The sequence below is a fragment of the Pinus tabuliformis genome, chromosome X (genome assembly GCF_031772625.1).
Source record: "Pinus tabuliformis cultivar Carrire ecotype Pingquan chromosome X, CPIR1, whole genome shotgun sequence".
Lineage (NCBI taxonomy): Eukaryota > Viridiplantae > Streptophyta > Pinopsida > Pinales > Pinaceae > Pinus > Pinus tabuliformis.
The window spans coordinates 219132129-219276307 of NC_142308.1; the positions used below are offsets into that span (position 1 = coordinate 219132129).

Sequence of the window (144179 nt, forward strand, 5' to 3'; positions counted from 1 at the left end):
AGTCCTACCTGTGCACGCCAACTCAGCCATTGTCAACCAACAAGTGTAATGTATTGGTGAAGTTTTTATTTTTAACATTTAAAATTCTTGAATTATTTTAGTGTTAAAAATGATGATTATGATTGCTTGTTATCAATTTCAAAAACCCCTATACCCATCACCCTTGTAACATTCCTAACTACTCAACTCTGCTATCACTCTGCTATCATAGCCTATTGCCATATTCCTACTATGATTTTCAAACCTTTTCTTACACCACTCTTCAAACCTTGTCATCAACTCCTCATTTTTTTAAAATCGGCCATCAAACCTTGTCATCGATCCATCATTTTTCAATCGGCCAAGTACCAACACGTAGTAGACAAGTGGTAAATCATTGGAAAGACAAGTGTTAAATGATTTCGTTCATTTTTTAATGTGGGAGTTATAAATAGTCTTTTGACCCAAGGCGGCTCATGAAACATATATCCGTTATCATCACCACAACACTCTTTACATGTATATGGTGTTCTCATGATTGTACCTATGCAAATCAGTACCGCTCCTCTGTCTTTATGATGTGAATGCGCCTTCAACTCTACATTATCATTATAGCAATTGGGTGAAGGTCGGCTGTTAAGTTTTCATTTTATAAAACATCAGCTCATAAAAGTGCGTTACCATGTGAGTGTTTAAACTCTGAGTTTTCAAAGAGGCCGAGATAGCAGGCGCTACAAAGGGAGAGCATAGCACATGCTTACCACAAGTTTCTACCGCCGCCCAAGCAATTAAAGAAGGAAACCCTGAGAATCGAGGGCGTTACCAGGTCGGCTAAGTGGAACGCAAGAAAAGAGGTAACACATTGCAAAACCCTGATTGAATTGCTAAGCATAAACAAAAGGGTTAGAACAGAGATTTAAAAAAAAAATGACCAATAGAGCAGAGCCTGAAACATTTGATAGTTCACAATATCATGATGACTGTGTCACGATTTTAAGGGAAAAACACTGGTTACCCTTTCTAGAGAAATTCAATGGAAACAATGAAGAAGTGACAAAGCAGTTTGCATTCACATTCAATGGAGAGAAAGCATTAATAGGAAACTTCTCTTTTAGAATTTCAGAGGATACCATAGCACAAACATTGGGAATCAGTCTAGAAGGGGAAAAGTATTTCAAGACCAAACAATTTAAGGAAAAATCATGGACTCAGTTTATGTCTAGGTCAAGGGTTTCCTCTGTCAATTGGAAAAAGGGTGTTCCCAGAAGTTGGCTAATTCACCCTTGGGACGAAATGGTATACATTATTCAGAAATTTGTTACATGTGAAGGGCGTTATAGTATAATGTACCTATATCACATCAAACTTCTGTTGCACTTAAAAGGTCAATGCACCATCAGTTTACCTTACTTCCTCTTACAGAGTTTAACTAAAATGGCGAAGACCATTCAGAAACAAAAGGGTAATGAAGATAAGAGTTTATGTTATTTTGGGTTGATCAAAATTCTAATTGAATTTGAGTTGCAGAGGAGAGGAAAAACATGGAAGGAATTTTTAATTGCCAATCAAATTAAAGAAGATGAACAGGAACAGCAGCAAGAACGCACGGAGTTTATGCTTGATATTGATGAGGAAATCCCTGAGTGTAAGTCAAGCAATGTTCCTCAACCCAGCAGTGGTGTAAGGACAAGAAAGATGAGGCAAGAAACTGCCAAGAAAATTGAACAAGACAAAATCTTCACTACTTATACAAGAAGATCAAGAAGAATACAAAAGAACCGAACACAAGATGGTCAACCAGAGTCAAATGCAAATGCACCAATGGACATTGAAAGCAGTGCTCATTCACAGCCAGAACAGGAAGCAGAAATCGAGAGTAGCAAGGGAGAAAGGAAAGAACCAGTACCTACAAACAAGAAACAGAGAAGGTTGGAGAAACAAATTGAAGAGCTAAAAGAGGAATTGATGGAAGCAAACATGCTAGAGAAGGTCATAAGGAAGGAAAATGAAATGTTGAGAGCTCAGAGCAAGAAGATTCAGCAAAAAAAAATGAGAAACTGAAGAAGCAAATCAAAGAACTTAAGGTTGATCAAACTGAAACGTGCAAATGGGCAACAAAATGGTACACTCAGAAAAAAGCTCTCAAAGAAAAATATAAGAAACTGAAACATGAGTTCCAAGTTCAGAAGGATGCCCAAGTTCAGAGGAGTATAGATGTCTTGCTACAAGCGGCAGAGGCACAAGCAGGAACAGAATATAAAGGGAGCACATTAGGAGCACATCAGGCTTAGCATGAGGACATGCTAAATCATTGAGTTTGGGGGAGATGTTGGTACTATTTTATTGCCATCCTTTTCTTCTAAAAATCCATCATTCATCTATCATTTTCTCCCATAAACCCCTCATAGTCCATTGAAATTGATCAATTAAGCATTATAATTGTTATTTTACATTAAATTTAATTTGTGGATTTTTATGTTAAAAATTAGAAATTTTCAACAAAATTACAGGATGTCATGACTTCCTGTAATTGGTTTATGTTGTGACACGTGGCATGGCAGGAAAATCAAAACAGAGGATAGGGACGTGATCACAGATGTACATACATGGTGAAAGATCTATTCAGCATCGCATCTGGAGCTCCTGGATACATGGTCAATGCTGGTCAAACCCAACCTTTTTGGTCATAAAAGCAGCAAAAAGCAAGAGTTACCTAAACATCATTTTGTTTTGGAAATCAGTTAAGATTAGAAAAAAAAATTAAAAAATCGCCTTTTTTATTGTAAAAGCAGAAACATCTGTGTGATAATGTATGTACATTAGATTGCAAATAGGACTACGTGATAAGAGACATGAGCAGACTTTAATCACAGGCAGTGTTTTATCATTCTAGTGTTTTATGTGTTAACGGTTTCGACATCTGAAGTTTCCTAAGTGTACCATCAACGCGTGGACGGGCCCTACGTGGGGACTGCTATACTTCCATTTTATTTTGATAGCATTTAGACTTCGGATCTGAATAGCGTTTGATGCCATTTCTTTGCTTGTGAATTAATTAATTCGATTAGAAGTTCTTGGGTTATTGTATGATTCATGGTGATAGCTTGAAACTTCAATTGCTAAATTATTGAACAAGATCTTGTAAAAGATTTAATTGAGCACTGAATTTCGAAGTATCTCTGTGGACTCTGTTTTCATGCATTTGAGTCTTAGTATGCTTAAAAGAGTTTTTGGTTTTCATGAATGCTTAGTGTGTTAGTTGGAAAGAGTTTTTGTGAACGATATCCTTGTAAGAGGATTGAAAACTCAGACTAGTAACACTTTGTTTTCTTAGAACAGTTGATTAAATTAGGTGATATAAGTGTTTGAATTGTGAAAGGAAACATATTCCAATCTCTTGTAAAAGAGTGTTGTAGCCTGTCACAGTAGACACTTATCTAGGTAGATGAGATCCTTTTAGGTCTATAGATTGTAGACATGTGCCTCTAAGTTTACCTACCTTGGTTGACATTAAATTTAGTATAATCTAGACCCCTGGATTGACCACTACAGATACTCATAGTTTTGCTTGATGCTTTATTTTGGGTATGCCATTGAGTAGATAATATTGTGTGAGTATTGCTTGATGGATAGTATCTCTATTTGATTTACGAGATTCTTTTGCTTAAACATATATACATTTATAAAAAACATGTAACAAAATCATGGAGACTCACCACCACTCTAATATGGATATTCTTAACTTGTAAATAGGTTTCGTTGTGATACCAAAGGCCAATACCATGGTCTATCAATACCACATGCCCCTAAAACCATAACTCATTTCATAGTCAAAATATTTTATTTTAATTAATTTTCTAACATTTTTTCATTAAATTGAAAATAAAAAGGGGCATAACTACCTTTGAAATAAATCTCAACCCTCTCTCCCCAACTACTACTAAAAACAGTCCATCAATATTCCATAAGGTTAAATCCACTCCATCCACATATTAATTATTGATAATTAAATTAAAATTTTGGAAGCTCTATTCTTGGGGTTTCGACTAGTAAATCTAGAGGAGAACGAAGGGAGGTCGGGCTCTAGCATCCGCAAGAGAGGAGAATAAGAGAGAAGAAAGAAACATGCAAGGATAGTAGGGAGAAAAAGAAGAGTGCAATGGACGCTTGGAGACTAGAGTGAGGTTGACCATAGTAGACTTAAATTCTCTATTTTCTAATACTTTCCCATTATACTAATGGCCTAATTTTTGTGATCGTGATGATGACTTGTGTAGTAACTTTCTTTATATCCATTAAGATATTGTTTATGCTTGTGTGGCTTGTGTGAACTTCAGTGAGTGAATGGACCACTAGGTGCGAGCTATTTAGCTAGTGAAGCACTAGAACATTAGATTCCATCTCTTGAAACAATGTTCAACCTAATGATGTGAACCCTTCCCCTGTGCAATCATTTTGTAACACCCTCCTCCCACATTTACCCAAGCTTACCAGTCCACTGGGGTAAATATGTGGCGAAGAGTTACTATGATATGATTCAACTCCCCAGGTACAATTAAGGAAGTGAAACCAACATGAAAAGGCCAAACCAACCTTCCTCAAAAGCTACAAAACCTTCAAGAGCCAACTAGCCCCTTCAGGTGTCCAACCCCTGAGAGAACACTTCCCTAGAGCCTTAGTTGCTCCTATGACAAGGCATCCATGCGACCGAAACCCTCTAGTCGCTCCCACAACAAGGCATCCATGCGACTGGGACCCTCCAGTCGCTCCCACAACAAGGCATCCATGCGACTGGGACCCTCCAGTCGCTCCCACAACAAGGCATCCATGCGACTGTGACCTTTTTTAGGCAGTTCTTGTTGAAGAATCCAGGGCAATCATAATTAAAGTGATTCTTCTTAACATGATAACGATTTGAGAAGTGTTTTTACAATTTATCTTAGATTGATCCTTTTTTCATTATTAGTGTGTGTGTTTACTTCATCAAATTGCTACCAAAACAAAGAGACAAGAACACAAGATATTTGGCTTTCTGCCAAGGCCAAAACCTCTCCCTCTTGGAGATGAAAACCCGCACAAAATTCTTCTTATAGAGATTCCAATTGACGAATACCAAGACCATGACCCTTGACCTGCTACGCCACTCCAAGACCAAGACACCAATCCTCTTCTTCTTCACTGCTGAGATCATCATCTTCACTGCACCTCTGAGATCATCACTATTGCACCACCAAGACTTTCATTATTGCTGCAACACTATTGTTGCACCTTCACCTAGGTCTTCAACATAGCAACGAACTCTTCTTAGGCATGAATAAGAGTTGTATTGAGGTCACTGTTACATCACTGTTATATCACTAATATCTTTATTGGAACACCATTGAAACCGTGATTGCATATGTGTTTAGGTCATGACTGTATCTAGAATGTAGGAGTGTCACGATGAGATTCTTTCATTATCATTGTGATGATATTTCCTTCTTATTATGTTGAGACTGTAATAGTCACTGCTTCTTATTATGCTGAGACTGTGATGGTTATTGCCCCTTCTCATTATACCAAGACTGTGATTTTCTTCTTGCATCGAGGTCTTCATGATGCCTTCGAGTATTCTAGGACAAAGTATTCTCTATACTGAGATCCTTATCATTCTTTTTGTGTCGAGACTACAATTTTTAATTCACAGGTATGCCGAGAATGTAACTAAGACATAACTCATTACATCCTCTTGTCATGCGTACTTTAGATCCCTGTGATCATGCGTATTACCATGTGATAGAATTAGACTAGCCCAAGTTTCTATCTGCACCTTATACCCATACGAGGTTGCATTCAAACTCGAGTTTTGTCCTCCTTTGATGCAGATATTTGCCCATATACCCATACGAAATTTCAAAGGAAAAATGTGAATTTTGTCTTTTATTGTGGATATCCTAGCCACCAATTTATAGTGGTTTGTCCTCCCAAAATAAGCCGACTTGAACACATGAACTGACATGTCTATTAATTGAGTTGACATGATATTTAAATATATATTTAATTCAATTTTGAGGGCGACATGATGATCTCTTTGTCGATTTGCATGCAAACTTCTTATGCTTTGCTAATGGAGGATTGATCTTGGTCTTTGGAGGGCTAATGCACACTTTTGTAGACTTGTATACATTTACATAGGTTCATGAAGAGCTTCTTTATACATGACATGACTCTTTGACATATTATTAAATCCTAAAGACATCAAGAATAAGTCTTTTGACGTATGACACTTCTTGCTCATGAAACCCATGTAGCAAGGCATACAAAAAAAATAATTTATTCTCTTTTATTACATCATTTACAAAGATCATGTCATTATGAAGACCGAACCTAGTTACACTTTCTTCAACAGTTCTGTGCTAGCAACCCCAGATTTTGTGCCACTTTTTCAGGGTCAGGACTCAGGCCACTACCCAAAACTTCATGAACTTCCAAACATGACAAATAACATAGAAACAAAGGTACTAATGCAAACACTCTAACAAGGACTTTATCTAACCCATACCAACCATAACAAGCATTTCGTCAAACATATCACAACCACATAATATACAGGTCACAACAACAAATATGAGTATATGGGTCTCATACTTATCTGAGAATCGTCAAAGAGGACTGATATCTCCTCACAATAGTTGGAATGTTATCTATTAGGTCATTCATTCACTAACATTTCATATACTAACCAAAACATGATGAGAGCCATACATCATAACTGTCATAAAACATACTTATAACCAATAAATAACCATAGATATATCAATGAGGAAACAACCATTAAAGCCACATAATATCAAGCACATTTACTCATGAAAATACCAAGGAAAAGGAGATCTTGTTAACATATGCAAATCCAACCAAGTCAGGGAGTTCCACGTACCACCCGACCATAGATTGGGATGAACCAAATCTCTCTTTCAACCAATCACCCCTGCGCCGTATTCCAAGCATGAATGTGGGATCTCATGAAAAAAATCAAATGAAACCAAACCAGGGCTTCCAGAGACCAAAACACCTCAATCCTCAACCAATGATTCCACCTCACGATCAAACATCACTAACCATCACCAGATCGGTCTCTACCAAAGTTGTCTAGGGCTACAGAGTGTTTGTTCCAACCAAGGTTTCCAGGACTAGTTACTCAACCCACAACTGCTGCCGGGCTCCAGAGCGTTTATCCAACTAGGGCTTCTAGGACTAGTAACTCAACCCACCAAGGGCTCCAGAGTGTTTGTCCAACCAAGGCTTCCAGGACCAATAATTGAACCCAAGCTGTTACAGGGCTTCCAACATGTTTTTCCAGCCAAGGCTCCAGGAACTAGTAACTCAACCCACAACCATAAGGAACATGAGAACCAACCAGAAAACAAAGACAAAAACAACACCATGCCTATCCAGGAAATGGAAAGTCTAGGCAAAACCACCATCAATCCAAGCAATCCTCCATGCTAATGACAGATCATAACCAAGAAACCACATGCATGTGCCATGCATACTAAAACTAGCAAGGAAACCATACATGCAACTTGGTACCTGCAAGCAAAACCCATTCTAGCTACTGACCCCGATGTCTTCTTGTGCTTTCCTGCTCTTCCTTTGCCTTGTTACTCCAAATACAAAGTATGCCACACTGCTCTATGAGTGCTCCAAGAAACTCTGAGCGTCTAGGAGTATAAGAGAGAGAGAATAAAGAGCTTCGAGCTAAAACTAACAAAAGTTTGTCAACTGATCCTTAGAAACATTTTTATTAATGAGGCCTCTAATTTCTTAAATTTTCCATTATTTTCCTTCATTTTCCTCCTCACATGCAACCTATGACCTTTCACCTTCTTTTTCTCATATTTCAATTATTTTCATAAATAAAATGCCAATTAATGCCTCATGCTTTTCTAAAGCCTTTTCCATTGCCTTTGCCAATTCTATAGTCATTAATTAACCACAAGTGATCCTCATCACTATGTTCTTTTGCCCAACATTTAACTTGGAATACGTGTCCCATGACCTTGGTTATTGTTTTGTCTTTATTAACTTTATTACATGGATTTTTAACCAGGGTTGTTACACATTTTCCTCAAACCTTGGATTTGGCTCGGGGGTGGTGAACTGCAAGAAAGGTTGCAGTGTAGCTAGCTCATGGTTGGGTGGTGAGTGGGATTCTCTCCTTTACTTGCCAACTAAATAACTATACACAAATGAGTATTCTTGTTTATGCATGTTAATGAATAATCTTGTAATTTTAATCTAACAATGCTTGATTTATTATATAGCTTGGGTTGATTAGCTAACTCATGTATGTATGGTGAATATCAGTTGCTTGAACTCTTGGGCTCTTTCCACATCACGTTGAATGTATAATATATGTTTAAGCTTACATTACGAGCTTATGAAATCCCCCTCGTTTTATGGAGCCATGAAGTGATTTTTTCTTGGAAGAGCTTTTTAGGATAAGTGTCCATTAATTTTTTCCTGCAAAGAATCTTAATTGGAATGTCTAAAATTTCCTAGAGAAAAACTATGAAGGCCAAGGTGGAGGAAATATTAGGAATAAGCATGTTTTTGTCGTCGATCCATGGCATCTAGACCCAAGTATTCCTCAAGTAGAGCCATTGTAACAAATGAAATAAACTACTCTTTCCATATGATAGATTAATTATATGTTGTTCCTTTTTTGAAATTTCTTAGAAATGATATCAAGGTTTTTTAGCTTGAATTTAGTTCTCTTGCTTCCATTGATTATAGTTTGCCTTATGTGCTTTTTTTTGGAATTTGATTTAATTTGACTCAGTGGCATTTGTTGTAATTCGGGGCAATCAAACAGCTTTGACATGATGTAGAATGAACCCAATCGTAATGTTAGAATGCAAGATAGGTCAAAGTAACACGATGCACCCATCTCACCCTTCTTTCAAGAATCTGACTCCCGCAAAAACCAGAGCAAATGTTAGCACAGTCAAAGCGTTTCTGCTCACACGAGCTACAAAATCATGAATGTAGTAATTATTTTATAGTTATTGTTATTATTATCAATGTTATTATAGTAATTTTAAGATGAACATTAAATTATTAATTATTTTGTAAGAATTTAATTTTTTTATTTATGATATTTAATTTTTAAAATATAATATTTTATAATATTTCTTAATTTTATTATATATATATTTTTAATTTGACAATTTAAGATAGATATAAAAATAATATTTTTTTTTTCCTTTTGAAAATATCAATAAAATGATAACTAACATTTCTAGCAACTTTTATACTAACTTTTACAAGATGATTAAAGTACAAATCTACTTGTAATTAGAGATTCCCATAGATCTGAGAATATTTTGGGCTCTCTTAATAAAACTCATATTATTGTCATTCACAAACAACAACATGGGAACATGTTTGCTTGCAAATTACAATATCATGTTACAAACTCATGGCAAAAGTTATCATTGTCCCTCTGAAACCAATCTTCAGTGTTGTTATGTCGAAAGAACAATTTGGATTTTTAAAAGCAATACAATTTGATGATGTAATGGCCATTGCAAAGAGACCATCAACACAAATAAAACCAATAAAAGATCTCGGATGGTAGTGAAGATTGATTTATCAAGAGCATATGACAAGGTGAGTTGAACATTTATGAGATTGGTTTTGATCAAAATGGGCTTTGCACTATAGGTGGTCGATTGGATCATGGGGTGCCTCCAATTGGTAGATTTGTTGTTCTCAATAATGGAGTGCCTTCTCATTTTTTTGGTGTGATAAGGGGATTGAGAAAGGGGTGCTCTTTGACACCACTTCTCTTCTTGACATTACCATATAATTTCAACTAAACAATCTAAAACTAGATGCAAAAGATACATCTATACAAAAAGTAGTGACATTGCCACTATATATATATATATATATATATATAATCGAAATGACCTTTTTTTTTCCCGGGTATTTTTGTTTTTTCTGGTCAATTCAACCCAAATTACAGTAGAGATTTTTAAGAATCATAAGTTTTAAGTTGTTTAATCTGCAAAATTTGACTGCCACAGGGTTTTTTGAGGTGTTGAATCCATTCATGCATTCATAGCTACATTCTAAAAAACAAGAAATCGTTATCTCACCTAAAATTGTATCGTTGGATTCCTGCCAAAAAACCATTTCGTTTATTAATTAGATTGCGCCATTTATAATTATAAAAAAATAATTTATAAATAAAATTTTTATATAAATAAATTAACCTCTTCAAAATTCATGCATACCCATAAACTCCATAATAAAAGTGAATTTTGTTACTTGTATGACTTTTTTATTTTTTATTTTTATAAGTTCGACATTGGTGAGGCTAAGGTTGCATCATGATCATGTCCATAATAACACCCGAATAAGGCAGGGAATTGAACCAGTGACTTGACATCTAGGAGTGCCTTAACAACTCCCCCGATCACCGTCTATCCAAAACCCGTGGACGTTTGTATCACTTACTTAACACTAACGCTAGTTATGATATTAACTCCCCTTATTTATATTTAAAAAAGAATGACAATGACATGGTTTTAATAATAAATCATATAACCACACCCACCCCCACACCCGACAACCCCGCCCACCCCCCCCAAAAATAGTGATAATAAATCATAGATAATGGAAAAAAAGAGTGATAAGGATATGCATGTAAATGATAAATTTCTTCAATGAGACATGCCTTTTAATATTAAAGTTGAAGTTATGTATACTCACACTCTTTTGGTAAATTTAATTGTATTTAATATTAATAAGAGAGGTCTTCTCGTGGGATGATCAAGTGGTTGGCATAATGCGATGTATCCCCTCCACCTGGTTTCAAATCCCAAAGGGGGGCATTTTTGGTCCATTATGATAACATTCAAGGAGTAGGCCCCCCACCTGCGTGGAATCTCGACCCTTGCTAAGTTACAAATTCTTGGTATATCTAGCTTATAGGCCGTCAGATATACCCTTGGTGTTATAGTGGCAACCACTAGGTTTGAATTCTTTATATTATAGTGGTGGCCACTAGATTTGATCTTTAGGTCTCATCCACATTACTCCAATGAATCATCGATTTGTTCTTGCCCCCCACATCCCCCACACACATGAGAGTTCTATATAAATGTTGTATTTAATAAAATTTAAAATTTAGAAATCCATATGGATGGTGTATAGTAAATTCTACATTTATAGTAAAGACCAAAGTTTTAATATAAAAAACTTGTTGTTTGTAATGTTTGCACAAGTTTTACAACAATGAAATTGATCGTAGTATTTTTCACAATATGATATAACAACATACATAGAGCATGAGTTTAAAGCCTACATAAATGATATGAAGACTCGTTCACTTATCCTATACAGTTATACAGTTGAATTCCTGGGCAATGGTGAAGACCAAGTGTCAGTTGCACTGGTACTTGTTCTTGGGGATGGTAAGTACAACAACAAAGATAGAGCATGAATCTAAAACCTACAAAAATGGTATCAAGACCCATTCACTTGTCATCTGCAATTGAAAATCTAATCAACAGTGAAAGCCAATAATCAGTTGTGGGAATGAAAGACCCCTGTTCTTAAGGATGATAAATAGAAGGTAAATCTACAAACATGTTTAAACATGAAAGTTCATTTGCTCAACATATATTACTAAGTAAAAATATTAATATTATTACTATATTAATAATAAGTATTCATAATTAAAGTCTAATAATATACCAAAAATACAATATTTATTTTAATTACTTAATTTAAATTTATTTATATTAAATATTAATAAAAAATAATAATAATTTATTTATATATATTTTAGAGAGATTAATATTTTTATTTATTTTTAAATAGATTTAAGGGAATAGGTATATTGTGTGGATTATTAAGGTGGGGTTTAAGTTCAAAGCTAGCAATTACCACTGTAATCCCTAGGCTAGTACGAGTACTCACAAGCTAATTCTTTTTTTATAGATTTAATATTAAAAAAATTATAACTCGTAAGATTATCAAAGTGAGGTTTAAGCTCAAAGCAAGTGGCTACCACTATAACCCTAGGTTTAAGTTCAAAGTAGGTGGCTTTCCTATAACCCTTGAGCTAGTGCTAGTAGCTTACAAGTTAGCCATTAACAAGTAATTTATAATAACTTATGACTTAGCAAGACAAAAACATCCTTCCTAATAAAAACAACTATCCAACAACAGACTAACATGTCCCTTTATCATAATAAACCAACATATCCCATTACACATATGAAATGAAATGATATTTTAAGGTCCACGAGACTAAAAATAGTCTATGAGACCATTAGTTCCCTGTTTTTTCGCTTTTTGCAATTCAATCCTTTTCTGATTCAAATTGATGATGAGTTGACCCAATCTTCCAACAATCCCCTTGCTAAAAAGACAATGCCAAGAAATTGATGCTAACATGTTCTCAAAACTTTCTCTGATGTCTTTTAATGCATCACATTCCAAAATGAGGTGTTTTTCCGATTCCACAACCCTAGAAGTGCAAAATGTACACACCTGTTCTTCCAAAGCTTCTTTAGGCCTTTTCCACCGTCCTGTTTCACACTGAAGTTCATGTGAGTTGATCCTTAATTGAGTAATAAGAACCTTTGCCCTCCACAAAATGCTAGCTCCAATGAACTCCTTTTGTTGTAGATCACACGTAGAGTTGAATTCCTCAATGTAATGTTTCTTCTTTCTACCAAACTCTTTTCCCTATACCTTTTTATGAAAATTCTTCATAACAAAATCTTTTAGCTCCTTGCTATTTGTGGGACAGACATTGAGGTAAATATTCCATTTTTGCATCTATGTGTAGTTTTGTTTCATCCATGTTTTCTTTCTTTCACTCATGCCTTCATTGAAGATAACAATAAGCCATCTACCTACTCTCATTTGCTCAGTCCTTTTTAGATATCTTATGAGCCGCACCACAACAATTGTTTCAATGAGAGTTGCTCATGTTTCACTGAACATTATCTCATAAGTACTAAACTTTTTATTTTGAACTTGATCATGATCAAGCAATTTTCGATTTACTCAATTTGTTTCCATTTTGAGACGGGCTGCTAGCCCACAATTCACACCCATATAGCATCACTAGACAAACTAAGAATCCAAAAAACACTTTAATCATTTTCCAATTACATAACTCTACCTCTTTACATCTTTTGAAAAACATATAATACTTTCTGCCTCTTAAAATTCTCTTCTTTATTCCAAACAAAAATAACAACCATATTCCAAACCACTCCTCCTAAAACCCAAAACAGAAAAAAGATTGTTCAAAACATCTTTGTAATATAACTTTTAAGCAAGTGGATTTTTGCCATGGTACTTCCTACATTGTTCTCTCCCTACAAACCTTCGTTCCCAATTTCTCCGTTGAACCTTAAACCCTTTGAAGTTCCCACGCTGCTTAAACCCTAAACCCTCTGTATCGACGTCAAATGTGCTTGCCCCTGGCTTCTGGGCTTTTTTTGAACGGTAGGCATGGGACTGGCTGAGGCTGCAGTGGATGATGCATAGCTGCGTGTCCATTGCTGCAAAAGCCTGAATTATAATCCGATTATATTAGGGTTTTGCTATTAAAAAATGTTCATTCGAAGCAGCTCGGTTGCGCGCAGAACTCAGCAATACCTCTCGCTTCTTCGGCACCTGAATACCAGCACAGGCCCTAGAAAAATCGGCTCGTCTTTGTCCGAAAATCTGCAGAAGTATCCATTGTTTTCGTCAGAAAATCCTCGTGGTTTCAGCGGCAATGACATACTCCCCAGAGCATTTGTTCCTTTGCATTTACAGTGTGGATTCAGATTTTTTGGCGCCAATCCCATACAGTTCTGTGAATCTCAAGATGATGAATTTTCAAAACTTGATGCAATGGAAACAAATGAAGCGGAGGGTTCTGCTGTCAAAAATTCATCTCAGACGAAGACCATTGATTTACTCTTCAGAGAAGCCGTCGGCCTTGATGAAATAGTGGAGCTTAAACGGCTAGCGTTGGATGTTGAAGGCATGAGCGATCTTCCACCAGAAGAACAGGTCAAAAAATTGAAGAGTAAGCTCGAATCTCAGTGCGAAATGATTAATAAATTGAGGGAAAATATAGATGATTTGGAGAAGAAAATAAAGAATCTCAAACGAAAGCACGCATCGCAGGTAAAAACAAAAAATCAGAAGTTTCCAAGTTTTGTTGAGTCCGAGAAAGGTCCAATTGATAACAATACCGAGGGTGCGCCTAGTCTCACTTCCATTTTCTCTAAAGAACAGAAGAAAATTGAAAGCTCAATTTATAATAAAACCGAGGAGGTTCCTAGTCTCACTTCCATTTTCTCTAAAGAGCAGAAGAAAAGTGTGAAGGCTGAGCAGAAGAAAAGTGTGAAGGCTGAGCAGAAGAAGACGAAGAAGATGAAGATGCAAAGGAAGGCAGACGGTGTTTCCGGTTCTTTGGAGCATCCGTGGCCGGAGTGGGTTCAGTTTCTAGAGCATTTGAATGAAAGAGGGTACCTGAGCAAGGCAGTGAATTTTCCAGGAGGACCATTAGATCTTAGAGGTCTTAGTACAGAGGAACTCTATGCGTTTGTCAAGTTTGCAGCTGTTAATTTTGCAAATGACCATCCTGAAATACCGAAGTAAGTAAGCCTTTCACTAAGACTCATATCTAATTATGCTGTTCCACTAGGATATATATCGAATTATGCCGTTTCACTTGTATATATATCGAATAAGTATGCCATTTCACTTCGTATAGACATTCCTTGCGAGGCCAAACATCCCGTGGTCCACACCATTTGAGATTCATTACAATCCCTGGTGTTGTCGAAATTCACACACTCCTCCCTCACCATTTGACATTCATTACTATCCTTATGTGATCGAAATGCAGATGGTCCTAGCTCATCAATAACTTGGATGGCTTAAATATAGTAGATACTTTCTGATGCCAATTTTTATTGGTTACTCATACAAACCAGTACAATACCATTATATAGGCCATTCGTATATGTTACGTGAGCCAGTCTCCTACATGGCCTAGTTACATCAGTTCACTAGGATGCAATTAAACATTTTAAACATCTCTACATTGGTATCAAGGCAAAGTCAGTCCAAGTTTATAATCACCAATTCTAAGAAGCATATACAAACAGTAAGTTATATGAATAGTTTCTATATGTAGATTTTGAGAAAAAATTACTCTATTTTGCTATTATGTTTTAAGTAATGCCTTAAGATTTTTCCTTTATTGATGTTGTTTTACCCTTTCAAAGAGGTATGTTGCACTATCTCAGTTCCAAATCGACTTACTATGGTACTTGTGTGATATGGTTGAATTTATGTGTTTTGATATGAATATATGCCAAGTAACCCAATTAATCTTAAAAATGTGATTAGTATTATTATCATTGTCATTTTGTCATCTCAAGACAAATTTAATAAAGATAAAAGGGCATGCTTGCTAGGAAAGAATGGCTAACTTATCCTCCGTTTTTTTATTAGTCCTCTTGTACATTTAGGTTGCCCCGTAACAAGTTTGGAATTTAAGTCAGTGTATACAATTAGTGTAGGTTGTGCTATATAAGAGTTATTGATTAGACTACTATCCTATTTTTTTTTCAGGGAACACTTGTGTGGAAACTCAGGGGATGCATACCCATATTTGTGGGTGGCATCCCTAGTAAACCTGTTAACATAGATTAGTTTGCCTAACCCAGTGGAATTTGAATCAAGCACATGTTGAACAAAACTAGTCAAATGCCCATCAACATTGGTGACAATCAGTATAGTTAACCCCTTATACTAGTTAGACTAGTATTTATGAGCAAGTTGAAGCCCATAAATGAGAGTTAGATGGTTGTGTTTAACGACAATTTGACTATTGGTTAAGATGCTACCATAATGAGAATTAGATGGTTGCATAGAATGACAACATGGGAACTAGTTAAGATGGTGGCATAATGACTATTTAAGAGTTATTAACTATTTTTAAATTTGTATTATACTATTATGAACTGCGCATAGTAAAATTGTTATCAATGCATAAGATAATTGTTATTTGATATAAATACAACTATCAATTAGCTAATGTTGCACGAAGATGTGTCCCTCTACCTAAAAAACCATCCTACCTAGTGATCGAATGTTTTGGGAACCTAGGCTATCAAGGGAATGTTCCAAGATGGTGAGGGATGCCATTTAGGACTTGAGGATAGTTGAGTTGTACTTGATCTATTCTAGGAAAGTTTTAGGTTTAGGTTACAATATTGATGTTCAAATTGGGCACTGATTATACAGTGAAATTAGAAAAAATCCAACCTACTTTCCTCTCATGTGGCCATTCAGTCATAAAGCAATCTCCTCATTTGCCTAGCATATCACATTATTTTGCATGCTCTTTACTAGGTTTGTTGCTCTTTACTTGAGCTTGTTGCCTGCTATCTCATACCCTAATTCATTATATTCAATGAATTTCAAGCTCTGACTTGGAAATTTGTCGAACCTCAAAAGGTTTTTGTAATAAACTCATTTAGGTTCATCGAAGTTAAAGATGAATCTAGGTACAAACTTGAGTACAAACAAAATTGCAATTAAAAATCAACTCATCGTAACTGAAGTCTACTTCATGAAATCGCACCCATGCTAGAGAAAGACTAAGTCAAGGTCTTCATTGGTTAAGGCACAAGCCATAAGACCTTCCATCTCTACATTTTCAACACTACCTCTTAGTGAGGAAGGGATTCTGTACAACTCACAACTTATCTTTGAAATAGACGAAACTGCCTCTTGCCAATGCCTTGGTCAAGATGTCTGTTGTTTGCTCTTCTGTTGGAATGTACGGTAACTTCATTATCCCTTTCTGCACACAGTCCTTGAGATGAGGATATCTGATCTTGATATGCTTGGAGCAATCATGAAACATTGGATTCTCAGAGAGCTTAATGCAACTTTGATTGTCACAATTTATCATAGTGGGCCTCATCCCCTGCCGAAAAGGTCCCACAAGCAACTTCCTCCTCCAGATAGCTTCACATGCTGCCAAGCTGGCAGCCATGTATTCGGTGTCTGTTGAACTGATTGCAACTAATCTCTGCTTCTTGCTAAAGTAGGAAACCACTGTTGACCCAATGCTGAAGACGCAACTTGAAGCAATGTTTTTAAAACCGAAACCAGTGATCAGACCGGTCCACCTAATGAACCGGTTTACCGACCGGAACCGGTCCAACCGGGACTGGTTAGGTCTAAACGAACCGGTTTTAGAAAAATACATTAAATAATTAATTTTTGATAAAACAAAACTATTTTTAAGATTTAAAACCATGATTCCAAGCCAATAGAGACAAAATATGCAAAGTTTGCTCATTTATATACCATGTAAAGGTGAATATATCAAAATGGCACCGAGTGCAATACATATCATCGACAAAATAGTAAAATACATAAGCAATGACTCAAATAAACAATTTGTTTGGTTTGCAATTTTATTGCCATAAAAAAACCCTTTATCTTGCACTGAATCACCACGATGAAAAGATATGGTTGTTCATTAATAATGAAAAATGGTTCACCTGACTCCACCATGTTTGGCTCTTTGAGATCATCAAAGATAGACCCTACAATGCTTTCTCTATGCTTCATGAGATGGTCTTTGACGCTAATTGAAATTGGAGTAATTGAGTATGCCAATTAGACATTTCTCTATTAAACTCTCAATATCCATGTCAGAGATAGGATCTCCACAAACAAACTAGTAATACAAATGCCATCTATGCCTTACAATAAAAAAGTGTCAAAATCCTCATCCTCTTGGCCGTCATGCTCTTCATTACATGAGGGAACGATAACACCTAAAAGGTTTTCATCTTCAGGGTTCTTCTACAAAATATACCCTCTCCAAATCATCAAAAGAATCATTACTAATTTTAGAAACTTGGAAGGGAATATGACTCACCAAACCCTTGCCTTCATGCAAGTGTATCTCATCATCACAATGTGCTTCATTTGAGACATGATGACATGCATACTATTTAATAGAAACATGGGGTGCTACAACAAGGCCTTCGTCACACTTTTCTTCCTTGGATCTGAAATCTCATGCATGTGATGAGAGAGAATGCTGGTCACCCTCATACAATTCATTTTCAAGCTTCCAATCATGTCAGAGATAGGATCCCCACAAACAAACCAGCAATACAAATGGTGGAGGCTGGCATGGTAGGTAACCGGCTGGTTTTGGACTGAACCGGCCAGTTTGACTACGAACCAGCCGGTTAGGGCCAAAACTTCGCTACATTGCCTTCTTGATCGGGTTTTTTAGCCGGTTCCAATCGGTGGCCTTGCTGATCGGCCGGTCAGACCGGTAACCGATTAGTTAGGCCAGTTTTAAAAACATTAACTTGAAGGGCTCTTCCAATCTATGGACCTCCCCCTGCCAATTCTGCATTTGTGAAGCCCTCAAGCCTCACTCCATCAACTTGTCTGTACCATAATCCATAATCTGTTGTGCCTTTGAGATACCTCAAAACATGCTTCACAAGAACTCAGTGAATTTTGGTAGGATCCATTGTGAATTGGCTCAACTGGTTCATTGCAAAACATATGTCAGGTCATGTGTTGACTAAGTACATCAACAACTCGATGAGTTGCTTGTACAATGTAGCATCTACTCACTTTGCTCTGCTAGTGTCCACCTTCCTCCAGTTTGTGACTAGAGGCGTGGTCATGGGCTTGCAATCTTGCATATAAAACCTCCAAAGGATCTATGTAGTGTACTTCCTCTACCCCAAGAAGATTTCCCCATCACCCTGCCATATCTCTAGCCCAAGGAAATAGTGCATAAGCCCTATGCCCTTCATCTCAAACTCTCTTGCAAGATCTGCCTTGTAATCTTGAATCAAGTTGTCTGCTCTCCAACCGTGATGTTGTACAGGTAGGCACCTGCCTCACTCTTAGTGAAGCCCAATCCTTGAAAGTAGGTGTCAATGCGAGTGTACCGTGCTCTCAGAGCTTGCTTGAGCCCATAAAGAGCTCTCTTCAACAAACAAACATGAGTGTCTCTGTTGAAAGTCTCAAACCCCTTTGGTTGCTCCATATAAATATCTTCCTCAACCACCTTGTTGAGGAATGTTATCTTCACATCCATCTAGTGGATCTTCCACCCCATATGAGCTGCAAGTACCAGAACTCTGGCCTTGTACTTCTCTACACTCCCATCTGCTCCATGCTTCACCTTGTACACCCAACATGAGCCTACTACTGATTTTCCTTTTGGCCATGGCACAAACTCCCAAACATCGTTCTTCATGATGGAGGAATATTCCTCCACGCTGAGAGGCTGCCTCCTCATAACAAGAAGGCTCTATGTCCAACGACTCAGTCATCTGTGCCATATATCTGGTTTACCTCTGTGGCTGCTTGCTTTGCCTGAACATAGAGCTAAGAGTCTCAACTTGCTCCTGGGCCTCTTGAATCAACCTCTCGGGCCACTTGGTTGTCTTCCTTCTTGTGCTGGGAGTCACTGACTAAGTGGCTGCCTCCACTCATCCTGGCCTCTCCTCCTCATCCTGCAATGACTCCTTGTCATACTGTTGTACAAGATCCCAGTCACTTGGCTGATCTCAATCTGTGATACTGGTTGAGGCTCTTGCTTGGGAGCGAGTAGCTCCTCCTCAGGTACTCCAACTTGCTCTCACTCCAAGGATTCCCTCAGAGCTCTGTCCTCCTCAAACCTCACGTCCCGCCTGATAATTGTCTTCTTGAGTGATGGTATATACACCTTGTATGCCTAAGATGTCTCACTGTAACCCATGAAAATTCCCTTTTTAGCTGTGGGCTCCAACTTCTTCCTGCTCTCTTTGGGCACATGGCAGTAAACTTTTGTCCCAAAGATGCAGAAGTGAGAAACATCAGGCTTCTTGCTTGTGAAAGCCTCCTCTAGTGTAACTCATCCAAGCACTCTGTGTGGACTCATGTTCTGCGGAAATACTATAGTGTTGCACACCTCTGCCCATAAGAACATGGGCAGTCCTTGGTCATGCAACATGGCCTTGGCTGCTCCAACTATGTTGTGGTTCTTCCTCTCAACCACCCCATTCTACTAAGGGTTATGGGTTGCTGTAAGCTCTCTCCTAATGCCCTCCTTAACACACACGTCCTTGAAGACATTGGTGACATATTCCCTGCCATTGTCACTCAATGTTTTGATCTTCTTCCTGGTCTGGTTTTCTACCAAGGCCTTAAACGCCATGAACTTGGAGAATACCTCCTCCTTCCTCATAAAAAAGATCCATGTTTTATGAGAATAATCATTTATGAAAGTGACATAATACCTATGTCTCATGAGGAATGGAGAAGAGAAGGGCCCATATACGTCTGGATGTATTAGCTCCAAAATCACTCTAGCTCTGTTGTCTCGGCCCTGAAAAGATGACTTGACATACTTTCCAAGTGTGCACCCCTTGCACACATCATGCTAGTCAATACTGCATGGTGGTAGCCCTGTGGATAGGTATTGAAGGATCTTGATCGCCCCATGATGCAAATTCCCCATGCGTCTGTTCCAAAACTCCCCCACTTCTCTGCCATGCTCACGCCTTGCCTTGTTGCTCAAGGTTGCGTTTGACTCAACCTACAACTTGTAAGGATTCTCTACCCTCACACCAATCTGCTTCATGGCTCCAGAAGCTAAGTGCTTGAGGTATGCCTTACCTCTGCTAAAAATGACATCATAACCCTTGTCCTCCATGGTGGAAACAAAAACAAGGTTCTTTTTAAGGCCTAGAACATATAGGACATACTTGAGATGGAGAGAGCTACCAAACTCCCTCTCAAAACTAATAGTACCTATTCCCCTAGTCAAGTACTTGCCATCATCTTCTAGCTCAATGTGAAATTGCATGCCCTTCTCCTTCAACTAGCTGAAATATTGCTTGTTCTCGGTCATGTGGAAGGATGCTCCAGAATCAATGTACCAAACGCTGTTGCCAACAGAGCTTGCCATGCAAGCTATCAATTAGAATTCTTTCTTGAACTAAGAAGAAAACGTATCTACCTCAACTAATGTGGCCACATGGTCCTTATTGGACCCCTTCTTCCGGTTAGGACACTTAGTAGCATAGTGCCTGAACTGGTGGCAATGGAAGCATTTGATCTTGCTCAAATATTTCTTCTTCTTCTTGCCCTTCTGACTGGACTCTGCCTTTCCTTGGCCCTTCTTGCCCTAGGCTTTGTTTCCTTTGCTTGCTAAGGCAAAGTTGTTAAATTATGGTATGTTCTATGCTTAGAGCAGTTTACTTATCTTTCTTATTATTATCCACAGATTAGCGATCACATGTACATAAGTAAAGTGCAGATAGAACATTAAACGATCAACAGAAAACAAGCCAAGACAAGAGACACAAGATGTGGAGGCTAGCCAGGGACAAACCCCAATATGGGGAAACCCTTTGATCAAATCTTCTTTTATCTTCAATAATTTAGCCGAGAGAAATAGTACAAAAATCTGGTTTATATCAGCCGTAGCAAACCCTAGATCACCGACATCAGTATAAGTATCAGCGGCATCGGCATCATTGGCATCAGCGGCATCAGTATCATCGGTATCAGCGACATTAGCCCTAAATTAGGGCAATCAATATCTTCCAAACTGGAGGTCAGATCATCTCGATTCCTGTGCCAAAAATTGCTGATTTCCAAGGAGAGTCAGCTTCACCTACTGCGCAGTCAAGAGAGAGAGAATGCTGGTCAACGCTGGTCAAAGTTCCAATCTGCAGTTTGTAAACCCTTAGAAAACTACGTCCTTCCTTCGCACGTGTGAGAGAGAGACTTATCTGTGCAGGAGAGAGAGAGAGACTCTTTTCTGCGCAGAAGAGAGAGAGAGATGGATGAGAAGTGTGTGTCCAAATGAGGAGTAGACATCCTGTATTTATATGCAAACGTTGATGATGAATAAATGTGTCTGTTGGGCTTCTAAGCCTACATAAGTTGTTGGCCGACTTTGACAATTTGTCCATAATCAAAATAAATTCATATCTCCATAAATACTTATCGAAATCGGATGATCTTTAGATCAATCCTACACCTCTCGACGAGAGGAATCTAGATAAAATATTATCAACCATGAATAAGGTGATCCTCATGGAGTTTGGCCCTAGTTGCCAATTTTAACACTCCCTCTCAACTAGGGAGAACACCATTTGCAATTTGTCTGACTGTTGCTACTATTCATCCATCAAATGCACTGCCCTGAACAGCTTGACCCCTGCTCTGCCTTGCTATGCTCTGCTCTGCTCGAACTATGAAGAGGAAGAAGAAGTGATCGAAGATGTATCATACCATCCTCCACTGACCCGAAGTCAGTGTCAGAGTGTGTACCACTGGTCCCAGACCAGTCCTCTATTGACCCGAAGTCAGTGTCATAGTGGGTACCACTCTCACTGGTCCTAGACCAGTATCATTGATCCCAGATCAATGAAGGTCATCCTAGCATAGGGAGTACGGTAGATACAATGAGGCGTCCATCGGTACTACTATGGTCCTTATCCTCATTTCCCTGCTCATTGATCAGATGAGAGGTACTTCCCATGAGTCCTAGACTGCATGGGTAGGATGCCTCGATAGGAGAACTAATCATCCTGTCCCACAAGAGAGTGAATCATCTTGTCCACAGGAGAGCGAATCATCCTGTCCACAAAAGAGCGAATCATCTTGTCCACAGGAGAGCGAATCATCTTGTCCACAGGGAGCAAATCATCTTGTCCCACAAGAGAGCGAATCATCTTGTCCACAGGAGAGCGAATCATCCTATCCACAGGAGAGTGAATCATCCTGTCCCACAAGAGAGCGAATCATCTTGTCCACAGGAGAGCGAATCATCCTGTCCACAAGAGAACGAATCATCCTGTCCATAGGAGAGCGAATCGTCCTGTCCATAGGAGAGCGAATCATCCTATCCCACAGGAGAGCGAATCATCCTGTCCACAGGAGAGCGAATCATCCTGTCCCACAAGAGAGCGAATCATCTTGGCCACAGGAGAGCGAATCATCCTATCCACAGGAGAGTGAATCATCTTGTCCAGTGGATGCCACGGAGAACTAATCATCCTGTTCCATAGTCGCCACGGAGAAGGAATCATCCTGGCCCACAAGGAGAACTAATCATCCTGGCCCATAGGAGAACTAATCATCCTGTTCCATAGTCGCCACGAAGAACGAATCATCTTGGCCCACAGGAGAACTAATCATCCTGTTCCATAGTTGCCACGGGGTGTCACAGGGGAAGGTTGAATCTTTTACACTGTACAAAGTGCACCAACATGGGATGGTGAGTCCCCCTGTGGTCATATGTCTCTCCAAGAAGTACCCTGCGCTCCCCTGGAGCTCCTAGAGCTTAGTACATCATACTTGACCCTCATCAGAGGGTCTCTGAATGACACCAAGTCGTTCTCGGAAAGTCAGGAATTTGACCTTTCCTAGGGGCTTTGTCAGAATGTCGGCGACATGTTCATTTGTACTGATATGTTGGAGCCTTATTGCTCCTCGCTGCACCATATCTCGAATATAGTGGTACTTGATATCGATATGCTTGGAGCGATCATGAAATACGTGATTTCTTGATAATCGGATCCTGCTCTGGTTGTCACATAGAATCACGGTGGTATCCAATGTAAATCCAAATAGCTCACTGAAGAGCTTTCGCAACCAGACTGGCTCAAAGGAGGCCATGCTAGCAGCAATATACTCTGCCTCGGCGGTGCTCAAAGCCACCGACTTCTGCTTCCTTCTCATCCAGGATATCGAAGCAGATTCCAAAAAGAAACAGCACCCGAAAGTGCTCTTTCGGTCCACCACATTGCTTGCCCAATCAACATCAGTATACCCAAGTAGTCTCACATCTTCGGCAGTGTATCTTAACCCATAAGTAATTGTGCCACGAAGATATCTCAACAGATTCTTGGCACCAATCCAATGTATGTGGTGAGGTTCAACCATATGTTGACTCAACGTGTTGATTGCAAAGAATATATATGGACGGGAGTTCACTAAGAACATTAATGCTCTGACGAGTTGACGATACTCGGTGGTATTTCGTAAAACAGGTCCAACAACACTACTGCTTCACTTTTTGAAGTCAAGCTCCATCGGGGTAGTTACAGGCTTGCAGTCCACCATACCGAATCTTTCCAATATCTTCACCACATATTTTCCTTGAGATTGGAAAATTTCCCCTGGCTTCTGCCAAACTTCAATTCCTAGGAAATAGTGCATCAGTCCTAGGTCCTTCATTTCAAATTCAGAAGCCAATTCCCTCTTACATTTGTGAATGAGAGGGTCTGCACCTGTTAGAAAGAGGTCGTCAACATACAACACCAGTATGAGAGGTTTGTCATTTTCAACCTTAAAGTAAAGGTTGGGATCGGCTTCACTCCTAGTGAATCCCAGCTTTATCAAGTAGCTATCGATCCTCTCATACCATGCTTGGGGTGCTTGCTTTAGCCCATAGATGGCCTTCTTCAACCTGCACACATGAGATTTTCGATCATAAATCTCAAATCCTTCGGGTTGCTCCACATAGACCTCTTCTTTGATTGAACCATGCAAGAACGCGGTCTTAACATCCATTTGATGTAGTTTCCATCCTTGTGAAACCGCAAGGGCTATGATTGAGCAGATGGTGGTATATCTGGCAACTGGTGCAAATATCTTGTCATAGTCTATACCTTCCTTCTGGGAGAAGCCACGAGCGACAAAACGAGCCTTATACGTTTTTTTCTTTTAGTTCCCTGGTGTCAGCTTCTTGAGAGCTCCTCACTGTAGGAAGATTGTTCACCTTGCTGAGAGCCATATCTTCGTCAAAGGTGACATCATGACTAATCACGACTTCCTTTGACTGGCTACATAGATTCCATAGCCCTTAGTATTTTCACTATAGTCCACGAAGATTCCTTTCTTTCCAGATGCACCCAATTTATTCCTTTTTTTTCTTTCGGCACATGAAAATATACAGGGCTTCCAAAAATTCTAAAATGAGATATATCAGGTTTCTTACTGGTGAACATTTCTTTAGGAGTTTTGGAACCCAATGCTTGATGGGGGCATTAGTTTTGTTCATATACGGCGGTGTTTGCAGCTTCGGCCCATAGAAACTTCGGAAGTCTTTGATCATGAAGCATAGCACGAACAACTTCCATGATCGTACGATTTTTCCTTTCCGCTACACCATTTTGCTCAGGAGTAGTCTCCCTCTTAATGCTAGCTTCCTTACAAAATCATGAAACTCATTAGATTCATATTCAGTCCCATTATCAGTCCTTAAGATCTTGATCTTCTTTTCGGTTTGATTCTCGATCAAGGCTTTGAAGTGTCGAAACCAGGAGAACACTTCATCCTTCTTTTTCAAGAAGCATATCCAAGTCTTGTGAGAATAGTCATATGTAAGAATGAGGTAATATGAATATTCTCCTAAGGAGTTCACAGGCATCATACCAGATATGTTTGAGTGAACTAACTGCAATATATCGGAGGTCTTGCTTTGGCTTGAGGGGAATGGTCCCCTTTTTATCTTTCCTTCGGCACATCTGGGACATACACCTTCTTGCTCTATTCTGAACTCGGGCATTCCGATCACCATTTTTCTTACATCAAGTAGAGCTTTATAATGAAGGTGAGCAAACCTCCGATGCCATAGTTCGGACTGAAGAGATGTGTCACAAGACATGACACCTAGCGGACTTCCTCCGACCTGATATAATGAATCAACTTGAAACCCAAGAGTGAAGGGATCTTTAATATTGTTTTTCCATACACGTACCTTGCCATTGCAGAAAACGACCTTGTAGCATTTGTCTTCCACTGCCGAAATGGACACCAGGTTCCTTTTGAGATCAGGTACATACAATACATCTAGTCTATTGTAGATTTCCTTGGAGGTGTTCAGTTCAGAAACATAGGACACCAAGCGCTTGTCGATAGAGTCCCGGATGATCTTCTTTGCCTTGCTTTCTCTGGATTTCCATTTGTTCGTGGTAGCAGCGGATGCATTTGATGGAGGCTCAACAATATTGCCTCTCACATGGTCTAACACTTTCTGATCTTCTATAAAGTCAGATTGAGAGACATCTTCCATCCGTGATAGTCAGACTTTTCACGGAGCTTGTCTTCGGTGGGGAAGAGTGTAGAGGACCCCATAGTTCTTTTTAGATAGCCTTGCCAACTTTCTCTTCGGTGATTGCTCTTGCTCTTGCTTGGGCTTTGTCTTCACCTCAGCTCTGATACCATGTTAAATTATGGTATGTTCTATGCTTAGAGTAGTTTACTTATCTTTCTTATTATTATCCACAGATTAACAATCACATGTACATAAGTAAATTGCAGATAGAACATTAAACGATCAATAGAAAACAAGCCAAGACAAGAGACACAAGATGTGGCGGCTAGCCAGGGACAAACCCCAATATGGGGAAACCCTTTGATCAAATCAAATCTTCTTTTATCTTCAATAATTCAGCAGAGAGAAATAGTACAAAAATCTGATTTATATCAGCAACAACAAACCCTAGATCAACGGCATCAGCATTAGCAGCATCATCATCATCGGCATTAGTATCATCGGCATTAGCGGCATCAGCCCTAAACTAGGGTTGTTACACAGTAATTTGTCACCATTGGTCACCGTCCCTATCGCCCCGTTTCCATACATTGGAGGACGCATTCCGGGACCTGTGAGCAGTGACATAACCCAAAAACACTTGCATTATGTTCCCCTGAGTATGTACTTCATGTTCCCTGAAGACACCTTCTGCAAATTATCCCTGAAAAGTGCTCTTTTTCCATTGGCGTAGGTCCACAGTATCTTACCCGCGCCAATAACTGAGATCCTCAAAAGAGGGCGCGACCACTGGCGCTCTGTCACAGACCAACACCCGCGCCAGCCCAGTTTAGTAATGATTTTTGCCAAAAGCACGCCCTTCTGCTTTTTCCCTTCAAATCACGAAGCCTTTTGAGGGAAAAATCCAATGGATAGAGTTCGAGAGTCATCATCTATCCTTGACAACTATCCACAGTAGCTTTTCCGGGATAATGCCAATCCACAATGGGTGTCCTGGTTCATCGAATCTTTCTACCTTCTCCATCTATAAATATTTGTCCTCATGCATTAGACAAGCTAGTGCTAGTTGTTGAGTTCTTGAGTTCTTGGAGAAATGCTAGTTGTGGTTATCATGAGTGATAATGAAGCATAGAGAGGTTATGCTGCCGGAGAGGAGATACATTGCAAGACACATATAGCTGCTCGCCCAGCCGGAGGAGAGGTTCAACTGCTCGCCCAGCCGGAGGAGAGGTTCAACGTCAGAACCTTGGTTGTAACTTTTCCTTTTTATTATTAATTAATGAGCGACTGCTATTATAGTTCCAATCTCATTGTCTATTATGGTGATGTGTGATTTATTTCCTTTCTGACTGAAATATAGTTGTGCCTTGGTGGATTTTATGTTGGTATCTGTTTCTTCCTTTGCATGTGCAGGTGTCCGTTTATGATCTGCTGGAGCGAGGGAGCGGGAACATCAACTCTGCTTCAACCATAGCGCTGGATTCCAGGTTGGTCTTCTTAATTCACCTTTGATGCATAACTAGGAACTTGCGTGGCAGCGTGGTTTGATTGTGGCTAGTTCTGTTTTAGACTAGTGGGATCGCCTCTGTCCGCAGAGGGGATTTACCTATCCAACAATTTGGCGACTCCACTGGGGAGAAGCTATTTGGAGTTTGTCTTGCATGATTAGTTTTCTCTCGCTTGCCTGAGTTAATGAACTTTCTGGGTCAGTTTTGAAATTGCTATCTACTGTTTGGTTCTTCTGGGCACTGTCAGTCAGGGTCAGTAAACGCGGCTGGCACGTTTTTTCTTCTGACAGTCGCGCCAGTTGGCGCATGTTGCTCCATAGGAACCCGCGCCAATTAATTGTTAGCGCGAGTTGCAGTTTCACAGTCGCGCCATCTCTGTGAATTTTGCCAGTTTGATAGTTGAAAGCTCCTTAAACTCGGATTTTTTGTTCTTCCCTATCTTTTGCTGCTTCTGGAAGTGTGTTGGACCTCTGTGTGACTGGTTGTTACTTTCATCCTTCAGTTGTTTGCTTATTTCTATCGATTTTGTATCCCAGCCCTAGAGTACCTAGTGGCTGTGCATGTCGAGCCTTCTGTGGGATGTTGTGGTTTGATCATCCAGTCAGCTTTTCGATTGTTTTCCACACTCATCTAGTGATTCACTTCTAGCTTGCTTGGATCTTGCTTGACTTCATTTGAACTTAGATCACATGGTTCATTGAACGTCTTTGTGTTTTCCTTTGCTTTGACAGTTCATCTTCATGTTTCTGAATTGGTTCTGTGTCCATTGAGTGAATTGTGTTTGTACTCGTGGATATCTCTTGAGGTTTGTTTACATGCATTATGCCATTTTAAAAATCAAAAAACAAAAGAGCTTTTTGCATTATATTAGTTAGCATTTATTGTTATTTGTCGCTTTTAAAAAGAAAAGAAAAAGTTTTATTTCTTGTTATTAGCTGCATTAGGATCTTTGTTGTTTTCTTATTATCCATTTTGTTTGTTTGAAAATCTCAACTCTCCTGTAGTTAGAATTCATTGAACGAAATGGTATAATTTTGGCATATAATGTGCATTTAGCAAGTTTGAGATATCACCTGCGGTAGGACCAAAAAACTGAAACATAATTGAAGATAAACTTTAAAATAAACTCAATGAACATAACAACGCATTGGAACATAACACAAACATTCTAGAGGTCTAGGTTAGAGACGTGTTCCGGCGTCTTTAAACCTGGTAGCTTACCGTCGAGTGGTTGGGTGATTCCTCCACGGTGAAACGATAGGTGCCAATACGGACTGAGCTCCCACGTACCGTCGCGTATATACGGGAGACCCCACTAGGCTATCATCCTTTATCCATAGGAAGCCGAGTCTGCCGCCTTACAAGCCGTAATGCACTGAACACAGCATTCGGGAAGATTGACTGCAGTACGGGAAGTCCTTGGTTTTCATCTGATTGCCGAGGTGTATAAGCAGTTTTACGGATTGTTTGGTAAACCTTTTGCCTAGAGTCTCCAGAGTAGTCACTTTTGATCCTTTTCAGACTCCCTAAAAGAAAAGGTGCCTGTGAGCGTCTTGTCACTTCGTGCTCATTAAATATTCGAAGGAGACTAGAGTCATCTTTTGTCCTTTTCTCGACTCTTAAAATATGAAAAGGTCAAGTTCAGTGTCTTAAAATTTATTGGCCACGATAACATCTACCCAATTAGATTTTGTTTGCGTTAGCTTGAGTAGGATTATTTCTCGTTCAATGGCAGCCTTCCCGGCGCCCACCGGCCAAGGTATTCCTCCTGATGGGAACCCTCGTCCATTTCCTTCTGTTGGAAATGTCGGTGTTCAGTATATCGCAACATTGTCTTTGCCTGGGTTGACCATTGGTTTACCTGTATGGTTGTTTTCAAACTCGGTGGTCTCGAGTGTGATAACTTCTGCTCCGAATGAACCCACCTCCCAGGTAATACCCACTTCGAATGTTACTTCCGAGGTCAATGCCGTCCAAACCACCACGACAGACAAAGCCTCGAAAGCAAAGAAGAAAGGGAAACCGAAGAATAAGCCAGATCAACCCAAGCAGGAAGCCCCTAACCCTCCGCCCGATGAGGGTGCCAAACGCAAACCCAAGTATCCTTGTCTTATCTGTGATGAGGATCACTATACAAAGGACTGCCCCAGGCGGTCCGAAGTTAGTCGTTTGTTGAAAGGCACTCCCGGGACTCCTGCGGTGCTTAAAGAACCCTTTCCCTCACAGCAAACTCAAAAACCTCAAATGGTGGCTGACCCATCTCAGCCTCCCTCTTCCTTTGGTTCTCAAGTGTTTATAACTGGAACGATACCCATCAATATCAGTACTCAAACAAAAGATTACCCGCCATCTACCGGGAAGGAGCCTGAGATACCCTCTAGTGCTCCTCTGTTCAGTTCGGGTCCACCACCACCTCCTCCACCCGAACAACGTCTTGCTGATTCCAAGGTGGACCCTTCCCCTTCTTCGCCTACTGCTTCATCCTCATCTTCTACTTCGCCTGGTGAACCTCTGGATTCAAGTAACCAGGTGACTAAGAAAAAGAAGAAGAAGACCAAGAAGAAGAAGACTCCTAAACCAGCGGTTAAAAGTATAACTCAAGTCGAGCCACCTTGTGCTCCTCCGCGGAAGGTCAAATTTCCTTGTAAGTTGTGCAAGGAAGACCACCTTCTCCGCGATTGTCCTGGCATTCCCAGGGTGTTAGAAGTATGGTCTCATGATCCGGACCGCCCTGCATCGTCCTCTGGAGATCATGGTAATGTTACCTTATCACCTGGAAACGGTAAGGGAAAAGAGAAGATTCAAATCCCTTGTAAACTTTGTGAAGGCAATCATCCCCTTCACCTTTGTCCATTCATGGATAGAGCCTCTATTGTATTGGAAAGTCTTACAGCTCCCTCAACCCAACTTCCTACTGGTTATCAACGTCTTTCTGCAATTGCAGAACGTTCCCCTGCTGACAAAGAAATCAACCAAGATTCCTCTCTTGTCCAGCCTCCTCTTCCTGAATCTGGCTCTGCCAAGCTTGTTCCAGACCAACCATTGGTCGGAAAGAGCGTCGACTCGAGTTCACCACCCGCCGACCACTCTATTTCGGAAGAGCATCAAACTCATGTTCTTCTCGTCTCCTCAAATTCTCCTACATCTGGAAATACCCCTACATCTGAGAGTCCTACTGCGCTCTCCCCCGAGCAGGGGGGCAATCATACGATTCCCCCACCAAGTAGTTCAGTCGCTTCCTTCGACTGGAGACGTTTGACTACCTTCCGCCTCCCGTCTCATGTGCCTTTTTGGGTCATGGTACACGCCTATGACAAGGCAATACCTGGCACTGTTTTGGATGAGGGTGCATCTGTTAGTCTTATGTCTGCTACTACTTGGCAAGCTTTGGGTTCCCCACAGCTTGTGCCCGTAGCATCGAATCTGACTGCTTTTGACGGAGGAACTAGCCAACCATTAGGGATCCTTCCAAAGTTCCCTATTACTTTGGGAGGCAAGACCGTCTATATAGACGTATCGGTTACCCAAGGTGCTTTAGATTTCAATCTTCTCCTTGGTCGTGACTATGTTTATGCCATGGGGGCCCTTATTTCTTCATTTTTCCGTGTGGTTTGCTTTCCACACAATGGACGAATTGTGACTATCGATCAATTATCGTTCGTTAGTCCACGGGTCCCCCCTGCGCAGTCGTCATCCCCTCCTGGTGTTCATCCACCAGTTGCATCTGCCTCACCGCAGGTCAACTACGTGGCCACCTATCCCGTGCCTGTATCCAGCGATGCCACCGTCGTGCATAGTGTCCTGGGGGCATTGGGTCTTGACTTCTGAGATGTTGTCTTTCCACCGGGAGTGGCACTCTTGGAAGCCCCGACTTCCTGTTCATTATGATGAAGTTCGGGCGGAGCACAGTTCGTTTTCCTGTGTCAAGCTCCTTAAAAAATGAAATTAGGTGGCGGAGCATAGTTCCTTTCCTATGTCAAGCTCCTTAAAAAATGAAACTAGGTCTGCACGGAGCACAGTTCGTTTTCCTGTGTCAAGCTCCTTAAAAAATGAAATTAGGTGGCAGAGCATAGTTCGTTTTCCTATGTCAAGCTCCTTAAAAAATGAAACTAGGTCTAGCCGAGCATAGTTCCTGATCTTGTGTCAAGCTCATTAAAAAATGAAATAAGGGTTATGAGGATAGTTCTTTTACTGTGTCAACCTCATTAAAAAATGAAACATCTCCTCCTTTCCAAATCGAGTCTTTTGATTAAGATCTCGTAAAATACAAGTCGAGTCTTTCACAGATCTCGAGAGTGAACCTTCATTCCATCCACTCCGTGAATGCCATGAAGCTTGGGGGGCATGTACCTCGATTTGCATTATCATGCTGGGGGCATGCAAAAAATTTAATAAGCATAGTTTTTCGTTTCAAGCTTGCGTAAAAATGAAATTGAATCCAAGCAGAGTTCTCCATGGTTCAAGCTTGTGTAAAAATGAACCCATACCTGATTTACATCCCGTGATTGCCTTTTATCTGCTAAATTCTGCTAGATGAGCCTTGGTTGTTTCATTCCATCGCCACCATCTCTTTGGCCGATCATATGCTTTCACTTGGTTGTTTATCCTTTCCTGAGGAACCGCAGCGATGAGTGGTTTTATTAGCCAGCCTCTTGACCATTACATGTTTTGAGCAATTCCAACCTGTACCTGGAATCAGTTGCTACCCTTTATACCACTCGTTCCTTCAGGACGAGTCGCCTTTACGCTCTTTTCTGACTCGTAAAATATGAAAAGATTGCCGAGTATTTTTCCTTTTTGACTCGTTAAAGAGAATAAAAATGAAGGTCCGCTTTCAGCGCTTTTCTGACCATTTAAAGAGGAAAAGATTGCCGAGTCGCTCCTCTTGACTCGTTAAATGTTAATAAGGGGCGGTCGTTTTAAGTTCTTTTTGTCGACCGTTAAAACATAAAAAGATTACCGGGTTTTTGTCATTCCAAACTCGTTAATGGTTCCGAAACGACGTGGTTTGACCGCTTTTTTTACTTTTTCAGGTCGAAATCACTAATTATGAAAAGTACTCCTTGATCGTAATGATCGGGCGGTTCTTTCGGGTATTATTTTATACTTTTTCGGGCCCGAGAGACACAACTTTACAAAAAAGGACACCCCTGGAGTTTTCTTTTCTGCTGTCTTTTCAAACTCTCTAAACATGAAAAGACGCCGAGTTCTTCCTTTGTCAGACTCGTTAAAACTTGATGACATCGGATTTTGTCACACCACAAGCATATGCTATCCCCATCAAGCTTGTTAAAAATAACTGGGGTACTTGCCAGAAATGGCGGGGGGAAAAGAAAATTTTTGAACCATAATTATTACCGTGACGGCAGTATGTCGCTCTTGAACACGACACTTTTCTGCTTTCGTGTCCAGGGTGGGGATACCTCATCTCATATCTTTCACTTGCTTCCATGGACTTGGGTACCTTATTTGACCTCTCATCCACTCATTGCCTCGTCATCATGACCTTTGATACATTGATGTCAAATACTGCCGATTCCATTAATGTGCCGCCGATATGTTCAAGAGAAGTTGACCTCTGCGAAGAAACAACCTCCCTCTGATAGTTCATACAATCGTGATTCACAACATTATCTCTCTGTCTCGTGTCGATGATGTGGGAAACATTATGGCCCACCTTCGATCAAGGTCACTTCCTGTCGACTTCAACTCATTATCCAGGAAGTTGATCTAAAGACTCCCTTCCGGTGCCTTGGAGCCTGCATGCCTCAATGGCAGGTTCTTCGTGTTCGACGTGAGGTTTTCATCATTGGCCTCCGATCGAATGATTCTGCGGGTGTTCGACTTCAGATCATTCATTCACACGCCGTAGATTGTACCTATAGTACCTTGAGGGCCATTGTCATTATTGGTGGTACCTCTCGCGTCTGTTAACAGTTTCCACTATTGACTGGTAATCAGACGATGTTCATGCATGTTCGACTTCAGCTCATATATTCACATGCTTGAACTTGTACTCTTGTTCGGATCGAGATGGAGCGCAAGACCCTGGATTGTGTCTGTTGTAATCCAGGCGTGATTCTTAATACTTGACTCATTCACTGGATGGCTGCGACCATACCTGAGTCAATTCATTGATCCTAACCAGATGGCTGCGTCCATACTATGGATCTAGATTATTTATGTACTCTCTTATGGATGGCTGCGACCATACCACGTACATCATGTAATTGAACTATCAGTCATGTCTCTTAACACGGATCCTCGGCGGCAGCTCTATATGTGTTCTTGTAAAGCATTTCACCCCTCTCTCTACCTCTCGGACTTCATGCTTTAGGGGGCATCTGTTACACAGTAATTTGTCACCATTGGTCACCGTCCCTATCGCCCCGTTTCCATACATTGGAGGACGCATTCCGGGACCTGTGAGTAGTGACATAACCCAAAAACACTTGCATTATGTTCCCCTGAGTATGTACTTTATGTTCCCTGAAGACACCTTCTGCAAATTATCCCTGAAAAGTGCTCTTTTTCCATTGGCGCAGGTCCACAGTATCTTACCCGTGCCAATAACTGAGATCCTCAAAAGAGGGCGCGACCACTGGCGCTCTGTCACAGACCAACACCCGCGCCAGCCCAGTTTAGTAATGATTTTTGCCAAAAGCACGCCCTTCTGCTTTTTCCCTTCAGATCACGAAGCCTTTTGAGGGAAAAATCCAATGGATAGAGTTCGAGAGTCATCATCTATCCTTGACAACTATCCACAATAGCTTTTCTGGGATAATGCCAATCCACAATGGGTGTCCTGGTTCATCGAATCTTTCTACCTTCTCCATCTATAAATATTTGTCCTCATGCATTAGACAAGCTAGTGCTAGCTGTTGAGTTCTTGAGTTCTTGGAGAAATGCTAGTTGTGGTTATCATGAGTGATAATGAAGCATAGAGAGGTTATGCTGCCGGAGAGGAGATACATTGCAAGACACATATAGCTGCTCGCCCAGCCGGAGGAGAGGTTCAACGTCAGAACCTTGGTTGTAACTTTTCCTTTTTATTATTAATTAATGAGCGACTGCTATTATAGTTCCAATCTCATTGTCTATTATGGTGATGTGTGATTTATTTCCTTTCTGACTGAAATATAGTTGTGCCTTGGTGGATTTTATGTTGGTATCTGTTTCTTCCTTTGCATGTGCAGGTGTCCGTTTATGATCTGCTGGAGCGAGGGCGGGAACATCAACCCTGCTTCAACCATAGCGCTGGATTCCAGGTTGGTCTTCTTAATTCACCTTTGATGCATAACTAGGAACTTGCGTGGCAGCGTGGTTTGATTGTGGCTAGTTCTGTTTTAGACTAGTGGGATCGCCTCTGTCCGCAGAGGGGATTTACCTATCCAACAAGGGTAGTCAATATCTTCCAAACCGGAGGTCAGATCACCTCGATTCCTGTGCCAAAAATTGTGGATTTCCAAGGAGAGTTAGCTTCACCTACTGCACAGTCAAGAGAGAGAATGCTGGTCAACACAGGTCAAAGTTCCAATCTGCAGTTTGTAATTGTAAACCCTTAGAAAATTGCGTCCTTCCTTCCCACGTGTGAGAGAGAGACCTATCTGCGCAGGAGAGAGAGAGAGAGACTCTTTTCTGTGCAAAAGAGAGAGAGAGAGATGGATGAGAAGTGTGTGTCCAAATGAGGAGGAGACATCCTGTATTTATATGCAAACGTTGATGATGAATAGATGTGTCTTTTGGGCTTCTAAGTTACAAAAGTTGCTGGCCGATTTTGACAATTTGTCCATAATCAAAATAAATTCATATCTCCATAAATACTTATCGGAATCGGATGATCTTTAGATCAATCCTACACCTCTCGACGAGAGGAATCTAGATAAAATATTCTCAACCATGAATAAGGTGATCCTCATGGAGTTTGGCCCTAGTTGCTAATTTTAACAAAAGTTATCCTCGTCCTCTGTCTTTGTTGAACCTCCAACTCTCGTCCCCCTCCAAATTTCTTCTTGGATGTAGTCTCCGCACAACCTTTCCCAGTTGGGAAGATTTTTTCCTGCCATTGGCTGCATCTTAGAAATTCTCTCAAGACTTATGAAGTCCCAGTAGTGCAAGACTCACAAGTCTGCTACAATCTCACCCTCTCCAACTATCTCATCCTGAACTTGGATGAACTTGGAAAGGTACGTATTGATGGGCTCTCCTTTGTTTATCCAGATATTTCTTAGCTTGTCATTCAATGCAAGCTTCCTGACATCACTGGAACCCTGATACAAATCCAAGATGGCTTTGCACATCTCGTATGCTATTTTCTTCCCATGGAGATGGGTGATAATATGGTCTTTGACCCCCTCAAGAATGATCCTTCTGGCCTTGGTGTAATTCTTGTTATGATATCTCAACTATTAGGGATCTGTGTGAAAATTCCTTAAACTGCAGCAACTGGAAATTATTCTCCAACTTTTATAATTTATTTGTCTTTTGTTAAATTATTAACATCAAATAGCAAACAATTCACATTGTTGCTCTTCACAAATAAAAAACGCCGCGGAAGATAAAAATACAGAACTAAGAAATAGATGCACACACAATAAAATGACACCCTTATTTTTGGACAATTGTCCCTGTAAAAACCTTGAAGGGAAAACCAATGTAGCAGGTGAGGGTTTTATTATTATGCAGCGATTTGAGAGTACAATAAATTGGATGCTGCAGCGAATAAAGTTCCTTCTAAAAATTAATTACTCCAGAAAACTTGGAATGTCAAGATATCCATTTAGGATATAAATATTATATTAAATAAAATGAATAAGAATGAATGATTTACAAATGAGAACGAGAGGCTTGCTTATATATCAGGCAAGTGTCTCTTCATGAAGAGTCATCTCCTATTAGACATGCCTTTTCAACCTAATTATTAATTAACTAATAGCTATTTATGCTTATTATCATTTATATTATTTTACATTATTAATATATATTTTATTCGTTACATTGCCTCTTTCCTCAAAAAGCTTTGTCCTCAAAGCTTGTCGATGACAAAAAGCTTCATCTCTTTTTCGACTTCGAACGTCTTTTCGTCTTGGAACAGTCATCATCGTCGATACAAGCTGATATGATCTTCTTAGTGACAAACAGAATTGTCGCACTGAGAAGGGATCAAACCATCCCAAATTAATCTTTTGTATAGTATTCTGATCACTGGAATTTTGTAACGACTTGTTAGCATAAGACTGGATTGATTTTACGTCATTATTCTCTGAAACATCAATTTGTTGTTTCTGGTTTGAATGGTCCTGATACACAGCTTGGTTGATTTGTCTATTCTCATGATTTGAATGTCGATATAAAGTTTTTAGATTTTCTTCTAGTGAAGATGTTGTTGAATTGGTTATGGAACATTCAATTGGGATGTCCATTGTTTGAACTGCAACATCTACGTGTGTTGTTTCTTCCACTGACTTGTCTTCTTGAGTTGTCATATTCACTGGATTAGTATTCGTTCCCTTATTTTCAACTTGAACTGTTGTGACTGGAGATTTCGATACTTCTTCTTGAGTGACTTGTTCCAACTTATCTGTTAATGCTTTCTTATCCTCCTTAAGTTTCTTAGTTTGATTGAGCAGACTTTGATTATGATTTCTCAGACATAAAAGTTCTTTGGTTTTTGATTCATCAACCTTATTTTCAGCGCTTTGAATTTTAAGTTTTTCATCTTTTAGATCTCTGATTTGTTCTAATAATTTTTTATTAAGGTTCTTTAAACGTAGATTTTCCTCTTCTTGTTTTGATAAATGCTTCTTGAGTTCTTTTTTTGAGACTTTAGTCTTCTTCACTTGTGTCAGTTATTTTTCGACATGGTCCTTGAGACGAGAAATTTCTTCGTCCTTTTCCATTATTTCTTTGTAATGTATATTCACAAGATTTTTATGTTTCCGTTCTAACACTTCCTTGCTTTGTTGAATTTTGGCTATTTTGTCATTCTCTTGATCTTTTAGCTACACTTTTTCAGTACATTGGATAACATCATTTTGGGGAAGTGATGATGGATGTAGAATATGGAAGAAGGAATCCATTCTCTTTCTCTCCTCAATCTGTCGCTCAATTATTGTAATTAATTGTTCTATATCTCTTGTGATTGATTGTCTTTGTTCCGTACTCATGGATTCCATATTTTTTCTTTTTCTTCACTTCTTTTATCTTCCTTTTTTTTAATTTTTTTTTCAACAATTTATTTATTTTTAAATTTTTTTATATGATATATTCTCTCTCCTTTTTTTTTACTCTCTTTTTATATAATTTCTCTTTTTTTTGTATATATTCTTTTAATCTATAAAATATATTTCCACTAATCTTATAAAAATCTAATATATATATATATATATATATATATATATTTCAAATATTCATTTCTTCTTCTTCTTCTTTTTTGGTTCACTCTTTTAATAAATTTTTTATATAATAATAATTTATTTTTTAATATATATAATTATATATTATATATATTATATAATTTTAATTTATATATATTATAAAATTTATATATACTTTTTAGACCCGCTTTTCCTTTTATATGTAACTATATAAGGCTTGTATAGTATCCCTTTTTATAATCATAATAATATTTTTTTCTTAGAAATTTTGGATGAGACGTGACTCTTGGTACGGTCACAATCTTTAGATTTGAACGATTAAAATTATTTAGATCACACCTTTTTTCTCCAATGTTTATCAAAATATCTTTTACTTTTAAAATACCATGGGCAATTACCATGGGTTGTTTCTAAAACCTCGGTTAATATTCTCCATGTAAAATGTAAAACTTACCACTGGTTTCTAAAACCACTGGCAATTACCATTGGTTTCTAAGATACCATGGGCAATTACCATGGGTTGTTTCTAAAACCTCGGTTAATGTTCTCCACCTAAAATGTAAAACTTACCACTGGTTTCTAAAACCACGGGCAATTACCATTGGTTTCTAAAACCACGGGCTTCTCCATTTAAAAAGTTTTAAATATACTTGAAAAGATTCCCACTTATTTCCACTTATCTTTATTATGCACTTTTTATCAATAATGGAAAACCTTTCTATATATATATATTTTTTTTGCACTTTTTTTTTGTTTGTTCAAAATATATTATTTCCTTTCCTCTTTTTTTTTTTTTATAAACCCTTCTTCTTTATTCTTTATTATTATTATTTTTTTTTAAATAGTTTTTTTTTTTAAAGCAAATGGCCAAAGACTTAAAAAATGGAGAATCTCCCAATGTGTGGCGAAATGCTTCAATTATGACGGCAACAAGGTTGATGATAGGTTGATAGCCAAAGGCCTGGTGATCAGCCAAACGTGGCTCTGATACCAAATGAAGCGCTCAAAGTTCCTTCTAAAAATTAATTACTCCAGAAAACTTGGAATGTCAAGATATTCATTTAGGATATAAATATTATATTAAATAAAATGAATAAGAATGAATGATTTACAAATGAGAATGAGAAGCTTGCTTATATATCAGGCAAGTATCTCTTCACGAAGAGTCATGTCTTATTAGACTTGCCTCTTCAACCTAATTATTAATAAACTAATAGTTATTTATGCTTATTATCATTTATATTATTTTACATTATTAATATATATTTTCTTCGTTACGGATGCCTTTTGCTAGCAATCCTCCAAAAAATACTAATCATAACTGGCAAAATAAACTGGAGATCCAAGTTCTTCCTATGCAATTGAATTTGGCCTTGTCCCGATAACTCGTACTCTCCCAGGCTATTTGCATTACCTCCAGGAAATGCGCACTGTTGCTCAAGATGAAATCATACAAACCTGAATCTCCTCCAGGTGAGACATCTAGCCTCCCTCTGCCACTGGAATTGACTCGCTCTGCCTCTGGGACCCTAATTTGGCAACTAGCTTTTCTAGCTATTTGCACTACTCTGTGTAACCTTCTTTGTAGATAATTTGATCTCCTCTTTCTTGCCTCCCAGACATTGGAAATACTAAGGAAATCTTCCTTCGGAATCTCTACTCCCAAATATTTGTTGCTCCCTCTCTTTGATGCTCTTCCCTAGCTTCAACTGCGCGTTTGCTAAATGCTGCAAACTGGGTAGCCATACTTCTCTACACACAACTGATGCATCTCTCCAAGCCCTTAACTTGCTCTTATAGTCCTCTGTTGGGTAACCAACGACCAAGATCTAATCATGATCAATGGCATAGATCACTTTGACTCTATCAATAGAAGTCTCTAGAGCAAAATTGAATTACCTTAATTATTAACTTTAATTTACCACTTTTCCTAAGTTAGACTTAGGAAATGTTTTAATTATGGCAAATTAATTTAATTAAGGTGTTTCCCAAGCTTATCTCGTTAATCCTTTTTTGGGTTTTGGAGATCTTGTGTTCCTTAGCCTCTAAGCATCATCTAAGACTAGAACACCTACCAAATCCATCAAAAACTAACAATATATGGGCGAAACTATTTGATTGTGTATAAATTCTAGCACCCCATTATCTTCCAATACCACTGAGATCCACTCCCTCCATGAGCAGAAGTTAGCGGCTCCCTCTAAACAGTGGTTCGCCCTTAGTCCTTGGAACGACATCGTGCTGTCCAAAAATTGCTCTTCAAAATTCTAGGGTAAGTTTGTTGACTGATCTATGCCCTTCATTGACTAAACAATTCTGGTGCTAGTCTTTATGCAGAACTTTGCTTTGATACCATGTTAATTTTCTTGAAATTCTGCAACTAAGATGAATTACTGAAAACAAGGCAATTGAAACCTGAAACCAAATTTACTTTCACCAAGATACAAAGTTTCTTAAAAATGAATAAACAATGGAAAAACATCAGAGATACAAACACATGCACACAAAATTGACATGCTTGTTTTACCCAGGAAACCAAAAAGGGAAAGTTTGCTTTCTTTGTCTTGTTATTTTATTGATTGTGTTTTGAGCAAATGGACCTACTACAATTCACGTTGCTACTGCAACCAACAACCTATCTTTGAGAAAGCGCTAGGCTTCTCCTCACTATTCTCAACCTTGCACAATAGATCTCTGCTGAAGATAGTTTAGACCCGCTCTTGAATCCTGTTAAACACACATGGACAACAAAGACAATATGAAAGATAAAACATGCAATACATTTTTTTATTAACATGAGATATACATTTATAGTACATTATGTGACTCTTGGGTTTCAGATCCCAAGGTCTCTTGGACTGCTTAGTCTATTTGGCTTCCACACTAACCCATTTAGGATTAGGTGTCCAACATTCCCCCCCTTAATCCGAAGGGTTATGTATGAGTCCAAGAAGAGAGCTGTAATACAAAATGTGCAAAAAATGCATGGCAACACTAGGCTGAATGTGCTCTATGAAATGTTGGTAAAAAGGGCAGTGGTTTAAGGATGACCACCAACACTGGAACGCTTAGTGCAGTTCCTGGAACTCTTCCAAAACTGGCAAGAAACTGAAGTTTTCTGCTAGAGGAAGTGATCCTATTGTTTTAAAGAGGGAAACCTTCAACCATAAAAGGGAGGTCTCACCCCACATAAAAGGTAAAACTTCAACCTGAAAAGGGAAGTCTCAACCTGTGATGGTTTAAGGATAACCAACAACTCTAGAATGCTTAATGCAATTCCTGGAACTCTTCCAAAACTGGCAAGAAGCTGGAGTCTTCTGCTAGAGGAAGTGTTCTCAATTGTGTTCCTGGAATTCTTCCAAAACTGGCAAGAAGCTGAAGTCTTCTGCTAGAGGAAGTGTCCCAGATTGCCAACTGAAGGCATGTTCAGGCATCTTTGTCTCTGGCTACAATTCTGAAACTGGTGTGACAGGTTGTGGCTTAGGCTCGCTTGATGTGACTTTGAAGCTTGTAGATGACCATCATTTCCCCCCCTGTCAGATACAAGGTGAGATGATGGAGAAAACTCAACTGCAAGACTGTTCAATATTCTGGAACAAGTTCTGACATGTGTTTGGAATATCTTCTTGGCTGTTGATGCCCATTGCCAAGAAGCGATCCATCCAAGATGAATCTTTGTTCTTGCAGGACGTTTGTTTTTGAAGCATCTGTGTGAAGAATGGCTGGTTTTATGACAGTGCTTACATGGATGAAGATCAAAACAGTGATCTTTCAGATGGCCAACTCGGTCAGTGTTGGCATTTCACGATCTGTTGTTGTTGTTGTTGTTGCTGTGGAAGAGGGGCAGAATCTAAAACAGCTGGAGGTGAACTGTCATGAGGAGCAAGTGAACTGTCATGAATGAATCCAGCACTCTGAAACTGAATGGGCTTGGCATAGTCTGGAATATGAAAGGACAAGTCCTTGTCATATCCAAGACCAGTTTTGTGCTTGTTGTGGACAAGCTGTTCCCAAGGTCTGATGATGGGCTTGGGAAGTGCAGACTGAGTTTCTGCATCTGCATGTACAACGGCTGCTTTATTTGAATGAACAGTAACATTATTGACTTGCTGCTGATGGGTGGTTGTATCAATGTTCTGAACAAAAACAGGTTCAGAATGATGTCTATTTTGGTGTAGCTCTTCTTGCTGTAGCTGTGATTCAAGCTGCAAAAAATCAATCTTTTCATGTACATCTTGTAAACAACTATGAATATCGGTGAGAAAATCCTTGCTGATTTTGACTGTATTATCCATAGTAGAGAGTATTAGATTGTCCAGTAACTCTAATATTGCACCAATTGGAGCCATTTTTAACCTCAAAAAATAGTAAAATAATGAGGAAAAGATAGACACCAATTGTTCTTTTATATAAACTTATGGCAACAACTTCAAATCAATCAGCTTGCAATAGATTCAGCACACAAAGAATGGTGATATCCGGAAAACAAACTCCTCATTCAAAAATGAATTTTCTTCAATTCTCCTGAGAATTTAACTTCCAACAAAGCATGCTCCATTCTTCAGCAGGATCCAACTGGGCACTTTCTGGCACTATAAAGATCTGAGTTTATAGTCCTCCTTTTATAGTATCAGCAGCAAGCTTTTGGAGCAAGAAATATGTGTATATCAGAGACCCCAACTTCAGCAAATAACCCAGATTTAAGAGGCAGCTCGAATAGGCATTTCATAGGGTAGTTTGACCTCCACTAATCAGCAACAATCCTTCACTAACTTGTTACCAGCATGCACAGAGAATATTAAGGAGGATAGAGGGACCTGGTGTGTTTTTTATGGCACTGTCCAGCAATACAATACTCAGAGAATAAGCTTCAGGATAGCTGTAATTGAGCCCTCTTTCACAAGATATTAGTCCCACGCAAGGACTACCTTCACCCACATTACACCAGCAACTATACGACCCCTTCCTTAATATACAGTTCCCCAAATGACTGCAAATACGTGTCAGCTCAGAAATCAGGAAGCTCATGACAGCCCAGCTGATATATCATGGCATACTTGAGGTCAAACACAATCACACCTAAGGGGAAAATTTGTCCAGTACTCAGCAAATGATAATATCGGTTCCTATCTCTGAACTTGGTCCTCTTTTATGTTGGTCCAGGCAGCCACACCAGGGAATAAGCTCAGCATACCTACGCTGCTATTCTCAGCCTCATGGCATAACTCGGCCTCTTGGTAATCTGGAGCATCAATCTACTCGGCCTTTTTGTATTTAATTGGTTCGACCTCTGCTTGAGCTCGGAACTCGACCGTCTGGAATCTGGATGACGCACAAATTTGGCCTCTTGATTATTGTATGATCCTGCAATACACACATATGGAAGCCCTGAAGTGATCTTCCCCCAGCGCTAATTAGGGCACATATAATTCTCTGCTGGAATAATCTATGCTGTTTTACAAGTCCAGCATTCAAATACATCGCACAATACACCACATGAATTATACTTCTAAATTATCACCCAACATAGAAATATATGGTGTTTTCCGACCCTCTTAATTCTCTTAACCTCAATCCACCTTAATTTTTGCTTTATTTTTTCCAAACAACCATTAAAAAATGTTTGGATGCTTACTAATGAAATATGGCTTTCTGTTGCCACCGGAGGGAACTACCGATAGAATGACCGCAGAAAAATCCCAATACAACAATTAACAATGTCTGTTTCAATTTTCTAAGAGTATAAAGAGTGACATGAGTTGCCCAATTTGTTACAACGATTTTGAATGGGGAATGTGATATGCTCCGCTTCTCTCAACCTTCAACGACAATAGAACCATAGTCTAATGCATATAACTAATCAAGAATTTCATGGTATCTTGGAAATGGAACCAGACTTTAACACACCATTCAATGCAACAACGACTTCAATAGTTGAACCAACACATTTAATTGTTTAAATATCACAGAGCAGTAGGTATGCACCATTGGCGGAGGGCTGCATGGTGGAGTGGAGTTGCCAGCATTAAACAGAGTCGCAGGCATTCAACGCAGTCAACTTTGGACGGGCATAAACTCGATGCAGGGTCGAGCTTCTCTCCTGCTGTTGTGCAACCAAAAAAAGAAGATTTGATCTGAATGCCAACAGACTGGAGGGAACGATTGAAATAATCAGTTAACCGAAATTAAGTGGAGCTCTGTGCGCTGTACGAGGATCCCACCGAGCATTTTCAAGCAATCAGCGACCTGCACTTAAGGCCATGAAGAGACGTTCGGCTTCTTTGGACTCTAACGTACAGGACCGTGGATTTCAAGTCGAACAGGCAGACTCGAGTTTGCCTCAACAAAATGAATCTCAGAATATCCAGCCCAAGAGCCAAAGGACAAATGAGCCAGAGGAAAAATCACTTACCGAATTCGATTATAACGAGCTTAAGTCCCAGCACGACGACGAGGGCGAGAGAAGAAAGTTTGTGGTGGAAGAGTTCCATAAATTAGTCAATAACAGAATTTCACTGAGAGAGCTTGGGATTTGACTTCACAAGTCTGCTTTCACAACCAGCAACGACACTATCAGAACCTTCAACAATCAATTCTTCAAAATCAAACTCGAAAGGCCATCATCCATGGCTGGCTGTCCATTGCAAGTAACCACCATTTGGCAAGTCGGACCAGTGATATTCACTGAGCATAATGGTTGGAGGGCGGCTTATTCAGAGAATAAAACGTATACTGACACCATCTGCATGGAGCAGGCAACAGCAGCGTATTATATGGGAAATGAGCAGCGTATTATATGTCAGAGCAGGGCAGAGGAGCAGCGCTTTTATATGCAGGTGAATAATAGACAGAGAGCAGTGTTTTGTATGCAAGTGGAGCAGCTAGGAGCAGCGTTCAGGCCAGTGGAAGCGTCAGAGCAGGAGAATAATGTCATAATTTTCTATTTGGGGAATGCGCGCAGAGAAAGCAGCTAAAATACTGCTGATAAAACATTCATGAAATGCAGAACTGACTTGCACAGAAAAGCCATAAAACAAATGGCTGAAATTGGAGCAGGACCAGCAATCGCCTGCTCTGATACCATGTTAAACACACATGGACAGCAAAGACAATATGAAAGATAAAACATGCAATACATTTTTTTATTAACATGAGATATACATTTATAGTACATTATGTGACTCTTGGGTTTCAGATCCCAAGGTCTCTTGGACTGCTTAGTCTATTCGACTTCCACACTAACCCATTTAGGATTAGGTGTCCAACAAATCCTGATCCTCTTGCTCCATATTCCTTGCGTACTTGAGGCGCACTTGAGGCCCTATTTCCTTGCGCACTACACTTCCTATTTCCTTGCGCACTTCAGGCCCTATTTCCTTGCACACTAGGCCTCCCATTTGCTTGTGCAATTCTGCGAAATCCTTGCGCACAATTGCTCCTCAATTATGCACACTCCACACACAACGAATGATCTGTGATCTTGTGCCCTCGTCCTTCTCTTTATAGATTAGAATTTGATGCATGCAAGTGGCCTAGACGAATTTCAGTTCGCACTAGTGTCACGAGTTACCTTTGTTAGTTAACTGGAGCAAGTCCCAGTTAACTAGCTCAAGTTCCTCCTTGATTTACTCTAGTTTGATTGTGAGTTAACTGAGAACTCAACTCATTCTCTCTCCAATCAACACTGAAGCCTTACCTTATTCTAACTCAACTTGTAACTGCCACCTCTTTTTGTAGTCTAATTGAAGAAGACTCCAACTAACTAAAACTCCAACACTACGCAATCAAACTTGATGACCATTCCAGTAAAATGGAAATCAACTCATCATAATTGAAGTCTATCTCATGAACTCACATCTATGCTAGAGAAAGATTAAGTCGAGGTCTTCATTGCCTAAGGCACGAGCCAAATGACTGTCCATCGCTACATTTTCAACACTGACCTCATTGGATTTCATATGGAAGAAGTAGAATTTTAGATCCTAGTCAAAATCCAGCAGACTTGACGATTTTTAGGATTTTAGGACTGGGGATGGTTGTAACGTTTCCACTCGATTATATCATGTATGAGGGTAAGGAAATAACATTTAATCAAAATCACGAAGCCTTCTATGTACCTCAATGTTGTTGGCATTGATTGTTGAACTCCTTTGTGTTAAATTTGGCAACTAGGGCCAAACTCCACCTTGGACAACTCATATGGATGGAGATGATATTTTTGTTGGATTCCTCTTTCCAAGAGGTGTAGGATTGATGTAAAGATCATCTCATTCTGACATGTATAAATGGAATTATGAATTTATTTCTTCCATGGACAAATTGTCAAGGTCGACCAACAATCTAATGGAGGCTCAGAAGCCCAAAAGTCATTTGTCTTCACCCTCAACGTTGCATATAAATAAAAGGAGCATCTATCTCATTTGGAGATTCATTCATCATCTCACACATATCTCTCTCTCCTCATCTGATTGGGTCATACGAATTTCAAGGCAACCTTCTTCTCCTCCACACGTGCAAAGGGTTGACTACGTTTTTGTTTTCCTGCGTTGACCAAGTTGTAGCAAGTTTGACCAGCATTGACTGGGCAATATTTGACCTTGTTTGAGTGCATTTTTCTTGGGAGAATTTCTGTTTGGGCATGCCGCATTCTTTGGCACAAATTTTGAGAATTTATGGGCAGGTTGACCAATGTTGACCGCAGGTCTGACTATGTGTTGACCAAATTTGACTGATTTCTTTAGGATTGTTTTGGGCTGATTTGGATTGTTTTTGGAGGCCGAATTGACTGGGTTTGACCGATCTTATTTGGAGGAGGAATTATACTGATTTGACCAACGTTGACTTTCTGGTTAGGACATTTTGTTGACTACAGTTTGACTGGACAGTTTTGACAGTGCTTGGGCAAGTAAATTTTGTATATTGTACTCTCTCTGCTGAACTTTTGAAGAATAATAAGAAGATTTGATCAAAAGGTTTTCTCGACATTGGGGTTTTTCCCTGGCATTTGCCAAATATTGTATCCTCTTGTCTTGGCTTGTCTTCTGCTTATTATTTATGTTCTATCTGCATTTACCATCAATGTTAATGTGATTGATAATCTAGAAATTGATATTGGGCTAATAAGGAAAATTGAAGTAAATTGCTCTTAAGCATAGAACATACCATTGTTATAAAAAATTAACACTTTGTCATGGCCCTAGTAAAAATGTACCCATCACTCAGACACAATCTCAATTTAGTATGTTAAGTTGTTTCTATCTTATTTTAAAGCTAAGAGGGTGATATTGATGACAAGGATCCCAATATAGCCAATGATTTTGATGATAAGTAGGTATTTGTTGTAATATGATGTTATTTGGACTATAGAGGCCATCGAAATGTTGATTTTTCGTAGACTTATTAACTGATAATTACTTCTAATGATATTCATTCACTTGTATTGACATTTATCATTAAGCAATTACACAGATGATCTTCAACAGTAAAACGATAGAATCATAAAGAGACAACGTAACAAGAATACAAGATTTTTACCTTGGGAAAACCCACTTGAGGGAAAAACCCACTTGAGGGAAAAACCCAACAACCTTTTCCTTAGAGAAATTATTCAAGTCAACATAGATACATCTAAGTCAAACATGAAGTGAAACTGACAACCCTGATCACACTTGGTCAAATTGTGCAATAGACAAGTCAATTTGTTGCCAACAAATTTTGCCTAGTCTGCTCTGGTAGGGCCGAATTTTGGCCTTCTTCTTCTTTAAGGAAAACTTGGTTCCACTGCACAGATAAGCCTAGAAACTCTACCATAGATTCGTTCTTTCTCTTTGCTTCAGATTCATCCTTTCTCTTTGCTTCAGATTCATCCTTTCTCTTTACCTCAGATTTGACTTCTTCTCTGCCTCAGATCCGACTTCTTCTTTGCCTCGTATTCAAATTCTTGTTTGCCTCAGAAAGTTCGAGTTGCTTGCTTGAGAGGAAGACGAAATGGTGTATATATATAGTGCCTTGAGAGGTCGAATGGGTGCCTCTAGAAGTTGGGTCGACTTGTCTTGTGGGAGGGCTGACTAGGTCTCTTAGTGCCAAAAATTCAAATTTAAAATTCACAAGTTTTCTCTTTTAAAATCGACATGAAGAACATGTCATATATTTTCTCTTTTGATAAGGTCATGAAGAACATGCATCAAGTGCTAAAAGTATTAATTATGAAGACCGACCATAGCTACAAAATTCAACACTCCCTCTTAGCTAGGGAGGTATTCATAATGGCTATCTAGATGTTCTCACGTTGACAAATTTCTCTAAGAAAAGGTTATAACAATTCATGATGTTCTCATGTTGACAAATTTCTCTAAGAAAAGGTTATAACAATTCATCATCACCATCATCACCATCATTCCATTTACCATAGTCCTGGTCAACAACTTTGACATGTGGTAAATCAATAACATCAACATGTTACCATAATTCCGGTCAGTACCTTTGACCTTTGGTGTATCCTCACCATAATCCTGGTCAGTACTTCTGACACATGATACATCTTTAGCATCAACTAATCACCATGATTTTGGTTGGTGCCTCTAATCCATGGTATATTGACTAGTCCTAGTTCACTATCATCTTGGTCAATCTCTTTGACTCCTAGTGAAACCCTAGAGGCACACTTGATTTATTTGAGTAATCTAGTCCCAAATCCAAAGGCCTCATTCTAGTCTATGATGCTAAAGGGGCTCACTCAACTTATCTGGAGAGTAATCTAAGCTGCTGTTGAAACTCAATTGAGTGATTCTGGGCCTCTAAGACCATTCTTCAAAATTCTAGTTAACACATTGACACAGGAAGAATGATTGTCCTATGCTGGACCATTCTCCCTAATCTGGTCATATATGACACAAGGAGAATCACTGTCCTCAATGATGCAATGAAGAAGAATCACAAAGCCATATAACCATATGCACAACAAATTAACACACAAAAATTAAACTGGCGGAAAAGGCAGAGAGACATCATGTGGTCTCTCATACTCATGTAATTCTCACTTATTTAAATAATTTAATAATACATTTAAATACATGAGTAAGTGGTCTTAAGATAGTGCGTCCATCTTAGACTCACTTGGTTGAGACAATTTCTCAACTTACACACTAATTTAGGAGAGCTAGTTGGAGTGAATCTCTCATCTAAACTAGAATCCTTAGTTTGAGGAATTCTCATGATTTTATTAATTTAATAATTGGATTTATTATTGATTTTTAAGAGAGTGAGGCTATCATTCCCCCTCTCAATGATAAATCCAAAACGAACAAGGAACCATCTTCCAAGTTCTCAAGTTGATCCTCAAAAAACATTTGCTTGAAAAACCGCCAAAGCTAGATGCTGAAAAAACTCAAATCTGAAGAGAACATGAATCAGCTACATATCTGGTTCATCTCTGAATGTCACTTAGACAACTCCATCACGTACCAAGCTTCAAAAGGATCCAACTGTCCTTTGCTTGAAATCAGTATCCGGTGTCCACTGACACAATTTGATGAACGCTCACTGGCGTATTTGTTGATGATGATCGCCCACTGGTTGACGAAGATGCCCACTGGCTGCTTCGCTAATGTTGTTGAGACTTTCAATCTGACAACCACTTGTCAATTTCATTGACATTTCCCCCCTTTGTCAACTGAATGGAGAGACAATCATTTGCATTTGATATCTGAACTCCCCCCCTTTAGGTGTAGGAGTGTTTCACTGGTGTACTCCCCCATTCAACTGCACGAGAGTACCATCTTCATTTGAATGTTGGCTGCAATATATGTGAGTGAATCTGATTGTAAAACTTGTACAATCTTCTGGATGTGGATAACCATTCCCAGGGATCAATCCATGAATAATTTATCTTCAATCTGGCAGGTTGGTCTTGTTTGCAACATTTCTTTGATGAATGATTATGCTTGCCACAATGGTGACAAGGATGGAGATCAAAACACTGATCTTCTAGATGACCGGTTCTCTGACAATGAGAACATGTCGGTTTATCTGCAACTTGAGTTTGTATGTATCGCTATTTGTCTTCAACTTTCTCATGGTTTGTTGATTGTATTTGACCAAGAAATCTTGCACTAATGAACTTGATTGGCTTAGAATAATCGGGGATATGTAAGTTGTTTTCATCTTTGTCATATCCTAAGCCGCATCGATTTTGATTACTTTGAATTTCTTCTCATGGCTTGATGATGGGTTTGGAAGAAAGTTGAACTGGAACAACTTCAACACTTGAAGCTGGTTGGATGAATGAAGTCGAATGATCAACTGTCTCTGGATTGGTCAAAGACTTGGAAGCAACATGCTTCTCTTGCAACTCATTTCTCTGCAGTTGCGACTCCAGTTGAAGGAACTCAATCGTTTCATGTGCATGTTGAATATGCACTTGAATATCAACAAGAGTTGTTTTGCTGATGTTCACCATGTCACCAACTGATGATAAAATCAAATTGTTAAGAATTTGGGACAGTTGAATGTGTGTTGCCATGTTAGCTTGCTTACTTTGAAGTCAGGTTCGCTTGTCGTAGAAGTCGTGCTTGAAAAAATTGCTCACTTGAGTTGATCACGGAAGTGACACACTCGCTTGTACTGGTTGTTGATTGCTGATGCTTTTAAACACTTGCTTGAACTGCTGATTGTACGCTCGCTTGATGATTGGTTTGAATGACACGCTCGCTTGTTTTATCGCTTATTGCTCACTTGAAGAATAGAATACTAGAATTCACACTCGTTTGATGATGATTGCTTGCTAGATGGCTTGCTTGAACTTGCTTGATTGATTACTGACACTGTGCTTTTTTTGAATGTATTCACTGAATGTGCTGATTTTAAAAAAGTAAAGGTGTCAAACACTGTTGAAAATGCACCAAAGAGACAAATGACAAGTTCAATCTTGATGGCTTAGTTGAAGACTTACTTGACTTAATGCATTCACCTTAACAATTCAAATTAGGGTGTTGGTTATAATTGAGAACGCACCCGTACAATTCAGTGAAAAAATGTTTATCTACAAGTGATACAAAAAGTGTTGATGATGTTGATGTCGTTAGGCTTGAAGTGCTTAATTTGTAGTGTCCTTAACTTGATGGTGTGAATTAGTTGTTGTGAAATGTTGTTGCAGAATATTACTTTTATCAAGTCGATGATGTGACACTTTGTGCTTATGAACTTAATTGATTATGGGAGCTTTGATTTCAGGAGCTTGATCGATGACTTGTATATGTAAACTTTCTTATGTGCATGTAGTTGTTTTGTTTAAGCATAATAAAGAGAGTGTTTTACAAATTCGACTCAAATCATGCAAGCACATTCACGACACAGAGTGTACCTATGATCCCCTTATTCAATTTTGGGCGGATCTAAGATACGATCACCACAAAAAGATATGTTTTTATTAACCTTCAAGATACATCATCATGACAATGTCTTCAGTGAGGCGTCTCAAGCACAGACTGAGAACTCCTTGGCGTCAAATTGTCTTCAAAAAACTGACTCAACCGTCTAGAAATAAAAATATTCACTTATCTCTCCAAATACAAAAATAAATTTACCTTATCACTCCAAAAACAAAAAATTCACTTATGACTTCACAAAAGCACTTATGACTCCATTACATAAAAAATCTTTCATAACCTTATCTCTCCAAAAGCTCCATAAAAACTCTACTTTCACATTAACGCATTCAGTCTAAAATCACTTAAAATTGATTTAACGTTGGTTTTCAAAGGATGTAAATGCGTAATATAAAAAAACCACCATAAAAAGTAATTCGTTGTTAATTATTTTCCTTTGACTTTCATGTCGATAACTCCTTCAATGCTTATTGGCAAAAAAAGTTCTAAAAATATCGGTCCTCCACAGATTTCGATCCTCGGACGTCTGCTCCTTCAGAAAAGCAGGGGATATATGTGGAATATTTTGGTACTCAGTGAGGGGCACAATAAATTTGCTTCGAGCCTGCGAACGGTCGGGCATTGTGAAACTGCTCACAAATTGCAACGATCTTCTTCGTCTCTGCGTTTCTACAACTCATTGAGCTGATTTCTCCGAGCATTCTCTGGCTAATTTGCAGCAAATTTGAAGAGGCAGGGTGTAATTTTAGCCATGTTGATTGCTGGTGTTGTCGTTTCGCCTTCTCTTCATTTTCTGTCATCTGCTCTTCTGCCCACGGAGATGCCAAAACGTCCCAACGGGTGAGAAAAACAGCTAAGATTATTTGGGACTCTCGTGGCCAATTTGATGTCAGAACCAAATTTGGCGGAAGGGAAATCCATCATCTTGGAAAGCAGCTCGAATATCCCTTTGCCCAACATACATGAAAAGAGTCATACACCCCCAAGATTAAGCCATAGGAGAGCATATGTTTTTCCTGTTGCCAATATGAAGGTCAAACCCATCGCTTGTACCTTAAAAAAACCATCCATTTCGTCGCCAGATGTTGCTGTCAATGCTAGTCATGTTGCTTATGGAAACGCTGTTCCTAAATCTCTTCCTGGAAAGCTTGGCACCATAGGAAAGGAAGCTTTGCAGAGACGTGATGCAACTGTTGTTGTAGCATTGATTGCGCAACAGGCAACATCTGCAATGGAGACTCTGGTGAAAATAATGAAAAAGTTTGCAGAATTGTGTTCTGAAGCAGATCCGAAAGCCCCTGATACAGCTATAGAACAGTTCCTGGATTTACATTGTCAAACCTCGCAGACTCTGACTGCCATGGAAGAACTAATCAATACTGCGACTTCAAATAAAATGCAAGCTTTTGAAGACAAAGAAAAAATGCCCAACTCTTTTGAAGACAAAGAAAACTCGTCAAATATGGTTCACTAGAACCACCATCCAAACTACACGTCAAGCCTACAAAGCCCGATCAGATTTTCCAATCAGGACATTGAGAATAAAGGTTCAAATCCAGCAGATCAACAAGCCCCCCCGTGCCCTAGATTCCAGGAGAAAGAATGGTTTCTACCAGATGGCAAGACTTGGAAAATGAAATAGAATCTTGGTTCATCGACTTCATAGAGAAGACCTTAGACACATGCTTCAAAAACATGAAGAAAAATACTACAAAATCATTCAGGCCCTAAGAACTAAAATGCTCTGATACCACATGAAGAAGAATCACAAAGCCATATAACCATATGCACAACAAATTAACACACAAGAATTAAACTGGCAGAAAAGGCAGAGAGCCATCATGTGGTCTCTCATATTCATGTAATTCTCACTTATTCAAATAGTTTAATAATACATTTAAATACATGAGTAAGTGGTCTTAAGGTAGTGCGTCTATCTTAGACTCACTTGGTTGAGACAATTTCTCAACTTACACACTAATTTAGGAGAGTTAGTTGGAGAGAATCTCTCATCCAAACTAGAATTCTTAGTCTGAGGAATTCTCATGATTTTATTTATTTAATTTAATAATTGGATTTATTATTGATTTTTAAGAGAGTGAGGCTAACATGCAATTTCATCACTCCCTCTTGTTGAGAGAGACATACTTAATCACTTCAAGCTTGTCCTCGAAGTATACAGACTTCATCCTGGGACATAGGCTTTGTCAACAATCTGCTTGATTGTGGAATAGTACTAAAGCCACATTGCTTCCTTTTGTACAATGTCTTGGCACTAGATCACACTGTTTCTACTTGTCATAATGGTCTTCACCTACACCTAATCAAGACAATCGTACAAGTAGCTTCTGAAGACATATTGCTTCTGAACTTGCCAACCAAGCTGCACTACAATTGGTCTCTGCAATATTGAGTGCAAAAAATGTCTGCTTTATGCTCATCCATGAAATCATAACGGAGCCCAAACTAAAGTAATATCCTAGTGAACTCTTTCTGTCTTCTGCACTCTTTGCGCAATCTGAATCTCGGTATCCCTGTAGCTATACTTAACTATTTGAGACATATAACTCATAACTGGATATGCCAAACCAATTGTCCCATGCAGGTACTTCAACACATGTTGAGCTACATGCCTTGGCTCAACCATAACCTGATCAACTATTTTCTAGTTACCCTAACTAGGTGCTCTTTCTGAAACAACTTTTGCTGTGGCAATCCTTGCTGCTCCCTCTGCCACAATTGTTTTCTAGCATATCAATTATCTACCCTGATAATGACAGTCCATCTTCTCGATCTCAGAGGTCAATTCCCTTTGAAGCTAAAACAAGACTCCCAGATTGTTCCCTCTATTACAGAACCAAATCTTTCTGCCACAACTACTCTCTCTAACACACGAGTCCTTCTGCTCTCATAAGAAACAAATCATATAGGATCAATCAAGATTTATCCGGTATCCATCAATCCAAGAATACCAAGCCCAACTTGTCTACTTGTGATCGTACAAAGCCTTCTTCAATCATGAGACTTCTTCTCATGTACCTCAAAGCTTTGAGGGTAGCTCTATGTACACTTCTTCTTCCTCAATTACTCTATTGAGAAAAACGATCTTTTGCATCCACCTAGTGCAATTTTCAAAGCAATGATAATAATTTTAACAAAAGTGTAGCTGACAACTGGAGCAAACGTCTTGTCATGATCCTTTCCCTCTTTTTGGGAGAACCTTAATTTCTCAACTCTCACTTTATACTTGTCTATGCTGTCATTTGCTGCACGCTTGATCTTGTAGATCTATTTGGAAGTCACCATTGAGTTTTCTTCGGCACAATCAAGGTATACTTCAAACTTGCTAATCTGCCTGCTCCCTTTGAGCTCGTATCTCATCTATTACAATATTTCTCAACATGAGTCACAGATTCTGGGAAAGCCCTCTTGTCAGAAGCTTTGCTTTGTTCTTTGACTACTTCCATCTGTTGCTAGAGTCTTGGAAGCCTTCACTATGTACTTGCAATCCTCACTAGGAGATCATGGAAGAACAATTTTATAACCCGACAAAGAGAAACAAAGACAAGAGGCTAGCTAATAGTAAAACAATCACATAATAATCAAGGAAGAGAGATATAAGATACTTAACTTTTGAGGATAGAGAGGAATTTGTTAGCTCCCTCTTGTTCTTCGCCTTCTTGCATCCATCTTGCAAATTTATCAATCTTGTCCTCATCATGTCATTCCTTCCTTGAGCTAGGGTTTCTTCTTTATCAAGCATGTCCTCATCAGTCTAGCTCTATCTCTAGGGTTTTATCCACAAACCCTAGGGTTTTCACATCTAAGACTTCCAGCCTTCTAAACCCTAGGTTTTCAAAAATCCATTTTGTACCTTTTACAATTCTAACTGACTTCGGTCTCCAATCTCGAAGTGGAACTCAACCTCTTGTTCATTGTATCAGAAGTTTCAAACACTCTTCAGTAGCTTTTGTAACATTGAGAGTTTATTTTAGACATTTCGTAACAGTAGCAACAAGTGTAGCTTTTAACACCAATAGCAATTTTTCTTTCCATAAAATGTTCAAGACCATAGAATCTTCATGCCTCCTTGATTCTTTCAAATCAAGTAACTCAACCTCCTCAAAAACCATAAGCTTTGGAGCATGATTTAAATTTAAATCATCAAAATGTCTTATTAGTTCATGACACTAGAAGCAAGTGTATCCACGATATATTCTGCCCTAACAAGAATCTTCTTCAGATTAGATAATCGGGTTTCCCAACAGTTGAATAACTTACTGCAAATGACCTTCTTTACTTTAGGAAGGAACTTCAGAGATCATATTACCATGCTTCTTTGTCATATAGGTAATGGTACACAATGCGAGACATCTTCTATGTACTTGGCATGATATTTCCATAGAGGTGACATATTCTTAGATAAGAACCCTTGTTTGATCATACAAGATTGGCATTACAGACTTAGATCTCAGCAACTTCAAGGCAACTCGTATATCAAAGAAACTGTCTTACTAATTTCAAGTCACATTGATCATTAGGAAACCTAAATACTTTCAACCTATTTGATCCATCTCCCTTAGTTATCCTTTTAATAAAAATTCAAGGCTTATTGGGATATCAAGATGACTTTTAAGTTATAGATCAATATCTATCAACATTTTGCACGAGTACCATTGATGGTTGTCCTTTCAAGGCTCCCTTAATATCTTTTGTAAGGCAATAGTCCATGTTGTAGCCAGATCCTGCCAGGGGAAAATAATAAAGATATTGCAGGCCAATTCCCTCAACAAATTAAAATTTTTGGAACAGTTGGGAGGACTATCGAACGATGTGTTAAATTCATGTTTCTAAAAGATTTTGGATTTGGTAAAATTGGGGTTTTTATGAGCTTTTTGTTGCTCTCGATTTTATTTAAAAAAAAGAGAGAAGTATTCTCATTTGGGAAGAAGTGGGCTGAATTCCTAATTTCCAAGTTTCTATTCTATCCATTCCATGACCTATGTTACTTGGGAGCGGGAGCGGAAGCAGGGAGCGGGAGCGGAAACGGGAGTGAGAGTGACCATTTTCAGAAGCTCCCGATTTGGGAGCGAATCCTGGAGCGATTTTTTAAAAATATATCTATTTTTTATATTTTTTTAATTTTTGATACATATATGTCAACAAAAACATGTAGAATGATGAATTAGACATAAAAAACATAAAAAAACATAGATTGATGATTGATCATTGAACCATATCACATCAATGGTCAATCATCTAGAAATTATAATCTTCATCAACCATGTCCACAGGTTAGTAAAATACATATTACAACTGCAACATATTGAGTCTCGTGAATCATGATTCATCAAATTCAATCTTAAAGTTTCAACTTCAAGCTTTCAAAATTGAAAATTCAATATATAACATTTATCATCATTGATCACCAAAGTTGTACTTGCAAGCTAAGTTTAACCATTACAAGAAGTAATATCTTAGATATTTCTAAGTCATAACTTCTAACTGTTAACATGAAATGAAATGTTATAAAATGAAACATGAATAATGAAATGAAATGAAACAACTTTAGTCTTTCACGAAGCATCATATTCATAATTCACAATCATTACCAATGAGTTATAATTGCCAACTTCAAACTTCAAATTTTCATTGTCACAGTCATATATTGTTTACAAAAAATATCATTATGATATGAAAGAGTCAAGAGTCAAGGACTCAAAACTCAACAGTTATGAAAACTAAAGTCTAATGGAAACTAGAAAAGACAAGTAAACTATAAATCTACATGTGGCCCTTGCCACGAGAGTCTCCAGGAGTATAAGCAGGTTGTGGTGGTCTTCTAGGAGTCTCCCGCACAGACCGACGACTAGAACTAGAAGGCACATGCCCTCCATGTGAGGGTGTAGATGGAGGTGGCGACAACAAAGGAACAAGACTCGGACCTCGAGCACTACTACTGGATAGTGGAGGTGGAGGTGGCATGGCCGCTGCAACTGCTTCATCTTCATCCCTTATAAGTTCCTCTTCCAGTTCTTCAAGATGTACAATGCCATCCTCCAAATTGTCATCCTCTGGGTGATTGTCCCAAATTTTATATGTGGGATCCTCATAAGCCCGATCATAGTAATGACTCAACAACCTCAAGTTGTAGTGCACATAAACCAAGCTTTCTGCTCGGTTTTCATTGAGTCTATTTCTTTTCACATTATGTATGTAGCTGTAGGTGCTCCAACACCTCTCTGCAGAAGAAGTATTTACAACCTGTGAAAGAACTTTTTTTGCCAATTTTGGCAAAAGTCCCTGGCCGCCATATGTTTCCCACCATGTGAGAGAATCAAATCTATCTCTATCGTCCATTGCATGGAAGTTACCATACAAACCAGTGCCACTGAAATATTTGCCTATTTCAAGGCGCACAACTGCACATTCCTCCCTGTCAGGTATCAACTTTTCTAATGCTTGCAAATATCCACTAGTTAACTCTGGATCTAAATGGGGTTTGGTCCTAATCCCACCCCTTGGTGCAGGTTGGCCCAACCAAGATGTAGAGTAGTATTTTGGCGTAATGATATACGCCAAGCAATGTAGTGGAGATTAAGTCTATACCACCGTTTAACACACAAGCATGAATCAGTTTGTACAAGTTGGGATCTCAGTGATGAACAATATCTTTTATTTGCCCCAACATGGTATCCATTTGCTCATACACCTCGCCAATCACTGGTTTGCTAAGTCACATGACACGAGGACACGAGACACGGAGGACACGTAAATACGAGTATTCAATACAAAACGCAGCGACCTGGAAACAAGACACAGGGGACACGTTTTATATATATTTAATAAATATATATATATATATATATACCGAAATATAGTTTTTTATCCATATTAAATTGCAGGTTGCAGCTTATCTAATCAAATTAAAATATAATTACTTCTCAAAGTTCATAGTTCACTTTAAAAAAATAAATAGAATCAAAATTTACTATTTAGAAATTAGAATGTGATATGCTTGGTCTTGATTCTTGAATATTCAGTGTTCATTGTTCATGTACAACTTACAAGCACATAAGAAAATAACTAAAGTCTAATCCTATTGATTTCCTCTGCCCCTCTTGCGAGAAAATGCCACAACTTTCCCTTTCCCTCTAGATGTAGATGCTGGTGCTGGTGGAGTTGGCAGTGGAGTTTGCTATGCTCTAGAAGCTGAAGAACTAGAAGTAGGAGCTATAGGAGGTAGACCACGTCCTCTACTGGTGGCAGGGGTAGCCCGGGCAGGGGGTGTCACCTGGAAACATTACAATCTCCCAATCTTGAAATCCTGAAAAACTGATAAGTCTGCTGCATTTTGAATGAAATCTAAAATTCTACTTTCTCCATATGAAATCCAATGAGGCCAGAACCACTCTCAAACATCCTGAGTCATTTCATGGTAATGTTAAAAATTTAAGTAAAAGGATGAAAATGAAGATCAAGGAGAATGTCACTTTTACTTTAAGAATTTAACATTACCATGAATAGCATATCAATACTAGGGCCTAGACTTGATCATTAAGCTGCCCCACTCAAAAATTATTTGTTTCTTTCAAAAAAAATTGTAGCTTATGCAGGCAATGTTTTCTACCAACGAAATATGCGTTTTCCAAATTCAGGACATGACGAAAACCGACGAATACATATTCCATTTTACAGGACATGATAAAAACCGTATTCGACACGTATTAGGGCCGTTTTCGTGTCCAGTACGTAAAATACGGGACACAGAACCCTGGAGGACGTGTCCTGTGACTTAGCTGGTTTGTTTGTATCTGCAAACCGAATCGTGTGATGAATGGGCTTGGTGAAATCCAATACTTGCCTCACACTTGTCCAAAACTGACCATCAAGAGTGGTCTCCTCCACCAGTTCAAAACCTTCCCTGTCAGCTGCATTTGTAGCCCTTTCCTTTAATATTGCCAATGTGGACTTGATACCATGCTAGCCAATGACTCTCTTACCTTCAAAAGGCACCTGAAGGTGAGGTAATAGCTACCAAATCTAGTCTTCGCAATCTTCAACAACTCCAATCTCGAGCGATTGCGGAAAAGGCCATGGGTATTGCTATGATTTGTAATAAATTTTATCATTTGTTTGCCTTTCTTGTACAAATCACCAATCCATTGGTATTGTGCATTTTTGTTCTTGACAACATCATGCATCAGAAGGTTCAATGTGTGAACCAAACATCTAGACCAAAATATGTTCGGGTATTTATCCTCAATAATTGCTCCCGTTGCCTTACAATTAGCAACATTATCAGTGATGAATTGGATGACATTGTATGGTCCAATACGGTCAATTGTTTCAAGTAATGCTTCTGCAATGTTGATGGCGGTCCTGATCTTGTCTGAGTAATCATGTGCAATTAGAAAGATGGTACCACTAACAGACACAGCAAGAACATTTATCAATGGCTTGCCTTTTACATTTGTCCATCCATCAGATACAATGGACAACCCATGGTCAGTCCAAGAACTTGTCATTCTATTCAAAGAATGTGATATTTTTGCTTTTTCATGATCAAGTTCAACGGTTCTTGCCTTGTCATACCCAGGGCTCTTGTATCCTTTAGGCGCATCATTTATGGCAGAAACCATTTCGTGCCAATAAGGTGAGCGAAGAACATTGAATGGTATCCCACATGCATAGAGAAACCTGTAAACCTTTGAATCCACATCATTCCTACACCCCTCATCAAGGAAATCTGATATGGTTCTACGCCTTAAAGATGATGAACCTATGCCTCCATATCCATTGCCTTGGGAGGATGTTGAAGGAGTTCTTTGTGCTTGTAGTTGTGAGCTTGGTTCAAAGAAACCCCTTGATTTTTTTGATTTGTATTGGGCTTCTTCCTCTTCCCTTATGTATTTGGCTTTATCCGCTGCTGACACCGCTGGACAAGTTTTGATTCCTATTTGTTTGTCTCCATCCCATGGCCTTTTCCTGCAGAGGTGTTTTCTGGCACGGGTGTATGAACCTGTGTAATCATTGTTGCAATGGGGGCAATGAAGTTTAGTGGTTCCACCCCCTCTCCCTGTTTGAGCCCTGTTAACATATTTCCACAATGGGGTTTGGTCTTGTTTAGTTTTTTGAGAGTCATGTTCACCCTCCTCCAGCTCCTCCTCACTGGGGTTTTCATCAATTCGACTTTCTCCAGCTTCTTCATCCCCCTCTTCATTTTGGCCCTCCGTTTCCTACTCTCCAGCACCATAATAACCATAAAAGGGACCAAGAAGAGGAAAATGCCAAGAAATATAGCCAGGTCCATGGTGTTTGATATTTGTAGGCTTTTGAATTTGTAAATTAATTTAATTAATTTAGATTAATTAATTTAATTTAGATTCAGGATTTTTAAACTAAATAAAATTAATAAACTAAATAAACTAGATTAAACTAACTAAATTACTACGTAACTAAATTAAACTAACTAAACTAACTAAATAACTAAGTTACTTACCTCTTCGCAGGCTTGCTCCTTGCTCCTCGTTCCTTTGCTCTTGCTGTCCAGCTCTAACTCAACTCATGCAAGTGATAATGAAATATTTTTAGCCCCGTTGGGCTTTTAAAACAATATATATATATATATATATATATATTTATTTATTTTTTATTTTATTCATTTTATTTATTTATTTGTTTATTTTTCGCCGGATTGCTCCCGACGCCGTTCGATTCACTCCCGGAGCGAAAATTTATAGTTCGGGAGCTGTCGGGAGCGATCGCTCCCCGATCGCTCCCGGGTTGTAATTTTCGCTCCGAGAGCGATGGGAGTGATGCTCCCGACATCGCTTCCTAAATTGGCAGGGAGCGAATTTTTTTTTTTTTGGGAGTGCGCTCCCGACCCGCTCCCGCCTAGAGCGCGGATTGGGAGCGGGTTCGAGGGGGGGGGGGCACTCCCCCACAACATAGTTCCATGACATCAACTAACCCGCAGACATCAAGACAAACCAAGGCACCAAGGGAGAAGCCCACCAGAGATATTGGTATATATGTATCATATTTCAACATGTAACCAGTGCAAGTTTGCAGTGAAGGAATTTTCATGGGACTGGTTCCAAGTGGACCTCCTCAAGCACTCACCGTTGCACCGGATGTTGTAATTGAGTTTTGTACAGTCAAAGTATACAACTTTCTCAAGAAAGTCTAGCATAAGATTAATCCTTTCCACTAGCCTTGTGGTTCACCGTATGAACGCATTCGTATCAAGGGAAGATTTTTGTTTATCGATTATGATTTTTGCAAAAATAGTTTAGTTCCCTCATTTTGAAACTAAAATGTAAGAATGGTCAAAATGTTGGCATTTTGAAAGTTGCATTTTCTCCCTGGCTTTTTATATTTATGTTTGTAAACATGAAAAGGGACAAAGAATATGATATCAATGTGGAAAAAGTCGAAGTTGGGATTAAATGGGCAAGGGTCTAGAAATTGAAAAAGTTGTTAAAGTCAGGAGTTTTTTGAATTCGCCAAAATAAAAAAAATACAAAAATATTCATTTTTTTTAAATTCCGACTTTTTCAAAAAAATCCTCATTTTGTCAAAAAAAATAAAAAATCTTCAAAGAAACTATCTCATTCACGATTTTTTGGAAAAAGTCTCGATTTAGTCCCGACTTTTTCAACTGGGAAAAAATTGGCAAAAAATTGGCCGATTAAATCGGCCAACCAAAAAAATTGCATTTTGGGGATTTAATCTCGATTTTTTCCAGACTTTTTCCACACGATATTTCATGGAAGTTTTCAAAATCATATCTCCAGTCAGTCAAAGATCAATATTGGAGTAATTTTGTGGCTTATCTAGATCAAGAAGGTTGTCTATATAGGGTTCATAAATTCTTTCTATCTGAAGTAGTTTGACATGGCCAATTACAGATTAATTTTCGCAGGAGGCCCAGGAAGTGAATTTCCACTGCTTATTGCGGGAAAACGAAGCAAAATTTCAAGAATCTGCGATCTAGGTTTTTCGCAGAATATCCCCAATTGACTTCTATGTGGGAAGTTTCCAAAAATTCGTAGTGGTTTCAGATATTTCGCAGGTTCTTTCAATGTCAGTGTTTCAAAAAACGTCCTGCAAAGTGAGATTTGGCAGATTGTGATTGGAAAAGCTACGACTGAAAGGAAAGAGGCTCCCAAGTTAAGACAAAATAGTCCTCAATTCTGGAAATGATTCAATCTTTCAATAACCTCGGCTTCTTCAAAATCATTGTAACAACTATTTGTTCTTATTCCAAATGCTTGCACACAAAGATTTCATTGTGGTATGATTTAAAGACAAAAATGCAATCCTTACTTCAGCTATATTACCTTGCATCTAGGGCTTTTCGGTTTGAATGTTATGATGAGACTTTTCAGCCTTCTTGAGGGCATCCTGAGGCCTACTACAACATGCCTTGAGGCCCTCTGTAATAGACTTTGTGTTCTCCTCGATCTAATAAGACAGACTGAGGCCTTTTGGCCTATCTTTAACTTAGACTTCAACCCTCTCCAAGAATGCTTCGGTTTTGAATATTAACATGTCCTTAAGCACATGTGGATCTTATATATATTGTTCTTCTTTGCAAACTGTGATATGGAACTAGGGCTCTTTAGACAACAAACTCTTACCCTGAGGGTACTTCGACCCTCTGAAATTTAAATAGGGCTTCAACCCTTTACTACTGTTTCTCAGAAACAAAACATGCTCTTCTTTCAGGACATGTATCACGGGTCACATGGAGAACATGAACATAGGGCAGATCAAAGATCTTTGTCCTTTTACAGTCAAAATAGAACTAAGGTTTCTAGGGCTGACGACAGAATAAGCCCTAGAGGATAACTTGAAGTAATATGGCTTCTTTTAGGGCTGCTCTTTCACCCAAGCTCTGATACAATGTTGATTTTTCATCATCATCTTAACTGATAACTACTTCTAATGATATCCATTCACTTGTATTCACATTTATCATTAAGCAATTACACAAAAGCTCTTCAACTAGTAAAACAGTAGAATCATAAAGAGAACCAAACAAGAATACAAAATTTTTACCTTGGGAAAACCCACTTGGGGGAAAAACCCAACAACCTTTTCCTTACAGAAATAATTCAAGTCAACAGAGATACATCTACGATCTACGTCAAACATAAAGTCAAACTGACAGACCTAATCACACTTGGTCAAACTTCCCAATAGACAAGTCAATCTGCTGCCCAACAAATTCGGCCTAGTTTGCTTTGGTAGGGCCAAATTTCGACCTTCTTCTTTTTTCAGGAAAACTCAGTTCTGCTACATAGATAAACTAGTGACAGATTCGTACATTCTCTCTGCGTCAGATTTGTCCTTTCTCTTTACCTCATATTTGACTTCTTCTCTGCCTCAAATTCAAATTCTTGTTTGCCTCAGAAAGTTCGAGTTGCTTGCTTGAGAGGAGGGCAAAATGGTGTATATGTAGTGTCTTGAGAGGTCGAATGGGTGCCTCTAGAAGCTGGGCTGACTTGTCTTGTAGGAGGGCCGACTAGGTCATCTTGGGGCCAAAAATTCAAATTTAAAAATCACAAATTTTTTCTTTTAAAATTGACATGAAGAACATGTCATATATTTTCTCTTTTGACTAGGTCATAAAGAACATCCCTTATATTTATCACTACATATGCATCAAGGGCTAAAAATATTAATTATGAAGACTGACCATAGCTACAAAATTCAAAATTAAAGACTCTTGTTTAATATATTTTTGGTTCAAAGATGGATTGCACTCTGTGCTATTTTGGTTATATGCAAACTTACTTGACATATATATTAGAGATTTGTTTGTGTATAATGGTTTGGATTCATATGGATGCGCATAAATAATTATGCATTTTCTTTTCAAATTTTTTATATTTATGTAATTTTTGGTCGATAAATTATTTGTCCAAAATTTTTCTTGATTCTCAGTTTTGGGGTTGACTAGTTGGATGATTGATCTAGCTCTGGTAATATTGGTTCATTGTTCATTGTTCATTTGCAGCTTTAACGTTTGAGTCTTGACTCTAGATATTAATGGCCTTAGACAAAGTCTTTGATTCATCACTCTTGATTATTTTTGAGTTTTGAATCTCCTATACTAGTCTTCAGACTTTAGTATCTACTATTCTGCTTAGTCAATTAGATTCTAGAATAATGAATGATAAATTTAATTTAATGTAGATTCTAGAAGGATGAATGATGAATTTAAATCAATGTATACTGTTGCCTCAAGACCTAACAGGTCTTGTGACGGGAATGCACAATAGAAACTGATTTTCTGATTTGATAATTACGTTCCAATGATTTCCAATCAAGTTATCTTATGTTACATATATCATTAAGCAATTATATACAAAAATTTCAACAATAATTTAATGAGAACAATAGGATCATAAAGAGATAACCATGCACAATAGAGAACAAAATTTACCCTTGGAAAACCTAACCTTGGGAGAAACCCGACAACTTTTCTTTAAGGAGAAATTGTTATTCATCAATATTTACAATTCAAATATTCTAGAAATGCTAAAATCCAAGTCCAAGGTACTAGTCAAACCTGGTCAAAATTCTAGCTTAGTCAACATTGGTCAAATCCCAAAATAGTTACTTTTGGTCAACTTCAGGCTTGGTCAATCTATCTCTTGCGGTCAACTTTAGACTTGCGGTTGACCCTTACAGTGAACTTTGACTTGTTGTTGACCCTTGCAATCAAACTTGGCCTCTTTTCTACAGTCAAAGTCAACCTGTAACTATGATCAAAGTCAACTAGAAATCTCGTGCAACTAGTCAACTTGATCAAACATTAGGTCAATGGTCAACTCTAGTCAAACTTCAGATATGGTCAAACTTGTTAGAAAATCAGAAAGGCAATTTTTTTTCTTATGCTTGATAATTACTTGTGATGTTCTTGACTTCTTATTAATATTTCTTTATATCTTCTTTCTTTAGTTCATCAAGCAATTACCAAAGCGAAAGCACATAAAACAATTGACACCAGATATAGGCAATATGCCAGGGAAACAATCCTCCTCGAGTTGAAAACCCAGTCAAAATTCTCTTCCTTTCATTAGTATTCTTTGAGACTCTTCACCCTAGACAAAGACCAAACCTTCCCTCCACGCCAAGTCAACCTCCTAGATCTTCGACCTCTTTTCCAGCAACTTCGACTATGTAGCAGCGTCCGACATCAGGCAGCTTCCGGCATCAACGAAACTTGGAAGACTTCGATCTCCCAAACTAGGGCACAAAACAAAGAAAGAGAGGCACCAAAATTTTGTTTTTCTTCTTCTTCTTAGACTACACCCAACTCGCACTTCCTTTGGCTTTCTTAGACCCTGTTGACCACTACGTGTCAACGACCCATACTAGTACACCCCCTTTTTCGCAAAAGGGATATCGTTTGATCGATGTGTTTGTGCCATCCAACGATCATCATCAGCCTGATTATTATGTTCTGCATGTATATGATGTAAATAATCTCAGCAGATCCGTGTCATATATGTGATTGCCTAGGTAAACTTACTTTTCTGGTGGCGATCTACATTCTGGGAGGTTTTTTTGTCTCACTGATCCATTCTCGGATGGTCGGCAGAGTTTTCCTTCAATCTTACCCCAAAGCCGGAATGGATTTTGTCACTGGGATCTTGGGCGAGTCCTAGTGTTCTAGATCGAGTCTATGTAAAAGTGATTTGGTAATAATCTTAACTATTTGGTTATGTTATTTTATTACAAATTGCTTGGTCTGTTGGATTATATTTGCGTCATAGAAATGAGGTCTGTGAGGGTCTTTTACAAATGAGTTTTCCCTCTTGAGATATAAAAAATATGAAAATCATGATGTAAAGTGTCTTGTGGGTTGGAAAAATAATTTATCCCCTCATAGTTTAATTAGTTAAATTTTTTGGCAAAAAATTAATTAAAATCCTAAGCCATAAATTTAATTAATAGGTCCTAGGTAAATTTAAATTTTCCAAAGGCAAAATTCGTCGGTCCTTAAAACTCAAAATTTAAAAGGTCTCGGGACTAAGGTAAATTAATTATTTTGCTAAATTTTAAGCCTTTGGTCCCTAGGGGTTTAGTCAAAGTCAAATTTTTGAGGAAATTAACTCAAAATTTTATTTTTGAGTTAATTAAAATGCATTTAATTGAAAAATTCGAATTTCCTCAAGAATTTAAAATTTCGACGGTTGAGACTAAAATAAATTTTGATCCTTATCAACGGTCGAGATTGCTTTGACGAGGATCACTCTAACTAACCATTGGAGGGTTTATCTTTAAATAGGAAGTCATTTGTCAGTCCATAGATCCAACCTTTGAGTCGTGTGCTAAGCGAAAAGCTCTTGTGTAATCTTTTTCTGAATAATAAAGAAAGACTTTGGGGTTAATTTTCGTCGGTGTTACTCTTCATGGAAATACTGTAAGATGTGTCATTTTCATGCGTAATTTTTTTAGCCATTGATGATAGCTTTTGAAGAGTGATTTGAGTACATGTATCTTGCTTAGTCACTGGGGTTTAAGTAATAATTTAAATTTTGAATGTAATAGCAAGTATCTCTATTTATCTGAATTTCATTCTTATTTTCTCGCTCTATTTTGATGGCTGAATTGAGTTTTGCAGGAAAGTCTTGATTTTTAGATCCTCAGGTGTTATGGGAAGTTTTCAGTTGGACCAACCAACTCTCGATCCATGTTTTCTGAAGAGCCCAACTTAATTTGATCCCGGGCTTATCATAAGATTTTTATTGGTGATGCATGAAGGGTTTTGAGCTAATCACCTCGTTTAAAATTAAAAAAATTTAATTTTCTTATGTGTGAAATTGATGAATCTGGCTGTTGAGAGCCTTAGATTATTAGATCTGGGAGCGGAGTTGGACTCATACTCCTCAGATCTGATAGATCTACCATTCTTGTACATAGATCTGTAAATTATTTTTGGTTTTCTGACTTGGGTTTTTTTGGTTTTAGTTTTTATCATTGTATATATTGTTTGGGTGTTTTTTTGTTGTCGTGCAGCTACAGATCTGAGGAAGAAATCTGTGTAGAGTCCAAATCTAGGCCCTAGAGGGTAAGATCTGGATCTCTGGGGTTCATCAACATAATTTTCCAGGGATATTATTCAAATTAATTTTGCAGTTCAAGGGTTGAAAGAGTTTTAAAATTTGGAAATTTTTATAAGGGTTTCACTGAAAATCTGAAGCAGGAATATATCATTTTAATCAAAATTTTTCGGGAAATCTGAAGTAGGGCTACCGTTTTCTGCTACGTTTTTTCCTTATCTGGAAAATTCGATTTTTTTTTCTCGTTTTCTCTCTGTCTGCATTTTGGGGTTTCTCCTCATCTCTGCATTTTTCTATTTGCAGCTTATTCTTCATCCTCTGCAAAATTCGAGGCCCCTTCCTTGCTGCTCTGCATTTCATTCCTTCTCCTCCTTCGATTTGCAAATCAACTGGCAAAACAATTCTCCATTTTGCCATCGTTAAAAGCTGTGTTTTCCTCCATTTATGCAGTGCTGCTAGCATCCCATCCTTTGTTGTACCTGCCAAAAACTGCGCTGTCCTTTTAACTCCCTAAACTGCGGCCCTCAAATCCCTCTCCTCTCCTTTCTCGCTGCTCCAAACCTGCAACCCACAGCTACAATTCCGTCCAAAACCTGTCCCCTTTTCCCCACGCATTCCTCACTATCGAAACCCTCCATCGTACGCTGCATCATATTTGCCATCCAACGCTACAAACCCTCAAACGCTGCCTGTCCTCAGTTCTCTTCTGCATCTGCGTGCTGCCTAAAGCTCTTCTCTCCACGCAAACCTGCCATCTCCCTACGCATTCCTTTCATCCTTCCATTGTTCGTATCCTTTCCTACGTGTTGGTCAACTCCTTCTAAGATTGAATTCCCTTCATTGATCAACTTGCAAACCTTCACGCGGCTTCCTTCTTGCCTTTCATCGTTGCTGTCGAACCCTCCTTCCACCGCCGTCCAAGCCTTCATAACCTGCAGATGCACACAACAACAACAAAACACATTCGATTTTTCATTTATTAAGTTTCATTTGTTTTTATATATATATATATATTTTAGGTGTTCACGGTTACGATTAGGTTCCTTATATTTAGAATCCGATTTCATTTCTTTCGAAGTGTTAGTTAGTTTTTTTTTTTTTTTTTTTTTGAAATTCGATTTTATGTTTTGACTTTTATTTTTAATTTTTGATTTGATTTGTTTTTTTGTTTTTACTTTCCATTTCATTTGATTTATTTTTTGATTTCATTTAAAAAATAAAACATTTAGATTTTTTTTATTTTTTATTTTTATTTATTTTTTGTTTTTAATCTTTGTGGTTTGATTTTTTTTTTTTTTTTTTTTATTAATTTATATTTTGATTTTTTTTTTACAAAATTAAAAAAATTAAAAATTTTATTTTTTTGTGACTTTGGGATTGAGGATAAAATAAACTAAAAAGGGATTTGCGCTTTCATATTTAATATTTTAATGTGGTTTATGGCCCATTAAAATTTTAATTTTAACTTCGATTTATTTTAATTCCATCACATTAAAAGATTTTGATTTCTTCATTCAGCTAACTGCTTAAGGAATAATTAAAATTCTAGTTTAAAGTTCCTTGGTGTTATTTGGTGATTTTAATGATGTTTCAATGGTCAAGGTGCGATAAATGTTTTAAATCATATTGACTGTTGGAGAAAGATAATTTTGCTAGATTATCCTGCATGTTAAAGTTTTGAGCATTTTACATTTAATTGTTCATGATCGTCGCTTTGCCACATTATAAATTTCTCTGGGTGACTTGTCATTTATTTAGTCTTTGGTTAATTCAAATTAAAGGCACTGGTCTGTAGTCATTTTTATTTTGTGATTGTGTCTATTTATCTCAATTGATCGAGACTTATTCTAAATTCATCAATTTGTTCATCCTTAAAATCTCCTAGAGCCCGTGTTCCACAGGCTACTCTCATCCATTCACCTTAGGGACTACCCCCCTTGACTTATCTAGGAGAGAGTCTAAACGAAGTGAGTAAGGATTAGAGTGACAACTCTTACTTTAAGTGTTGTCGCGGTACCTACCTAGACACTTTGTGCGGCAACAAACCCACTTCGCACTTCTCCGACTTCCTAAGAGATATTGAACTAGCTTGAGATGAGATGCTCTGAATGAATTCGACTTGCTTCTATTTATAGGCTTAAAAGGAGGTCAAATTGACGTCCTTAGGCCGACTTGATCTCTGCTAGGCCAACTTGGTGTGGAAAATACATAAATTATATTTGATTCAATACTAAACCTTTTTACATGATTCAAAAGCCCAAGAAGGGTCTCTTTAAAACTACAATGCCTCTATTGACTCAGAATAAATCCTAGAAGTCTTCAATGAGGACTTTGACCTAAATCATAATGACCCAAGCATGAAACCCATGCTTTAATGTCGTAATAATAATAATAAAAATTCTTTATTCATTTGACAAGTACATTTCATGATGACTCGAACACATTAAATGAAGAACGAACCTAGTTACATTTTTCAACACTCCCTCTTAACCAAGGAGGTATTCATCATATACAAGTACAGGAAAGATCTCAACTATATGAATCATGAAGAGCTTTATGCACCGCAATGCCATGGACTAGATTCCTGACTAGAGCAATCTATCCATTGGTCTCTCAACAATTTAGGCACCACAATGCCATGGACTTGATTCCTGACTAGGGCAATCTATCCATTGGTCTCTCAACAATTTAGGCACTGCAATGCCGCAGACTAGATTCCTGACCAGGGCAATCTATCTAGGTGGGATTATGATGGACTCAAGCTTTCAACCTCTAGGTACCATCAGGCTTACTTGCTAACCATCAACCTAGGGATCCAAGTGTGTTTTCAAACTAGTCAACACCACCTTTCCAGCTTCGGTACCTAGATATCAACACGAAGTGCTAGCCAGATGTCCTCCCAGACAATGCTTCACTCACAAAGCCTCAACACTCCTTGATCTGGCAGATCAAGGACCACAAATCTCTCTCGATTAAATTGATCGGTAACCAACATGCTATAAAAAACCTTCGAGAGATTTACCTGTACAAACACAACCCCAATCAATAATGTACTTTCACATATACATAATCAGATATAAACCTTCGGGGTCTTTCAGACAACAAATGTTGCTTCTCAACACAGTAGGATTATCAACCGAATCTTTGATAGAAGATTCCTTAATCATACACTTTCCTTTCCTACTTCACATGCAACAACATGTCCTTCATTGTTCAATCAAAACTATTCTATGCCCTCTCTCTTAACTAGGGAGCTTCCTTTTGTGCAAGCTTCCTCTTAATCTAGGGAGATCAATTTCTTTACTTTGACATCTAAGAATCTTTTGTGGCTTCCAACAATTTCATTAGAGTTGTCATCTTCAACATCATGCTTATCAAGGAACATTTTCACCATATTGAAGATTGTGTACCTGCACAACTTAGATAGCAAGTACAACCAAATCTATAGAAGCATGAAGTTAGCCATATCAGAATTACGGAAGCATTTCAACCTTATATATCAGATACCAAAACAAACAAGAGACACATACTCTTTCAACATCTTACTAGGGACTTAGTCATAAACCCTAGACTACTTCATAACAAGTTTCATTACATCTAGGGTTTCAATGTTTCTTCCAAAGGTATGACATACCTTTCCTCATAGCAAACCCTAGAAACAATTCAAACAAATATATATCAACAAAGCATCTAACAACTTTCAGAATTCATATGTTAGACTTCCCACTAGGGTTTCATACAAATCCTAGATTTCATACATGGGAGTTAATCAATCAAAGCCATTCACAGCTTAGTCATCAACATGACCAACTTCCACTAGGATTAGTTGCAAACCCTAGATTTTTCAATCAAACATCAATCACAACTAAAACTCAGATTTCAACGATCTTACACAAATCTCAAATTATCACATTGTCATTAGAGATTTTTACTTCTACTAAGGTTTAACTCCAAAACCCTAGAATTTCACAAATACTATCATCCTAGAGAAACAAACATTGACTAGGGCTTAGTTCCAAACCCTAGGATTCATGATCATCGATAAACAGGTCAAACTCATACATCTAGGACTTCATCATGCATAGGTATTTCATATCATGTGTTAGGCAAACCCAACTTCACAAATATCAATAAGAGTTAAACAAACAACAAACTTGGTTAGACTATGGTTTGATCATACAAACACACATTCCAAAGAAATCATTTCTAAGACATTATAAGGGTCTTGCTTGCACATTCCACCAAACCATAATGAGTTAGGGTTTCATTATAAGAACATAGGAAACCAAAAATTACCAAAACTTCAAGGATTCAAGATTTTAGACTTTATCATTCAACCCTAACAAGTTAGGTTTTCCTGATCATACAAAAAATCCCAAACATGACATCATCAATTAAAAACTTCAAATAACATTTCTCAAGAACACTTAAGAAGTTTAGGGTTTTAGACATTCACATTAGCATACCCTTAGGTTAGAGTTTTCTAGAGACCCTGTCTAGAGTTCTATAAAATCAATTAACAATATGGGTAGGATAGATTTATCAAGTGACGAATCACCCAAAACAAGAATCATTATGATTCAATATAGCTAGACATAACAATGTTAGTAATAGATTGTCAAATGAATAAACATTTAATATAAAGAAGTCAATGTTTTGTAGTTTAAGGCATACCTTTGTTTCTTGACAAACCTTATCTTGGGTGGCTCTCTTCAAACTCTTTGAGGATATATAACAAATGTTTTCCTAATCAAGACAATAGAGGGAGAATGGTGATTAGTATAATATAAACAAAACTTAAACAAGTACATGAAGCCAAAATCTGGAAGGAAATGAGATACTTATCTTTGGGAGATGTTGGAGTGTAGTATACCTAGAGGGGATAGTATGGGGTACAGAGGGAAGTACCCAAGGGAATAATATAAATAATGGGATGGGCCATAGTTAATAAATAAATTGGCTAACCCGCATCATGTAAGGGACCACAAGTAGTTAGCAATAATGTGATAAGCCCATGGTATTAGATATATGTTATTGAAAGAACCATGGTAATGACCCATGGTATTGTATGTATGAATCCTATATAGAGGCTAGAGACTCCCCATTGAGAGATGTGAAGGATTATTGTATTGACAAACATATAGCTTGTGGAGTGTTCTCCTTCCTTAAGGAGTGATTGTATGGTGTTACCCTACCTCAAGGGTTTGATATTAATAAATGAAGCATTTCTATATTCAGATCTTGTTATTTCTGGGCATATTTCTATATATTTGCAAGTCAAATGTATTACAAGTGGTATCAGAGCACTTTTTTGGGCAACGAGGAAAGATTTTTATATTCATTGTTGCAGGTTAGATCAATTACAAGTGGTATCAGAGCAGAAATACCAAAACCTGTAGATCTGACCTGAAAATAGAAAATACACCCAAAAATAACAAGAGAGAAATATATAAATTTCAGATCTTTATTAATATCAAAACCCTTAGGTAGGGTAACACCATACAATCACTCCTTAAGGAAGGAGAACATTCCACAAGCCATATGCTTGTCCATACAATATTCCTTGACATCTCTCAATGGGGAGTTTCTAGCCTCTATATAGGATCCATACATACAATACCATGGGTCATTACCATGGTTCTCTCAATACCATATATCTAATACCACGGGCTTATCACATTATTGCTAACTACTTGTGGTCCCTTACATGATGCAGGTTAATCACTTTATTTATTAACTATGGTCCATCCCATTATTATATTATTCCCTTGGGTACCTCCCTCTGTACCCCATACTATCCCCCCCTAGGTATACTATATTCCACCCCCCTTAAACATGTTTTGTCCCCAAAACATAAGAAGAACACAAATAATAAGATCTACTCAAAAGAGTAGTCCACTGGTACCATGCACGTGCATCTAACCATCCAAAAGAAAGATGAACCCTTGATCTAGCTCGTGCCTTGCTCGCTTGAGATGGAAGTTGATACTGGCGGTTCCTCTTTGTTGATGTGTTATGGTTGGATCTTCACACTTTTCTATCTGTCGTGCGAGGGTTGTTGTCCTTGTTGCTAAATCGTTGCCATAGTGTTGGTTGTCTTCTTGCTGTGTGATTTGGGTGGTGATACGCTGAAGTTTTAACCAATAGTGTATCTTTCTTGAATTCACCACCTAATGGAGCCTGTTGGGTATCTGGGCATGTTGTGGCGCTTGCAATTGTTGCGTATCTTCTAGTATTACTTTAACCACGGACTCCTTATCTGATGTATTGATACTTGTAACATTTTCTGCTTCAGCCTCCTTGGACTCTACCTGTTTATTGATGGAAATATCCTGTAATGTAATTTTCTTCTTTTTATACCAGAGCTTCAGGAATTTCTTATGCACATTAATATTGATAGTACCAACAGATTCCATCCAAGGGTATCCCAAAACAACATCCATATTAGCCATATCTAAAGCATAAAAATCAGAATGCAGTACATACTTATCCATAGAAATCTTCAAACCTTTATAAATTTGCACCTATTCATTATTAACCTGTGTGTACTCCATTTGTTTGGCTGAGATTTGCTATCTTTTAACCAAATGAACATTAATAAAATTATGCTTGCTATTAGGATTGATAGACACAATTATCTTCTTTTTTTGAATACATCCATGAACCTGTAATAAGGTGATATCATCAGAGAATAACCTTTTCCGTGTTTCATTCTCCTGTTGTGTAGCATGAGACCATTTGTCCAAAAGGAGTTTTTCAAATTCTTCATTTGAAAGTTTGGACAACTTCTTGTTGTCAAGTGAGTTCCACCATATGGCAGCCTCATCTTTCACACCCATCCATACTAAACCTTTCCAATGTTTTGGCCATAATGACTTTTCTCTTTCTATGAATTCTTCAATAGTAGGACCATTATCTTTCCCTGTAAAATATTTCTTGCTAGAAGCCATGAAGAGGGTTTTGAAAAAAGTCACTTACTTGGCGAAAATTTAAAATGGCCACAGTTCGGTCAATATTGCTCAGAATCCTTATTATGACCTGTTTTTGGAAATGGAACAACTATTCTGCATCTTCCCATTTGATAGAAATCCCGATCTAGGCACTTTGTAATTTCAGATTTGCGTTGCAACCATCCCGCTGTCACAAAAAATTCTGAAAAAGAGCTGATTTTAAATCAACGATATCTCCCTCATCCGGGTTTCGATTCGCCTGATTTTTCTTTTGAAATTGGGTAATTTTTCAAGAGGATCTCAGATCTGCAATTAGTTTCTCATAATTCCCCACAAAACTACAAAAATTAATTAGAGATCAACCGTCTCGAATTTTTGTCAAAAAATTTCTACAATATAGTTGATTTTTAAATCAACGATATCTCTCCCATCCAGACTTCGATTCGGTCAAATTTTTTTTTTGAATTTGGGTATTTTTTTGCAAATAATCCAGATCTGCAATTAGATTTTGCACCAGAAGTTTCAGATCTGATTTGCAAACTCGCTGCCCAAAAAATTCCTGCAAAGAATAAAAAAAATATCTCTCCGCTTTGCCTAAGAAAGTGCTTTAATACCACTTGTAGTAGATCAGACTTGAAAATAGAAAATACACCTAGAAATAACAAGAGAGAAATATATAAACTTCAAAACTTTATTAATATCAAAACCCTTAAGGTAGGGTAACACCATACAATCACTCCTTAAGGAAGGAGAACACTCTACAAGCCATATGCTTGTCCATACAATATTCCTTGACCTCTCTCAATGGGGAGTCTCTGGCCTCTATATAGGATTCATACGTACAATACCATGGGTCATTACCACCATGGTTCTCTCAATACCATATATTTAATACCATGGGCTTATCACATTATTGCTAACTACTTGTGGTCCCTTACATGATGCGGGTTAACCACTTTATTTATTAACTATGGCCCATTCCATTATTATATTATTCCTTTGGGTACCTCCGTCTGTACCCCATACTATCCCCCTAGGTATACTACATGGGGGCTCCCTCCAAAGCTTGAGGGATATTTATAAACTTATCAAAACAAAAGAAAATGTCTTTTCCAAAAATCATGTTAAAACCTATAAATTTTAAAACACAAAATAAGACATCTAAGACTAAAAGCAAAGGACTTAGTAGTGTAAGTCCCTTATGTCAGATTCTTCGGGTTTGGCTTTCTTTGGATCTTCTTCTTCAACAATGTTAGCATGATCTCTTTCTCTCTTCTTATTTCTTGGATTGTCGGGACAATCACTCTTGTAGTGACCCTTCTTATGGCATTGATAACATTCTACCTTGGACATGTCAACTTTCTTCCTTGGTCCTTTCGATTTCTTTCCTTTATGTTGAGCAATGTAGGCATTTGAAACATCTTCAAAATTGACAACTAATGAGATTCTCAATTCTTCCTGACTGCAGGCAATCCATAGTTCTTCAAAATTGGGAGCTTTCTTCCAACTGTTAAGTCCTGTAACAAATGCACCCCAAGAAGGTGGTAGACCTAATAGAGCAGTGATCACGAGTTCTTTATTTGGAACAATTTCATCAATGGCCAAAAGATCATCCCTGATTCTTGCTATCTTCACAAAGAAGGAGGCCACTGTGTCTTCTTTAGTCATCTTTGTGGTCCTTAGCTCATTCTTCAAACTTGCTACTTGACCAATGTTCTTAATAGTGAATAACTTTGACAAGGCTTCATACATTTCCTGAGCATGATTGATGTTGGCTATGAATGGGACAAGGTTGTCCTTTATTCCTTCTACCATTAGAGTCATGGCCACCAATTCTAGTTCCTTGAATTTTACTTTGTCAGCATCACTGGAGTCTTCTGTAGGCTTCTTTACTTTTCCTTTGACCAAGTCTAGAACCTTGTTCTTTTCAAGGACGAGGTCAATCCTCTTTTTCCAAGACATGTAGTTAGAGGCTCCTTCAAGTTTTCTCTCTCCCTTGATTGTGTTAGACATTGTCTTTGAAGATGGTAGACTTCTTCCCTTGAATAACCCTTTTGAATGATTCCTTGATCAAGTGTTTGAGACTACCTTTTTCTTCTTTCTTCACCAAAGCTCTGATATCATGTCAGAAAGTCAGAAAGGTAGAAATATTTTCTTATACTTGATAATTACTTGTGATGTTCTTGACTTCTTATTAAGTTTTCTTTATATCTTCTTTCTTTAGTTCATCAAGCAATTACCAAAGTGAAATCACATAAAACAAAGGACTCCAGAGATAGGATCTATTGCCAGGTCAAAACCCCCTTCTAGGGGAAAACCCAGTCAAAATTCTCTTCCTTTCAATAGTATTCTTTGAGACTCTTCACCCTAGACAAAGACCAAACCTTCCCTCCACACCAAGTCAACCTTCCAGATCTTCGGCCTCTTTTCTAACAACTTTGACTATGTAGCAGGTTTTGGCATCAGGCAACTTCCGACATCAGAGAAACTTGGAAGACTTCGATCTCCCAAACTAGGGCATGAAACAGAGAGAGAGGCACTAAAATTTAGTTTTTCTTCTTCTCCTTAGACTCCACTCAACTCACATTTCTTTTGGCTTCCTTAGACCCACTTTGCACATCTCTGGCTTCCTTAGAGATATCGAACTAGCTTGAGATGAGATGCTCCAAATGAATTCGACTTGCTTCTATTCGTAGGCTTCAAAGGAGGTTGAATTGATGTCCTTAGGCCGACTTGATCTCTTCTAGGCCAACTCACTGTGGAGGATACATAAATTATATTTGACTCAATACTAAACCTTTTTACATGATTCAAAAGCCCAAAAATGGTCTCTTTAAAGGTACAATGACTCTATTGACTCAGAATAAATCCTAGAATTTCTCAATGAGGACTTTGACCTAAAACATAATGACCCAAGCATGAAATCCATGCTTTATTAAGTCATAAGTCATAATAATAAAAATTCGTTTCTTTATTATTTTGACAAGTACATTTCATGATGACTCAAATACATTAAATGAAGACCGAACCTAGTAACATTTTCCAACAAAACTTGGTCAATTCGTCCTCTAATTTGCTCCTCTCTGTAGCTGCTTTAGAAGATTTGTTGTTGGTGCATGAGGTCGAAATGATTGAGTTTCTTTGTGTATTTATATTTGTCAAATGGGTGGGTTTTGACCAAGAGTCACAACCATTCATTTGTAGGGCCAACTTGACACTTCGACATGAAGCCCAAAAAATATAATAATTTTAATTTTAATTTTCATAATTTCCTAGGTTGACTTGAGAGGCCTTCTAGCATGCATGAATACCTCCCAATGCTGCACAAAAGTCGACACTCCCTCTTAGTGAGGGAGGTATTCTTTGCAACAAATTTCCCTTGCTGAAATGCCTCCTTCCGCAAGAAAAATTCATGAGCTTGTAATATTGATGCATGTCTATAAAATAACTCCGTCCTAGAGTGGGAAATGTAATTCTCATATGTACACAAGCATTTAGGGGTTTTGGCTGAAGTCCTTTATGGCTCCTTAGGCAAATGTATCAATTTCCTCTGGTCTTGACCTAACCAAGTCCTTTTGGCATCCAAGTTCTTCTAGCTTCTTAGAAGAGAATTTGCCTTTGGACAATTCACCTTTGGACAATTCACCTTTCTGGTCAAAGTCCTTTATGACCTAGCCAAGTCCTTTTGTCTTCCAAGTTCTTCTAGCTTCAAAGGTGAATTACATCTATCTCCTTCGGTCGACATAGCCAAGTTCTTTTGGTAGCCAAGACCTTCTGGCTTCAAAGGTGAATGTATACATCTCCTCTTGGTCAAAGTCCTTTATGTCCTAGCGAAAGTCCTTTTTGGCTTCAAGAGATGATCAACCCAATCTTGCAAAGACCTCATCATTCCCTTCCAATGAGGGAGACATTCAACATCAAACTAAGCTCATCTTTATCCACAATCTACTCATTTGTGGATATGTATTGGAGCTCTAATGCTCCTCTTTGCATCATGTCTTGGATGAAGTGACCCAACCATGTCCTTCTGGCTTTTGAAGCCTCATTGCTTCATGAATTGTGATATTCCTGCGAAGACTCACTTCATCTCGTGACACATCTCTGAAACCATATCCAAATGTACAACATAGGTGCCACATGCTTTGTTGTTATCCATTGTATATGCCTTGGTTCAAACATAGACTAGTTAAGGATGTTCACTGCAAAGCAAATATCTGGCCTGGTATTAACTAGGTACTTCTCGAATCTAATCAATTGTCTGCATATCATGGGATTCACTAAATCTGAATCTCCAATCCCAAGAAATGGTGTATTTGCTAGAATCCTTCATTTCAATCGTTGAGGCCAAACTCCCTTTGACACTGAAGCAGGTCTTCTTGTGGTAGTCTTGGCTGCTCCCTCTATCACAGAAGCAAATTCTTCCGACTATTGTTTCTCCGTCTATCATGCAAGAAAGTCCTTTTGCTGAAGCTGCAAGCAAGTCCTGTTGTAGCTGCTCCCTCTTATTGGGAGAACCCTTTTGTCACAAGCTTTGCTTCGTTCTTCCTGATGCTCCTAGAATCATTGCTTTGGCAAATTCACGATGTACCTGCAAGCCTCATTCATGAGGTCATGGAAAAAACAATATAACCAAGCAAAAAATACAAAGGCAAAAGGTTGACCAATGAAAACTAACAATGATCAAGGGAGAAAGATATGAAGTATTTATCTCTTGATTTAAAAAGAAACTGTTGAGGATAGTAGGGAATTTTCAATTCCCTCTTGATCCTTGCCTCCTTGCAAAAATCAATGAAGTCGATTAGCAATCTCCTCGTCCTCAACATCAATTGCTAACGTTGTTTTCCTTCCTTGCATGATCTGTGAGGGTCAGGGTTTCAACGCTCCCTCTAACAGAGGGAAGCATTCTCAACTAATCCAGGCTTGTCCCACTTCATCTAGTAATAGTGAGAATGTTAGCAAACAACTTGACCATAGAAATACATAGGAGCCTCACTGCTCCTTTTGTACCATGCGCATTTATCATCATGATTGTACTTGATCAAACAATCTTGAAGCTCCCTTGCTTCTCCAGTTTTGAAATTGCAATTGGAGCAAATGTCTTCTCAACGTCCTCTCCCTCTTCTTGGGAGAATCTTTGCTTTGCACTTTTCTATGTTGTCAACAAATGCTTGATCTTGTGAATCCATCTTGAAGTCATTGCTGACTTTCCACAGATCTCGGTACAATGACCCTCTTCAAACTTGCTAGCTTGCTTACTCCCCTTCTTCAAACTTGCTAGCCTACTTGCTCCCTTTGAACTAGGACCTCTTCCGGTGATAAGCATGATGTTAGTACGATTTCTCCCTCTGAAACACAAATCACTGATCCTAGAAGAATCCTTTTGCCACAGATTTTGCTTAGTTCTTTCATGCTTCCATCTGTTGCTAAAGCCTTGGCTGCCTTCACAATGTACTTGCAAACCTCACTAGGAGGCCATGGAAGAACGATTATAGCCCAACAAAAGAAACAAAGGCAAGAGGCTAACAACAACTAAAACAATAATAATCAAGGAAGACAAATATAGAGTACTTATCTTTTGAGGATTGTAGGGAATTGTCAACGCCCTCTTGCTCCTAGCTTACTTGTAGAAATCACTGTAACCTATTTGCAATCTTATTAACTTAGTAAAACATATCCTCGTCCTTATCATCAACTACTAATGCTTTTGTAGTGTCATTCTTGGATTTCTTTTGATGTTAATGCTCATCTTCATCACTGTTTGCTGCTGAGGCATGATGCTTGCCCATCCTCTTCCTATCCTCTTTCCCTTCAGGACACTTGTTTTTATAATGACCAAACTTGAGGCAACCAAAACATTGAATATCCTTCTTTTCTTGAGGAGTTGGTCTTCTACCTGCTTTCCTTTGAAAGCTTCCAAAATTTCTTCTTCCTTTGTCATTTTTAGAGTGGGTTGAGAATGCTTGAGAGTCACCATCTTGAGGTGATTAGAGGAAATTTCAGCCTAAAAGTGCCCATGAAATTTTCATGTAATTTCCATGTCATAATATGTAAACCAATCAAAATCTTTTAAATTTAAAAAGATGTACATGGCTTGGATACTTTTAAATTGTTTAATTTGGGTATCCGTGAAATATTTTATTAACTTGGGTATCAGTGAAATATTTTATTATTAATATGGGTATTCGTGAAATATTTTATTACCATTATTTAATTACCTTACCCATATGAATTAGAATATCAAAAAAGTTATTAATGCAATGTAAATCTTAATATTAGTGAAAAAATATAAATTAAAAATGTGGTCCCATTTGATATTAATAGCCATGCTCCAAAAAACCACCAAAAAAAATAGTTAAATATAAAATATAAAATAGTTGAATAGTTAAAAAATTTGTTCCAGAAATGACAAATTACTGGATTCCAGCCAAATATATAAAATATATAATTAAATATAGAATAGTTAAATAGTTAAAAACATATTTCAGAAAGGAGAAATTACTAGATTCCGGGCAAAAATATAAAATATATAGTTAAATGGTTAAAAAAAAAATTCCATAAATAGAGGACAAATTAGTGGATTCTGGCTAAAAAATATATTCTAGGCGAAATTATGGCCTAAGTAGATAACGTCGTTAAAAAAACACCAAAGAAAATAGTTAAATATAAAATATAAATGTAAGCAATTAAATATAAATATAAAATATAAAATAATAGTTAAATATAAAATAGTTGAATAGTTAAAAAATTTGTTCCAGAAATGATAAATTACTGGATTCCGACAAATATAAAATATATAATTAAATATAAAATAGTTAAATAGTTAAAAAAACGTATTTCAGAAAGGAGAAATTATCGGATTCCGGCCAAAAATATAAAATATATAGTTAAATATAAAATAGTTAAATAGTTAAATATAGTTAAATATAAAATAGTTAAATAGTTAAAAAAATATTCCATAAATAAAGGACAAATTACCGGATTCTGGCCAAAAAAATATATTCTGGGCGAAATTATGGCCTAAGTAGACAACGTCATTAAAAAAACACCAAAAAAAATAGTTAAATATAAAATATAAATATAAACAATTAAATTTAAATATAAAATATATATAGACAATTATTTTAATAAAAGTGCCATATATTGAGGGATTTCGATAAAAGTAAAAAATTAGAAATAATATATTATTTTTTTTTTATTAAATCTCGTTTTCATAAATATTGTGAAACATAGATAAAAATAAATTAATATTATAAAATTGTTTACATGACATTTTTTTAATTAATTTCTTGATTTTTCCTTAGGAGGCTACTTTTAGGCTGAAATTTTCTATAATGCTTTGAATCTTACCCTTTAAGACAAGTCTAGATTGCTCTTGAGGACATGAGGTTCATAATTTATCAAAACTTGGAATTTCCTTTCTGCCACAAATACTAGATGCAAACGAAACCCACGAGTCAGGCAAACCATTAAGTGCTGTAGTCACAAGTTCTGTATCATGTTTAACTTCATCAGTGGCTTGAAGTTGATCTCTCAATTGAGAGATCCTCATGAAATATGAAGCCACAATATTATCATTTGTCATTTTAACATCACGAAGTTCATTCTTCAAACTCATTTTCTGACCAATGTTATTAACTAGTATACAATCTAACTAGGGCATAATACATCTTTGAAGTATCCAAGCTTGAAACATCTGGAATCAAATTATCTCTAATGGATTCCACAATAATCCTCATGGCTGTGATTTCATTCTTCTTGTAATTTTTTTTTCCCTTCATCATCTTGTGGTTTAGTAACCTTGCCCTTCACATGATCCAAAACATTATTTTTTGCAAGAATAAGATCAATCCTTGTCTTCCATGCACTAAAGTTTGTAGCACCTTCCATCTTGTTTTCTGTCTTAGTATAGGAACCCATGGTCATAGATCTGGTCAAGCTATCAAATTGCAGAAGTAGGTACCTTTTAAGAGTGATCTCAATGTCCTTTTTCCTTCACCAAAGCTCTAGAGTTTAATACCATGTTGATTTTTCAAATGCAATAGATACAAACACAAATTCCTAAAACTGATAATTACTTCTAATGATATTTATATTCTCTTTAACACTTCCAGTTTTTTATTAAGCAATTATATTTCATAAATTCAACCATAGAAAACAATAGGACAATAAAGATCAAAGTAGAACAATGATACACAATGACAACACAATTTTTATTCTGGCAAAACCCTCTTCTAGGGAAAAACCTAGGAACCTTTTCCTTGGAAAAATTATTTAATTCAAAAAGAGATGCAATTGATCATTTCCATTGAAAAATAAAGTCAAATAGACCAGCGATAAACCTAGGTCAAACCTGGTCAAATTATCTTCTATCCAAGTCAATTTGTGGCCCAAAAGATTCGGTCAAGCCTGACATGTTAGGTTAGATTTCAACCTCCTTCTTTGTTGGAAAATGTAACTAGTTTCGGTCTTCATAATTGTCAATCTACTCATGTCATTATGTATATCTTATGTATCAAGCAAAAGAAGAAAGAAAATTATTATTTTCAAGCATGGGTTTCATGCTTCTCTTGATTGGGTTTCATGTTCTTCATACTTCTAGGGTTTGTCATGTCATAAGAATAATTGTCACGAGTCAAGAGAGTCATAATCAATTGTATAAGACCCTATTGGGCAAGTTGTAATATGTGAAAGAGTTTATTTTTGTATCTAGAAAGTCAGGAAGACCTCCAAGACCAAGTCGGCATTACCATGGTGAAGTTGGCCTAGAAGAGGCCTATTCAACTCCTCAAGAAGACTATAAATAAGAGGGACTTCGACTCATTTGGATCACTCACTCACACAAGTTCGATCTGCAACAAGATAAGAAGAAAGAAGAGCGAGAAAGCCTAGAAGAAGAAGGAAAAGTCTAAGCGAAGAAAGAAGTCTCAGAAAACATCTTTTATGTCGACACGTGCAGAGCTATCTAGGGTTTTTGTGTGAATTGCAAGGGCCAAGTTGCAGGCCGAAATTGCAAACCAAAAGTTGCAGAGCCAAGATTTTGACTGAAGTTGCTTTGACAGAGTTTGACCTTCGCTGACTTTGGAAGACTTTGACTCGTTTGGAAGAGATCTTGTTGGAGGGTTGACTTGGTGCTGGGAGGAGGTTTTGACTTTGGTCTCGGAGTCATCGATTTCTCATTTGAACTGATTCTATAAGAAGAGAAGAGATTCTTTTTGGGTTTTCCCCTTAGAGGGGTTTTGCCCTGGCTTGGAGCTTATATTTTGTGTCCATTGTCTTTTATGATCTTCATGGTTTATGCTCTTGATAATTGTTTGATGAAAATAATCTAACAAATAACAATAAGAAGATAACATAAGTTCACAAGCTTTTATCAAGGATAAGGAGAATTTGTTTTAATAACTGCCCTAATAGATTCTCGAACATTCTTCACCTCAGAAACTAAGTATGCTGCCCTGAGATTTTGCCGAGAAGAAATTCAGCCTATTGATCACTTTGTGTCAACGACCCCATAGTAGTACACCCCTTTTTAAGTAAAAGGGATCCATCATGTTCGAGCATTTATGCCATTCAAACTTCATCATTAGCTGATAGTTTTTGAATAGTCAACGCATTTTTCATATGTAAAATGTAAATAATCTCAGCATGACCGCGTTTGTATGTAACAACCTAGGTCAACCTATTGTTTTGGTGATGATTTCCATTCTAAGAGGTTTTTTGTCTCACTGATTCATCTGTCTCTAGACACAAATGATCAGCAACGTTTTTCCCTCCACTCTTACCCCAAAGCTAGAATGGATTTTGTCGCTAAGATCTTAGGCGAGTCTTAGTGTTTTAGATAGAGTCTATGTAAAAGCGATTTGGGAATAATTCTAGCTAACTGGGCAGATTATTTTATTACAAGTCATTTGGTTTATTAGATTATATTTTGTGTCGCAGAAATGAGTATTTTTTGAGGGTCTATAACGAATGGGTTTTCCCTCTCCATGTATTAAAATGTAAAATTTTGATGTAAAAAATATTCAGTGCATGGTCCCTCATAATTAGACACCATGGTTAAGTAATAGAGGGTTAGAAAAATAATTAATCCCTTCATAGGTAAATTAATTAAATTTTCTGGCAAAATTAAATTAATTTCCTAAGCCATAAATTTAATTAATTTTGTGTCCATGGTAAAGTTAAATTCTCCAAGGGTGAAATTCGTGGGTTTTAAAGAAGTTATTTTTTGGAAGTCCCTTACAAAGGGAATATTGAGGAAATCAAGAAATTTTGGACCCTTCGGCCTTGGCGGTTAAGTCAAAGTCAAAATTTTGAGTAAATTAACTCAAAATAATTAATTTATGAGTTAATTTAAATTCAATTAAATGAAAAATTCTATTTTTCTTCAAAAAATAAATAATTTCGATGGTGATGATTAAAAATTAATTAAATGTTTATGAACGGTCGAGATTAATTTAACAGGGATCAAACCAATTAGCTGTTGGAGATTTTATCTATAAATTAGAGGTTGGCGTCAGTCTATTTTTTCATCCGATTTTTGAATCGTGTACTAGGCTCTCAAGCTCTCTTGTATACTTTCTAGAATTAATGCAAAAGCCTTTAGGGTTTCAACTTGCGGTGGTGTTCCTCTTCATGAATTTATGGTAACATTGTTTTAATTTCTGCTTAATATTATGTGAAAACTATTAATCAATAGCTCTCTTAGAATAATCTGAATACATGTATCTTATTCAGTTTGTTGGATCTAGGGTAACATTTTTAATTTTGATTGAATTAGCAGGTATCTCTATTTCTTCATAATTTTATTGTTATTCTATTTCTCTACTTGGTTTGATGGTTGATTTAGTGTTTGCAGAAGATCTCTCAGGTTTTCATTGAGCGTTTTGGGATAGACCTTGGTTAAACAAGCTAACTCTCAACACATATTTTTTGAGGAGCCTACCTCATATAAGTTGTAGGGTTTATCTAACGATTAATCTTTTTCTGTAGGGTGTTTTTGGGCTACCACCTCTAAAAAATCAAAATATTTTAATTATTTTGTGGAAAATTTGATAGATCTAGCTAGTAAGAGCCTTCAATCTTAGGATCTGGGAGTAGAGTTAGGCGTATACTCCTCAGATCTTATAGAGCCACAACTCTTGTGCATAGATCTGTAGATATTTTGTATAGATCTAAAGATTTTCTAACTTTTTTTGGGTTTTTATTCATTTTTGTATATTTGGGATCTGGGTACTTTTTGTTTTCGTTTTGCAAGTGCGGATCTGAAGGAAAAATCTAATTTGAGTTAGATCTAGACCCTAGAGGGCAAGATCTGGCCTTAATACTATTTTGAAATGACAAATTATTCAAAGTTATTTTTCGGAGGGTTTCAAATTCAGATCAGAGGTTTTTCTGAGGAAATTTGAAGCATGAATATATCGGTTTAATATATAAATTTTTGGGATTTATTTTGAGGTTCTTGGGCTACCATTTGCTGCCTTGAAGCCCTTTAAAAATTGCTCCTCTTTTCTGCTGTGTTTTTTTCCCTCTACAAAAATTCAACTTTCTTCTCTGCAAACCCTCTGTGTTTTTCTTATTCTGCGTTTTTTGCTGTTACCAAATCAAATATCCCATCTTCTCCACGGCCCTATCAACTATTGCCTGCTGCGTTAAGCTTCTCCCTTGACCTGCATTTGCATTGCCATCCTTCGTCTGTTGCCCTTTCCTCTTGCCATCGACTTCTCTTCTTCTTGCTGTGCGTCCCTTCTCCTTTGCTCCTTGTTTTGCTGCGTTCCCTCTCTTTCTCGCTCCATCTTCCTTCCGCGTCCCCGGCCCTTGCTACTCCCTCCTCGCAGTTCTAACCATTTCCTCGTCCCTCTGCGCGTTAGCCCTACCTTCGATTCGCTGCCTTTTCTCTACGGTGCTCCCCTCGTTGCCTCCTCAGCCATCTTTCTCCTTTGACATGTGTACAAAAGAAAACTCTACCTTCCGTTGCCTCAATTTCGTTCTAATCCCAAAGTAAAACGATAAAGCAAAAACCAAATAAATTTTTGCACGTTAATGTGTTCATTTGTTTTCATTTCGAATATTTGGAGTTTGGCCATTTTAACAAGAATTAAATTTCAGTTGTCCTTTCCATCTAACTTTATTTCTGATGTGTTTAAAAATTAAAATTAATAAAATTTTTGGCCTTTTCAAAGAAAAAAATAAAAAAATTAAATTTTTAAAAATTTTCACTTTAAAAAAGATTCATTATGTCCACTAAAAAAAATAATTTTCGATTTAAATAATTTATCACATCAATTCAAATTCATTCGATAAAGGTAAGACTAAAGTTCTTTTTTTGGATTTTTTGTGATAAGGGTTTGGGACTTTAAATCTTTAAAAATGAAATTTTTGGGGTAAAATTTAAAATTCATCTATAGTCAAGGCACACTTAAATATTTTTAAATTATCTCTAAAGTCTGACTATAGGAAAACAATAAATTTTATGGGTTTGGATTACTTAAGAAAAATCATTTTAATTTTGGAATTGCTTGGAGAGTTTAGCATTTGAATTTCTTTGGTTCTTCATGGTAATTAATTTTCGGAATTTAGTTGCTTAAGTCTTTTGCATGCTAAGGGTTTTGAACATTTTTATGTTTAGCATCTATTTGAGATTGCTTGACGTTTAATTAACTCTAAGCATGGTGTTAATTACTTGAATTATTGGATATTTATTGTATATTAAATTTTGAGATTTTTTCAAATAATTGTTAAATACTCTTTCATGGAATTATGGTAAATTGCATATCTTTCGCTCCCTAAATTGAGTATTTGAGCATCTATATAATTGGCATTTATCTTGAGGGTGATATTGAAGAATTTTTTTTTTGGGTCTTCGAGCTATAATTGCATTGGAAGAATTTAAGCTTGTGATTTAATTGAGCATTATATTGTGATATCATTGCTGAGAAGTTTATCTTTCAGTTTCCGTCTTGTGAAATGAATATTTTGGCGATTAAGGCCTTGGCATATAACTCATAAATAAATTGAGGCATAAGCGTTTTCAATCCTTGAATCTAGCTTCATCTTTTAATCGTCTCATGCATTTGCATATTAGGTTAGCCTTGCATAATTAAAAATTTAGTTCCAAGCATAAGCTTGGTTGATAGAAAGATAGGTGCCCATCCATCTTTCCTTGAGAAGCCTGCTTTTAATAGTACTTAAAACGGTGACCTTGTAGTTGCTAGAGCCACAACTCTCTGCAGTGCCAGAGGCATCGGGTATATTAGATTTCCAGGAGAGGTATCGTTAATAACACCTTGATGTGCTTCACCTTATTTTCTCTTTGCACTTACTATGAAATCAGGCTCAATATAGAAAGGATCGAAGGGTTAAAACTTAGATAGACATTTAACTAAAATTAACCAAGATTCTTGCATCTCACATTAGGATTTACATTTCCTATAAGATAGTTATTCATCCAAGCAACAGTTGATAATCAATTACTTGGTCCTAATTTTCCTAGCAAGATAGTTGACTCCATAAGGCACCGGTATCAATTGTTTAAATCTAATCAAATCCTGTAAGTTTTGCTAAATCTAAAACAAGTACTTGGTCACTTGACTTTGTCTCCCGAACTTGTTGGTTTCCAACTAGTTCTTCTTCTTTCCATTTTCGTAGGATCTACCCCCCTTAGCCTACTGTTGGGAGACAACTTAAACAGAGAGATTGGGGATCAGGGTTACATCCCCCGACCTGAGCTGTTGTAGCGGTGCCTAGACATTTTGTGCGAGAACACAACCTATCTACCACACGTGCGAGGTCAAACAGAGAGAATCCACACGTGCGAGGTCAATCAGAGAGAAAGAAGAAACTTGGTCAAATGTTGGACTGTCTGGTCAACTTCGGCTTCCTTGTCCTTGGTGTCCTTAACTTAGATGAACAAAAGATATATTGTGTGTGTGATCCGAATTGCCAAGAGGAGGAGAGTGAGTGGTATATTCATAGTGTTTGATGAGGCCAAATGAGCGTCTCTTTCTTGAGGTTCAACTTGATCATTTTGGTGACAAAAAATTGAATTTCAAAAATTGAAATTTCCCCTTTTTGAAGTCGACTTGAAATCCACATCATATATATATATATAATACATATAGAGGGCTAAAAACCTTAATTATGAAGACCGACCATAGCTACAAAATTCAACAATTTGCTATACAAGTAGAGATGGCCATGTTTAAGAGAGATCTATGAAAACTTTGTCCGTGTGAGAGGATTAGATTTCAACTTAGCTATATATGAACAAATTTGGAAGCGCGACTAGGGTAAGAGGATGAAGTGCGGCTAGAGTTTCACCAGCTAACCCCGACAAACTTGCGGAAACCTTTGGCGAAGAAGGAAATCTACAACATCAACACACTGCGGCCACCTGTTGATCGGGGTCATGAGCCCTCTGATAGGGGGGAGAGATCCCCTCCTACCAAAACGTTGCGACAAGGGAATCTAGTTTGCACGGAGCGGCTGCAGGCAACAATGGTGGCCGCAGCAAAGGATCCTCGGTCCTCAAAGCGTAATGGCAGGCAGGTCTGGGAGGTCAATGCCTACACGAGCAACCAAGAAACCAAGATAAGTCATTCCTAACAACAAGCTGGAGGAATACATAAAGTATATGAAGGATCACGCTCTCATTTGTAAATTTATCGGAGCCTGGCCAACAGAGAAGGAGCTGATCAAATGGATTCAACTTAGATGGCAATCGAAGGGCCACATTGATCTCAAACTGGGAGCAAAAGGCTTCTTTACAGTGATATTTTCCAATCTGGAGGACAAAGAGAGAGTTTTTGAGGACGGGCCATATTTCTTCAACAACGTAGGGCTTTTCATAAGACACTGGGAGGAATGCTACAACCCAGATCAGGAAAAGCTTCTTGCCACCCCAGTTTGGGTTCGGCTATTCACCCTTCCAATGGATTTTTGGGACCCAAAAATTCTAGAGGGGATCGAAAACTCTATTGGAACATTCGTCAAGGTTGCAGACTCCACGAGATGGGGAAGGTACACCTCCTATGTTAGAATCTGCGTCTACATGAACATCACAGAGCCACTGCTGGATTTCATAGAACTGGAATACCATGATGAGGTATGGCAGCAACCCCTGGACTACAAGCACATTCCCTTTAGGTGTCGTCGTTGTCATTAATATGGGCATCTGTTCCGTGCATGCTCGCTAAACCAGAATGAAGGCCATGCAGCTTCGAAAATAGAAGGGGAAGTGACAACAAGAGAAGATGGTGAAGGGTTCCAGAAGTTCCGACGGAAAAGAAACCAGAGGCATCCGGGAAACCATAGATATACACAGAATGAAAAGGAGCAACGCACCCATAACCGATATGAAGTCCTACAGGAGGAGGAAGGAGTGGCAATCCCTGACAATCCAATGGAAGGGGAAAACACCCCAAAAACCCCCCAGAGGGGAACAAGCCCAAGCGAAAGGCGGTAGTGGAACCTCAAGGAAAAGAAAACCCCATGCAAATGGTAGAGAAAGTCCATATGGAGATCGACAACCAGAAGGAAGATCTCAGTGTAGAAGAACAAGTGATGAAACACCTATTGCAAGAATGGAGGCATTTGGATGAATGTTTCATTCCAGAAGATCAAAAGCAACTATATAAGGAAACCTTTCAACAATACAAAGCCAAACAAGGTACAACTATTATCGTCCAACCGGAGCATTTAGGCTCCCAAGCCAACCAAGCCCAAGATCCCGGACCCCAAGGAAAAGGGGGTAAGAAGTGCGGACGAAGAACTTTGAATGAATCCATACAGATGGTTGGGGAGCTACTTGTAAACTCTGGAAGGGTAGTACCGCTGTTAGAGGTATTTCACCAACCCAACAAACCGTTGAAATGATTATTACATCCTGGAATATACGAGGCCTCAATAGTAGAGGCAAACAAAGGTATCTTAAGGATAGATTAAAGAGAGATAAGCCAAGTATCATGATAATACAAGAAACAAAGATTAGTGAAAGAAAACTGAAAGAAATCCTAAACAATTTCAAACCCTAGTATGAAGTAATTGCTTAGGACGCAAATGGCAGTGTGGGAGGTCTTGTGATCCTTTGGAACCTTGGGGAGATAATATTTGACGAATGGATCAGCCTACCAAAAATACTCTCGGGCAAATTCCTAGGATATTGGATCCCGAGAATGGGTTCTGCTCATAGGGGTCTATGGACCCTACATCCTAGGGGAAAAAGGGGCATTCCTCCAGAATTTGACAAAATTGAGGAATCTATACCTAGATGACCTATGGGTAGTAGGAGGAGATTTCAATATGATTACCTCCCTAACAGAAAAGAAGGGAGGGATGAGACGAACAAAGGTTGATATGGAAGCCTTTGGGGACCTTATAGTAGAGCTCCACCTAGTAGACCTACCAACGATTAATGGAGTTCATACTTGGAATAATAGGAGGGGAGGAAGCCACCAGATTGCCTCTCGCTTAGACAGATATTTGATCTCAGAGCAAACTATAAGCAAGGACATATTCATGGAAGCCTTGATCCTCCCATGTATGGGCTCTGACCATTGGCCGATAAGATTGGAGATCAACTTGAAGGCGAGACCTAAGAACTAACCTTTCTGATTCGAGGCATTCTGGTTAAGGGACCCAGATTTGCTAGAAAAAATTGAAGAGTGGTGGAGGAAGAGTGAAGAGCAAGGAAGGAACTGCATGCACAACTTCCAACTAAAGCTGAAGGAACTCAAACACAAGATAAGAAAATGGAACAAGGAAGAATTTGGGCATATTATGAAAGATCAACATCAGTTGAATAAGATAATTGAGGATCTGCAGCAACAAATCATCCAAGAAGGGAGATCAAATAACCTAGTGAAAGAAGAAGGGTAATTAATCAATCAATTGGAGGAAAGAAGAAAACAGGAGGAAATACTCTGGAAACAAAAATCAAGGGTGAACTGGCTACGGGAAGGTGAACGAAACACTCATTTCTTCCATAAAGCCATGGTCCAACATAGGCAGCACAATCGAATTTACTCCTTGAAAGATGCGGAGGGGAATCGCAGGGTTCAACATGAGGAAATGGAGGAATTACTGGTGAACCACTTCAAAGACCTCCTTACAGAACCATCAAAGGACCGCTCGGAAGTTATTCAAAATATCACAAGAAACATCCCCCAACTTGTCTCCAGGGATCATAATCTAGCTTTGATGCGTGCAGTCACAATGGAGGAGGTCGAAGAGGTTGTAAAAGGAATGCAAAAAAAGGCCCCTGGCCCAGATGGGTTCACAACAGAGTTCTTCCAGGCTACTTGGAGCTTCATGGGACAAGACATTTTAGAGGTGGTGGAAGAATCGCGTCGCAACTAGAAGGTATGCCCTAGTCTTAATGCCACTTTCATTACTCTTATTCCAAAAACTTCAAAATTTGAAGATCCACAAGGGTTTTGTCCCCTTGCATTATGTAATGTATGTAATGTTAAATACAAAATCATTGCTACGGTAATCACAAAGCGTCTCAAACCCTTGCTACCCAACCTTATATCTCTTGAGCAAACTGGATTTGTGGAAGGTAGACAAATCCTTGATGGGTTCAGAGCCTCACAAGAAATAGTGCATTCGCTAAAGGCGAGAAAGCTCCTCGGGATGATGATTAAGTTGGACCTCTCTAAGGCCTATGACTGGTTAAGCTGGTCTTACCTCAACAACATTCTCAAAGCCTTTGGATTTGACCTACGATGGATAAATTGGGTATATGCCATGGTGTCTTCCTCGGTCATCTTCATTCTGCTCAATGGCTCTCCCACCCCTACCTTTAACCCCTCCTGTGGCCTAAGACAGGGGGATCCCATATCTCCCTTCCTTTTCATTCTCATGGCGGAAGGGTTGGGGCATCATATTAAAAATGAAGTCTAGGGATCAAGGCTGTAGGATTCGAGGATCTGGGGCAACGACTTGGCCATCACCCACCAAGAATTTGTAGATGACATCATGCTTTTTTGTTAGGTCACACTGAGAGAAGCCTGCCGAATAAAAGAGGTTCTGCACACCTTTATGGAGGCTACCTATGACCGGTTAAGTTGGGCTTACCTCAACAACATCCTCAAAGCCTTTGGATTTGACCAACGATGGATAAATTGGGTATATGCCATGGTGTCTTTCCCAGTTATCTCCATTCTGCTCAATGGCTCTCTTGGTGGAAGGGTTGGGGCGTCATATTAAAAATGAAGTCCAGGAGTCGAGGCTTCAGGGTCCGAGGATCTGCGGCAATGACCTGGCCATCACCCACCAACAATTTGTAGATGACATCATGCTTTTTTGTTAGGTCACACTGAGAGAAGCCCGCCGAATAAAAGAGGTTGTGCACACCTTTATGGAGGCTTCTGGGACAATGATTAATAACGACAAATCATGTATATTCTTTTTTAACACCTAGGGGAACGTCCAGGCATACCTTGCTCGGATCTTGGGGTTTGGCATTGGATCCCTTCTGTCTAAGTATCTGGGAATGCCCCTATCTGGGAATTCATTGAAGACTTGCTATTGGCAAACTATGCTTCTTAAACTTAAGGGAAAACTCAGTAGCTGGGCCTTCATATCCCTCAACCTAGCAGGAAGGACCATCCTCAAACCTGTACTTCAATCCATTCCTATTTACCAGCTTTCTGGAATGGCAGCCCCGAAAACGGCCTGCTCCAAAATGGTAGACATCTTTAAAAAATTTCTTTGGGGAGGCACGCAACAAGTCAGGAAGTGGGCTTTGGTTTCATGGCTGGTCCTTGTTAAAAAAAAGATGGAAGGGGGTTTAGGCCTCAGAGACCCTTACATTTTGAACCAAGTAATGGGAGAAAAATTATGGTGGAGATGGATAGGAGGAGGGCTGGACCTCTGGAAACAAATATGGACAAGAAAATATAACATGCCGGAAAGAACCGAAGACATTCTTCGATATAGGGACCCTCCCAAAGGATCGGTGATATGGAACCTGGCAACCCAAAATAGGAATCTCATCCAACATGCCTTCTGGGAGATCCGCAATGGCAAAACAACACAATTTTGGCAAGACTCCTGGCAACAAAGGGAGCGATTGTTTGAAAGGCAAGATCTGAGAGATATATTCATATACACCAGTGATAGGAACATCTGCACGGTCGAGCAATTCTGGAAAGAAGAACAAGGGGAGGGAGGTTGGAGAAGATGGAAGAAGCAAGCAGATTGGCCACAGGCTCCTCAGATAGAATAGTGGAATCAACTAGACAAAGAACTGCGATCAAGAAAACTAATTGTCCTAAATGGCCCTGATATACTAAGATGGGGAGATACCACTAAAGGTACCTGTTGAAATTTATAAATGTTACCCATTAGAAATCCATATTGCATTCTCTGGTTTATTTCACCTACTTGTTTATTACTTAACAAGTTATTTATTCATATAAATACTGAAAATAAACACAAATGCAACCTTAACTCATATACAGATCAACAACTGAAATACTAGACAAACACACAAGGGACACCGTTATTTTTGGACAATCCTCCCTGGAAAAACCCAATGCGGGAAAACTGGTGCAGCAGTTCTAAGGGCTTTATTATTATGCAGATTTCTTGAGTACAACTAGGGTGCCATACTGGCTCACCCAACAAAGATTTTTACACGGTAGTAATACCTCTTTTCGGAGACAGATATTCATCTTCTCAGCACTAGTATGCCCCACGAAAATCCTTTGGGCGCTTCTTCGAGGCTCTACGTCAGCCCTGCTAGCCTCTACGTAGCTCTATAACCCTCTGCGTCAGCCTTCTACATCTTTGCATTAGCGCTCTGGCCCTCTGCGTCACCCACGCAGGCCCCTCAGCGTCTGCGCAGTCTCTAGCTACCTCTACGTGGCTCCTGCTTCCTTTGTGTAGCCTCCTCAGTCAATGCGTTGACCTTTGGCACTATCTCTGCCTCTCTTCTATGTACTCACCGCCCCTCGCTGCGACTCAAATCACGTGTTCGAATTTTCTCAGCAAACCTGCTCTAGAAAATCGAACTAACTGATCAATCTTGGTGTATCTCCAACTGATCCACAAGCTCCTCTTATACTTTTCCTGTTGAGTCTTCAACGATCGAGATTAAGTCTTTAATCAACGACTAAGATTAGATTTGGCTTCATCCATGTCATTTAAAACATTATCACCCAGTTTTATATTAATACCCATTAATATTTTAATTTTCCTAAGTTTAGACTTGGGAACTCCATTAAAAATATTAATTATTTTAATATCTCTCTAACCGGGTGGAATTTCGCCAAGCCATTTCTGGGTCTTGGAGATTTCATGTGCTTTAGCCTCTCCACCAATTTTCATGGCTAGAGCACATCCGATGCTACCACAAATCAACACTCCCTCTTAGCGAGGAATGTGCTCTAGTAATGCTTCACCACTGAACATCACACTGATCCTTCCGCACTGGTACCTGTGTTGATGCTTGGCCTGTTGCCCAACATCCACTACACTGCTGCTCCTTGTACTGCTGCCCATGGCTTTGCCACTGCCACTGCTACATCTGTACTGCAGCTCCCTCTGCATTTGTGCTGCTGTTGGTCCTTCCTCGAACACTGTAACTCTCTCTCAAATGCTACCCATGCTGCCCATAACACTGCCACTGTTAACTACTGCACTGCAACTCAGTTAGCGAGAAGTAAGTAACTGATCTACCCAACTAGTGACATCCTTGTCAGTCCGGAAGCCTCTTAACGCTGAAGCTACCTCTGCTGCCTTTGCGCTGCTGCAACCACCTCTGTGCCTCTTGCACTGCTGCAACCACCTCTGTGCCTCTCTGCACTGCTGCAACCACCTCTGTGCCTCTCTACACTGCTGCAACCATCTCAATGCCTCTCGCACTGCTGCAACCCCCATTGCGCTGCTACAGACCTTTGCACTCTAGCACTGCCTTGTCGCTTCATCGCATCTTGCTTCTACCAACATCCTTCATCTTGCTTATGTCATTCAGGGCTCTCGTAGCCGGATATGATCTGAGAGTTTGGGCACCTCAAGGATCCTGCCCCTCGTCTTCTATAGTCCTCCCGACTACAGCTCGATGTCACCCCACCTCTTCTCTAGAGGTGCATGAGCACTCATGGCACAGTGGTCATTTGTCTAGACTTCTTTCTCTGCCTTAGTTAGCGTTGCCTTAGAGTCAGAAGCCTCTCACTTATTCTTCTTCATGGGACACTGGGTTGCATAATGACCCAACTCCCCACAATGGAAGCACTTTACTTTGGGGATGTCCTCCTTGCTCCTCTTTTCCTGCTGTCCCGCAGATGCCAGAGCCGCATCCTCCTCCTCCTCTTTCTTGATTCGACCTCCTTTGTTGCTACTTCCTGCCTTGGTCAACTGTCCGATCTCTTCTTGGCAAAGAGTTGCCCACATCTCTTCCCATCATGGAAGAATAGCTATGCCCAAAATGCCTTGGACAAATGTCTCCCACTCCTTGGAGACTGCATTCAGGGCGATCCTCACCATGAACTCCTAATCCACTGTGGCCCTTATGGAAGTAAGTTGGTCCCGAATCTCCTGCAATCTGAGGAGGTATAGATCTATCTGCTCCCCCTTCTACATTTGATATGACCACAACTGATTCTCTAATAGCATCTTCTGCTGCACGAAAGTGCCCTGATATAATGTCGTCAAAGTATCCCACATCTCCTTTGCCATGTTTTTCTCAGCAATATGTGGTACAACATAATCCTTGACCCCATCAAAGATTATGCACTTTGCCTTCGCCATTGCATCCTCATACTTCTCATTATGAGCTGGGTCTACTGGGATAGCCACGATTCTCAAGGCGAAGCCCTTTATGCGATGTCTATGCAGAACATACACGATCCTGGCCTTTCAGATGACAAAGTTGGAGGCCTCGTCCAACATGTCCTGATCCCTCAGTTCGTTCATTGCCATCTCCGCTCCTCTTCTGGAATCCCTCTGAGTCTCAACTTCCCTCCTGGAAGTTCTCTCCTAGACTTCCTTTGAGTCTCAATTTCCCTGCTGAAAATATTCCTGCCAACTGTCGATTCGCTCCTCTCCGATCCTCTTTGCAACTGCAACTCGGATCTAGATTTCTTGGCTAGAAATTCGTTAAGGCAGTGACTCCCTCTACCTTAGTTTTGTCCCGTTAGTTACTGTTCTGCTTCGATAACAACAACACCCCACGAGCGCCCTAATCCACAATCTGCCCACAACTCCCTATGCCCCAACAACTGAGGAAACTAAGTCTTCCAGCTCTGCGCAATCCCGGCAAAGGCTGAATCACTCCTCTGGCCAACTGCATCAAGCCTACTTGACTGAGTAGGATGATGTGGCTCTTCATGAGCCTCTTCTGCCTCTCTCTGCCTCTGCGTTGGCCCTCTCTTTGGCTCGAAATGATGATGTAGGCCCTCTGTGTCACTCCTCTGCTGCTTTCTTCTTAGGAGCAACTTTGTCTCTTGTGACAACTGCTACTGCTGCAAATACTTTTGATTATGCTGGTGCCTTCAGTCCTCCTATGATCTACAACACAGTGATACTATGTTGAAATTTTTAAATGTTACCCATTAGAAATCCCTACTGCATTATCTGGTTTATTTCACCTACTTGTTTATTCCTTAACAAGTTATTTATTCATATAAACACTGAAAATAAGCACAAATACAACCTTAACTCATATACATATCAACAACTGAAATACTAAACAAACACACAAGGGACACCATTATTTGTGGACAATGTCCCTAGAAAAACCCAATGCGGGAAAACCAGTGCAACAGTTCTGAGGGTTTTATTATTATGTAGATTTGTTGAGTACAACTAGGGTGCCAAACTGGCTCACCCAACAAATATTTTTACACGCCAGTAATAACTCTTCTCGGAGACAGATATTCAGCTTCTCAGCACTACTCTGCCCCACGAAAATCCTTCGGCACTTCTCCAAGGCTCTGTGTTAGCCTTGCTAGCCTCTGCATAGCTCTAGAACCCTCTGTGTCAGCCTTTTGCCTCTCTGCGTCAACTCTCTGGCCCTCTTTGTCACCCATGCAGGCCTCTCAGCCTTTGTGCAGTGTCTAGCTACCTCTACGTGGGTCCTGCTGCCTCTGCGTAGCCTCCTCAGTCACTGCGCTGACCCTTTGGCACTATCTCTGCCTCTCTGCTATGTACTCACTGCCTCTCGCTGCAACTCGGATCACTTGTTCGAATTTTCTCAGCAAACCCCGCTCTAGAAAATCGAACTGACTGATCAATCTTGGTGTATCTCCAACTGACCCTCAAACCTCCTCTTATACTTTTCTTATTGAGTCTTCAACGACTGAGATTAAGTCTCTAATCAACAGGTAAGATTAGGTTTGGCTTGATCCATGTCATTTAGAACATTCTCACCCAGTTTTATATTAATACCCATTAATATTTTAATTTTCTTAAGTTTAGACCTAAGAACTCCATTAAAAATATTAATTATTTAATATCTCTCTAACCTGGTGGAATTTCCCCAAACCGTTTCTGGGTCTTGGAGATCTCATGTGCTTTAGCCTCTCCACCAATTTTCATGGCTAGTGCACATCCGATGCTACCACAAATCAACAATACCTTCACCATCAAAGAGGCATATGACTTACAGATTGGGCAAGACCAGCAAGGGCAAAGCTTGATATGGAAAAAGATATTGGAAGGGCGGATGGTGGCCGAAGGTGGCACACTTCTTATGGCTAGTAAGCAAAGGGCGCATCTTAACATGGGACTAGGTCCAACGAAGGGGGTTCCATGGACCCTCGTTTTGTTGGCTATGCCAACATCACAGTGAAGACCTTGAACAGATGCTCAACACCTGCCCGTTTGCGGAACATAAATGGAGACAAGTGCAAGGAGTATCCGGAAGAGTGGACCGTGATAACCATAGTATCCGCGAAACAATACTCCTCTGGAGAGCTCATATATTCTCTAGCCCGGTGGTAAACATAACTTGGGGACTGGCCTTGGGACTAACCCTATGGGCTATATGGAAGGAATGGAACTGCCGAATTTTCAAGAATCAATCCTTAACCCAAGAAAAAGTTTGGGAAGGAATCATCCAGAACATCAGGGAAACGATCTTAGCAGAGAAATGGCACCGGGAGTACTGGCAGGTACCCCCTAGGAAGCACGAATATTGCAGAAATTGAATCTATCACTAGAAATGATAGCTCCCTCAGCATGGAAAAAAGGTAGGATGGGTATGACATCTCTGGACCACTTCACAACTCTGGTGGAGGGATTTATAAAGCTGAGTTTTGATGGGGCCTCAAAGGGCAACTCAGGATTGGCCGGATTGGGTGGTCTCTTCAGGGATTTCCAGACCAATACCTGATTAATCTATGTAGACTCTTGCTGGTTCGCTAGCAATAATGAAGTTGAATTCGCTGCAGCCAAGCAAGGATTGCAAATAGCAATCCGAATGGGATACAAAAACCTAGTGGTGGAGGGAGACTCTAACTTGGTCATCAACATGCTGACAAAACTGAACCATGGAACCAAATGGGATAAGATCAGTGATAGCTGGCGAACTGCCAGACTCATCCAAGAAATAGGAGAGTTGATTACATCATGGTCAATCATGTCAAAAGAGAAGGAAATAAAGCGATGGACTTCCTAGCCAATTGGGGATGTAACCACCAAAATGACCCCGTGGAAAAAATATGGCTAATTCAACCCTAGGATGAAAGGTATCAGACCTTGGACGAAATCTTATTGTAGGACCAAAGACAAAGCCTTTAGTATGGCCATTCAGTACGCTTATGCCCCGATCGGGGTGCGAGCTGACAGATTATCAATTTAATTCGAGGTTAATGGGGTGTACTGCAACGTACTGCTCGAGGTGATGGGTGCGGTGGCCCCTTGCATGATGGCGAGTACTGTATATGGGAAAGGTGGCAGCGGGAGGAAGAGAGGTGTTGAGTTTTGTATTTGCTCTGGAGAGAAGGGTGGTGAGTATCGGAGGGATTGTGGGCAAGGAGACTGGTGCAGCGGGTTGGTTCTGTGGCGTGACAAGCAACAACACTTCCATCCACTCTCATAATGTTGACTTGCTTCGGGTTTCGTTTGAGGGAGAGGGAAGGAATTATGGGGAAGGACTGTAAAACTAAGGGGTGTTGGGGGGGTTGGCTGGTGGCGTATGTAGGCCTTTGTGTTTGTCTCTGGCACCCGATAGGCAACCTCTCCATTTCGCTTTGCTTTGAGATTCTGCTCTCCCGTATGGGAATTTTGATGGTGCTGGGCAAAGGGCTTAGTATGGATGCATGTAGGCGTGTTGTCAGTCAAGCTGGGGGGTTGGGCCATGGGGTTAGCGTCGGCCAATTCACCTGCAACTTGAGAGGTAATCCTAGCAGTATGACCATGCATAGTCGAAGGGGGGTCTGTAGAAACCCGGGAATGAGGGAAATCAGGCAGGGAATTAGAATTGGCTATGGAAGGCGGGATGGCAATGGTGGCATCATGGGGCTCAGGGATGGGTGGATGCATGGGTTGGGTCCTCCTTTTGAGTACTGGGCGGATAACAAAGAGTATGCTAGCATGGGTAGGCCGATAGCCTGTAGGCGGCTGCACCTCCCAACCTGGGACTGGGGAGACAATGCATGTTGGACTGCTGCTAAGAGGGGGCGTCTGTGGCGAAGCGCAACCCCTGGTGCAGGTCTTGGGCTGGTCCTCCTTGGGGAAACCGCCCACGACCTCGATGGACAGGGCATTGCAAGTGATAGGGGGAATATGATGCTGGTGGGTCGGAGTGTTGCAATCCTACCACTTGTGTTCATGAACCTTATTGCAATACGATGAAATGTAATTGGAATGTAGTTTGTTGCATTGTACAGGATTGGGCCAGAGAGACCATGGCACACCCTGCAAAAACTTGAGGCTACAGCAAGAAGCCTCACGCGACCAGGAAAGATACGGAACCGGGTCCGTTAGATAGCTGAAATCCACAAGCTGTTAGATGATTGGGAAGAAGTGAAGCAAGAGAGTGAGATGGACATGGAACTAGAGGATTGGAGAGTCCTCGTCCCGGATCCTGGAAATACTAGAGGAAGAATCACTCAATTCAAGCAAACCCTCTACCTCTACTGGTTGATGAAAAGCCTGTTGGGAAAGGCAATGGAACAAATTTCGGTTGGCATGGTTGTTACTGTCCAAGGCATGTTGAATTACAAGCATGAATTCCAGAAGGTGCAGTTCCAACTGCACAAACAGGATGTTCGGCTTGGCCGAATTGAGAGGCACCTGCCTTGTATCTTGGTCTAGACAGAGTTGCCGGGTACAAACGCTAAGGATCCAACACTGGTGGAATCAACATCTGCTGAACAACATGACTAGCAAGCCTACTTTCTGATGTTTTTGTTTATATATGCAGATAGCTTTTAAATTTCTTTATGCAATTATATATGTATGTAGATCTCTAAAGTATGGACAAGAATCTGAGACTTATATAGCTTGGATAGAGAGACTTAAGATTTTTTGCTACTGGATGGCATACAATGTGGATAGGTGGCCAACAAACTTGGTTTCCCATTGGGCAAGTTGAGGCCACCTAGCCAAATCTATGTGGTGTAAATTTGCTTTATAAATCAATGAAAAAGGAGGATCTACCAAGCTTAACAAAATAAAGTAAAATTCCAACTTAGCTATTTTAGTTCTGCATTGTCTATGTGAGAAGATTAAATTCAATTTAGACAGGAGAGTCCTGGACTTATATTCACAATTAGATCAATATGAACATAAATGGTGGAATGGGTTGAACAAGTCTCTTTCCATGGCATCTTTTGCCTTGAATAAAAAATGGGATGATATTAAAGAAACAAGTAAGAGAGGCTTCCTCTCAAAAATAGAGATATCATGAAGGGATTCATGGACACAGTGAAGAAGAGTTATAGGACACGATAATAGGTATCCATCATCTGGAGTCAATTTACCCAATTGTCAGGTGGGTGAATTGAGTTTGGTATAGCTAACGGTTTGTATGATAGGCATGACCACAAGTATCTGATAGAATTGTGGAACACTTTATGATAGACAGTTAAAATTGGCAACTAGGGCCAAACTCCATGTGGGTCTTCTTATTTATGGCAGTTGATCTTTTTCTTGGATTCCTCTCGTCGAGAGGTGTAGGATTGATCTAAAGATCGTTCAATTCCGATATGTATTCATGAAGATATGAGTTTATTTGTGTTATGGGACAATTCATCAAGGTCGGCGAGCAACGAAATTATTCCCATCTATCCTCAACATTGCACTATAAATAGAGGTGGCTTGCAAGTCATTTTAGACACACCCTTGTGATATCTTCTTCTCCACTTGTTTGGGTTTTGGTGGGAGGAGAGATCTAAAGAGGATTCACTGCCCTAGAGGAGATGCCCTAAATCTAAATGCAAGTCATGGAAGAGAAGGCTCTACGCTGCCCTCATGAAGAAGCCTTAACACAGCCATGGAAGAACCCTTAATGCTGTAATGGAAGGATGCCCTAGACCCTAACACTGTCATGGAGGAGTCCTATACACAGCCTCTTATACACTGCCATGGAGAGCCCCTATTACAGTCAGGGAGAAGCCCTAGACGTGGAGGAGAAAGGACCTTCTAGGAGTAACTACGCTGCCCTAATTTACAGTCAAATGCAGTCATGGAAACACAGCAAGGAGAGGCCTAAACGCTGGTCTAGGAGAGACCTATTCGCTGTTCTAGAAGACTCCCATACACAGTCCTAAAGGGAGGATCTAACCTTACCCTAGCCGCAGTAAGGAAGTGTCTTAGCCACAGAAATCTGGCCACTATCCTGGCCCTAGACGCAGTCCCAATCCACAGTCTCAAGAGGCCTATATGCTGCCCTAGCCGCAGTCCTCAAGGGTGATCTAATCCGCAGTTAAGGGTGACACTTACACGCTATCAAAGGAGCCCTAACGCAGCCTACTAATCTGCTGTTTGATGATGCCCTAATCCGCAGTTATGATGAAGCCCTATTCACAGCAAAGGAGGGCTGATCAACAGTGAACCTATGCACTGTAATAAGGACCCTAAATATGCAGTTTAGAAGGGCTTCTATTTGCTGTCACCTAGCCGCAGCAAAGTAGCCATCATACAGCATGAAACTGGAATAAGTTAAGGGACTGTTTGAGCATCCCTCTTGCAACTGTGTGAGGATGGTTTCTTCTTGTAAGGAGGCCGAGTTAAAAGAAGCAGTGGATCAAACCTGTTGGGGTATCATTGGAAGATCAAGAATAATGTTTATGCTGCTACAGGAAAACTGTGTTAGGCCACAGGCCATAACACCACAGTCAAGTATTTCTTATGGGTATTTGAGGGCTCAGATCATTAGCATAATCTAAGGAGCTGTCGTGTATAATGCTGCTGAGATCTAAGGCTAATTTTGATGACTATATGATGCTGCTGTAATATGAGATGGACAAAGCTATTGTCATGAGTTAAGGATTAGTCAGCTAGCAAAGATGCTGCATGATGGATACAGCAATGATGCAGCATGATCGATGCAACATGGTTGATACAGCATGATGGATGCAGCCTGTTGATGCAGCATGATATTGGGTGCAGCATGGTGATGGAATCACCTTGGAAAATCAGTTGAAGAATGTTTGCTTTCACCCGAGTTCAGAACTGCAGTCCTGCAACCTCATTATGTTATGTTCATGGTGAAGATCTCTGCTCTTATTTTGACAAGTCAAAGTGTTGACTTCTGATGTATATGTACTATTTCTCTCTGTGCTGAACTGTTGAAGAATGTAAGAAGAATTGATCAAGGGTTTCCCCACATTGGGGTTTGTCCCTAGCTGGCGCCACATCTTGTGTCCTCTTGTCTTGGCTTGTCTTCTGCGATTTATGTTTTTGTTCTATCTGCATTTTACTGTCATGCTAAATATGATTGCTAATCTGAATATTGTCATTGAGCTTAAAATGAAAAATTGAAGTAAATTGCTCTCAGCGTAGAACATACCTAAAATTAACATAGACATACCTAGGAAATATAAATGTTCAGTTTCACTCTACGACTACTCTCAGAAGGAGCCAATTGCTCGACCTTTGAGAGGAATTTGAATACTCTTGTTTTCTTTATATAGTGAAGAGAAATGGATGGGGATGAAATAAGGTCGAAAACTTGATTTACATTCACACTTCAACCTTTTTAAGTGGATGACCCAGGGTATAAGGAATTCCCTTGCAATAAATAAGACTAATAAATAGTTGATGCTATATACTTGGATGAGGGGATTGATTGAACTTATCGGGCCTTGTTGATATGCCTGCAAATGGCAAACCCAACAAATGAGTCAGTGCTTGAGAGTGACAAGTGTAAAGCATCTTGACTGTGGTTTGATAGGATGCAAGAGTCTCGTATATGCATTATATAATTATGAGCAATAACCATTGAGCATTGTGTATTCTATTCTCATTTCTTATGATCTAGAATCTAAAGTTTTGAATCTTTTTTAAGTGTTTGTATTTTGAATCATTAATGTAAATATTTTGACTGATGACTCTAATGACTGTTGATTGAATTATTATTTTCATGATATCAAAAACCATGCTATTTTATACTTTAAGTTTTAGATTTTCCTTTAATTTTTTAAATATTTTATATATTTGACACACCACGCACTGTGAGGAATGTTGATTTCAAAAGTGGTGTTCTTGTACCTGCAGCTGCACCCATGAACCCTGGTAATATAGGTGGCATGTCCATGCCAACACATCCATTTCTGAAGTAGTTGTGTCTGGTAGAGGTACAACATCATAGATTCAGCCATATCTACAATCTCTATTGTATTTTTATGTTGTTAACTTCTATCCAGCTATATTCTTAGATGCACTAGGTCCAACCCTTGGAAAATTACCATTATAGTCGATTGATTAAGTACACGTTCTGGTTGGATGCATCATCACCCATGTTTTACATATAAGGATAGTCGTACATACTTTTACCTGGTGATATGTTCCATAGTCTCACAACCTTCCCTCTTCATTGACCTTTCAGACGATATTCTGGTCCTTTGTTCTGATTTCTGTATGCCATTTATTTTTCCTCGTATTTGTGACTTAGTTTTCTTTTATGTTTACTTTAGTTTTAGTTATTTGAAACCCTGTAAACCATTAGGTTGCATTATTTATTCAACTGCTATTTGTTTTAATGTTGCTTTGCAAGCTCAATTTCCCATGGGGGTTGATACCTTATTCAATGGAATGTAAGTCCCTCACTGAGGACTCTGGTTTGGCGTGGACTTAGATCTACAAGTACAAAGGTTAAAGTGTTGCACACTGTTAGGGTAAATTAGAAAAGAAAAACAATGTGTAAGCATTGAATTTGTGCTTGTGAGAATTACTCACAATATTTTTTGTACTACAACATCTTGACAGTGCAGCTTTTGCAGCCCTTAGTTTAGTCAGCATGACCTTTCCAGCATCATCAATTCTTTTTTATTTTATTTTATTTTATGGAAATGCTGCTTATAATAACATACAGCTGTCTTTTGCTTAAAGCTGCTTTCTATGAGGGGTGCTTCTACACTGTCAGAATGACTTAGGAATTACACCTGGCCTCATTCATACATACTTTGGGCGTTTTGAATCTTGATCTGTGTTAGCACAAACCCGATCACAGCTGATCACCTCATTTTCCATTAGGCCACATGCCTATGGCCACCTTACTGATTCTTACTTCTGGATACAACACAGCAGGAAAATGAAATTCCATAAATGTTACAAATAACCAAAACCTAAAATTGTTTTACGGTCTCACAAATTCTTACTTCTGGATTGTAAACATGTCAGGAAATGAATTTGTATTTATGTTGACAAATAAACAAAATCCAAACTGTTATATTCATGCGTGTCCACAACAGTAATGGGCATAAGGTATCTCACAAACTTGAGCATGAAAAACATGTCCAGTAATACATCAATATAATACTATTGAAAGTTCATTATCCTAACACAATGTTTCAACTATGGTTATTGAAAGACATGTTATAGAGTCTAATAATATGGTTATCCAGCAAAGCTGTTGCAACTTGCATTATCCTAGATGACCTTTAGGCTGGAGAAACATTACTAATGAGGAGGAGCTAGCTAATGCTTATTTTTGCCGTGATCTCTTACATCTGAACTTTTAACTTGTAGGCATATCTGGAAATGCTAGTTTTCATGCATGTACGATCATAGTTTTGAGAGTAACTAAGACAAATGCATTTTCTGGAAACTTGAGATGTTTTGAATTTAGCAACTTCTCTGATGCATGCTTCATTGCATTGTTCTTTTATTGACCATTGAGTTTCATTTGTCTACTTTTACAGTTCTATTATGTTAATTTATGGTATGTTCTATGCTTATAACAGTTTACTTATCTTTCTTATTCTTATCCACAGATTAGCAATCACATGTACATAAAGTAAAGTGCAGATAGAACATTAAACGATTGACAGAAAACAAGCCAAGACAAGAGACACAAGATGTGGCGGCTAGCTAGGGAAAAACCCCAATGTGGGGAAACCCTTTGATCAAATCTTCCTTTATCTTCAATAATCCAATAGAGAGAAATAGTACATAAATATGATTTACATCAGCAGCAACAAACCCTAGATCAGCGAAACTAGGGTAGACAATATTTTGCAAACCAACCATTGGATTGGCTTGATTCCACCACCAAAAAATGCGGCCTTCAGAGGAGATCCAGATGGACCTACAACGCAGTTCTGAGGAGGGAGTCTTCTAGTCAACGCTGGTCAAACTTTGGTTCAGCAGTGGCAGCCCTAAATTCTGCACCTTCCATCCCAGTGAAACAGGAATCGCCGATTTTGGCGATTAATCGCGAGTCATACTCGGGTCGGCGGTGAAAAGATCCGATTGGAAACTCTGCGAGTCAACTCGCGTTGACTGAGTTTGACTCGTGGTCAACGCGAGTTTGACTCGCGAGTCTGGCGATTTAGCCGATTCTGCGTTTTTTTGGCGAGTCCCGCCAGTTTTTTTTATCGGGTTTTGGGTTTCGGATTGTGGCGGTAAGGCGTTTATAACTATATCAGTTACGTGATAGCGCTGTTTCATTGTTTCTAACTTTCTCACTGTCGATTGGCGCTGAATTTCTTTCTCATTTCAGGCTGAGGTTACCATACCAAGAGGCTGGGCGCATCTCTCTTTGCTGGCCAAGTATACCTTCCTTGCTAGCTGAGAGCTGAGTGTTAAAGTCGGGCCGAGTCCAGTTATTTTAGAGGCCCGAATTCATCCTAGTATGCTGCACGAGTTGCTGGAAAGGGTCACAATTCACTGGCTAAGTTGTCATCATATTATGCCGAGTTTATACCTGTTGTAGTGACCATGAACTCCCTGGTCTGTTGGCTGAGTGGACTGATATAAATATACAGTCTTTTGTGTAGGTTGAGTATTAAGAAAAGGGGTCGACCTGCTGCCGGTTTAGAAGACTATACAAACAACCTTGCACGGGACTGCTATCTCTGTGGAAAAGGGGCCGAGTTACAGTCATTTTATTCATAGTCCCGAGTCCGCAGAGTCCTCAGTCGACACCGCCGCAGAGCCGCAGAGCTGCATTTGACGCTGCAGAGCCGGATTGCTGAGATATTCATATACCTGGGTGAGCCTTCAGCCTTGAGGTAACCTGCGTGAAGTTTGAACGGTGACGTATTCGGTATTGACAGTGACTTGACATATTAAGTTTTAAGTTTTAACATATATATTATAAACTTAACATATAGAGTCTAGAAGACTGAAGTATGACCGAGTGGTAGATTTGTTAAAACATGAAAGGAGACTTAGCATAGTTTTGAAGTTGTTGATTAACATTTAATATGGCTAAAAGCCTAAAACATCAATGTTCCCCATTTAATTTTTAATGTGCTTTAGGATGTAAAATTATAAGTGACCATGAACTGTGACGGGCATGAGAATGCATTGAGAAAAGCTCTTTCAAACGTCATATATATTATATACAGAAAGTTTGTTCCCCTCTTGATATATGCAATTCCCTATGTCGAAAAACTATCAAAACAACAGAAATTGGATCTCAGAGCTGAGAACTTAATATTATCAAAATTCCTTCTCTGGATTGGAGGTGCCCTACTTTCCTAGGTAAACACTCTCTGTTCAGGTTGACAGTTGGAAGTTGGAACTCAGTATGTTCAGCAGAAGTCCCTTCATCTTCACATAAATCATGGTCTGGCCCTTATGTTGACCATGTCTTCTTGAATCTGCCTTATATTTGAACTACTAATGCTCTCATCCATGACCGAAGAAAGAGTTAACTGTTAAACAACAGTAGGGCAGCCAAAAGAGGTGCAGCCCTACAGAGAAAAATAAACCCCAGCACAAGTACACTAGAGAGAGAAATAATATAGATTCCAAGCACAACATAGATCAAAGTTATAGACTTGACAGTGATTTGACACATATATTTGATACATGGCAGAGATCTAAGTGATCTTGCAACAATCTTCATATGCATAGATGACAGATGATGGCACTTTCTTGGTGTGCTTTTGTGCCAATTTTTAGAGCTATGTTGTGCTCCATTGAATAAAACCAGGGTTCTGCATGTTTTCTGGTTTTATTGAAAGGCAACATTTCTATATGTTTACAACTTTACTGACATCTGTCTTCATTTAATTTTTTAAATTTCTAGCATATTTTAAATTTTTGGATCATTTTTAAATTTGATTTTTTGTTGTCTTTCACAGGAGCCACAAATTAAATAGAAGCCACGACTCCAAATCTTAACAGAAGCCACAAATTAAACACAAGTTCAAAGCAACAACAATGCCGAGAGAGATGGACTTTGCTTGGGCATATTGTGACAAGATTCCCGGAAAATCCAAGCTCCTTTGTAAATTTTGCAAAAAGGAATGTAGTGGAGGCATTTATAGATTTAAGTTCCACCTTGCACAAATACCTGGCCATGATATAGGTATTTGCGTCAAGGTTGACGATAATGTCAAATACCAAGCAGCCTTGGCCCTTGAGACGTTAGAGCAGCATAATGCCAAGAAAGCAAAGCAAAATACTGAAATAGGAACTCTTGGAGTTGATACTTTTTCTGCCACTAGCCCCATGTCACCTCACTCTGGAGAATCCTCAATGCCGTTCCCAAGTTTTCCACACATGCCTCCAAGGCCAAGTCAAACTCAAAGCCATGTGAGTCCTTCAACTCCTTCCTTCAACACTGGAGGTGGAAACATAAACACCTTTTTTGCTCCCCGCACAAAACCCGGTTCCCAACCTACCTTGGATGGCATTGGTTGGAAAAAAATATCTATAGTCAGGTAAGGAAGGCCATTGCTAACTTTTGGTACTATTCTAACATACCTTTCCACTGTGCTAGAAGTCCTTATTGGCAAGCTATGATTGATGCAATTGCTGTAGTAGGTCCAGGGTTCAAAGCCCCTTACATCAGAGAGCCTTAGGACAGATATGTTGTTAGAGAGTGTTGAAGATGTCATGCTTGTGCTAGCTGAGTTTCGTTCATCATGGGTAGAAACAGGGTGCACCATCATGAGTGATGGATGGACAGATCAGAGGAATAGAACTTTAATAAATTTCCTTGTATCTTGTCCCGCAGGCACATTGTTTCTCAAATCAGTGGATGCTTCAGACAAGGTTAAGACTGCCCAACTTATCTGTGAAATGATGGAGGAAGTCGTTCAAGAACTGGGAGAAGAACATGTTGTACAAATTGTCACCGATAATGCAGCTAATTATATGGCTGCTGGTAGACTTTTTGAGATGAGGCACCCCACTATTTTTTGGACCTCTTGTGCTGCCCATTGCATAGATTTAATGCTTGAGGACTTTGGTAAGCTTCATTGGATACATGAGGTTGTGGAGAAGGCAAAATCCATAACCAAATACCTATACAACCACACTATTGTCCTAAACACTGTGAGAATATACACTGAAGGTAAAGAAATTGTTCGACTTGCAGTGACTAGATTTGCAACAAATTTCATATCTTTGCAATCTGTGGTTGAGCAAAAGATAAATCTGAAGAGGATGTTCTTGGGACCTGAGTGGATGGGATCTAAACATTCCAAGACCCCTGAAGGCATCGAAATTGCTGCACTTGTGTTTAATGATGGCTTCTGGAAAGATGCCAAAGAGATTATTGCTGTGACGGAGTCCCTTGTTAGAGTTCTCAGGTACTTCAAGTCTTTTAACTTTTTCATTTTTTAAATTTCATTTCAAGCTTCTTTTTATTTACAATGTTTCATATTTCTTTAAATTTGAATGCTTGAACTTTCAGGATGGTTGATGGTGACAAACCCGCTATGGGTTACATTTATGAGGCGATGGATATCGCAAAGTAGGCCATCAAAAGAAGATATGGGGATGATGAGACAAAGTATATGCCTCTTTGGGACATTATAGATGCACGTTGGGATAGGCAATTGCATTCCCCCTTACATGCTGCTGGGTACTTCTTAAACCCACAATATTTTTATGATAAGAGCAAATTTAATGAGGATGGGGAGGTTGGCAGAGGACTTATGACATGCGTGGAAAGGTGCTTCCCTGATCCAGAACAACAAAGTCGTGTCTTTTCCCAACTACAAGATTATAGGGCACCATCTAAATTGTTTGCCTATACCAGTGCTATAAGACAAAGGTCTAAGATGTTTCTAGGTACCCAGCTTGAAGGCTTCATCAATTCATTAAATTTGTTTAAACTTTATTTTGTATGTTAAATGTTTTATTAAATTTTCTTTTCTTTTTAAGTTTTTACTATTTACTAATTTAGTACTTCTAGTCTTCTACTCACAAACCCTTACCACTTGCTAGGTCTTTGGTGGCAAAACTTTGGTAGTGATACGCGAGATTTGAAGAGATTTGCCATTCAAATCTTAAACCAAGCATGCAGTGCTTCAGGTTGTGAACGCAACTGGAGCATGTTTGAGAAAATACATTCTAAAAAGCGCAACCGATTGACACAAAAACGCTTGAATGACCTTGTATTTGTCCATTACAATCTACGACTTCGCAACAAACAAATACAAGGTGAGATTCGAGAGCTTGAATTTGAAGGTTTCATAATCTAGTTCGTACTTTAAAGTTCAAACTTCAAACTTCAAACTTCAAAGTGAAATTTTAATTCACATTTCAATGTCTCATGATAATGATAGGTATGGATCATTCACCAATCGACCTTGAAGAGATAGATTTGCAAGCTACAAATGCGGCAGACTGGGTTCAATTAGATGAGCCTCCTCTTTTAAGCCTTCATGACTTGGAGAACTTTGAGAGTCAAGCAAGCAAAGGAGTGGAAGGAATCGCTTCTAGTTCTCACTCTTAAGAGTCTTAGACTCTTAGTTGCTGATTTTTTTTCTGATTAGTATGCAGTTTTTAACTATTTTGTAAACTTTTAGAAGCATATGCTTCTAAGGACTCGAGACTCAGTGCTTTGGATCATGTTTGGACTCATAACATATATGAGATACTTATTTATTCATGATATTTTGGACATCTATTGATATTATGCATTGTTTGGACATGCCTTTACCCAATATTAATGAAAAATGGTTTTTTTAATTCAATATATGTGTATATTTTTATTTAATGAATTCAACGATTTTTTGCCGATTTTTTCCCGATCCGATTAAAACTCTTCGCTTTTTTGCCTCGCCGATTTATTGCCGATTCCGAGTCTGGTAACATTGTTCCATCCACGTGTGAGAGAAAGTCTCTTTTCTGCGCAGTAGAGAAGAGCCACTTTTCTGCGCAGGAGAGAGAGAGAGAGAGATGTGATGAGATGAGTGAGTGCAAATGAGGAAAAGTCCTCCTGTATTTATACACAACTGTTGATGTTTGAATAGATGCGACTGTTGGGCTTATGAGCCTACATGAGTTGTAGGTCGGCTTGATAATTATTCCATAATCAAAATAAATTCATATCTCCATAAATACTTATCGGAATCGGATGATCTTTAGATCAATCCTATACTTCCCGACGAGAGGAATCTAATAAAAATATTATCAGCTATGAATAAGATGACCCACATGGAGTTTGGCCCTAGTTGCCAATTTAACACTCCCTCTCAACTAGGGAGAACTCCATTTGCAATCTGTCTGTCGGTTGCTACTATTCATCCATCAAATGCACTGCCATGTACAACTTGACCCCTGCTCTGCTCTGCTCTATCTTGCGTGCTCTGCTCTGTTCTGCCTGCTTTGTTCTGTTTTGTTCTGCCCTGTTTTGATCTACTCTGCTCTGCTCTGCTTTGTCCGAATTATGAAGAGGAAGAAATGATCGAGGATGTATCATATTGACTCAAAGTCAGTCTCAGAGTATGTACCACTGGTCCCAGACCAATCTCAACCGACCCAAAGTCAGCGTCATAGTGGGTACAACTCCTACCACTGGTCCTAGACTAGTATCATCCTCCACTGGATCAAAGTCAGTCTCAGAGTGTGTACCATTGGTCCCAGACCAGTCTCAACCAACCCGAAGTCAACGTCATAGTATGTCCACTCCTACCACTGGTCCCAGACCAGTCCTTCACTGACCCGAAGTCAGTCTCAAAGTATGTACCATTGGTCCCAAACCAATCTCAACCGACCCGAAGTCAACGTCATAATGGGTACAACTCCTACCACTGGTCCTAGACCAGTATCATTGATCCCAGATCAATGAAGGTCATCCTAGCATAGGGAGTACGGTAGATAAAACGATGTGTCCATCGGTACTACTATGGTCCCTATCCTCATTTCCCTGCTCATTGATCAGATGAGAGGTACTTCCCATGAGTTCCAGACTGCATGGGTAGGATGCCTTGACAAGAGAACTTAATCAATCCTGTCCTCACAGGAGAACTAATCATCTTTCTACATAAACGCCATGGAGAACACATCATCTAGGCCTCACAGGAGAACTAATCATCCTGCTACATAGTTGTCATGGAGAACACATCATCCAGACCTCACAGGAGAACCAATCATCCTGCTACATAGTTGCCATGGGGTGTACATGTATACCACCAGGGGATGGTGAATCACCCTGTGGTCATATGTCGCTCCAAGAAGTACCCCGCACCCCCCGGAGCTCCCAGAGCTCAATGCATCATACAGGTCCCTCATCAGAGGGTCTTTGAACAACACCAAGTTGTTCTTGGAAAGTCAGGAATTTGACTTTCCCTAGGGGCTTTGTCAGAATGTCGGTGACCTGTTCATCTGTACCGATATGTTGGAGCCTTATAGCTCCCCGCTGCACCATATCTCGAATATAGTGATACTTGATATCGATATGCTTGGAGCGATCATGAAATACGGGATTCTCTGACAAATGAATCCCACTTTGGTTGTCACATAGGATCACGGTGGTATCCAATGTAAATCCAAACAACTCACTGAAGAGCTTTTGCAACCAGACTGCCTCACAGGAGGCCATGCTAGCAGCAATATGCTCTGCTTCGGCGGTGCTCAAGGCCACCGACTTCTGCTTCTTGCTCATCCAGGATATCGAAGCAGATCCCAAGGAGAAACAACACCCGGAAGTGCTCTTACGGTCCTCCACATTGCCTACCCAATCAACATCAGTGTATCCAAGTAGTCTCACATCTCCGACAGTGTATCTTAACCCATATGTAATTGTGCCACGAAGATATCTTAACAGATTCTTGGCACCAATCCAATGTATGTGGTGAGGTTCAACCATATGTTGACTCAACGTGTTGACTGCGAAGCATATATTTGGACGAGAGTTCACTAAGAACATTAATGCTCCGACGAGTTGCCGATACTTGGTAGCATTTTGTAAAACAGGTCCAGTAGCACTATCGCTTAACTTCTTGAAGTCAAGCTCCATCGGGGTTGTTATAGGCTTGCAGTCCACTATACTGAATCTTTCCAATATCTTCACCACATATTTTCCTTGAGATAGGAAAACTTCCCCTGTCTTTTGCCATACTTCAAGTCCTAGGAAATAATGCATCAGTCCTAGATCCTTCATTTCAAATTCAGAAGCCAACTCTCTCTTACATTTGTGAATAAGAGGGTCTGCGCTTGTTAGGAAGAGGTCATCCACATACAACACTAGTGTGAGAGGTTTGTCATCTTCAACCTTAAAGTAAAGGTTAGGATCGGCTTCACTCCTAGTGAATCCCAGCGTCATCAAGTAGCTATCGATCCTCTCATACTATGCTCGAGGTGCTTGCTTAAGCCCACAGAGAGCTTTCTTCTACCTGCATACATGAGATTTTCGATCATAAATCTCAAATCCTTTGGGTTGCTCCATGTAGACCTCTTCTTTGATTGAACCATGCAAGAACACAGTCTTGAAATCCATCTGATGTAGGTTCCATCCTTGTGAAGCCGCAAGGGCTATGATCGAGCGGATGGTGGTATATCTGGCAACAGGTGCAAATATCTCGTCATAGTCTATACCTTCCTTCTGGGAGAAGCCACAAGCAATAAAACGAGCCTTATATTTTTCCGTACTTCCATCTGCTGCATGCTTTATCTTGTAAAGCCATTTAGAAGTGACAATTGTCTTGTCCTGGGGTCTGGGAACTACTTCCCAGACATCATTCTTCATAATAGACTCATATTCTTCAGTCATAGCATCCTTCCATACTTGATGCTTGACGACATTTGAGAATGATGAAGGCTCATTTTGTATGATTGTGCTCATGATGGTCAGGTATCCCTGATACCTGTTAGGTTTCTTACTTTCACGGAAGGTTCCTCGGGGTGCAGCATGTCCTTCAGCATCATCAAGTAGCCCCCCAAGCCATGAAGGCCTCTTCCTAGAAGAGGAAGGCTCATGTGGAGGAGGATCAATCGAATCCATGGGTTCTTCCACATCAGGCATTGTTTCATCATCCTTTTCTTTCGGTTCCCTGGTGTCGGCTTCTTGAGAGCTCCTCAAAGTCGGAAGATTTTCCACCTTGCTGAGAGCCATATCTTCGTCAAAGGTGACATCATGACTAATCACGACTTCCCTTTGACCGGCTATACTATAGCTCTTAGTATTTTCTCCATAGCCCACGAAGATTCCTTTCTTTCCAGAAGCACCCAATTTATTCCTTTTCTCTTTCGGCACATGAAAATATATAGGGCTTCCAAAAATTCTAAAATGAGATATGTCAAGTTTCTTACCGATGAACATTTCGTGAGGAGTCTTGGAACCCAATGCTGGATGAGGATCGGTTTTGTACATATACAACGGTGTTTGCAGCTTCGGCCCATAGAAACTTCAGAAGTCTTTGTAGGCCACCAAGCGTTTGTTGATAGAGTCCCGGATGATCTTCTTTGTTTTGACTTCTCCGGTTTTCCATTTGTTCTTGGCAGCAGCGGATGCATTTGATGGAGGCTCAACAATATTGCCTTTCACATGGTCCAACACTCCTTGATCTTCTAAGGTTAGATCGATAGACATCTTCCATCCGTGATAGTTAGCTTTCTCACGGAGCTTGTCTTCGGCAGGGAAGAGTGTTGAGGAAACCATAGTTCTTTTAGGATAGCCTTGCCAATCTTCTCTTCGGTGATTGCTCTTGCTCTTGCTCGGGCTTTGTCTTCACCTGAGCTCTGATAACATGTTAATTTATGGTATGTTCTATGCTTATAACAGTTTATTTATCTTTCTTATTCTTATCCACATATTAGCAATCACATGTACATAAAGTAAAGTGCAAATAGAACATTAAACGATCGACAAAAATAGGCCAAGACAAGAGACACAAGATGTGGCGACTAGCCAGGGACAAACCCCAATGTGGGGAAACCCTTTGATCAAATCTTCCTTTATCTTCAATAATCCAGCAGAGAGAAATAGTACATAAATCTGATTTACATCAGCAGCAGCAAACCCTAGATCAGCCAAACTAGGGCAAACAATATCTTGCAAACCAACCGTCGGATCGGCTTGATTCCACCACCAAAAAATGCGGCCTTCAGAGGAGATCCAGATGGACCTACAGCGCAGTTCTGAGGAGGGAGTCTTCTGGTCAACGCTGGTCAAACTTTGGTTCTGCAGTTGCAGCCCTAAATTCTGCACCTTCCATCTATGTGTGAGAGAGAGTCTCTTTTCTGCATAGTAGAGAAGAGTCTCTTTTTTGCGTAGGAGAGAGAAAGAGAGATGTAATGAGATGAGTGAGTGCAAATGAGGAAAAGTCCTTCTGTATTTATATACAACTGTTGATGTTTGAATAGATGCGACTGTTGGGCTTCTGAGCCTACATGAGTTGTAGGTCGGCTTGATAATTATTCCATAATCAAAATAAATTCATATCTCCATAAATACTTATCGGAATCGGATGATCTTTAGATCAATCCTACACCTCTCGTCGAGAGGAATCTAATAAAAATATTATCAGCCATGAATAAGATGACCCACATGGAGTTTGGCCCTAGTTGCCAATTTAACATATTATGATCAGAAAAAGCATTTTTTGGAGGAAACTTTGACATGTTCTAAATATAGCAACTTCTCTGACATATGTTTCACTGTATTGTTTTTTAATTGACTTGTGTGAGTTTCATCAATTTCTATTTTACAGTTTTAAGTATGTTTCTTTTGGCAGGTTGTTGTCTGGAAAGGACATCAGAAATGTTGTACTCTTTGGCTGCCCAAGTGTTGAAATCAAGGTTGTTTTAGCTGCAAAAAGGCTACGCTCTTTCTTCAGTATCAAGGAGGACACTGTAAGTTGAGTTTTGTTGTCTAAGTTTCTCTGACTTTTTGCCTCAACTTGTTTTGCATCCATAATATCATTTCTCGAATACTCTCTTTTGGTAGTTTATAACCTTAAATTATTGTTTGCTTAAATTTTCCTTTTTGTTTAGGCAGTGATTACACTGCAGTACTTTGTCACCTTAAATTGTTATCATTGATTCTGATTCTGCATTTGAAAATGTTTAGGCTGGGGTTCCCATCAATCAGGAGAACACAAGCAATGCTCCCTCTGTGAAGGTGTCTAAAGAAAAGAGTTTAGAATTGGTAGATCTTGTTAGATTACTCTGTGCATTTGGTTTGAATGCTGAGAAAAATGAGGTATCCGTTCCAGATGAAATAAAACAATCTGTTGTTAATTTGCTGAAGGAACTTATTGATTTCAGTTCCACCCTCTGAATGATGGCTAGTGCCTTTCACTGCAATAGTAGTCGAAAATTTTCTGTAAAGGTGTAGTTGTTACTGACTTATTAAGATAAAAGTTCAGAAAAACAGTTATAGTGAAATATTTTTATTGGAATTGAAACCTTTTTCCACACGGACAAAACAAATATTGGTAACTCTAAAAAGAAATTGTTCGCTTCAGCGATTTTGATTTATTGAGATTGGCAAGGTGGTGTTGCTTACGAGAACAGTTCTTCTGCAAGAAAAACCGAGATTTGTGATTTTGCAGCATCACCTAGGATGTAATGCAGAAACTTTGATCTGCCCATTCTAGGGCAGAGTCAGAAAAATAATGCTTTGCAGTGTCCGGAAAGTTAAAAAGGCTCTACAGTTATGCTAGTATTTGATTGATACTGGGATAGATGTCGTTTCAGGCAATGCTTATGTTTCCTTTGAAGTGATACCAGGCAAGAATCATTTTGGATTAATAGAATTTGCAAAATCAGGTTGTTGGAGGGGTATTTAATGGTCCTGAATCCATATCTGCATTAAAGGTGATTTCAACAAAATCCAAAATTACACAGTTTCAACAAAGATTTTGTGACTAGATGCCAGTGATAACAAACCCGGAAAAATCAAAATCATAGACTGTTTATCCGGTTTCATTCCTTTATTACACATTGTTTTAAGTACAATACAGTTAATGTAAGTTTTTGAACATGGACGTTTGTGCAATGTGGACTTTTTTTGGTCAATCAAAATAATGGGAACGGAAACTGGCATTTAAGAAGAAAAATCCGGCGAGATTCATTTTGGATTAATAGAATTGTAGATACATTTCATTAACATTGCAAAATCAGGTCATCAGACGGGTGTTTGAGGTTGCTGCATCTATCACTGCATTAACAATGATTCAACAAAATCCAAAATTACAGTTTCAACAAAGATTTTATAACCAGATTATGATGACATTGAAACAGGAAAATTCAAAATCTTAAAATGTTTATACTTTTTCATTCCTTTATTGCATATTGTCTTGAGTACGATACAGTTAAATGCAATTTTCATAGAGAGAAACGAGGGTGGCATACTACAGCCAGGAGTGCAAGATATGTGTCGTGTGGATGGATGGAATAAATAAAAAATAAAAATAAAACAATTCCTGACGCAAAAAAACCTGTCAAAAAAGGAAAAGAAAAGTAGCATAGATCGAAATACAACACTTAATTCTACATGGGATAGAAACCAGATGGCGGGATTTATGGTTCTGTACACTTGAGATAATGCTTGAGTGGCTATATTTATTGAATGCCATCTTATAGGAAGATCAGATGTCTTGATGGTAAATTGATGCAGAAATGTATTCTAAAGCATGCGTAAATATATGTTTTCATACTCTTGAATTTGAGAATGCAATGAAACTAATTATAAATAACTCTAGTCTTCTACTTATGAGAACTAAATGTGACGCAATTTTCTAGCGATTTTACAAACATGAAGAGAAAAAATAATGAGCTGTGCTTGTAGTCTCCCTTTACGAATATTTGCAAATTAAAGGTTTAGTGACCTGTATTCGATAAACTGCACAGCTTGTAAGCATAAATATTGGTTGTTGCACCTCTATGTGACTTTGATTTGAAAATATATACGAACTGTAGTTCATAGTTCATATATATATGCATCTGTAGAATTATATTGAATATGTCACACAATTAAAAAAAAATCCTGAAAAGCCAAGAGCAACTGTATGTAGTTAGTGCAAGAGCATAAGCACCTCTTGGGCTAGAATATTTGATGCAAACTGCAACATATATACTTATGTGACAAACATTGCATTAAGACTAAAGCTATCGATGCCCTTTCTAGTAGGTATAGAATAAATAACTGTTGTCTGCATGGCTCGTTAGAAGATGGACAAAAATAGCATCTCCAAGAACCCATAACAAAAATTATGACTATGGAGTGAGGGAGAACCACTTTGCTAAAGTTCACCTATGCCAAAACTGCAATGAAATCTAGCACCTATTAGTTTGCAGGTCTTTTTGGTGTATTTGTGGTAAAGTGTTGGAATAAAAACATTACTATGGATGTTCTTGCTACTGGGCCAAATAAACGAGTTTTAACCCTCTAGCTTGTCTTAAATGCTAAGATGAACAAGAGCCCATAAAGAATTACACAGCTGAATCAAAAGTTCACTTAGGTTGTCGGTTCTTTTGGTGTATTTATGGTAACCAATTGTTATGATGGAAGGTTACCCAATTCAATGTGATAAAATGAATATAAGAGCAAATATTATAATGAATATGAGCCATATTATAACTCAAGAAAATGCTGAGATAAAAACATATTCATTTTATTGTTTATCATTTTTGTAGGAAACGTACAATCAAAGCTTGGATGGTCTTAATCAAAGTCAACCGTCTAGGGCAAATAAATATAATAAAATTTAACAGTGCAAAATGATAAAATATAATAGACAAAAAGTCGTTAATAATTAGTTTAATAAAATTTAACAGTGCAAAATGATAAAATATAATAGACAAAAAGTCGTTAATAATTAGTTATTAGTAAGAGGCTTGTCATGAAGATGAAAAAAGCAATGGTTGGATTCATTTGTTGTGAACCAAGGCAGTGGAATTAGGCCCCTTCGTGATGACTACAATGTGCAAGTCCAACAAAGTATTACGATCTAATGGGCGCTGAAAATCAAACATATTTTGCCTAAAGTGGGAGATAGGTATCTCTTCTTCAAGCTTGGATGGTTCGTGTAACCTGTATTGATTGAAATTAATGATGGGGGCCCTTCCTGATGACTACAATCTGCAAGTCCGACAAAGTATTACGATTTAATGGGCGCTCAAAATGAAACATATTCTCCCTCAAGTGGGAGATAGGTATCTCCCCTTCAAGCTTTGGATGGTTCATGTAACCTGTATGGATTGAAATTAATGATGGGGTGAACGCTTAATGGTGGATGCAATTCTAGTTTGAATGTGTTGCCTATCTATGTTATGATTATGCATGGGTCATGGTAAATCTCTTATGTTGTGTGATGCATTTCACATGAAACATTATTTTTATAGATGCATATATTCAATCTGGTTAAGTCTCCGTAAAATGGAAATTTTATTTTATTTATTTATTTTATTTTATTTATTATTATTATTATTATGTTTTTTTTTTTGAAGAATTTGATATGGCGTTTTCAATTTGGGAAAAAGATCCTTATTGGAAAATATGCATTCCTAAGTGGCATGGAGGAGATCATTGTCCCGGAATCCTTTCTCACTTTCCTCCATAGAAGAGGTATTTTTTTCTGGGATGGTTTAATTTCTGGGTGGTTGGGTCCAATTCCTCTGTGGTGCAATGCGGATAGTTTGCAAATGTCGGATGACATGGCTGCTCAATGGGACCATCTTAGGATTAAGCTCAGGAACAGTGGCATTTTTCGCTCATCGGAACATGACGCTTTAATTTGGAAAAATGCAAAAGGGATTCAGTCCATCCGGGTAAAGGATGTGTATCAGAGATTGATCAAGCAAAAAACAGTGTTCCCACCTTTTCATTTTCCCTACTGCTTTCTGGAAAGTGAGATCCCATCCAAAATGGTTATTTTCTCGTGGTTGTTATTTCACAATAAAAACCTGTCGTGGGAGAATTTAAGAAAGAAGGGGTGGTAGGGACCGAGCTTCTGTCCCATCTGCAGGTCCGTAGCAGAAGATAATCATCACTTATTCATAAGTTGTTTGGGTACTCAGAAGCTGTGGTCATCTCTGGAGATCTTCTTTGGCAAACAGTTTCTGTTACAAGATTCTATAAAGGAAGCTTTCTTTTGGTACAACGAGCAATCAGAGTCATGTAGGACAATATTCATCATCTCTGTGTGGAGTATTTGGAAATGGCGCAATAGTCTCATATTCAAAGGTAAAAGCCCATCCCTCCAGGAAATCCTCCTTGATATTTCTTCTCTTTACGAAGCTATCCCTATTCCTCCCCTCAAGCATAAGAAATAGGTTGGTATGGATCCTTATCTGGAAGTCTCATCTATGCCGAGGGCGTTTTTTGATGGCGCTGAGCAAAACGGATCATGTGGCTGTGGTTTTTATATTGTAGTAGATAAAGACACAAAGTTTTTAATCTTTTGGAACGGGGGAAGAGGTTCCAACAATTTGGCCGAGGCAATGGCCCTTGCTGGCCTTTTATACTTATGTCTTTTTCTTAATCTTCAGGGTGTTTCTATCTACGGTGATTCAAAGATCATGGTGGAATATGTCAAAGGAAATAATTCCATCTCCAGTCCTCACCTCTTTGGTTGGCTAGACATGATAAACTTCTACTGGAATCTTTTGAAGGATGGCTCAATCCAACACATCTACAGGGATAAAAATGCAGGCTGATGCTCTGTCGAAGAAGGGTCTTCTTGAAGATCCTGGTCATTGGCATCTTCAGGTCTCCGTGAAAAGCGATATCTACTTCATTCAGGATTTTTATCCTTTTGACTATTAATTTCTTGCTTGCAGGTCTTGAAATCCTTTTAGTGTTTTGATGCTCCAGCCTTATATATCCTCAAGTCTGTTAGTCTTATGAGGCGGTTTTTCCACAGGAACACATCTTATAGCTTCATATTTTTTGTGACCGATATGCTTTGGCTGTCCGCTTTGTTTTTTGATGCGGTATATCTCCACATGTGGCCGATCTGCTTATGCGGATCCTTTTCTTTGTTTCCGGTCTACAGTCTCTTCAGTGTTTTTCAGTTGGTGGGAGTTCTGGTTTTTTTAAGCCGTGTCTACCCAGTATTATGTCTATGGTTTTATTTGCTGATCCAGAACTCTTTCCGGGGTCATATGCTTTGTTCTACATCATGTATATGAGGCTTTTTATATATCTTATATAAATACATAGTGCTTTTTCGTCCTGAAAAAAAAATATATTTGACTTTTAATTACACTGATACATGTGTCTATTTTGAAATAGGGCTTATAGAATTTTAATTTAATTATCAATAATTATGTTGATATGTCTATTTTGGAATAGGGCTTTCAAAATTTTAATTTAATTATCAATATTTATTAAGTGGATGGTAGAGATTTAACCTACATAGAATATTTAAAAATATTTTCAGTAGTATTCACAAATGAAAGTTTGAGATTCATCTCCAAAGTAGTTCTATTCTATTTGTCTTTTTAATTAAATTTATTAATAAAAAAATTATCATATGAACAAGCGTCATATGAAATGAGTTATGATTTTTTTGGCATGTGGTATTGGTAAGTCATTGTATTGATAAGTCGTAGTATTGTAACAAAGTCTGTTTACATATTAAAAATCTTCATAATAAAGTGGGGGCGAATCTCCATGTCTTTTTTTTCATAGTAGGAAAAACCTATCATAACTTAGTTGTTAAATGAACAATGCGAATCTGCGAGTTATAGCTAGCCATACATTTACTATAAAGAAACTAATTTGTTGAAACCGAAGCATGAGCCAAGAAGATAGGGGGAGCATCATTTCTCAGAAGATGTTATTGACGTCAGGTCTTGAGCACTTGTGCGTGTTGGAGTTTTGAGGCCACATTGGAGGCAAACTTCTATATGTTCTAGGTGGGTGTTAAGATTGATCGAGCTAGTGGTATTGAACGCTTTGGATTTCATTGAAGTATGTAATGATTTCATTGCGGCCCTCATACTTTTCTTTCAGCACCTTGTGTAGGAGCGCCTTCATTTGCCAATGGAGGGTGATGGAATTAAGGTGTTGGTTGCGTCATCCCCTGGTGTGGCTAGGGTCCAAAACTCAGCTCGCTACTTCAGTTTAAATCTGAGAATCAAAATAAGCGTGACAATTATTAGTGATTAAAGCGTGTAATTATTTGATTTTTTGCCTAGATTTTAGGTGGAGTGGATGAGTGAAAGATCATTGTGGCTGTTTGGGCTTGAGTCTGAGCTCGAGGTCTACTTGAAGGGCCATGACCTCCAAACCCCTGACAAGAGTGCATGTGTTGGCGAGGCATAATGTTTGGAAGAAACAAACACATAAGGATAAAGAACACCCAAAGGAGGCACAAATCAATGAAACAAGCTAGATTAAACTAGGACAAAGCAGTAAATATCTTCATGCCCTTTGTCCATGATGACCAAGGACGGTGTGTCAATAATGACAGAGGGGGCAGGTTCACGGGGTAGCTCCAGACATGGGCAACAAATCAAATTACCCCATAACAGACTAATGAGTTTCAACGCCACTAAAGCACCCTGCAAACCATAAACCGAATTCTGCCTTGCAAATAAAATCAAGCTGAAGACTTTGCTAACGACATTGGAAGAGTTACCCATGTGTTGACAACCCATCGAGCTCTGGAATGTTGCAAACGCCGTGCTGCACTCTTATGGACATTGCAAATACCTGGGCTAGCAATCCTTCGACCTTTCCCCAACTGCAAACTCGAAATTATGTCACAAGATGGATAGGGTGACGTTCTAAACCATAGGGGGTAGGGCCTCCATAAATAGACATGCCCAAAAAGCCAACGTTGTGGTGGAAATATCCCACCTGTGACATGGATGCACCTTGGATGCAACAAAAAAACATGGAGCAGCAAAAAGGGAGATAAGAGCATCATCATTGTTGAACTTTCTAGGGCAAACAAGCCAGAATATTTTTCTTCATCATGATAACTACTTCCAATGATTAGTTAGCATTAATTCTGCATAACATTCATTCAAAATCCTTAAGAAGTTACACAAAAAAAAATATCAACCATTAAACATGACAAAGTAGTAGAAAATAACCATGAAACCATGAGACAAGAGACAAAAGCTAGGCTTGAGGCCAGGGCAAAACCCACAAGGGGAAAACCCATAAATCCTTCCTTATGAGAGAGAGAGTTCAAGATTCAACAATACATCAAAAACAACATCAAGATAATAGCCAAATCAATAACTAAGAACAAGATGAAATCCTAAATCCTCTTGAAATTCAACCCTCCTTTTCTCCTTCCTTTACTAGATCAAAGATAACCAAGACAAAATCATTGTTCCAAAATAAGGAGAGGTCTCATTTATATAGACTTTGAAGGGGGTCGAATGGGTGCTTCTTAAGGGCCCAACCAACTTGACTTTAATATTTCAGGAGGCAAAATTTAAATTTAAATTTTTCCGTTTTTTCACATGATGAAAATACCAACCATGGCTACTATATTTCCAACACTCCCTCTTAGTCAGGGAGGTACTTTTCATTCTCTCTCAAGATCAATCTCCCCGACCAATTCATAGGTCTCCTGGTCCACAGCCTAAGGGAGAGATCACAAGTACAAGTTTTTTTCTCTGTCAAGATCTATCTCCCCGACCAATCCATAGGTCTCCCGTCCCATAACCTAAGGGAGAGATCATCAGTCTCATCAAAAGGAAAGATACATATCATTCACCACAACAATTTTGGGATCAATTAGTGAAGCCAAACCAATCATATGCACATGGTGCATCTCCCTGACCACAAACAAGGTCTTGTGGTCCACAACCTATGGGAGAAATCCCTATCTCAATCCCGATTGAAAACAAGGTCTCTCTGTCCACAACCTAGGGAAGAGAACTCAAAATCAATCTCCCCGACCAATCCATAAGTCTCATAGCACACAATGTAAGGGAGAGATCATAAACTTAGTGCCTTAGAACCAAGCTCCCCGACTAGACTCACTGGTCTCTCGGCGAAAGCCTAAGGGAGTGACAATCTTCCCGACCAATCCATAGGTCTCCTGACACACAGCTTAAGGAATATTGTTGATCATATGACACTGTATAATCAGTGCTCCCTCTCTCTTAGATAGGGGTTCTTAGCCATTTCAGTCTTCTCAGATAAACATCAACAACCTGCTCAACAACATAAAAGTAGCAATGGTGAATTTTAGCATTAGATCATTTCATAAACAACAATAGATTGAATAACCAACTACTATTCAACTTAAGTTGTGGAAGTGACCACCGACAACTTTTTCAACAACAAGCATGTATACCATGGTCGAATCCAACAAACAATAAATGGCTTCTCACAGAAGCAAACGTCAACAACCATGGTCGAATCCAACAGACAGTAAGTGGCTTCTCACAGAAGCAAACATCAACAACCATGGTCGAATCTTGTAGACAATAAGTGGCTTCTCACAAAAGCAGACGTCAACAACCATGGTCGAATCCAACAGACAATAAGTGGCTTCTGTTAGGCCCCTATACTACCAGTGTAACCCCTTATTATTATTAGTACAACCCATTTATTATATTGATGTACCCATGTAGTGCCCATATTGTTACTATTGTGCTCCATAGAAGCCCACTATTGTTATTATTGTGCCCTTACATTATTATTGTTATGTCGGCTCTGATTATGTTATGACCCCTTAGACTCTTATATATAGAAAGGAGGTCTTTTCATTTGTATCATCTAAGAATTGTTCATTTATGTAATGTAAAGGAGGTTGCCCCCTCGAAGAGGCTGAATTCTAAGGCGTTGATCTATCTTTTCTTGAGCTGATTTCATAACATTTGGAATCAGAGCTTTGGATTCTAGGGTTTCGCTGCTCCAAATAGGTCATCGTGGCATTTTCGCTATAACTTTTTTTTCTGCGACGTTTCAGAAGTTACAAAAAAAAAACCCATTTGAGAAGACATCGCGCTGAACCTCGGGTCTGAATTTCAGAGCTTTTTGCGCTATATTTGCGGAGATATGATCTGAGGAAGTTGGTCTTTTTGCAGACTCCTGGATTACATTCCAAATAGGTGACCTGGGGAAAATCGTCATAACTCTCTCTAAGCATCGGATTGAAATTTCGTAAGAAGTTACAGAAAGAGGACGGACTGTAGTTTCTTGTAGATATTTTTCAGAGCCAAAGGTCGAAACAGTGACTCGTGGCACGTCGTACAAGTTCACTCTACTGAACTAGTCTATAATCAAGTCACTGTGGGATATTTCGCATAACTCTTCCTTGGAGAATCCAATTTGGGTCAGACTGGTGGCATTGGAAAGAGGACACAGAGGGCTACTTCAGGTCACAATTTTAGAACTGGATGATCAGAAAGTACAGAGATACATCAGAGGCAATATCGAGCTCCTACAAAGTGAAAAAAGGTGTGTAGATTTTTTTAAATTTTTGCTTAAGCTTGGTTTGAAAATTTATTTTGAAGGAATTCAAAGGGCATAGTAGAGCATTATTATCGGTAACTGATGCCCCGAGGAAAGAAAATTCAAACACCTAGTAAGCAACCTGAAAGCTCTAGCATGACTCATGAGGAAGAGGAAGAAATGCTACATGATATATCTAAATTACAAGAACAAGTGCAACAAATGTCACTCTTACAAAAGCTAACAGAAGCTAAGATAAATGGCGTGGAAGCTAAGATGAATATCATGGAAGCTAAGATGGACAACTTGAAGATAGATTTGAACACAAATTTGAAGTCAGGCATGACAGATTTGAAGACAGATTTGACAAATTTTTTACAAGAAATACTTACTAATGGTGAAAATGTAGTAAAGGAAACTCATGATGCAAACAAAAGAAATGTTAATCATGATTTCTTAGACTCTAATGTGGGATCGAAGACCCACCATATTCCAAAAATCGATATGAGGAAGTTTGATGGCAAGGATCCCGCAACATGGATATTACAAATGGAGCAATTTTTCGATCTCAATAATGTGCAAAACACACAAAAGGTACGTATTGCAACTTTATATTTGGAATCAAATCAGTTTGTATGGTATCAATGGCTTTTCTCTCGTAAACAAATTATCACCTGGGCAATTTTTACGGAAGAATTGATAGCACATTATGACGATACAAAAAACAACACTTTTTTTAGCCAATTGATAAGTCTCAAACAAAAGGGTTCAATAATGGAGCACATTGAGGAATTCCAAAAATTGAACATAAGGGTACAAGATATTCCAGAGGAGCATAGGATTGATGTGTTCATAGGGACCTTAAAGGATAATATCCAACATGATGTTCACCTTTGGGAACCTAATTCATTTAGAGAAGGCATTTAGGTTAGCAAGAAAAATGGAAAACAAAATTATGGCAACCAGGAAGCATACCACTCAACTATAAAAATAGAAGTGTGGTTGCCCCTAGTCTTCCACAACCTATAAGGTTGACACCACAACAATTGGAAGAAAAAAGAGCAAAAGGGCTTTGTTACAGTTGTAATAGCAAATACACTAAAGGTCATAAGTGTGCTGAGAAGAAATTATTCTACATAGATTGCGAAGAGGAAGAAGAAAAGGAGCAAGAAAGGTCAAAAGAAGAGGATATACTCCAAGAACAAAGCCTAGATAAAGAAGAAATGAATCCGATCATAACTTGTAATGCATTGGCGGGAATTACCACTCCTCAAACCATCAAGATAGAAGGACAAATCAAGAAGAAAAAGGTAATAGTGTTGATTGATTCAGGAAGTACCCACAATTTTATTCATTGTAAGGTAGCAAAAGAATTGAATTGCTTCTTATATCCAGCGCCAGAGTGTCAAGTGATGGTTGCAAATGGAGGAACAATAAATTGCTCTGGAAAGTGCCATAATATCAAGCTATCGATGGGAGAATATGTATTGACTAGCCCAATGCTTTCCATTCCAACGGGAGGTGCTGATGTTGTACTAGGAGTCCAATGGCTACAATCCTTGGGTACAATAGCTTTTAATTTTCAAGAACTTTTCATGAAATTTTCCGTGGAAGGAAAGGAAGTTGAATTAAGGGGTATTGTAGGGAAACCGAGAAATATAATTAGCTCTAATGGTATGACAAAGCTTCTAAAAAAGGAACAAAGGGGTGTAATTGCACAATTATGTTCGCTAGATGTTTCCACATTGCAATCATCTATTTCTCTAGATCTCCAAAAAGTCTTGGACAATCATTCCAAGGTATTTGAGACTCTCAAAGGTCTCCCACCTATTTGTGATCATGATCATGCTATTCATTTGATTCCAGGAAGTGTTCCTCCAAACATCAGGCCGTACAGATATCCCTATGCCCAAAAGAGTGAAATTGAACGTATGGTTGCAGAAATGCTAGAGGCTAGTATAATTCAACCAAGTCAAAGTTCTTTCTCTGCTCCAGTAGTATTAGTGCACAAGAAAGATGGATCATGGCGCATGTGTCCGGATTATAGGGAGCTCAACAAGCTCACTATTAAAGATAAGTTTCCCATTCTTGTCATTGATGAATTACTAGATGAATTGCATGGATCAATTTACTTCACCAAGTTGGATCTTCGTTCAGGATATCATCAAATCAGAATGAAGACTGAAGACATTCCGAAAACAGCATTTAGAACTCATGAGGGTCATTATGAATTTTTGGTCATGCCTTTTGGCCTTACCAATGCACCTTCAACATTTCAAGGTTTGCTGAATTCCATTTTCAAACCATTCCTTAGAAAATTTGTGTTAGTATTTTTTGATGATATACTAATCTACAGCAAGTCTTGGAAGGATCATGTTGAACATGTTGACAGGGTGCTACAACTATTGGAGGAGAAAAAATTATATGCAAAAAGATCCAAATGTTTCTTTGGAGTACAAGAGGTGGAATATCTAGGTCATATTGTATCTCATGAAGGAGTTAAGGTAGACCCTAGCAAAATTAAAGCCATTAAGGAATGGAAAATCCCCACATCCATAAAGCATCTACGAGGATTTCTTGGATTGACAGGATATTATCGCAAGTTTGTTAAGAATTATGGGAGAATAGCAGCACCTCTAACAACACTATTGAAGAAAGATGCATTTTCATGGACTCCAGAAGCAACAAAGGCCTTCGAACATCTTAAAGAGGCAATGTGCCAAACACCAGTCTTAGCTACACTGGACTTCACAAAAACCTTTATTGTGGAATGTGATGCTTCAGGAAATGGAATTGGTGCTGTTTTAATGCAAGATGAAATACCCATTGCTTTTGAAAGTCGTCCAATCAAGGGAAAGTTTTTACACAAAGCTATTTATGAGAAGGAAATTTTGGCAATACTCCATGCACTTAAGAAATGGCGACCCTACCTAATGGGAAGACACTTCAAGGTAAAAATGGATCATGATAGCCTTAAATACTTTTTAGAACAAAGATTATCCTCTGAAGAGCAACAAAAGTGGGTCACAAAGATGTTGGGTTATGACTTTGAAATCATCTACAAAAAAGGGAAGCAAAATGTGGTGGCAGATGCACTCTCAAGAAAGGATGAGGATGTGGAAGCATTGTTTTGTGCTATTTCTATTATCGAACCAGATTGGATAAACGAAGAAAGGGATGAATGGAAGAAAGAAGAAGAAGTATGGCCACTTATTCAAAAGTTGCAAAAGATCCTAATTCAAACAATATTGCTAGAAATTGAAGAGGAAGGAAAAATCATATTGGAACCTGGAGCAGTCACAGAAACAAGAACCTGACAGCTACGAAATCGATCAATTTTAGAGTATCTCATCAAGTGGAAGAACTTACCCGCTGAAGATTCCACATGGGAGGACAAGAATTTTATACAGAAGCATCAAGAACTACTCAAGCGTTGAGGACAATGCTTTTTGAAGGAGAGGGGCATGTTAGGCCCCTATACTACTAGTGTAACCCCTTATTGTTATTAGTACAACCCATTTGTTATATTGATGTACTCATGTAGTGCCCATATTGTTATTATTGTGCCCCATAGAAGCTCACTATTGTTATTATTGTGGCCTTACATTATTATTGTTATGTCAGCTCTGATTATGTTATGACCCCTTAGACTCCTATATATAGAAATGAGGTCTTTTCATTTGTATCATCTAAGAATTGTTCATTTATGTAATGTAAAGGAGGTTTCCCCCTCGAAGAGGCTGAATTATAAGGCGTTGATCTATCTTTTCTATCTTTTCTTGAGTTGGTTTCGTAACAACTTCTCACAGAAGCAAACATCAACAACCATGGTCGAATCTTGTAGACAAGAAGTGGCTTTTCACAAAAGAAAACATCATCAACCATGGTCGAATCTAATAGACAATAAGTGGCTTCTCACAAAAGCAAACATCATAATATGCAACAAAAACATTTGTGTCATTCAGATCAACATAACACCCATAAGTGTTCTTTCTTTAATACATTCAGTTCAAATAGAGTCAACAATTCCATGTATCATATGGTTCAACGAGCCAATCAGAGGAATTCATCAAATAAACACTAGTCTCAGAACTTCTTCAATTTTTTCTCAAGCAAGTGTTCAAGGATTCACAGTCCATTATGTCACAACCTTAGCAGGGATTTCACCAAACTTGTACCATACTTTCAATTAGCTCCCCCTTACACTAGACGAGGAGGACCTTATTCCACATCATCAACACATAACAGAGAAGTCACAAGCTCTTCTTTAACAATTTAGATTAACATTAACCTTCAAGACTTCAAGCCATCTTCTTCACTGACTTCTTTACATCATGGATCAAAATATGCTCTAATAACGCTGATCTTGTCTGATCCCTCTGACTCTAAAGCCCATCTAATCACGAGTCTTCTTGTCACTTTGTTCTTCCATCTCTTCAACGATAGCCACAACCTTGACATACTTCATTATATATACCTGCAATCCTCACTAGGAGGCCATGGAAGAACAAAGACAACCTAGCAAGACATACAAAGATAAGAGACTCATAATGAAACAATAATAGAAAAATTCAAGAAAGTACTTATCTCTTGAGAGTGTATCAACTCCCTATTGATCTTTAACTTTTTCAGTTCCAGTGAACTTCATCCACATCATTAGGGGGTTAACTTTGTTCATATCATCAACAAGGAGTTCACATCATCAAGGACTCACACATCATTATCAAGGAATTAACCTCGTCGACATCATCATCCACGAGTCAACCTTGCCCATATCATCATCAAGGAGTTTATCTTTTGAGAAACATGGCAACGCCTTCTCAATATTTAGCCTTCTTGCATCCAACCTGCAAATCAACCTCATCATTAAGACGCCAAATTTTGTAGGGTTCTTTTATTTAAGGGGAAGCAATCAATTCATAAGCCCTAGGATTTCAGTTCCAACCCCTTTTTGTCTTGATAGGGTTATCATTTGTTTGGCCAGGGTTTCGACTCCAAAGCCTAATAACTTTTAAAATTTAGTCTAGAGTTTACAAACCCTAGACGAGTAACATTCATCCTTACATTCTTTTCCAACTTCATTATTCTTGATCAACATTATTAGAGATCTGACTGTAAAACCTAGGTCATACTTGTTCAAATCCTTATCAGGCTTTTAAACCCAAAACATTGATCAAACATTCAAACATTCAAACCCTAGATGTTGCAATCTCAGCAGGTCTTAAATCCTTAACATTAATAGACTTTAGGCTCAACAAATGGAGTAATCTTGACATCCCTATTGCTTTGTACTTAAAATTTCAAAGTAGGTGGTGACGCTATTTTGTAGGCTTGCAACTTGACAAACTGAGCCACCCATCATTGCCTAATGATCAAAGGTAGAGAAGCATGGCTATAATAAATTTTCCAGGTGACACAATCTTGAATCTTGGAACTTATAAGAGTTGACTTTAGATCAATTAGGTCAGCCTCTTTAGAGTGCACTTTGACTAGGACTTATATGTATAGAGAGGATTTTAGCAACCAACAACAAAAATAATCCTTCAATTCAACAAAGTCTTGACATGAAAATTGACATGAAAATTCAAATTTCCTCTTGGTTTAGATCATGCTTCAAGAATATAGATCATAACAACCACAACAATATCAAACTTTCCCTTCATTTAAGGAGAGCTTGATAATACTTCAAAAGATAGTAAATTTTGGACTTCAACTTCTTATATCGTCCTTTATTTATGTATAGAATTAGAGTTTGCTTCAAGTAGTCATTGCCACACGACAGATCTAAATCTTCTAAGAGCTTGTGACAATAATGAGCTCGAACTGCTAGTTTTGTAGATTTGATCTTGGGCCTTGACAAACTTGGATGTTTTGGCTTTGAAGCTTCAATAAAAACACTTTGTCATTACAACAAACTTCAGACCTTATGAGGGAGCTCAAACTTGTCACCATGGATTTATAATTTCAAATCCAGTCAAATGAAGTTCATTTCTTTCTTTGATGTCATCAAGGTCAAATCAATGTTGAAGCAAAACTATCAAAGTGTTAATTATTTGAATGCAAGTCTTCATTTCCATAGCCAAAATTCGTTTTAAGAGATGAAGCATGCCCAAAATGCCACAAGGCATTTCACGTCTCATTCATGATAGTGGTCATCATGCACAACTTCAATGAAGGTTGAAAACTGATTCCTCTCTGCCCGAGGATGGCGAGCCTATGCTTGTCAAGTGCAATTTCTTACTCTGATGAAGGCCCCTCCAGAAGCACCATCTTATCTTTCTTGTAGAGCAACTGAAACATTGTAATTTGGACGCTGGAAAGCATAATATCATGCTATCCCAGACATCTCATGATTTGGCTTTATGAAGACAATGTAGCTTGTGAAGTTGCTTTCGATAATGATCTTGTTAGCAACAATAACATCATTGTAACTCGGATTGATGAGTTCACAACAAGGGTTCTTGGCCTTATTTCCAGATCAAATTTGAGCGAGGGTAGTTCAAGAGGTATGATGCCACAAGACACATAAAAGTGCCACAAAGGAACCAAAGGACTTTCACATGAGCCACATAAAAGGAAACACAAAACTTATGCATGAACAAAACTTCACATGAGTAGGTGCCAAAAATAATGTCATATTTCTCAATAAGAGAAGGATAGTCAACTTTGAATTTAGGCATCCAATCATACTCCCTTATTCACATAGAACAAAGGACCTCGCATATCACAAATAATGATACCAAAAAAGTTCATATGAAACATTATAGAAGTTGGCCTAGGTTCAGATCACAACCGATATTGCAGTAAGACAGATCATAGAGCTCAGATCCACAAAGAGAGCTTGAATGGCTCACAAATATGGTTTTAGAGGACCTTCAGACTTGACTCGCATATCATAAATAATGATACCAAAAAAGTTCATATGAAACATTATAGAAGTTGGCTTAGGTTCAGATCACAATTGATATTGCAGTAAGATGGATCATAGAGCTCATATCCACAAAGAGAGCTTGGATGCCTCACAAATATGGTTTTAGAGGACCTTCAGACTTGACTTTGGGGATAAAAAAATCCTTTGCTTCTTTTGAAGGGGACCTCGGCCCTAACTCGACCTACTCCTTTAGACAAGGGCCTGGATTGTTATTACAGAGGAATTTGAATCATCACAAAACTTGGATCACACCACAAAGTTAGGAAGGAGGATTATCACATAGTTCACTGCCTTCAGATCATTTTATTGTGCCACAAGACCGCAAAGAAGAAGTGTCTTATAAGTTTACTGCCTTCAAATCATTTTATTGTGCCACAAGACCGCAGAGAAGAAGTGTCTTATAACATAGAGAATAAGCCTTGTATACCACATGATTTCTCTTACCACAAGAGCTTGCATACCAAAGATGTAACCTCACATACCACAAATATAGATGCCACTGAGATGCTCACGCAACAAAGAATAAGCGTGCATATATTCACAAAGATCAATCATAGTGTTAAGGTGCCTCAAGGCCACATGAATTCCATAGTGAAATACATGATATAGGAGACGCGCAAAAATCAAAGAATACATGCCACATGAAGCTCACATATGACAAAGTATAAATGTTACAAAGACCAGTGCCTCAAGGACATTTATGAACAAAAAATGGTGCCAAATATAAGCTCGCATGAATCATAATGATGATTGTACAAAACTTTCATGTTTTCATAAAGAACCTTGTCACAGAACACAAACCTTCGACCTATTTAGAATCTCGGTCTAGAAAAAAGAATGAACCACAGGAATTCGACCCAGAAAAAGGAGTAAATTTAGAGTCCCTTTTTCATCACTGCTCTCCAACTCTTCAGCTCTGGTACCATGTTGAAATTTCTAGGGCAAACAACCTATAATAATTTTCTTCATCATGATAACTACTTCCAAGGATAAGTTAGCATTAATTCCACATAACATTCATCCAAAATCATTAATCAGTTATACAAAATAAAATATCAACCATTAAACATGAAAGAGAAGTAGAAAATAACCATGAAACCAAGAAACAAGAGACATAAAAGTTAGGCTTAAGGTCAACAAAAAACTGACAAGGGGAAAAACCTAGAAATCCTTCCTTATGTGAGAGAGAGAGAGTGAGTTCAAGATTCATCAATACATCAGAAACACCATCAAGATAATAGCCAAACCAATAACCAAGAACAAGATGAAATCCCAAATCCTCCTGCTTTTGAAATTCGACCCTCCTTTTCTCCTTCTCCTTCGCTAGATCATCGATAACCAAGACAAAATTGATGTTCCAAAATGAGGAGTCTCTTTTATAGACTTTAAAGGTGTTGGAAAATCAGAAAGGCAGTAAATATTTTCTTGATCTTGATAATTACTTGTGATGTTTCTTATTATTATGATTCTTTATATGTTCTTTCTTTAGCTCATCAAGCAATTACCAAAAGCAACAACACATAAGACAATGAACACAAGATGCAGGCACATGCCAGGGAAAAACCCCCCTCAAGGGGAAAACCCAGTCAAAGTAATTATTCCTTTCATAGTATTCTTTGAGACTCTTCACCCTAGACCTTGACCAAACCTTCCCTCCACACCAAGTAATCCTCCAGAAGATTGACCTCTTCCCAACAACTTCGACTATGCAACAACTTGCAACAGCTAGCAGCTTCCAACAACAGTCCAACTGTTGGAAATACTGGGGGGGGCGGTGAATCAGTATTTCTTTTTCAATTGTTATTTTACCAGTTAAAACATTTATATTCAGAACACCAGATGAACAACAAGAATAAATTCTTTTGTTAATATAATATTTACAATAAAATAGATACAATATATATATATATATATATATATATATATATATATATATATATATATATATATATATATATATATATATATATATACTCCAATCTGTTGCCAAGCACCAACTTGGAATTTTGTGAGGTTCCAACCTCCAGAGCACCAACTCTGTTTTGTCAAGGCACCAACCTTGGACTTAGGAACACCAACTCCCAGGACACCAATCCTTCCAGTTTTTGAGGCACAAATCCCAAGGACACCAATCCTTCCAGTTTCTGAGGCACCAACCTCAAGGACACCAATCCTTCCAACTTATGAGACACCAACCCCAAGGGCTCCGACCCTATCTTGTCAAGGCATGTTTGATAGTAATGTTCTGCTCTCAGAACTCTTCTTTACTGAGTTTTATCTGTTTACAGCTTCGCTGTAGTCTCCATGCTACAACATCAATGGAAACCAACCTTCTTATGAAGGAGTCTTTACAACTCTTCATATTGTCCACATAGAGTCTGCAATAGCCTTCATGATCTCTGATAATGTCTCCACACAACTTTAGTGAGTCTACTATTAGATGCACTAAGCTCTGCACAAGAACCAATTTTCTGTTCAAGCATCTGTTCTAACTATCACAGTAAATGCTTCAGCATGATTGCTTCTCTACTGGCTACTTCTCCCTTCAAACAATGTCAGATAAAACTTTATTTATTACATCATAGACTTGTTCTTCAGACTGCATTGTGTACTTGATTAATTCATCACAGGTCTGAGACTTTCACAGGGTAACACGATCAATAGAGATCGGCCCTTTTCTATTCTACTGGACCTACGACTGCCTTTGTTTCTTCCAGTTTTTCAACAAAAACAACATAAAGGCAATTCTCTGTTTTCTTATACTGATACGCTTGACCTTTGGCTTCCCTTTCGCTCACTTGAACTTTCGCTTCCTCTGTGCTCGCTTGACCTTTTGACTTCCTCCTTTGATTGCTTGATCTTCGGCTTCCCGATCTCTGGCTTCCTCTGTCTCTTCATGTTCATCAACGCTCATTGGACACGTTCAGGAGGAAGAGCGGCCGAAATACAAAGAAATGTTGCTTATTAAAAATATAAGAGAGGTCTGTTTCCTTTAATAATATTCATACATTAGACTTCATTGTTTATGGAGGATTTCATTGGAGATACAGTACCAACAGGGAGGCCCCACATGCCATGTCACAATTGCAATTGCAATCAGTGAGGCCACTAAACTATCGGAAAAGTTAATTTATTCTTTTGGCCTTAAAAACCTCGGGCAACACATTTATCAGAATACACAAGAATACACGATAAAACCCTATCGAACGCTTAAGGTCGGACTTCAAATACATTACGCCCGCATCTATAACTTCATCATGTCCGCTCCTCCACAACTTTATTGCAATCGGCAGTTTTGCACACAACATGGCCAATTCCCCTTCTGTCGATGGGACAAATGCGACATTCAATGAATTGTTTTTAATGAATCCATCGGGTCCATATATATATCGCAATCGGCGCTTTATAGAGTGGCAAGGCTTTACAATATATGCAATATGCGACGGATGCGATAATATGTTAAATCATATTGCAATGGTGTAGTTGGGTCCGCGTTATTATCGCAATCGCAGTTTAATCGTGACACAGGCTTTAAACTCTGCGATACATAACTCCCGACATGACGGACGCGATATACCATTAGGGCGCGATATATTAGGATCATCGGGTCCGCATATGGCATTTTAATGTGGCAAAACTTTAACAAGGCTTGTGATATTGCGACAGATGCGATATTACAATAGGGCATGTTATAATGTTGCAACGGGTCCACATACGTATATCGCAGTCAGGGGTTTTGGGGGTGACAACCCTTCATAACTTGCGATTACCGCGGATGCGATATAACAATAGGGCATTTTATAATGGTGCAGCGGGTCCGTGTATTTATAGAATATATATATATATATATACTCCTCTGCTCCTCTGATCGGTCTTCCCTTTGGATTCCGATAGTTCTTCTTTGGCATATATGGTCCGTGTATTTATATAATATATATATACACTCCTATGCTCCTCTAATCGGTCTTCCCTTTGGATTCCGATAGTTCTTCTTTGGCATATATTACATGCGATATTCCCGATATGGCTCCTCTTGCTCCAATAGGACTTCTTGGGCATACAATACATGCGATATTCCCGATATGGCTCCTCTTGCTCCAATGTCTTCCTTTGGCTTTGCAATGTCTTTCAATGAACTTCTTTGATACCTTCATACCTTGATAGCTTCTGTCTTTTCCGATATGCTTCTCTTGCTCTGATATTCTGCAATACTCTTAAGCATACGTAATAGCTTTGATATGCCTCCTTTGTTATTGTTAACTCCTCCGTTAACAAACTCTTACTCATGGCTTGGCTTTCCTGATGGCCTTGCTCCTTGGCTTCATATCATCATTTAGTATCCTAGGATATTTCTATATAGACATACTCCTGTTGCTTCATGTATATGCTCTACTTGGCTTCACATCATTGTTTACTGTCCAGAATATTGCCATATTGACATCAATGACAACCTAGGTTAACAATCTCCCCCTTTGTTATTGATGGCAATATTCTTATTCAGAATAGTAGATCTTCATGGGTCTATTACTCCCCCTGTCATAATGCTCTTCTTTTTACTCAAGATAGAAGGATTGATGCTTTATCATCAATTAGCACATTATCCCCTCTTCATGTCTCATAACCACTTTATCATGGCTTCAATAATGCTTTAAAATGCTCGACTGTAATGCTTTCAAACAGATTGCAAATAGCCACACATCAAGTGTCCAAGTCCAAGTTTTTATGCTTCAATCCATATTCTGTTGTCTCCATAGTCAGAATTAAGGGGCCTTCATAGTCCGATTAAGAAAATGCCACTGAAATTGCTATCTTTCTTCAGATCCAAGTTCCTTTGTATCTCTATGCATCTCCTTAAGTTATTGAGCTATATTCCACTGCACAACATTCTCCTTTCTATAGTCTTTTTGATGAGCCATATTTTCCTTGTGTTCTTGTAAAGATTTCTGCAAGTTATCTCCACTAGTTGATTTTTATATCCAATTTGTGACAGTCTTTCAAATTCTTTTTGCTGATTTGCATCTTTTTTCATTGCTTCAGTTTTGGTTAGATGCTGCCAACTACTCTTGCTTCATGCTCCAATTCAGATGTATCTGTTTGTTTGAAGGTTGCCTCTATTTGTGTCCATAATCTTCCTGTTCTCACATCAAATCCCTGAGTCGAGACATTTAACATTTGTAATATCAACACCATAGTTATTTGCCCTATTTCTCTAGTATTAGATGACCTTCTTTGTTGCTCCAATTACTACTTAGTGATTAAGTGGAAAGCATCTTCAACAACAGTCCAAAGAATGGTTACAGGATCATGTTCTTCAATGGAGTACTCCTGAGAAATGATCTTTATCAAAGAATGATTGTTAATATAGCTCAACAAGGATTTCATAAGGACCCTTTCACTAATAGCTTCTGCAATAATGATCAAGAATCACAAGCTTCCCCTAACTGTATGCATCATCTCTTTTGGCAGAGTCTTCCCATCAAATGCTTAGATTGTCAAAATTCAGGCCAATAACATGTGTTGTTGGCTGGAGAGTTCAAGGGACTTTCGGATTGTATTTGCTTCCTTCTCCATACTTATGTAACTTTCTTCTTTTGCATGGTTCTAGCTTGTGTAAGAGCCCAAGTTAAGTTACAATCACGTGCCATATGATCAATGTTATGACAATTGAAGCATTCTACATTGTTCATGAATAAGAATTCATGATTTCTTCCTGCAAAATTGTTCCTTGGAGATTGTTGGGGACCATAATATCTATCTTTATGATATGGTTGGTGACCATAACATCTATCTTTATGATATGCTTTACAATATTTTTCCATGTGACAAAAGTTTGTACAAGAATAACAATAACCAAGAAATAAAATTTGGTACCTAGGAGATGGAGATTTCCTTGATGTACTTTTGAAGTCTTTTTGTCTTGAGTTCCTTTGATGATAACCATTACTTCTAGCATCCTTGACATTATCTACATTTCTTCTTGGAGCAGGATTTCTTCCATTGTTGCCTTGATTTTTCTCCTTGCCTTTGCTGGAACTGGGAGCATCACCCTTTCTTTCTGGCTTCTTCACATCCCTTTTGTTTGAAGCATTATCATTCTTGTTTGAGGATTCACCTACATACCTGAGACCTAATTTATCAAATGGACATCTTTGATGGCTGAGCATGTCATCTAAGGCTTGACAGCTCTTCAAGGTTTTGTTCATCCCTTCAACCTTTTTTCTGAGGAAGACAATCTCTTCTTCCAATCTTTCACACTCATTATTCTTCTTAGCAAGTTGTTTCTCAGTTTCTTCCTTGATAAGAGTAGCTTAATTTGCTTCTATTTTAAGGGAGATGATATCTAACTTCATTTTCCTTTGCTAGACTGCTCTCCATCTCTTCCTTGATCCTTGTAGCTTTACATGTTTCAGCCTTGTAAAGTTTGATGTTAGATTTTAATTTGAAGATTTCTTCATCCTTTGCTTTTAGTTGACATATCATGGTGTTTCTTTCCTTTTCTGCTTGATCAGCCTATCCTGCTATGATTTCCAATGCTTCCATTGTCTTCTCAGCTCCATGTGCTTGTTTCCTTGCTTCTTGTAGTTGAGATTTGAGAGAGGAGACCTCTACCTTGTACTGACCAATCTCTTCTTCAAGTTTGTTCAAGCTCTTGTGCCTTTGTTCAAGTTGACTTGACAAGGTATCTTCCCGTTTCTTTACTTCATCCAATTGATTTGTCATGGATATGACTTCTTCATGATGCTTTCTTTTGCTTTGATGAAATTCCTTCTTAAACTTGGCAAGCTCTTCATCCATTTCTTGTACTTGAAGCTTGACAAGGTCAACTTTCTCCCTTGTTTGATCTTGGTCACCAGCTAGTGCTATCTTCTTAAGTTCCTCATGTTCCTTTTTCAAATTGTTAATCTCTTCCATGGCAGCCATAAGTTGAGCAAGGAGATATTCTACAAAATCTTTTTCATTCTCTTCATCTTCTAGATCTTCTTTAGCCTTGATATCATCATTCTCATTTTCAGCTTCTATGACAAGTTCTGGATTTTCTTCTTGAGTTCCATCATCTTCTTCATTGATGGTCATGGTCAATGCTCCTTTTGAGTGAAGGTCATGGAGTTTGTCCCATATACCCTTTGCTGATGAACATTTTCCTAAATTGTTCTTTATAGAATCACGTAGCCCATTCAAGATTTCCTTCATTGCTTTTGCATTGTACTCCTTGGATTCTCCATCCATCATGCTATCAACAACTACTGATTTCCAGATTTCAATGCCTTGAGTCTTTAAGAAATTCCTCATTCTTGCTTCCCATATATTAAAGTTCCCATTGAACCATGGAGCCTCCTCAAATTGATTGTCTTCTATTTCAGTGGTAGAGGGAGACACATCTTTAGGACGATTGGAGACTTTCTTCCTTGACTTTGCCATTTGTGTTCTAAAGATCAACCTTCAAGATGTTAGGCTTTGTATGAAGATATGGGCTCTGATACCAATTGTTGGAAACACTGGGGGGGTGAATTAGCGTTTCTTGTTCAATTGTTATTTTTCCATTTAAAACATTTATATTCAGAACACAAGATGAACAACAAGAATAAATGCTTTTATTAATATAATCTTTACAATAAAATAGATACAATATATATATAATTCCAATCTGTTTCCAAGCACCAACTTGGACTTTTGTGAGGCTCCAACCTCCAGAGCACCAACTCTGTTTTGTCAAGGCACCAACCTTGGACTTAGGAGCACCAACTCCCATGACACCAATCCTTCCAGTTCTGAGGCACCAACCTCAAGGACACCAATCCTTCCAGTTTCTGAGGCACCAATCCCAAGGACACCAATCCTTCTAGTTTCTAAGGCACCAACCCCAAGGACACCAATCCTTCCAACTTTTGAGGCACCAACCCCAAGGGCTCCGACCCAATCTTGTCAAGGCATGTTTGATAGTAATGTTCTGCTCTCAGAACTCTTCTTTACTGAGTTCTGTCTGTTTACAGCTTCACTGTAGTCTCCATGCTACAACATCAATGGCAACCAGTCTTCTTATGAAGGAGTCTTTACAACTCTTCATATTGTCCACACAGAGTCTGCAATAGCCTTCATGATCTCTGATAATGTCTCCACACAGCTTTAGTGAGTCTACTATTAGCTGCACTAAGCTCTGCACAAGAACCAACTTTCTGTTCAAGCATTTGTTCTAACTGTCACAGTAAATGCTTCAGCATGACTGCTTCTCTGCTGGCTACTTCTCCCTTCAAACAATGTCAGATAAAACTTTATTTATTACATCACAGAATTGTTCTTCAGACTGCATTGTGTACCTGATTAATTCATCATAGGTCTGAGTCTTTCACAGGGTAACACGATCAATAGAGATGCTTGTCCTTCGAATGCCTCCTGTCCTGTTGGACCTTCAGCCCTTTTCTATTCTGTTGGACCTATGGCTGCCTCTGTTTCTTCCAGTTTTTCAACAACAACAACATAAAGGCAATTCTCTGTTTTCTTATACTGATACACCTGACCTTTGGCTTCCCTTTTGCTCGCTTGAACTTTCGCTTCCTCTGTGCTTGCTCGACCTTTTCGCTTCCTCCTTTGATTGCTTGATCTTTGGCTTCCTCTGTCTCTTCGTGTTCACCAATGCTCATTGGACACATTCATGAGGAAGAGCGACCGAAATACAAAGAAACATTGCTTATTAAAAATATAAGAGAGGTCCTTTTCCTTTAATAATATTCATACATTAGACTTCATTGTTTACAGAGGATTTCATTGGAGAGACAATACCAATAGGGAGGCCCCACATGCCATGTCACAATCGCAATCGTTCAAACCCACTAAACTATCAGAAACATTAATTTATGCTTTTGGCCTTAAAAACCCCGGGCAACACATTTATTGGAATACACAGGAATACACAGAAAAACCTGACCGAATGCTTAAGGTTGGACTTCAAATACATTACGCCCGCATCTATAACTTCATCGGGTCCGCTCCTCCACAACTTTATTGCAATCGGCAGTTTTGCACACAACATGGCCAATTCCCCTTCTGCCGACGGGATGGATGTGACATTCAATGAACTATTTTTAATGAATCCATTGGGTCCATATATATATCGCAATCGGTGCTTTATAGAGTGGCAAGGCTTTACAATATATGCGATGGATGCGATAATATGTTAAATCATATTGCAGTGGTGTAGTCGGGTCCGCGTTATTATTGCAATCACAATTTAATCGTGACACAAGCTTTAAACTCTGGTGATACATAACTGTCAACATGATGGACGCGATATACCATTAGGGCGCGATATAATAGGATCATCGGGTCTGCATACGTATTGCAATTGGCATTTCAATGTGGCAAAACTTTAACAAGGCTTGCGATATTGCAACAGAAGCGATATTACAATAGGGCATGTTATAACGTTGCAGCGGGTCTGCATACGTATATCGCAGTCGGGGGTTTTGGGGGTGACAACCCTTCATAACTTGCGATTATCGCGGATGCGATATAACAATAGGGCATTTTATAATGGTGCAGCGGGTCCGTGTATTTATAGAGTATATATATATATACTCCTCTGCTCCTTTGATTGGTCTTCCCTTTGGATTCCGATAGTTCTTCTTTGGCATATATGGTCCGTGTATTTATATAATATATATATACTCCTCTGCTCCTCTGATCGGTCTTCCCTTTGGATTCCGATAGTTCTTCTTTAGCATATATTACATGCGATGCTCATCTGTTAACTTCTTTTTTGATGACTTCTTCCTCTTTGTGGGACTTCTTGGGCATATAATACATGTGATATTCCCGATATGGCTCCTGTTGCCCCAATAGAACTTCTTGGGCATATAATACATGCGATATTCCCGATATGGCTCCTCTTGCTCCAATGTCTCCCTTTGGCTTTGCAATGTCTTTCAATGAACTTATCTGATACCTTCATACCTTGATGGCTTTTGTCTTTTCCGATATGCCTCTCTTGCTCTGATAATTTGCAATACTATAGTAGAGTTTAGGCTTCTGTGATCCATATCAAGTTTACAAAACATTTTTCGGCGAAGATCACATGAAACATCATTTGTTGACGCGTTTCGAACCAACCCGTGTGGTTCATCGTCAGGACAAGTTGCATAAGAGATAACTTTGATATGCATCCTTTGTTAAGTCCTCCATTAACAGACTCTTACTCATGGCTTGGCTTTCCTGATGGCCTTTCTCCTTGGCTTCATATCATCATTTAATATCCTAGGATATTGACATATAGACATACTCCTGTTGCTTCATGGATCTGCTCTACTTGGCTTCACATCATTGTTTACTGTCCAAAATATTGCCATATTGACATTAATGACAATCTAGGTTAATACCAACTTGGAAGACTTTTTTCTCCCAATCCAGAGCACGAAATAGATTGAGATCAGCGCCAAAATTTCGATTTTTCTCTTCTCCTTAGACTCTTCTAAACTCGCATTCACTTTGGCTTATCGGCAACATACTTTCGCAACTATCCACTTCGCACTTCTGCCCAACAACAATATTTTCAGACTTCTGCCCAGTGGATGAGTAGATGAGAAGTGATACTGCAAATGAATTCAATGTGCTTCCTTTTATAGGCTTCTTGTGGGGTCGAATGGGTCCTTACATCGACTTGATCTTCTCTTAGGCTAACATGGTGTGGAGTTTCCATAATTCATATTTGACTCAATACTAAACCAATCTACATGATTCAAAAGCCCAAGAAGGGTCTTTTTAAATGTACAATAATTATATAGACCCAAAATAAATCATAGAAGTCCTCAATGGGGACTTTGACCTAAAACATGGTGACCCAAGCATGAAACCCATGCTTTAATAAGTCACAACAACAATAATAAAAATTCTTTTCTTTATTCTTTTGACAAGTACATTACATAATGACTCAAGTACATTATTGAAAATCGAACATAATTACTTTTTCCAACAAAAGGGGGTCTATGTTATGTAAAAAATTAGTTCACTTTAGGTTTATTATTTAATTTTAATTTTAATTAGACGAAAGGGCACGATCATAAGATCATGCCCTTTCCCAAAGGGTGTCCATGGCGGTATATAAGCCAGGAACCCCATTGTAATCAATCATCATCTGTAATTCATCTTTTTAATAAAATATTTCTATATATATTTCTGTCTCTCCAGAAGTTTTATGCTTCATCTGGTATCAGAGCCAACACGAACTGGTGACACCCACAAGTTCTGCTGGCCATCAGGCCCTACCGGGTTTCCATAAACAACAGCCACGTGTGGGCTGTACGTCTGGCTGCGTATGTGTGGGCTGTACGTGTGTGGGCTGTACGGGTTTCCATTCGAACATACCACAATTAACCACGCTACAGGTCGAAGGTAGGCACGCCGAATTTTCGAGCAGAAGCGTGCGTCATTTTTTTTCTGTGGTGGAACTGCTGTTCCGTTGCGGTGGATCTGTTGTTCCATGCGGTTATTTCTGCATGAACTGCATCGTTCTTCATCTGCCGTGACCTGGTGTGAGCCGTGGTCCCTTTCCTTAACAGTGGGCTGCGTGATATTCCCGGTGGACGTGACTGTCAACCAGCCGTGACCATTTACGGTGGACGTGACTGTCCGCGTTAAAATATATAATATAATTATAACGTTACATACATAATTATAACGTTAA

At 38.7% G+C, this 144179-nt stretch overlaps 1 protein-coding gene across 2 annotated transcripts; it reads left to right on the top strand.

The window, feature by feature from the left end:
* Positions 1-13305: 13305 nt before the first annotated feature.
* LOC149139127 (uncharacterized) lies at positions 13306-116681 on the top strand. 2 transcript variants are annotated; one of them, XM_089447311.1, is made up of 3 exons: positions 13306-14639; positions 115937-116054; positions 116293-116681. In XM_089447311.1, exons 1-3 carry the CDS (start codon positions 13603-13605, stop codon positions 116479-116481), a joined length of 1344 nt encoding a protein of 447 aa, XP_089303437.1. In that variant the 5' UTR covers positions 13306-13602; the 3' UTR covers positions 116482-116681. The 2 variants fall into 2 exon arrangements, with proteins under 2 accessions (XP_089303437.1, XP_089303436.1); XM_089447310.1 differs by having other exon boundaries at positions 13312-14639; positions 116272-116681.
* The last annotated feature ends 27498 nt before the right edge of the window (positions 116682-144179 follow it).

Coding starts and splice junctions, on each gene's coding strand:
- LOC149139127 (XM_089447310.1), top strand. CDS start 13,603: ATGTTCATTCGAAGCAGCTCGGTTGCGCGCAGAACTCAGCAATACCTC. Junction 14,640..115,936: donor GACCATCCTGAAATACCGAA/GTAAGTAAGCCT, acceptor TTCTTTTGGCAG/GTTGTTGTCTGGAAAGGACA. Junction 116,055..116,271: donor TCAGTATCAAGGAGGACACT/GTAAGTTGAGTT, acceptor GAAAATGTTTAG/GCTGGGGTTCCCATCAATCA.